The sequence below is a fragment of the Osmerus eperlanus genome, chromosome 12 (genome assembly GCF_963692335.1).
Source record: "Osmerus eperlanus chromosome 12, fOsmEpe2.1, whole genome shotgun sequence".
NCBI classification, from domain to species: Eukaryota; Metazoa; Chordata; class Actinopteri; order Osmeriformes; family Osmeridae; genus Osmerus; species Osmerus eperlanus.
In genome coordinates, this window is record NC_085029.1 from 15,132,212 (window position 1) to 15,271,841 (window position 139,630).

Below are 139,630 nucleotides of genomic sequence, written 5' to 3' on the forward strand. Positions count from 1 at the left end.
TTGAGACTCATTGAGAGATATGCTTAGCGTGCAGGTACTGACAGAAAGAAAAGAAAGGCTCTTTCAGAGTCCTCCATTCAAAGAAGAATGACAACAAACACGTCTTTCAAATATATCTGCCTTTAGTTTATTCATGTACTGTACAGTATTTCATTTGGTTTCAGAGTCACTATCATTTTATATGACAATAATGGCTATCTTTTACTACAAAAAGTTGAATAAATAATTTAAATGTGGAAATAAAAATAAATATGCAGTTTATTCTTTGTAACAGTCCTTCTTTGAGTGGGTATGCTTCTCCCTTCTCTTAGCACCCTGTAATGTGGGGGTGCTGCTCTAAAAGACCACACAGGTACACAACGTACAATAAGACTACATGTGGCAACTCTGCTTGCATGACAAAATCAATTCCAGTTGCTATTTCAAACACACAATTGAAAAAGAAGCAAACATTGTCCGTACAATTTATCAAACCAAAACAAGGAAGCAATATGAGTGGAAACAATGGAATGAAAATAATAGACGGAAACATTTTAATATGTCTTCATTATGTAAATATAAGCAAATCCATAGTATAGCTGAGAAAGTAGGCATTGGACCTTTTGATCCCAAATATAATTTCCTGTCTGCAACACGTGAGATATTAACAGACAAAACAATTCAGATTTCTTTATTTAATTCCTATCTTTCCTGTCTGTGCTATTCAGAGAAGGAGGTCAAGTGAAGTGAATGCTTCAGGCTAACATAATGGATTGGGCTATGGGTAAATGACTGCCAATGCTATCTGACAGAGAATGTTCTACCTCAAGGTAACAAACCGGCACAATTGCTGGGCCTCCTCCACACATGGGCCTTTTTGTGTTATTTCCAACAAACAGGAACTAACCAAGTCTAGAGGAAATGGCTTTTTTTAATGCTCAAATCCTAAACACAGGAATGGGCTCATTTAGTCATTAAGACAAGTCACAGGAATGCCCAGTGCCTCTCTGACCGCAGGGAGCCATGCGAGTGCTGACACAACTTTTCCACCTCTCTCTCCCTCTCCCTCTCTACGTCTAGCTCTCTCTCCCTGTCCCCTCATTTCTCCTCTCGCTCCTGCCCTCTCTCTATCAGGGCCAGTGGGAGAGAGGCCTAGCTAGCTAACTGACAGATGCTGTGAGGCTGCTACAAACTAGGGAGCGCCGTGGGAGAGTCCTGCTGAGTGAGGTGCTCCCCAGCCTGTCAGAGGCGCTGGCTGCTCCGGGCTGGAGGGCAGGGCCTCTCTGGCCTGTCAGCAGCCTGTCTCCAGAGCCTGAGAGCCCCCAGGGTCGACACGTGCTACCCTACACCCAGCCTCACAGAGATGGATTACAACTGGCTGGAGCTGAGATACACCTTCCACCTTTAACAAGCGCTGTGGTGTGTCCTCTGGGTGTTTTCACAGGTGGATTTCGAGCCTTTGGGACACCTCTCACTGCGCTAGAGCGGTTTCAACCCGTGTTAAGAGTCCAACAGGACCTTCCAAGACCTTCACGTGAACTGGCGCTGAAAATTCAACTCAAGTCTTCTGACCAGTCACATAGTTTTGCTTGGATTTCTCGGCCTCCACATTTGGTCATGCTAATAAAAAGTTCTCAAATATCTATACAAAATTCTAAAAAAACAAAAGAATGGGCAGCAAAAGTATAGTGCCTGTCTCTTGATAAACACGCATTTGTTTTCAAATCAGTCCAACAAAATATTTTACAAATCCCTTTTTTGTTGAAACGTCTTTGCTTCTCCTGCGTCCAGTGAAGGAGTTGTGTTGGAGTGTGTGTAACGTGTACTTGTGGTGTGAGAGTGTCTGCTTTGGTCTCTGTCCTTGTAACCAAGGGACTGTGGCATCCTCAGTACGAGTTGCCTAGCTGCACCGGGGTGTTGTTCTCGTTCCGGCTCTTGGCGGCCAATCGGGAGTGTTTCTTGTTGCGTCGTTGCGGCTTGGGAGTCTCCTTGGCGTCTGATTGGTTGTGATGGCGGCTGTAGCGCTTACACTTGCAGGAGGTGACCACGCGGATTTTGTAAGTCCGTCTGTTGCCGTTGGGACACTGCAGCTGAACCCTCTGGGTCCGGGAGTGGGCAGGGATGCAGCGGTAATCGGAGGCGCTGCTTCGCCACCATTTGCCGCGGACGATGGAGTTGGGGAGGAGGTGGGCAGGCATGCACTGGCCCGAGCACACCAGCTCCCTGACAGGCTTGGCACTTCGGCAGGATCCGTCTGTGATGTAACGCGTGGAACGCAGTTCTCTGCAGCTCAGCTCCGAGGGACCTGGGGAGGAGGGGGGGAAGGGGGAGAGCAGGGTTACAGTCGAGGACTCGCTCCGATGCAAACGCTTCCCACCAACCTGAGGGGCTTCGGGTCTTAAGCTATTCAACAACTACAGATGTGTCTTAGTGGAATAAGTGGCAGCATTTGTCAGAATTGTGCTTACATCAGCCTGGTTTTAAGTTTCCACGGAGCATAAAGTGATTCGTTAGAGTTTTGGTACATATTTCTGAGTTGAAAACTTGCACTTGAGAGCAAGTTTAATTCATATCAAATGTTCACAGGTCCATTCAGCCAAGCACACAGCTCTGCAGGGCATTCTGTAACACACTGAGCGTGTCCACACAAGGCCTCTTCACCCTAAGTATTTACATACTGTAATAACATGTACCTGTCATGTAGGTTTGATAAATTTATCTTAATATCAATATTTGCACATTTGTTTAAGGCCTCGCCCCATGAGACTCAACACAGACTTTGATGCATGATTTGATTGGTGCACGGCGATTAGGTTTGACATGGAATTACAGCTGGTAATAATCAGCTGATAGCAAAGCCAGAGCAGAATGCCATGAAACGGCTCAATCAAACCTAATGGAGATTTAAGTCGGAAAAAAAAGCTGGTGTACAGAATGGGCAAGCATGAGCAAGGATGTGAAGACTGGATGCTTTTCTGTTAACATTTGGTAATGAAACATTTGACAATATCGGTCATCAGCCAAACTATATTTTGGAGATGGTATTCAGAGCATGACTGGTAATCCAACGCTTTGCCACAGGGCCTTTTAACGGCCATATGCATGAGTTATCATCTCTCTTTTTACAAGCAGTGTGTAAAATGGCAGAGGAAGTGTCGGTTAAGAAACGATACACTCTGAGAGGGATCTGTTTTCCTCAGTGGCTTTCTTTGCAAAAGGGCGAACAAAGGATTTATGTACGATTACTTCCTTTTTTTTCTGGCCAAGAGAACCTGATCTTGTGTTATTCTGTGGTCACAGCAGAAGGGCTGTCCTCCCTCGCTCAGAGAGGTGTGCCTGGGGAGGGAGCTGGAGGGGAGCCAGACAGGGGTCATCGTCTCTGCTACGACCTCAACAGGACCATGGGAAGACTCAGCGCCCCACAAGGAGAGACTGGTACATCAATAAAGGCTCTTATCACACGTCATGACCCAACAGAAGTTGTTGTAGCATCTCAGCGATGTTAAATGGGGTCGTACTCTGCACTGGCCATGATTATACAAATACATGCTCATTCAAACCCACTGAGGATTAACTGTTGTTGGTCACAACAATTACAAGACGTTTGACAAATAACTAATTAATTGAATATACAAATATATATATATACGATACTTTTTAGTTGAAATAACTCAAATTATATTTTCTCCTAAAGCAGTTTCTAAAATTGTATCTACTTTGTAGACCGTAATTCTTTAGCCATTATAGCAACGTGCATTGTAATATTGCTAGATGGACGTGATCCAATAAAGGAAATGCTGAGGGAATATTTCACAGTGCATGTTGAATTTATGAAGCAAGGTAGATATTTCACTCAAACATACAGGCCACGCATTACTACAGCATAACCTTGACTAGCCACAGGTGGGAGTCATTCTCAAAAGCAGTGTTGCGTTTAAAAAAGCAATTTCCAAATATCCCCTAAGAACAGACTCGCTTTTTTATATTGTAGAGACATGTTGTTGCAATTAAATTGTTTTTGGCAGACCTTGATTATTTGAATGAGGACGAAATAGCACAGAGGACAATGTTATCTTGACTTAATGTGTATCACCTCAAAAAGTGTGAGGATGAAACCACGACCATGTGTCTGGAATAGGATGTCCTCGTGGTTAGCGTAAAATTCCATTAAAACCAATCTGTTCCACAGGTTCTGCAATACTGAACTGTAAGCATTATAATGCTTAGCAGTGAGGGCTACAATTAAATGTGCCTAAAAGAGAGCCTACTTGCTATAAACTATCCTTATTACCAATTATTCCATATTATCAATTTTCATTCCCAGGGTGATACTGATTTATTTAAGAAATTAAGCAAATACTTTACACACTTAAGACGGAAAGTTTATTTAAGCGTCTGTGCGCGCATAATTAGGCATCCGTTTTTTTCTGTTGCTTGAAAAAAAAATCTATTTTTTTAAGCAGTGTCAAAATCGGTTAAACATAATGGATATGAGCAACATGTAATTCAGATATTGAAAGGAAACATTGTATAATATAATACTCACTATATGTCGGTGTGTTCAACGACGATCTCCTTCCACCGTTTTTAGCTCTATTCATTGTATTATTATTAGATGTCTGTATTGGCTCCTTGGGTGTCTGTGTTTCTCCTGTGAATTCTGGTATGTTCTCCGTGGCATCGTTCTTTAGTACCCTCCATCCTTGCACAGCCGTACAACATCCTTGTAGCAACAGCAGCATGGAGCTGGAGACGAGAAGCGCGAGAGACACCTGCATCCTTATCTGTACGTGTCGACAGTATATAACTGGAAAACGTCGGAAAAATGCTCTTAGGGACAACTGTGCCCAATTCCAACCTTCCAAGAGGCGTTCACGCTATTTAAGTACCACGGTTTTCAAACCTAACAATTAAAGTGCTTACACCAAGTGGGAGGGGTCCAGCATTGCCAAATTCATTGAGAAACTGTAGGGGAGGTGGGCGCGCGCTTGGAGAGGTGCATCTGCGCGCGGTTTGGGAACGCTGAGAGACGGTGCATCTCTGTGGCTGTTTTATCTTGATTCATCTGCTACGTGTCAAGTATTCCTGTGTGTTCGAAGTTGTTTTATTTGGATTGTGTTAAAGTCATACTGTCCTTCAACACAGTTGCTACTTTTAAATGCAAATATTTCTTGTATCCTTTGATGATTTAGTAAATGTATCGGTAATCACAGATTTTGTATGGAAAACGGAATGCATTGACCAACTCTTTACAGCAAATAGTTCTTCGATTTGATTTGTTTGATAACGTCTCCTGGCTTATACTTTAACTATAAATGAATTTCCAATGTCTGGTTTGCATAAAAACTATTTGGACGGAGTGAGTCTTGGCATCCCTGAAATCACAACCTTGATTGTGCTGAAAGATTGAAGCTCCTTTTGTACAAACACTGCCCTCTTGAGGGAACACACACAGGCCATCTCTTCTAAGGAAGTTGAAGGATTATACCTCTGATCAATCTGACATCCTCGGTACTGAGAGGAGATCCTTTCTGAGAGGCTGGGGGACAGGCACTGACATGCCTAGAGAACAGTACACAAAGGCAAGGTATGAAGAATGCGTTCAGGGGAAAGGAGGTCTACACTACCTGATCTGGCAGATGTTGTGACAGATTCTTTGACGCCAATTCATTTGGGATCTAAGACACAGCACAGTGTCATGTTGAGCCCTTGTAGTTTGATCTAAACCCAACACCAGGATTTGAATGGAAAGAGGAACCCACAATACTTCCTAACAAAGGTTGTTTTACCCATTTCATGAAATAATTTGAAGTCTATCTGCATAGACATACATTGACTCCACATATCTGTCATTTTGCATTCGTGCCCATGTATTCTTAGGCCCAGATCCATGGAGGATATAATTTAGGTTCCAGTTCAGGCGGTTTTGAGAACAGCTTTCCCCTCACTGTCCTTACTAACTCTGCAGTCCTCGGGTCCTGTCAGCGTGTTTGTGTGGAACGACCACTGTGTCCACCACAAAGCCTGTCCTGATTACACCCTTCTCTCCCTGCCCGTCACTCACTGTCCCCATTTAGACCTCTCTGGACTTCTTTAAGGAGCTCCCAGGGCTCCAGTGCTGTTTTATCATGATAACAGACCAGGCCTGAATAACAATCAGATGCTCACCAGATTCTGTGACGACTGCCAGCACTGAGAGCGAGAAATACAGACAGAGAGATTCTTTCAGTGTATGAGAAAAACAATGTCCGAGCCACATAAACAAAGCCTTTTCTCCTCAGGGGGGGACTGCACAGGTTTGAAATGCATGGTAATTTCCTGTGAAATGCACCATAATTAGGGGGCAGTAAAATAAATAAGATGATATTTGTATGATATGGTTTGCCCATATTCTGCAGTGTTTAGCTCATGCATTGTTTGAAGAACGTCTTTGTCTACAACGGTTAGAGAGAGAATCACCATGCTGCATATATCTGGCACACATTCCTCTGTTCTTGGAGAGGCAATGCTGGCAGAAAATCTTACATTGAACATCTATTGTGGGGTCATTTATAGTGTAAACCAGTACTCTTAGTAACATTGTAAAAAACAAAGGCGTATGTCTCATTTTCATGTCCTTGACATAACTTTATAATGTGCACATTGTGCACATTAAACTTAATCTAAAGAAAACAGAATGGGAAAATAGATGAGAAAAGGATGAGGAAAACGGGGTAAACCTTATCTCTTCTAAAAGCTATATCATATTGTCTGACTAAGATGGAACCTTGTGTCCACAAAAAATAGATAAATGTGTTTGAAGTTTGACTTGGAAGGGCTATGGGATTTTAAATAGGTGTAGTAGCTTGAAAAATGTTTCAATCGGTAACAGCCAAGCTACCTAAGGGAATGAAAAGGTTATCAATTCCCACACGTAGACCTTGGATATGTTTAAAAGTTTGACATCATTCTCCAAGGCTCTGCATAGTATCACTGTGTATATCTCCAGGACTACTTTTCTTTGCTTTCCAGCAGTGCAGCCACTTGATTTATCAACGGCTCATATATACACAATTCATTCTAAACCACATCTGCACATTGTCACACAATGGAATTGATTTATCAACATACAGTACAATGTTGTATATGGCCACAGTCATAAAGTAGCACCCTGCACAGTATAAGCGTACATTTCCAATGCAGGAAAAACCTTTCTGTTTGCTGACTTCAACCGGACAACACTCAAGCTGAAAGTAAACTGAGCATGTATGTGTAACATCAAAGACATGTAACATCTAAGACATGAAGAATGAGGCTAGAATCTCAGCTAGCCTTTGTCATAACTTGAATTGGTACACTTTTTTATCTATTTTGTTTTTCACAGCATCTTGTGGTAAAGCGCTTGTACTTCAAACACAATCGAACCTCTGGGCTAATTATGCTTCTCCCACACCCTCCAAACCTGTTCATCAGATCATTTAAATAAACTCAAGAGAGTGTTTACAGACCACAAGGTCCCTATCCCTTGAACCAAGCCCCTCTCCAGACTCAGTGATACATGCGAGACGGCTGAACAGTGGGTACTGTGGGAACGTCAGCTGTGGTTTGACTGGGCAGGGTTGACAGACCTCACCAGGCCACAGTGGGCCATGTGCTAACCAGCCTTGCCTCTCCACACACCCCTATCCACACACCCCTATCCACACACCCCTCTCCACACACCCCTCTCAACACACCCCTATCCACACACCCCTCTCCACACACCCCTCTCCACACACCCCTCTCCACACACCACTCGCCGCACGGACTGCTGCAGGTGCTATTCTTAGCTGCCTGAGTAATTACCCTGGAAATGATTCACTGCCAATGTAGACCTTTCTCAATGGGCTCCTTTTCTCCTTTTACGTTTTACATTTACATTACATTACATTTAGCAGACACTCTTATCCAGAGCGACTTACAGTAAGTACAGGGACATTCCCCCGAGGCAAGTAGGGTGAAGTGCCTTGCCCAAGGACACAACGTCATTTGCTCAGCCGGGAATAGAACCAACAACCTTCTGATTTCTAGCCCGATTCCCTAACCGCTCAGCCACCTGACTGACTATTCTTAGCTACCTGAGTAATTAACCTGGAAATGATTCACTGCCAATGTAAACCTTTCTCAATGGGATTCTTTTCTTTACATTTTACAAGATGCACCTCTCTTGCATTATGGTTATGAGGAGGATAGAACAGGTATGGTTTTTAGACTGACCTGTCACCAAATAAGACACAGCTTAGGCAAAATGGGAATTGGGAAAGAGAGCTGGACTTTTTGCATGTAACAGCCACTGTGTAACCACATGATAAGTACTGTTTGAATGTAACTTTCCCCTTTCCAAAAAACGACATTAATAGCAATACATAAATCCTACATTCTTCATGGACGGTGTGTTTTTCCTAGTAGTCTTTGTGATGCAGCTCTGCTTTGTTGCCATCCAGACTGCTACTTTGGAAACACTTTTATCAAATGGAGACCAGGTTTACAAAGCAAGACGCAGCAGAGCAATTTCCCCCGTCTAACCACCCGCCTGACTCTTAATGGGTTTGGCATTGTCATTCTCCCCATGACCCATGTTTGCCATTGATGTTCACTGTCGATGTTCTTACTTAGATGGAAAAACGACAAGACTTTATTCTGTATAGGCCATAAATTATCTTTGTGTGATGTTTATTCCACCCTGCATGTGTAGCTTAGCTTGAGGTCTGTGAGTGGGATTGTGGCCATCTGGTTTGTTCGTGCACCTCTCTGTTTCTATGTGTGTGGCTGTGGGTCTGTGAGTTTTACAATGGCTGGACATGCATACACCAGACATGTAATGTCTGGTGTATGTTGGAGGTGTATGTTTGAGAGAAGAAGTGTGGGGGCAGATGATTTCTATCCTGGTTGATGGGTCACATTTGTTCATGCTCCAACTACAAACAAACTACAGGATTCAGGATTAGAGAAATCAATTTCTTGAGAAATTATTCAATGCCAGAAAGTGTAAGATCGCAAAATAGTCTTTTGAAACTTTCATATTTACATTTTAGGGGACCCCATCAAGAGTCATTGGTCATTTCAAACCACATCATTTTGATTTACTGCAAATGAGTCTGGATTTTGATTTTCTATTCGTTTTTCTACTACAATTTCCTACTTCAGATACTCTGACTTGTATGATATCGAATACGTCCATGTGTACGTTGAGGTATTTTCAAAGTATCAGATATTCACTGACAGTGTTTTTGCAAGTGAACACTTGGCTCTCCTAAATCCGATTTGTGCGCTAATAGAATAGAAAGCACAGTAGCCTAAGCTACTTATTGATGAATGAGCAAAATTGAATCTATCTAGCGGATGGCAGCACATTCTTCAATTGTGTCTCTCCCGGAATACAGTGCAAGGTGTGCTAATTACCCATGAAAGCACAAACAGCCTCAGCTGCTGAGACAGGCAAGAATTTACATAAACTCTCCGGGCGCAGACAACATTATTTTCAATAGCCGTTTTAAGAATCTCTCACAAGTTCGTTTTTTACGGGATTAATAAAACAAGATAACAAGCATGTGAAAATAATCTTGAGCCCTGGTATCAAATCCAATAAAGTGTAATTATAAACAGGGATAATAAAAGGGGTCATGCCACAGCTTGTCACGTAAAGGTAGCTGGTTATCACGCCAGAGAGGCGTTTCTGGGACCACCCACCTGCAGCAGCTTCCAGAAAAGCCTCCCTCTCCAAACCAATACTGACATATTGTGTGAAAACAAATCTGATGCGGGTAGAAGCAGGTTAAACAGAAGTTATCTGGAATAACTTTGGGTTTCCTTAGATTTGATGTTTTCTTTTCAGCCATGTAGGCTTTCAAGGGATCGTTGTCATAACAGCCACCGGTAGCATGTAGGCCTAGTACAGAAATGGTCACGGTGTAATATGGTCATGGATGTGCTTGTGATATAACCACTACATGCTAACAAACGTCCCTTTGGTCATGCTGTAACTTTGAATATTTCTGCTGAGAAGGCTGCCTAAAACAACAGGGCGGAACTTTTCTCTCAAACTTGAAAATGTAAAGGCAATGTGAAAACACGGGCCTTATGGCGATGAAGATAAATAGCCTGTTTTGTAATTTTCGTCATGCAGCTTTTCAGAAGTAGCCGAATGTAACCTTGTGATGTTAGCTAACAATATCAAGTTATTCAGCCAAGGCCACAATCCAGATGCTTCGTTGATGGTTCATCCATCAATAGTATATGAAAATTGATTACGTAATGTAGCAAAGTGTAGCAGTGTGTTTAGCGGCATTAGCAGACGTGAGCAGTTTGAACCTAACCTTTCTGTTGAGAGCATGTAGCCCTTGTATGGTGCCTGTCTGTCAACAGCTTCCACATACATGCGTATTTATTGCAGTACAGCGCAGAAAGCTTTTCATGTGGAAGTTATGTCTGTGGATAATTTGACTACATAATTGTTTGATCTGCTGTAATATTCAAGCAGTTCCTATGAAGTTACTGCATCCTTCCTGCCAGTCTCTGTATGATTATCATCTCCGCCACAAATTACATGAAAACAAAGGGGGAAAAAATACTGACACACCACATCTAAGATGAAGGTAAAACATTTGTCTCCCTCTTTTGAAGAAAGAAGAACTTTTGTTTTTTTCTTAGTTGAGGGTCTACCTCTTTTATTTTCCTTAATACCATTCATATGTTGGATCCGATGTTAGGTTATTTCCTCCAGGAACACAATGACACTTAGGCCTATTGAGTGACTTGTGACACTTGTTGGTTAGTTTTTAACTGATTTAACTACTTGTACTCACTGTAAATCTCACACTTATGAGGTTCATGTTGTTTAATTTGATTAACTAGGCCTACATGCTTTTATGTTTCTTCATATTGGCACTTATTTGCTTTTCACAATGTATGCTTCATGTTTTGGTTACCCGCAATGTTTTTGGGCGTATCTCGTTGTTTATGATCATTGACGTATGCACTTTTGTAAAGCTCTCTCTTGGAAGTCGCTTTGGATAAAAGTGTCTGCTAAATGAACAAATGTAAAATGTCATATTAGAGACTCAAAAACCCAGGGATCCTGCAGGAGATTGCGGCGGCCATCTTGCTCCAGTCCTGACATAACGGTTTCTTAACCCTTGTGTTATCTTCGGGTCGTTCTGACCCATCAGTCATTGTGACCCACCGTCGTATTGCGACAACTTTACCGCATACAAAAACAAAGTGAAGCATTTTCTTTTAACCGTTGGGCTGTCTCAGACCCCCCACATTGCAAAGGTTAAAAGAAAATTATTTTATATGTTTTTGTATTGGGTACAATTGGGTAAACACAACGATGGTTCGTTATGAACCTTTGGGTCATGTGACCCGAAGGCAGCACAAGGGTTAATAAACATCAGGCCTGTGTTTGGCGAGGCTCTACAGGAGCGACAAGGCACTGTAAAACAACAGAGCAGAAGGAGATGAAACGAGCAACACCACCACGGGCACAGGCGCTTGGAAGAAGATCTGAAGGCCATCCATTCCACAGCCCATTCTCTCTCAATATTTCCCAATAATTAGCGCTGCGCCACAGATGTGCATTTCTCTCCTCCCTCCTGCCTCCTCCCCCCTTCCCTCCACCCTGTCCTTTTTTCATGGATGTGAGTGTGGAGTATTAGGACGAGGAGTTAAGGGGAGCATCATGTGCTTTCCATTTGATAAAGTCATTAAAAAAGAGGACAAAGATGAAAGTGGAAAAGCCTTACATGAAAAAAAAGAACTGTGGGGAATTATCATGAGAACCTTTTGCTGTTCGGAAACTGAATTCAGTTCTGAGACTCTCCGTGAACTCTAACATATGGGCTGAACCCAGAATGTTGGGTGAATATGGGACTTAAACCTCTGGTATTTTGTCTTAAACTTGAGGGGATAAATTAGTGTCAAACGTTTCAAAGGCCACTGACACCTTTATTTGGTGAAATTATGTGAAAGGCACTACACCACTGAATCACTTGAAAGATAAGTTTTCACTTAAGAAATGTCAAAAGATAAAGAAATCGAATGCTTTGCTGATTTATTTCACTTTTGATAGTATTCTTTTGATTTGAGAAGAACAACAGTTTCTCTCACATTCCTTTTTGAGGCCGTCCTAGAAGCTTCACCTGTGGGCGGGACTTGGAGATACTGTTCTGTGCACATACTAGACAAGAAAACCACTGCTGTGCATTGCGGAAATAGATGTCACTTCATCACACTGCCTATATATACACATACACACATTGTGTGTATATTTACATACACATATACACACACCCAGACTATGTATATATAAACAGTATATACCCACAACATGCATAAATACACACACACACTCTCAGGTACACATACACACAAATACAGTACATACACCTCTGGGTACATCCGTACACACACTCTAAAGTTCACACACTCATGTTTACACACACACACACACACACTCCCTGATTCTAGAGATTATGGGTCTGACAGAGCAGGGAGGAGGCCCCTGCACTCAGGGGTCCACCTGGGACCCTACAGCTGGCCTGCAGTAATTGCATAGCGCAAGGGGCCATGGAGAGAATGGGGAGAGTGCTGCAGTGTCAGGCCGGTTGACTAGAGCCTTTTCAAAGGTCCACCTGACATGAGCCAGGTGTGTGTCTCTTGATGTTGTGAAACCTAAATGAGCATTTACATCAAAATGTATAGACATGGGTGTATTTATGTGTAAGAGGACGGAAGATGTAGACTGAGAAGGGAGGGGGAGAGATTGTATGGAGCTCTGCTGAGGTCCTTCGGAGCAGTTTGTCTCCATCTCATGGCCATCAGACACAGCGCAGAGACACAACGAAAAGGACGAGTATCTTCAATGCCCAATATTGAAGCTATTCAGCGGCCAAGAAAAATCTAAACAATTTCTCCTTTATTCATTCCTTGATTTTCCAAGTGTAAATGTATGGAATACAGTATGCAGACACTTGAGTGACTGTTTTTTAGCGGAGTTCTTCCCAGGCTGGTTTGATCCAGACTCTTCAGGTTGGGCCACAGTATTTATCTAGTCTTCAAGCTGTCCTTCCTTGTTTTCTTTTTGTGTTTTTTTTTGAAAATAATGATGTTCTGTTTCACAAATACATTCTTCCACTCTGTTGTAATCAAGGCCCATCTAAACAGACAAGGGCTTGCAACGGTCTTTGGAAAAATGCTGGGGTAATAGACGACTGTCATGCAAACTACACTTATATAAAAATATGAGCCCTTCTCATGACTGGATCTGCTCAGGAAACCAAAGCATTGTGGGATATCGCAATAATGACCATATTAAAATGAGCTACTACGTTTACAGGTGATTGATGGGGTGATTTAACTGTGTCTTTGTTACGTCAAAAGAAAGTCTGTCTGTGTGTCTGAATAATACATCAACATAACCACTAATGTACCGGACAGTAAGCACGCTCTTTCCCAGCTCAGGTTAACATCTTTAGCCATTTATTGTATAACATAAGAAAGAAACAACTTTCCAAAGGTAAGAAAAATAACATTGCAAGTTTAAAATCAAGTGCACTTCCACAAACAGTGTCACCTCCTGAGGGGTGCAGTCCCACCTAGAGTGTGAAGTGAATACACAAATCAAAAATAGATCCAATCCATCTTCAGTGTAAGGCTTTAGGTGGGATGCTGTATCATTCCTGTCGCAACTAGTCTTCCTTCTCCCCCTTTCCTAGCAGTGCCCCGCTAAACACTGTCGTGAGAAAGGACCCCACTGGATGACCCCACTGGATGACCCTACTGGATGAAAACCCAACCCCTTCAGTGCGCCGTAACAACACGTAACAATGCCCCCACGGAGGTGCATCCTCAGTGACATCAATACAACATAAATGGAACGTTGAGAGAACGTCAGGTGATGACGTTGACAGGTGGATGGGTAGGCAGTGGAGTCATTTGTGCTATATCTCCCGCTAGTGCCTAAACAGAGGTGGCACGGTCGTCATGAGAACGTGTTTGACATCCCGTCGGTGACAGCTGACAAGGGTCCATATGGGGAGTTATGTGAAAGAGGCCTATGTGGGAGGCCTCTACGTTTCTGAGGGTTGTACAAGAATAATAACAAGAGCAGCATTCATTGGCACGGCAAAGAAAGCACTAGCAGAATGGACAGTTACTCCATACAGTTGGGTCATCTGATGCACACAAGTCTTACCCAACATTCAATGTCCTTGTCCAAAACAAACAAACAAAAGAATGTGTTGCAGCGTATATTACTAGTGGGCTGATGAAAATATCTAGTAACTGTCATCATTGCGTCATATTATCCACAATAGCCACAGTGCATGTAACTTACCCAGTATATAGCATTACACACTACAGGAAGGTCACAATTGACATTCTTGACAATACAGCACATACCAAAAACATAACCACAAGATAATGTGTTTAAACCTTAGTACAACGTATCCTTTGGATAACCAATCAAATAACATTCCAAAGAACAACATAGTCCTGCCTTATGCACAGTTATTGGTTCACAATACTGACAATGTGTATCAAGTACTGCAGAAAATGTATCTAACAAGGACTCAAAATAGCCATGAAATAATTGAAAAATTTGTGCAGGCCACTGGAATCATGAAACCAGCAGGTGGCAGTATTTCTCAACAAATGAAAGGGTGAGTGTACAGATGATGGTGCTCAACAACTCGGTCCCATGATCCTTCACTTCCTGATCACTTGTGTTAATTGAAAGTAACCTTATTTGTGGAACTCAGGTACTAACAAAGTTCCCTGTGAACCACTTCTATGGGTGTAACTGTAGGCAGTTAATGCTTTAAAAGAAATACCCTCATCTTGGACCGTTTGGAAGGTATTATTCATACAAATGAACTGTAAATCTTAAAATTCAGTTGTTGCTTTTTGTGTTTCGGTAGGATAATCACTCCTACATTTGACACAAATATTGGAGCAAAACAAACCAGTGTGTGGAGTCACAAAGCCAGTTTAAAAACGTTTAAAAAGACCTATTGAACAGTAGGTTGCAGAGCAGATAGTCTTGGCGCAGTGGTTGGTTTGTGGCATGGTACTGAGTTTTTCCTCTGTGACTAAAGTTGTTAGTTCGAGGGTTATTCAAATCCTAGATTTTGGGATTACACAGGAATGTTTAATGATAGGTTCAGATTATCCTTTCAGATTATCCTTTCATTCTCAGATTGACTCTTCACAGGACTGCCTTCTGTGGGCTGGTGACAGGCGGTTGGGGAGGGGTGATGGGATTATGACTGGTGTTCAGAGAACACAGAATAACGGTGAAAGTGGACAATCCTTTTCCACCTGCTGTGACTCACAGAATCAATACATTCTACTCACAATACATCTACAATCCAAACCCCATTCTGTGCATACTACAATATTTCGAGTTCTCCTGAAAACTAAGGTCAAAACAAACACATGAAAGCCGTACCAGCCCTGATGCACTACACAGCACCAACAGCTGGGAAGGAAAGACGAGGGTGGACGGTGATGTTGACATGAAAAGCTGTTTGCAATGGTGTATAATATCTAATTACAGAATGACTAACACATAAGGACTAACACATGTACTTACGATACCTACACATTATAGACACATTGCTGTTACATTCATATATGTCAACACTTAAATATGTATATACAGTACATGTATATATTCATATGTATATAGACACGGAAAGAGGAATAGATAGTGTTGTATGTCACGATGTAACCTAGTTTCTTAGTGTCAGTCTTCTCCTCTATTGGGAGAAGCGGAGCCGGCTTGGTCTCGGACGCAGACGAGCCCTCGGGCGTCGTAGCGTGAGCGCTACGAGAACTGACTCGTGGGATGAGCCGCGCGAGCTACGCGCACTAGCGCCCTCTTTAGTGCACGCGGTGGAATCTAAGGGGATCTACGGTGAGTGATGGACTCTCTCCCCTCTCCTCGTTAGTGTGACTGGCGAGGGCTGGCTGATGTTAGGGCTGGCGGCTCCGTTTGAACATGAAGTGGAGACCCGGGGAGCATCAGAAGGGTTAACACCTCGTATGAATGTTTGAGGGGCGAACATCCTTTATGCGTTGAAGTCGAGCGAGCTCGTCGGTTTCAACACAAAAGCGCGAGTCCTTTACAGCGCCAACTTTTTACCTACACTAAATGAAGTCCAATCCGAGGCCTACCATAATACAGACCGGACTACTAGCTATTATAGTATCATGTGTCTATGTAACATATAATACATACATTGTCATGTCTTGGGCATTCTCGTTGATATATCATAAACATAGTGGGATGATTGACATATTGACATATACTGCAATGTACTATTACAGACAGAAAACCCTTGTCATTCAACCCTGCGTCTGTGTACTAAGCCAGATGCAGTCGGACGTTAGTAGTTGTCATCTCGCATCTCTAGGGAGTCAGGTGGCTGAGCGGTGAGGGAGTCGGACTAGTAATCTGAAGGTCGCCAGTTCGATTCCCGGTCATGCCAACTGACGTTGTGTCCTTGGGCAAGGCATTTCACCCTACTTGCCTCGGGGGGAATGTCCCTGTACTTACTGTAAGTCGCTCTGGATAAGAGCGTCTGCTAAATGACTAAATGTAAATGTAAAATGTAGTACATACAGGAACAAGGCAGTGGACATGAACAGGCCTAAGACAAACGACTGTGACGTTGTTGGACAGTTGGAACGACGTTGGGTGTCACGGGTGTTTGGCAGTGGATAACTGTCTGGCATGACAAGTGCGTCTTTGTGAATGGGGAGATTCCCGTGTAAATGCACTTGATCCGCTAGAAAAGGGGAGGAGGTTTTGTGGGCTGAGGAAATGAGAAAGACTGCGTTGAGTTAGGGTGGATTGGGACGGACGAGTGTGCACACACAGGGGCACAAGTATACTAGATTCTGGATTCATTCAGTGCATGTCTGCAGGGGTGTGTGGGTCATCGAGGCCTGAAGTGTCAAAACTCAAAGGGGGGTATTCTCTCTCTTCATGGAATGTTTAATCTTATTTCTTCATATAAAATGTGGCAGCATCTTTTACAGGAATCACCATGATGCTTTGATATCCCTACACTACCTCCTGTGTACTGCCTCCTCCTAATGTCTACGTCTCGGAATATCCCACACTCCCAGGAAGAGCAGGGAAAGGTGTCCTTTTATGCTATGACATTATTTGTTACCTCAGACACTCTGAGGTGCAGGGCAGAGACTGCAGGGCAGTGGGAAACTATGGAATGGTTACAATCTACTGGGAAACAATAGTTGTGCTATAATCTAGGATTTAAACCACATTGTCAACGTCTTTGCTCCAAAAAGGGAAGCGTGTGAAAGTAAACTACATGTGTGGTTAAGGGAATGCTTTACATCTCAGGTCAACACAGACACTTTGGGGTTGTGTTCGGGGTTTAGGGGTACAGTCAGATGTCTGCCTGTGTGGACTGAGGAGACAGGGAGATAGAACAGGAATGAGAGGGGAGCATTGAGCCGTGTTTGGAGAAGGCTCCAGTCTCTCCTTGCCTAACCTCTCCTTCAGTGTGAGAGCAGCCGGATATCAGGCAGATGTACCCTCACAGATCTTCAGGGAAAAGCGATGGTGAGAATGAGGATGGCAGCGTGACAGATGTGTGTAGGGGTGTTTGTGTGTGTGTGTGGCACAGGAAGAAGAGGAGAGATATAGAAGTGTGAGACTGTGAGTGTTTTTAACTTGTAAATGTGTGTGTGATGTGCGAGTGTGTGTTGCAGTGGTGTGGCGTGTCTGAGTATATGCTGGTTCGGGTCGGTCAAGTGTTGTTGGCTCTTCCGGGGGGGCAGCTGAGACCTGTAAAGGCAGAATGGAAGAAGGATTTGTGTCTCTCTCAATCCTTCTCATTTGGTCTTTAACTTGCCAACCTCTCCGTTCAGCTTGCCCTCCTTTGCCATCTTCTCGTTGAGTTGGCACAGCTGGCGCAGGAAGCCGACGTTGGGGCCAATCTCTCTCTTGTGCCTCACCGTGGCGACCGCCTGCCTGGCGGACATTCTGTGGCGCAGCATGAGGTAAGCGATGACCATGGTCGGGGAGCGGCTGTAGCCTTCTCGACAGTGGACGTACACCTTCCCTGTTGGGCAAAGATGAAGACAGAACTAAGGCAGAGTCTCATTTCTTCCCAGTAGAAGGTTCCTACCGTAGCTCCTGTCTTTCTTTGTTCCCGACTTAGAGGCGGTAAGATTCGACTGCCCTGCTTCCAACTTTGAAGTCATTCGTGGTCTTCAACGAAGGAAGCCATTTTACATTTCTGGGGTCTTAGGGAGGAGACTGAAGGAGAGGGAAGGAGGGATGGATTCCAGTAGGGAGGGAGGGAGGGCTCTGGAACATATGCTCAGTCCAAACCTGCCTAGCGAAGCATCTCCCCAACCACGAGATGCAAATCAAAGGCCTGAATGACCTCTACGACAGACAAGGCCATGTCAAACCATCTACACTGCGCCTAAACAACGCCCTACTTTTAGAGGCGCGCGTGTGTGCGCACGTGCTGTGAGACTATGTCTCCTTGTGAGTGTGTGAGCTCTCCAACAATGTTTATGTACCGCGTGTGTGTGTGTGTCTAACCCCAACCCTAACCTGTCTTACTCATACATTCATTATGGACCTGAACATGCCCCAGGAGACCTTCATGTTGCCAACTTCTCACCGTGGAGGCGATCCGTTCACTCTCAGGTCAGATCTGCCGACTCTGCAGCAAGCTTGAAACCCGATGCCACTCCTCTCCCCATTACTCCTATCCACCCCCACACTCCTCATCCTCCCTCCTTTCTTTTCCTTTTCTACTACTCTCCTCTGCCTCTCCTTCCCTCCTCTCCTCTTCTTCCTTTCCCCCCTCTCATCCTCCTCCCTTTCCCCTCTCTGCTCCCCTCCCCTCTTCCTCCCCTATCCACTTCTCCTCTCCTTTCTCTGCTATGTTCAGTTCAGGGACTGTATCTCTGCCATCGAGGTGACCTCTTCAATACCCAATCACCAAGCGTCCTCCTGCAGATCGATGCAGAGCCGACTGGATCTTCCTGGTAGATCCTCCCAGACTGCAGCTCCCTCTCCTCCCACACATCAGTCAGACACATTCAAATCCCCTCTCACTCATCCACACACACCCACACACCCTCTCAGTCACACACCCACACACCCTCACACACACACACCCTCACACACACACACCCTCTCACTCACACACCCACACACCCTCACACACATCCACACACCCATCCATGCACACCCACACCCTCACACACATCCATACACTCCCCCACTCACTCCCTCTTTATCTCTTCATTCCTCCTCTCCTTTATTCTCTCTCTCTGTCCCTCCCCTACCCATCCCTTCTCTCAGCCCCCGACTCATGACCTTTTCCACCGCTCTGGAGGAGGGGGTCCTGAAATGTCACGGGCAGCTTGTTGACGTGTTACAGGAGGATACAGCACACTGTGAGGGCGGTGATGCGGCGCCAGCCCCTTCTCTGGAAAGATTAGTGTCCTCCCTGTTGCCTGCTGTAGACATTGTTGCTGATTTACCGCGGAGCCGGGCCGTCGCGGCCAAATTGGCTGGGAATTAAGATGCTTTATAATTGCTCCTCAGTGTCAAAGATGACATTAAATCCATGCCATAAAACATAGAGTTCAAGGCACCAATTAAATGCATCCCCTGGGTGTGTCAACACTAGGAGGAAGTTTTGGGAGGAGGGTTCCTCGTGCTGGGCTGAGGAGATGGACGAGTGTTGTTATTCTGCGGGGGTGGGGAGAGGGGTGGGGGTGCTGTCTGGAGGCTTGTGATGAGTTATGATGTTTTGGCAAAAGGTGGAAAAAGTTTTTTTCTCCTCCTTGATTTCTCCCTTTAGTCACTTGAAACCGTCCTGTTCATTTAGCCCATACGCTGAACATGAATTGTCGCAAATAAAAAAAAAGCCTTTAGAAGTTCAGTCCCTTCCAAAGCCAACGTTGGGACGTGTCTGATCTGAACCGGCGTCTATCTGAGGCAACGTTCTGACAAGAGACCTGACGGAGGAATGTGGAGCAGGGCTCAGGAGTGAGTCGGATTTAGCCTGAGACGCTGCCATATTCAGGTCTAACTCTTCCTGTTTGCCCTGTTCAGCCGGAAGAACGATGACACGGCGATTGCATCACTAAAGCATGTCTTGTGTCTTGCTCCCTGAAGGAGCATGCTCTCTCCGGCACACCCTTGTTTTTTGTGAGTCAGAAAAGGAGCTTTTTAATGTTTAAATACCCTCCGTGTTGTCGCGCCGTCTTTCATGACCACTATGTGTACCAACACAGGATCACACGGTCCTTTTCTAACACTGCAAATCAGAGTGACCAAATAAAGACTGACTGCAAGGAAAATCGAAATCGCTCGTCCATTCCACTCGAGTTAGTTCCAGTTACTCTGCATGATCATTCAAATCGTTCAATTAATGGCCCTTGAATTTATCATTAGGGGAACTGGACCCAAGACTCGTCACTCGGCTGGATTCAAAGTCGGCACACGTTGTGTCCCTCTGAAACTTTGGGTCAAGGTTTAAGAGGTCAGGAACTACGTGTGGTCAGACCTCTGAACACTCGTCACAGGGAGACGTCCGACTCACCTTTTCCGTTATTGTGCGCCAGGGCCTTCTCGATGAAGTCCGCCCCCTCTTCGAAGAAGGCGCAGAGGTTGAACTGTTCCGTGTCGTTGGCCTTGATGCCGTGGTAGGTGATGCCCGTGCCGGAATAGAACCCTGCGCTGGTGTTGACGTGCATGAAGGAGTTGCCCTCCGCCGAGTTCAGGATGTGCGTCACCCCGAGTTTCTGCAGGCGCATCACATTCTGTGCTACAAACCTGTGGATGCACACCGAGCAGAACACATTAACCAGGAATACAAGTTCAAGTCTTTTATTGTCAGATGCACAGAACAACTCTATGGACCCTGTGTTAAAATACATCAATGTTGATATGAATCGCAATGATGTACACCTGCAGGTGCACGCTTGTAGTGTGGAAAAGTAAAGTCGATGGGACGACGGAAAAAGTTGGTATTTTGACAAGAAACCATCATTTTCAATAAGGTGCTCCAAAAAGAGGTCTAGCGACCGCAGGTTTGAGAAAAAACCCCCGTGACTTGGAACAAGACCAGGAGATACAAGTTTTCCAGCTGACACTGTGCCCACCAGAACCCTGGAAGACCTTTACATTGTCTTTTCAGAGCCCATAGCTTTAACTCCCCATCTTCCAATCTGCCAGGACAATTCGTTTTTTGGGCTTTAAAATCTTTGAACCCAATCCAACCCCCTCCCCCAACCCTTCAAGCCCAGGCCACTTTCTCTGGCAGCTTGGCCTGGCTCTGCCATGCCTGGTTTGAGGATGACAGAGATGATGGGGATAAATAGTGGAACTGCATCTAGACAAGAGGAGATGCCTGGCCGTGCCGGCGTGGCCCCAAGGGGACAGGGCAGGATTCAAAGCAGAAACAGACACAAGGAGACGGTTGGCTGGCAGCCCGGGGACCTGACGGAGAGCCACGGGTGTCCTGCTTGATGCCCGAAATAGGGCTCGGATAACAAGGGGGGGGAGGGGCGAGAGGGCGGAGATGTGAGGGGAGAAAGTAACAAGGATTGTAAAAGAATAGGATCCTATGAGAAGCTAAGAATGTGTTTTTTGATCTAAGGGGATTAGACAGTGAGAGATGTACAGTATGTGAGGGCCAGACAGAGTGGGGGCAGAGGGAAGAGAGAACAAGAGCTCCACTCTCTCTCCAGATACAGTCGACTCCTGTTGACTTATACAGAGCACTGTATCAAACCACCATTACACTCCACTCCAGCACATTGCCTACATCCTCATCTCAACTTCCCAGAAAGAATCAATCAGATCCTCCCCCTCTTCGTTTGACCTACCCAAGAGTGCTAACATACACTTATCGTTACAACCACTCGATGTCCATAGCCATGTAGTGCACAGTGGCTTGAGGTCAAGGAGGGCATGAGTTATGTGAGATATCCCATGGTGCCGTGCAGGCCATCTCAGACTTCAGAGGCCAGGCTGACTGACCCAGTCAGGGTCTCCAGGGAGGATGGGGGGGGGCACTCCGCCCACGCCGGCTGACTAATAAAGATGAAGTCTGCCACCATTTTGCTTTACGACAGCACGATGAGGCTGCCCATCTGTCTCCGTGTCTGACTGCCTCTGGGGCCAAGGCTCCTGAGGTGATGGAGCGACGGGCTCTGTACATGGTCTCACATTAGCTCACAGACACCCATAACTCACACTCTCTCACACACACACACACACACACACACTTGTCTTTCCTCTCTCTCTCTGTCTCTCTCTCTCTGTCTCTCTCTCTCTCTGTCTCTCTCTCTCTGCCCCCCTGTGATTCTCCGACCTGTCAGAGCCACAGCAGATTGCAGTCATATTTCTCCTGCAATGACAATGACTCACTGTGTTAGGTGTCACTTCGAGCATGTGTGCACGAATATGTTGCTGACTGTGTGACTACGCAGGTCTGTCAACATGGTCTGAGACTCATTCAGCGTGTACAGGGAAAACACGTCAGCGTGTGAGTTGGTTTGCTTGTTATGTGCTTGCCAACACCCACCCACCCACAAAGTATGGGTGTTAGTGTGTTTGTGTAGTTGTGTGTGTGTGTGTGTGTGTGTGGGTGTTTGTGTGTATGTATGTGTGTCAGGATTGAGGATGAACTCGCTCCCTTCTTACCTGTCCTGTCCCTCCTCTCCTTGCTGTGATCTCTGCAGTCCCCTGCCATACATTATTAATGCCAGCCCCACAAAGAGCCAAAGTGTGCAGTCAACCACAGGTCTAGCCAGCGCTTAGCAGAGCCATACTGTACTGTACGTCCGCTGGAAAAACAACCCCTAATGACTGGGGAAGTGACTTCCACCGTAAAAGAGCGCTTTTAGATGCAGGCCTGTTCTTTGATAAAAGCATTTTAGCACGGCTTTCATCATAGATTCCATCAACATTTAATTTCATTGAAGGTGCTGCTTTTTTTAGCTATATATATATACACAGAAAACAAACTTCAGCAGTGCTAATATCTGCTGAAGTTTGTTTTCTGTCCTTGCATTGGCTGAGGTGTTCCTAGGAACCTTTCCATATACAGCGTTGATACGCAGGCCATTGGAAAGCCCATTCTGGTTTTATCTAGGTCTTTGTGTCCCTGTCCTATATGTTCAATGACAATTTGTAGCATATGGGCGCTAATTAACCCATTTGTTGTGGACAGACAGTAGTTTCATACATCAGGACAATACTGAACAAGGGCTACGCTGGATCTGAACCGCCATAGCTCCTTCTTCTGGTCCCAGTGGAGAAGAGTGGTCAGATTAGCGTGCAGAGCTTGATCAATAGTGAATCCATACCTCCCATCTTACTCTGCTCTGACATCACCTACTGTGAGACGCCATGCACAATATGGTGCAAAATATCTTAGCTGATATTTCCCAGCAGGAAATACTGGGGCTCGATGTGGATCAATGTTCTCCATCAGACAAACACTATAACAGAAACCTGGAGTATTTCGCGTTTCTCATTTTCAACAACAAGCAGCTGCCTAGAGAACATGAACTCCCAATGACGGCATCTCAGTAAACAGAGCAGAGCCAAAGGAGAGTCAACAGCAACAGTCTTAGACTTGGCTCAGAGGAGTGGCATATTCAAATTGATTTTGTTGTAGCACAGAGGTAATGTGCTTGCTTTCTGTCCAGCTCACCACTGTACACATCTCTTAGCTTCGTCTGGAGCCAAGTGATGGATTAGGCAGAAACACTTCCTGTTCATGGCTCCTTATATGGGAAATACTGTAGGCAGGTAGTCTACAGTCTGTGCGATATGGTATTATACTGTAATGCACATCTGCTTCTGGGATGAACGAAAATTAGATACTTTAATCATCACATCGGCAAAGTGGGTTCTTGTCACTTGGTCAACTCACCAATGTTACAGTAAGTTCAATTTGCATTGAGGCTTGAAGTGATGCATATGTTTATGAAATAAACCTCTTTACATGCAAACCACACCTCTCCCACACTATCAGCATACAGCGCAGCAATACCAAGAACTAACCTTACCGGAATGTGGACCGTAAATTCCGGTGAGTCGGCATGTTCATTGCATAGCCTATAGTACCCAGTCAACCACCTCAGATATATGGGTTAGGGGAATACCATAGGACAGTTTGCCTTAGCCCACTAGACTCCTTTAATTGTGTGTGTGCGTGAGTGCATGTGTGTGTGTGTTTCAGCGTTTAAGTAATATTTGGGTTGTGTCCTGTGTTCCTTCTATTAAAACACAATAAAAGTGACTTACACCAATCAATATAAACATATTAATTTCAATTGATTTGTCTTAAGTTGTTCTATTTTCATTCGTGTTTGTATTGTTTAACAAAACTAACACGTGGAGAATGAACAGTAACAGCTTTTACTACATATTAATGTAGGAAATTCTTCATTTAGTCGGTATTTCTCAAGATCCAAACAATGTAATCAATCGCCACCAGGCTGCAACTTATCACTGATGAACCTTGCACATGTGGTTCTGATTATTTTACTCAATTGATTTATAGGCGTACTCACGTCATATCTCGTCCTCCGTAAATCGTGCTACTGTAGCCTAAAAGAATGGGTGGCGCTGAATGAAACGGATGAGAGAAGATGGCTCAGATAATGACATATTGGAGTCGTTTCATTGAGGAAAAATAGGTCTTTGCATCGCCCTTCAGATTCAAGCATCAGCGTGCGGGAGCATCAATTCTGTCTCACGCGTGTATTTGTCTTTTCTTTTCGAAACCAGAACACAAATGCCCATGTATTCCAAATCATAGACTATATTTGACAAATAGTCTATCGATGTATAAAACTACACTAATAATACTGCTATTATACTTAACTATAGTCAATCGTGTCTATAAATATCCTGAAACACTTTTCATTGAGGAGTACAGGTGCAGGCTGTCTCGGGTGAAATATGGAAATAGGTAGCGTACTTGTTTTGGCAGACAATGAGGCTCAGGGTTGTTATTTTGAAAACAAAAATAACAGGAAGGACACGACAACATTTCAAAACCAAATGTTGTCTTCGTCGTGACTGAACATAGATCCTGGTCCTGTATTACGATAAAGTAGCATACCTGTTCATGTCATCTGATGGACATGCAGGCTGTTTGGAGGGAAAAAATAGAGAAACCCATATTTGAATTTGATTACAGACAAAATGACTTACGCGTTACCAACGTATATTCTGGGGAACACCTCGTTGAAATGTTGTGTTGGTAAACTGTAAAATCCACTGCCATTCGACAGAAGCTCGTTCAGTTGTTGCACAGTAACCTCGTTGTCTGGTATGGTGACTTCAGCTGGTGGTTGTTTTGCCGGGCTCTGATGTTTCTTCATGGTTCCAGGCTGTCTCTTCGTATGGGCGAACAAACAAGTGTCAGATTACTGCCAGAGCCCGAGTCGTGTCAATTTCTGATTTTGCAGCATTTTATTCTCACTTGAGTCGTGTGGTGTCCAAGCTATCTGAAACGCACGCTCCCTCCCTCTCTCTCGCTCGCTCGCAGACACACCCCAACTCGCCCACCGCCGGTCAGACGCCCTGGAGATAGGAATTGGCGGAGGACAGCGACACGCGCGTACAAGGGGTGCAACCGAGGACCGATCAACAAAGCAGACAGGGCGCCATTAGACAGACCGCTCAATTACGTTTGTTTTGTGGTACTATAAAGAAGTCGGCTACATTTCAGTCTTCCTTCTACCAGACTGATACCGATGCCTATGGAACAGGTATGCTCTGGATTAAAAAAAACTGCTGGCCAAAATGGCTCTCAGTGGCATCTCTTTATCTTATGGTAAATATTGGGTATCAACCGTCATTCAACGGTTAACATCATGTTATCATACAGAGATATCAAGTTCTATAGACCCATTTAACGCATTTTATAAATCATTGTTAGGTTTTTAATGTATTCGCTTTTTTTTGCTCCCCAAAAGACAACAAGTGGATTTGACAAACGAGAAGCAAAGTATTATTTAAAGCCATACTACATACAATCTGCAGACTTTTATCTGTCATTTTACACTTGACCGTAATACTTACCACTTCAAGTAGCTAATGAAACATTTGGTCACACCTGTACATTCTTGCAAAATTCCGGGGATTATATACAATTTGGTCATACACCTTGCCTATAGAATTACATTGACCACAGATTCTACAGTATATTCATATAGCCTAGTTTACATAGCATTAAGTGGTCAAGCAATGACTGGAGAATTTAGATGAGATTTATTGTAGCCTTTAGTTGACATAACAGCGAGCCAACAATGACATTGTTTATTTTCCAACGAATGAGATTGTTTATTTTCCAAACAAATGTTTTACCAAAAAACTCACCCGTGGTTTATGTGGTCTCACAGTAGCATCAACAGTCATAGCATCCCCTATTGTTCTTACAGGTGTATCAGGAATCTATCTGTGCTCTTTTGCTTGGTGTAGTTAGATATCTAACCACAGGGGGACAGTGTAGGGTGTTCAGAGGAGATACTGGATGTCTTGCTATCATCACCCTACATTTACCCCTCTAACCAACATTTCTTAATATAATGTGATATAACTTATATCTGAATCAAAACGTCTTATATCATATAAGACGTTTTGATTCAGTACAGAATTATATCAGGATTGAAATGCCTAGCATATGATACATTCGTTGTGTGACAACAATTCTTATTCAGTTCAAATTTGGTAACAGACTAAATATCCAGTGTTTCAGCTAAATCTCAGCCACTCAACATCACCACAAGATGGAGCCACAACACAATCCTTCTATCATTGCTCTCAAATAGATTACAACTATATTCTATGTCAACTATATTATTATAATTATTGTATATTAATATAATTATCTTGGTTAAATATATTAGTTGTTTGGTCCTTTTCAAATGAGAACAGTTTTTACGCTATTTTGAATTAAACTGCATTAATATTTCTGTATAGTGTACTCCTTCTGATAAATACTTGGTTAACTGTAAGACAATTTAATTGAGTGCTTCTCTTGCTGTTGGAGTTGTATAATTACCATTAGGATGACAAATAATGATAATATATTAGACATAAGTCAATAAAGTCATATACTACTCACTTGGCATTTTAACAGAGTACCCTGGTCCAATCAGAATGAAATCAGAGTTGGTGGTACGAAACCTCACTCCAACTGGCATCGTCAGCTTGGACGCCTGGCAACAGGTTAGCCAATCCTTGCCTTTAGGAGCATGGTTTGGCTGCATAATATCTGTGTCCTTCTTCAAACACCTGAACACATTGTGTTTCTCATTACACATGAAGGCAGAGGCCAGTTATCATTTCTCAGTTTCCATGGCAATTAAAGAAAAATGCAGAGCACTGCCATGGTGACAGACCTCACACAAAAATTAATTCCAATATTGTGGAAAATAGGCCTACACCAGACATTTTTGTGAGTGTGCGTGTGCGTGTTTGTACATGTTTGTGTGCATGCATGTCTAAATCTGTGCTGATTTCCATTTTGACTTCAATCTGAGTGAGGAATGATAAGGGAGGTTCAAGGGCCATCTGGTTGTCACGATGCAGGCAGACTGCTGATTTAGGGGCTTCTTTATTGACTCTTTCATCCAGGTCATGCAACAAGCCGGCCTCATGATTGGAGAACCACCACCTGGGCCCAGCCTATAAATCCAAAGGTAAATCAGAGGCCAGACACTGAACAATAAAAATTGGAAATGTGATCAGGGAATTGACTTGGTGGCCTCTTGTCCTCTGTAAACACATGTGGTGTGGCCTCTCCTCTTCAGTATAAACAGATAGAATAGAAGCGCTCTTTGGCATAAACAAATACAATATGGTTTTCAATATCTAGATGAAGCCAGACTGACCTGACCTCCTTGCTCAAGGGAGCGTACAAAGCAGAAATCTGAGCAGAGGGTAAATGCGTGTCCAGGTAACCCCATACCCTCTTTAGTCCCCTAAGATCTAATCTCACTATTTTTTTCCTCTTTTTTCTTCTTCTCTTTTTCAGCCATGGATTCCTGTTCTTTCCGTGTCCTTCACGTGTCATTGAGGTGGTTGTGCTGGGCGAGGACATGTCAGCGGTGCCCCTAATGGAGCAGGAGCTCTGCCAGGGTCCGTGGTGGGATCTCTCCACACAGCAGTGTTCCTTCAGGGGGGGGGGGAGAGGTGCAGGAGGTGGGCCAACATGGATCCCAGTGCATTTTTTTGCATTTAGGTTTGATAAAGAGTAAACATCACCCCAAACAAGACATCAGTAGCACAAGTCAGTGTGTTTGGTGATACGTCCTTTAACAACGGCATTCTAAACTGACACATAGACCGCTGTAGGTAACAAAGGTAAATAGAAAAATAACAATTCATAGTTAGATGTTTAACATGTATTTATTTGGTTGATACCTAAGCATGGGCAGCATCGGTGTTAACCATGTAACTCATAAAAAGTAATACCTCACCTTTTTTTATCAATGAGTGGGATGAATCCTATTTTCCTCTCAATTGCTTCCTCATTAAAATGGGGAGAGGCAGACTTTACTGCTGTGGACTTACCAGTAGGGGGCGCTCTCTTCCCTTGGGTTCGCTTCCAGAACCCACCGTCCCAATGCAACACTTGACTGTGAGGAGCTCTGGGTACAATTATCCAGATGGTCTCAGTGTGCGCTGTGCCCTGTCATTACTTGCAGCCTCTGTGTGGTTATTCTATTGTAATGCATATGAGCACTGGCTGCATTCTATAGCCCATTCTCCCATTCATGCAACATTCTGTGAATCTTCATCAATCTGAATCGTTTGATCTCACAGTGCGCCACAGAGTAGTCTTTTTGTAACCTTTTCACTTGGCTGTTTGTCTCATGCCGTAAGGGACATTCAGGGTTATTTATCGATAGCTGAACAAGGATGAAATGTGATTACACAACCATCTGCTTGTTCGGTCTTCTTGAATACCGTGGTGATGGAAAAATGCAATGATGTACCTCTGTACAAGGCAAAAGAATAACAATAAATGCTTGTCTTAAGTTTGGAGAGTGACCTTGTGATCGTTAGGTATCATGAGCAGTATTTGCAATAATGTGTGTTTATTAGTATGTGTCTCTGCGGAGATGTGTGTTTGTGTAAGTGTGTTTGTGCACGTGTGTGTATTTGTTGATACTGAAGGATGAGACTGACCTATGGTGACCTCTCCACCTCTCTTCTGGGTGGGCAGTGTGCGGCTACATTCATCTTAGCGTTGAAGAATGAGGTCAGGACCTCTGATGTTTTACTCTCAGGTCCCCTTCGGTTTGGATGGAAGGGTGCTGGCCCCTGAAGCAACAGACTTTTGACGTGAACTACAAATGCTAAACTTTAGTTGTAAAGACAGGTTACCTATGCCTATATGTTACCTGCAGTTCCTTGAGAGAGGCAAATCTGTGTCAGTACAGTGTGTCTGAAAGTTATTTCTTTGACCCAAATATTGGCAAGTAGGTGTAGTCATGGATGAAATACAAAAACCCTGCATATCATAACCACTTTTATCACCGTATTGGACATGCCAGAAGCACACAGCCATGGTTACTGCTGTGCTGCATGTAAGGCAAGGCGTAGTCTATGTGAGCATATAAACAGACCAAAATGAGAACCCCAAACCCTGTCCTCATTCTTCTCTTAGCAGATGTACTTGCTTTGCTTGTTACTCAGCCAATGAGAAACAGCATGGCGTTGTCTAGCTCTTACTGACAGGTCTTGTGACGGACTCAGGCTGTGTTAAAGTTCTCCCTCATGGATAAACAAAAGGCACGACTCACCAGGAGGGACTGCACCAGCGTTGTTTTTCTGCCTGCCTGTCTGCTATCTGCCCGCCTGTCTGTCTCCTTAACCGCCTGTCTGTCTTGTTAGTGGTTCCACCACGACATGAGCAGCACCCAGACTGGACCAGTAAATACCTTGATTTGGTTCAAATCAGTTCTCCCAAATAAAAATAAATGCTTCTTCAGTTGGTAGAAGGCACTCAGTGTAGTTCTGTCTGTACTACTAAGTCTGAGTCATCATAATAGGAACCAGTCATTGAATTCTTCTGATAAATAGACATCATTTTGCTTTTGCAGTATTCACCCACATATATAAGAGCTGACTGAGCACCATATTACCCTTGTTTCCTTATTCTCTGCAATAAGCTAAATTATTCACATTTCAAATCCAGGCACAGATGCATTATTTAATAGAACTCTCTACATTCTGCAGACTTGGCAGAAGTTATAGCTACCTTTCACCTCGTCTAAGGCAAATTCCACATTCGCTAAGCGTTCACTTTTTTATATGATAGAAAACAAGGTTATGTGTAAACTGTGGTCAATATATAACTTTCAGGTATCTGTGCTTGAACAGATTAGATGACTCAATTTAGAGCTTTAGCTATTGACATCTGGGTAAACAGATAGTGCTCCATAGACAACATAACAAATAGGTCTAAATGTCATTAGCAAAGTGGTATGTTTGTGTAATGGATTTCGTCCATTTTTTGCAATGCAATTTACAACCACTGTGTTGTTTGGGCCAACAATGGCCTTGTTTTCCAAGTCTGATTAGGACTAATGTTATTTCAGCCAGTTGGTGATTATCTCTATACCCCAGTATTGCCTAAGTCCTCCATCTGTGAGTTGTCAAATATTGACCTCAACAATAGGGTAGTAACAGACTAATTTGTTTATCATGACAAACAATGTCAGACAGTCATTCCTGAGTATGAAGCAGAATTTCATTCATTCAGTCAATTTACTGTAGCACACTTGAACAAAATGATCCAAAGTGTTTAGAAATTTTAGGATATTGATATGAGTTATTACAAACCAGCGAATCCACAACATGCTAATGAGTCGTTTGTTTGTGCTGAGCGATTATCATCGTGGCATACTGCCATATCAGCCATTTTCCACATCAGGCCAAGCTGTCCTCTTAGCGCCATGATCAATACTTTTATTGGTCCCGTCCTCATTCTATCTCTGCATATCGCTCATCCTCCCCATGTGCAATTGAAATTTGAGCATGTATGAAGGGATGTTCTGTATTCCCAGCAGAGAGTCATTTGATTCGATAAGGACACTTGAATCGGCTAGTTTACACGTTTAGATTTACGATGCACGCATTTCATTGCCATTTCTAAGGCTGATCATGCTTTGTTGTGCTGCGTTGTTTTGCTCATCTACTTTTAGTAGTAGAGGGGTTATCTTGTCATCCCTACAATTTCATTCTTGACTGCAAAAGCAATTTGACAGATTTTCTCATCACAAAACGGCGTTTCTAAAAGACTAATTGTGTCTTTCCTAGCCATTTTCTCCTGTGAGTCAAAGAAAACGAGCCCTTTAGTACATTTCTTTATTCATCCATGACAGTGTAAGTGTTGTGTGGGCCCACATAGAACTTAAATACCCTTATTTTAGCCATATCGCAAACAAATGTGGGACATCACAGCACCACTGTAACATTGCAACCAGAGAATGTCGAAGGTCTGTCCAGGACTGTGAGTTTTGCAAGGTGTCTGAGTAGCTTAGTCTGTCTGAAGGAAGATTACCAGCATATCCCACACACCACTATTGCCAGCCCACACTCAGGCAGTGATTATAGGTTTGGAACTGGGTCCCTTTTTTTAGAGCTGTTCACGAGTTCAGAGCTATCTATAAACACAAGCTTATCATCATGACCTGGGTTAGATTGAATAGACGTGTCAAACTTGCCGCCAACCAGAATTGGTCTCTGTGTGTCGTTTGTGTGGTTTCAATTTAATTGGACCCTTAATGCTTAATCCAAGGTGGTTGATGCCAGGTCTGTCTAATCTGTGAGTTGGTTCTGGTGGAAGTGAAAAAAGAGTCTGGTGCATTTCTGACTGGGTATTTTGTTGTCTGGGGAATTATATTCTATCAAGATGTTAATTAATTCCAAAATTGTTTTCAAGCCAGGCTCGTTACTTTAGTTTTATTTTGTATTTGGGCATCACCTCTCTCTCCTTTCCTTTCACTGTGTGGAAAAAACGTTTCGGAAACAAAAGTTTCTAAAGGTTGAAAAAATATATTTTTTTAAATATTGGAGTTGGACAACAAGAGTGCAAAATGACTTTATGTTTGGCAAACAACAACAGGCTGAATGGAGATTCAAACTCAAGAGCATGTGGTTGCAAGTCAGCCTCTCTACCCTCTCTGCTACACATCAACTGTTGAGTTTATATGAATAGAAAAGGCAGAGTAATAGCTTCGGGACAAAGTTTAAGCAGCTGTAATTCAGACATATTTTTTCGTATGAATCTTTTTGCATATGGTACTTCACAATGATGTAATCCTGTTCAACTAAACAGATAATCGGAATTATGACAGGCCCAAAGGCTGTGGCTGGATTAAAACCTAAGACCTTGCATTTTGCAGTACACCATCTCAGACCATTGAGCTATTCTCATTGTTAGGAATTACTGTGGTCAGTTACTGTATAAAAAAAGTAAGCTGTTTCTCCTGTGGCAAGTGTTGTTAGATTCAGCCAAAGTTTAAACAACTGTAATTCAGTCATCTTTTGACATATCAAGGTGAAATTGTGCATGGTACTTCAGAATGATGTCATCTGGAAGCCTATAAGGTTTGAAAAATCAGCCAAAAGGACATTTGCGTTAGTGACACAAACATATTGAGGCAATGTGGACATTTACATAAATACACCCCTTTCAGCCATTTTGTATTTGATTCATTTTTCCCGGGTAACGTTTTGAAAGACATAAATCAATGATGCAAACCTATTTTTTTTAAGAATTTATTTTCAACATTTCAAAACTTTTTGTAGATTTTTTTTTTTTTTTTTTTTTTTTGTAGTCTTTTACACTGAGAACACAAGGGGAACAGATTTCCCTGGAGGCCTGATGAGAGTGGTCCCCCCTGTATATTACAGTCTGGACATTTATAAAGCAATACAGTGATGCTGGTGATGTATGTTACTGTGATCATTATGTATATACATATATATTTTACACTGAGAACACAGGGGGAACAGATTTCCCTGGGGGAACAGATTTCCCTGGAGGTCTGAGGAAAGTTTCGAAAGGTTGAAAAACTATTTTTGAAAAAAGAAAAAAAAATAGATTACAAAAATCAAAAGGACGAAAAAAAAAGAAAAAAAAAAGAAAAAAGTACGTTATGCATGAGGACTGAGAATTAAGACACTCCTGATTACCCATGGCCATAATGAGGGAGATGTTCGAAATTATCGGTGTCAACAAAGATTCCTGGCGAATGCGCTGCATTTCTACAGCGTATTTTTGTATGAATGTATTAATATGGTGGGAGGTCCAGTTACCAGCGTGACACTAAAACAGGTAGTTATGGCTACTTTCTACTTAAGTATATAGCTCACACTTCTTTACTTTAACATGAGTGAGAAAGTGTTGTCAGTAGGCTACTTCAACTTTTACCAGTCTTTTAAACATGAGTATCTGTATCTGTGCTTCTACTTGAGTCAAGGATGTGTGTACTTTTGCCATCTCTGTAGTCTAACCATAGAAATCTACAGCCAAGGTTGAACCTGGAAGAACCAAAGGCTTTGAATGTTAATGAGACAACATATAGCTGTAGAGTAGAAAATATACTGTGGAAAGATTTACATTACGTAAACAACCTCCCAGAAGAATAGCAGTCAACCATGTAAATTCAGTCATTCTGTTAAGCACCCTTTCAGCTCACCAGTTATTTCACTCTATGCAACTCAGTTAGGGCTCTCTTAAAAGCCCTATTCTGTTTGCCTTGGCACCAGCTTCTGTCCCTATGTGCCTGTGTGTGTCTGCTTGTGTGTGTGTGTGTCTACCTTTGTGTGTTTGTTTGTGTGTGTGCCTACCAGTGTGCATTTGTGTGTGTGCATGTGTGTGTGTATCTACTTGTGCATGCGCGTGTGTGTGTGCATGTTGTAACCTTGACAGAGCTAGGCTTCTCTGAGTGCCTAGAAGCACAGTGCTATCTTTAGCTCTTCAAGATGCCTCCACTGGCTTGCTCCTCCTTCTCCCACTCAAACTATCCACATCCCACTCTCTCTCGCTCACACACTCACACAAACTGTTACTGGGCAGATTATTAGAATAAACCCACTTCTGGGATAAGCCTTGTTTGTTTTTGTTGCCAAGTGAATGATTTGGTACAGTTCCCTCACTAGGCTTGATCCCTACCAGAAGGCAGCTGGCAGCCTCGGGCAGCCCATCCACTATCATATCCCCAATATGACTTACATGCAAGCCTATACATACTGTGGCTGAGCCCTAGCCTTCACACATACAGGCTGCACACACGCATATCGTGAGGGGAGTTGGATTGCGTGGGCTGGCTGATAATCGTTGTCTATCTCCCGGCTACTGGTGCTACCTGATGCCAAGATGATTTGATTAGCTAGAAATTCACACTGTTTCAGAGTATGTTTGCTGTGGTTTTCGATTATGAATAAGGTTAGCAATATAAATGAAAATGCTAGTTGACAGACTTACATCTTAAATTTGAGATGTTTGAGAGAAGAATTTGTATTACTATAAACAATATATATATAAATCTGGCCAATGTCATGGTTGGAGATTACCATAGGGCATTATCATATCAATTAGTGTAAGTAAAGCATCTGAAAAAAATTCCTGGTCGGCATTCATTAGGATTCCTCATCCTACATTGTGTGTGAGGTGTTTCAGATAAGCTACACTGAAACGGGGTGTGTGAAGGCCTTTAGGGAAGTGATGTGAGCCTGACCAATCAGAACAGTTCATACTAAGGACAGGTTCATGATAACCTCAGCAATTGGACAGCTCCTAGCTTCTCTCATCGATGAGTTGAGGTCATGAGGGAATGGGATGCCAAAAGAGACTGAGATAAGGCAGCTGTGAGAGTCAACAAGAGGTTATCTTCTCTCTGCAAGCCCTGTGCCCCCAAAATGGTCGTTAAAGCCGGGGTCAGATCACAGACTGTGTGATTTATTTCCCATCATACCCCTCTCATACCCCACCTGGGACACAATGCATTGCAATGCCCATCGTGTGAATGTGGGCAGTTATAAAAGTCTGACGTTCCTGTAAGCTCCTTGATCTTTTTCCATTAAAACGTCAGTCATACTTTTTTGACATCCCTCTTGGCCTACATCTCATCGTGAAGGGTGAAGTGTAGTCTCCCTTCCCAAAGTGAAAGTGACCCAGGAACTATTACAAGACTTCCCCTCTGATATCATTTCCATCGCTGGTGTGAAATTGTCTATCAGAACTCGTCTTGTAAAGGCATGTGGAGTGCGATAGGCGCTGTGTGCGTGAACCGTGTACCTGTGGTAATGTGTTCCTGCCTCCCTCTCACACACACACACACACACACACTTGTCTTTCCTCTCTCTCTCTCTCTCTCTCTCTCTCTCTCTCTCTCTCTCTCTCTCTCTCTCTCTCTCTCTCTCTCTCTCTCTCCCTCTCCCTCTCTCTCTCTCTCTCTCTCTCTCTCTATCCGCTCTGCACTGCGGCGGAGCGGGGAGCTGTCAGGAGAGCAGGTGTGCGAGCGTTATCTCTGGCCTCTTCCTGTCAACTGTGCCCTGGTCCAGACAGCACATCAGTAAATATGACACACACTCCTCTCTTAACCTCACTGTCACTCCCCCTTTTGAGCAGCGCTCCCCAGGTACACAGGGAACAGGACTGCGAGGGAGAGAGAGAGAGAGAGAGAGAGAGAGAGAGAGAGAGAGGGAGGGAGAGAGAGAGAGAGAGAGAGAGAGAGAGAGAGGGAGAGAGAGAGAGAGAGAGAGAGAGAGAGCCTGGCCTGGTGATGCTCAGCTCTTTCTGAACGTCTGTTCATACGCCGCGATGGATTCATCACTCTGCTCCCATAAAATGTCTTCGCAATTTATCATGTACTAAATATTCTGCTGACTGATCAGTATCCGTTGAGGGGTTGAATGTGTAATAGATAATAATTTCCAGTATAGATGCAGGAAAATAGATGAGATTTTACCCTCGTAAGCCATACTAGAATGATCTTCCTTTTTAAATAAAGCGAAAAAGCAGGTGCTGTACTGTGTGATCGACTGTAAAGCTACACCCTGTGATACTCACAGTTTGAAGCTTGCCCTTGACAGTGGGAGTGTGTCTGGGTGCTAAGCGAAATTCAGTGGTTTCCTGGGGGCATGGTTTAGTGTGTCACCCTTACACTTTCCATTCAGGTATAATGACTTTCTAATGAGAAAGGGGAAGGAAAAAAAAGTTCATACCAACCTCATCACTGCAGTTACAGCCCATTGAGCCCTACATTTAAGGTCATTTAGACACCGGCTGTAGGACACTTTTACAGTATTCCCACATCTTTCCACCTACCCTAGTTCTCCTGTCCCATTATAGTAATGGGAAACAAACTGCAGGGCTGCTGAGGAGAGGAAATGTGATGGCGCTTTCCTCAGAAGATGACATGTAATTGGTCTTTTGATGAGAAGCCGAGCATCAAAGCAGGAAGGAGAACTGTTACAGTCAGACAGGTTTCTGAGAGAGCAGAAGGGCTGTGTTTCACTTGCTTACATGTGCTTTACCGTGTAGTGCCAAGATGAAATATGAGCCTCAAGTTGACTAACTGAATGTCTACTACTGTACACACACACTCATGTTCACATGTCTGCCTTCACACAGTAGCAGAAATGGGTCATAGTTACTGTTGAGAGCACACACACCATTTTTTATCGTATCCACCGTAAATAATTACTTAATGCAACAGGAAGTCACACAATGAGGTGTGAGAAACATCAAGCAAATACTTCATCCAGCAACTCAAGTCTTTAGCACATAAGAGGTGGAGGAAGGGTGTCTCCCAGCCTATAGTTTGTTTTTGTTTCTGACCTTGGACAGAGCTTGGGTCGGACTTGTCCTGGATCTCCAACAGGGTCCACATCTACTGGCTCCCTTTTCTGGTTCACTGCCCCCTGCTACAGCATAGTCTAGTATCCTTCCACTGGGCACTTTAATAGGATTATCTTAGAGTGGGAGGACTCAATGCATGTCACCCCTAGACACACAGGTCAAATACCAGCTATTTCTATGATGCTTAGAATTATCTAAGCATTATTATAGAATTATTATGTAGAATGATGTGAATGCTGGGTAGGGTTGTGTGTGTGTCATAACACGGTCTAATGGTGTAAAGGTTTAACCTGTTTATTGGACTCACACATAATTTACATGGATATTAAATCAGTTGGAATAGCATGCAATTTTCTTCAATGACCTTATAACCTGTGTAGTTGAGAATGGTATATTTTCCCATGTTTCCACGCAAAAAGGTCACAAGCCACCTCAAGCTGAGATTTGTTTCTCTATTGAACGGTCCAGTTTTAAGACAATATTAGTCTCACACAGTGTGCAGTGTCCCAGCCAAAACCTGGGGAAACCAGGCTTGTTCTGAGCAACAACCACATGCTGGGAACAAAAGGGTCATTAATAATTTGGTCTGGATTCAAGTTAATGATTGCTTCATTGTTTAAATCCCTTCAAAGATTGAGTCTGGGCTTTTGTGAAATGGTTCAGTTCAGTTGATTGTTGGCTTTTTCCAAATAGTCCCTGTTCATCCACTCAATTTAAAGTACTGAGAAGGAACTGGGTTTCTAGGTACGTTAAATCACTTTAAGAACACGCTGGAACATACAGGACAAAAATGCAATCTCACACTTTTTTATCCACGGTCAGTACTGATCCCGCTCACCTGACAGGACTGACACTTTTTTCCGAAGCCTCGTTCAGTGAAATCTTTAATGGAACAATCAAATAGATTATAATGGGTCAGACTAAACTAGACTGCAGTCTGGAGGAACAAAGACATCACTGTGGATGTCTCGTTTGAGAAACCAGGCCACAAATGCCCAATCTTATCCGCATGGATTCTCCTTCACAGCCAGGAACCAGTCTGTCCGGTTCTGACCAGAGAAATGCACGTGATCTACAAAAACTGTACAGGAACGACACCAGGGTGCGAATTACGGGGGGATTTGGGGGGTCTGACCCCCCTAATTAAGACTTGGACCCCCCCCAAAAGAGGTAAAAACAACAGGTTGGGGGGGTTGATACACGGCCGGGAGAATAAGTTGACCCCCCCGATTGTCATTGTATAATTCGCACTCTGAACGGCACTGAGAATAAATAAAACTTGTTATGGAAACGGATGCTTCATTTACTGTAGTGGAGTTTGGAACAGTAGCCTCCACTGGTCTACCATTGTTGCATGTGTTAATGTTAGTAGTTTACGTGCACAAAATGATTCATGTGAAGGCCAACTTAATAGTTTATATTTGTCAAAACAGATTTGACTGGCCCTATGTACCTGTTTGGTTGTTAGAAGATCACAGCATTACCATGCGCTCTGAGAGCTGTTAATCAACAGATCTATAAGGCCAGTTTTTCCATGCCACTGGACAAAGATTTCTAATATTGACCCAAAAGCCTGAGGCTGGGCATTCATTGGTCTGTGGTCTTTGTTTAGATATTGCGCTCTACGTACTGTAGACATAAAGAGGGTTGAATAGAGAAACTAAGCTAGTCCTTTAGGAATTTAGCAACCCTTCCAGGAAAACGGTGAAAGGGTTCCATCCTGCGTGCCCACAGTTAGCTGTTTTGTCAGGTCTTGATTAGCAATTAGGTAAACAATTATTTAAAGACCGTGGATGGGAGCAATCCATGCTTCCCATTCATATACCATTAAAATGCTCCATGTCTATGAATTAATCTGTAAGATATTATCCTTCTCACTATTTATAAATCATTTGCTGCAATCATGACAATGCAATCTTTCACACTCTGAATATTATTGCTATCCACCCTCGACAACACTCAAAAACAATATCAAATCAGAGCTAAATATAATTATCAGTCATCACATCAATTCCAGAGCTCTCAGCCTGGACATCAGAGCCAGGGTAGTCTAGTGTAGATGGTATCAGAGCCATGGTAGTCTAGTGTAGATGGTATCAGAGCCATGGTAGTCTAGTGTAGACGGTATCAGAGCCATGGTAGTCTAGTGTAGACGGTATCAGAGCCATGGTAGTCTAGTGTAGATGGTATCAGAGCCATGGTAGTCTAGTGTAGATGGTATCAGAGCCAGGGTAGTCTAGTGTAGATGGTATCAGAGCCATGGTAGTCTAGTGTAGATGGTATCAGAGCCATGGTAGTCTAGTGTAGATGGTATCAGAGCCAGGGTAGTCTAGTGTAGATGGTATCAGAGCCATGGTAGTCTAGTGTAGATGGTATCAGAGCCATGGTAGTCTAGTGTAGATGGTATCAGAGCCAGGGTAGTCTAGTGTAGATGGTATCAGAGCCATGGTAGTCTAGTGTAGATGGTATCAGAGCCATGGTAGTCTAGTGTAGATGGTATCAGAGCCATGGTAGTCTAGTGTAGATGGTATCAGAGCCATGGTAGTCTAGTGTAGATGGTATCAGAGCCATGGTAGTCTAGTGTAGATGGTATCAGAGCCAGGGTAGTCTAGTGTAGATGGTATCAGAGCCATGGTAGTCTAGTGTAGATGGTATCAGAGCCATGGTAGTCTAGTGTAGATGGTATCAGAGCCAGGGTTGTCCAGTGTAGATGGCATTAATTGCAGGATTATTGTGTCCTGTCTCTTTTGGGCACCAGGTCAATCACTCCAGCCGCAGGCATGCGCCAGATGGGTTTCTGGGTAATCCCTGTAAGTGTGAGATCAGGAGACATTTAGGGTGTGTGTGTGTGTGTGTGTGTGTGTGTGTGTGTGTGTGTGTGTGTGTGTGTGCGTGCGTGTGTGTGTGTGTGTGCGTGTGTGTGTGTGTGTGTGTGCGTGTTTGAGGGAGTTTGGGGGGTGGACGAGAGGCTGGATTGTTTTCAGTCAAATCTGAAAAACATGTTATAAGGCTTTCAAAAACATGACACAGACACAAGCAATGCAGCCAGACTGATTGATGTGGCTGATCGGTCAAGAGCTCCTCATTACAACAACTTTCATATGGATTATCCACCTGCAAAGATGATGATTGTAGCTTGTTCAAGCTTTTTCAAGTTCATAATTGAAAGTGAAATATTGGCCGCTGTAAATCCCACATACGACACTCAGGATAAGCACAGCAAGTGAAGCCTAGCTTCTGAGTAAATAACCTCATCAGTTTATGGCCTGAGGTTTCTGTGTCTTTGGGACTTCTTTCTCATTCCTTCCTGCCCACTTACTGTTCGAGTCTCCTCTCACAGAGGGATGACTGACAGTTTGATGGACCTTTGGGAAAGAAGCTATAGGATCTGATCTGGAGGAAAGGGCCCCTCAGTGAATTGCTCCTACAGAGGTTTCTTCTATTTTTTCTCTCTGAGGTTTATGGAGAGATTTAGTTCTTCTTTGTCTTCTTTGAGGGTTTAGTTTGGTTATAGGTGCTGATGGGCATCTGTGAAGCCCGATCTTCTGACATTACCTGTTAAAAGGGCTGTACAAATAACATTTTATTTGATTTAACGCTATGCTAGTATATGTGGCTAAGTTCTGAACAGCAGTGTTTTCTCCTGGAAACACCTTCAATTGCTTGGTCCAAGTCTCTTACATAAGGGCATTTTACACACGCTTGCTATCACATGACCAAGAGTGTGCTGCAATGTCAGCAATGTTATCTTGGCCCTAATTCCCTTCAGTGAAAGGGGAGATGTTTTCTCACAGATTTAGACCAATATTATCAGAGGTTGTGTGGAGAAAGTATTAGTATTGATCAGAGCTGCTCTCAAATCCTCCATGCCCTCTGGGTAACCTCCACTGAAATCCAACCACAAAAGCATATTAACCCCTGCCGCTGACCTCTTAGGTCACCGATTTACTGAACTGCCTGGCGGTTGCCGTGGTGATAGGTAATTGTGTCCGGGGCCTGTTAGGGTGTCTTGAGGGGCCATTCCAAAGTATTACTGCCTTGCTACACCAGTCATTAAATGAAGGCAACCAACCATAAGTGAAATAGCATTAAAAAAAAACGAAAAACAACAATGAATGCTAATCATGCTTGAATATAATTGTCTTCCAATCGATACACACCACTGGTGGATACCAGCTCAGGGGATTGATTCTGTCTCAATTCCAGGTTAACATGAGACACCAATGCCTAGATATCTTAATCTTGCTAAGGAAAATAATAATTCAGATCAATGTATTTCAATTTCAATGTAAAATTTGGTGATTTACTGCAGCATCTCTGTAACAAGTGCACAAAGACAGTCAAAGCCTATATGTTGAGCTAGTGTGTGTGTGTGTGTGTGTGTGTGTGTGTGTGTGTGTGTGTGTGTGTGTGTGTGTGTGTGTGTGTGTGTGTGTGTGTAGAAATTCAAGAAAAGGCTCAAGACTGTACCAGACAGGCTTCATGATTCTAGGGATGCATCTGTTGGAGCGGGATTCCCTGTACGATCTCTCATAACTAGACAGGGAAGTACACTGTGTGTGTGTGTGTGTGTGTGTGTGTGTGTGTGTGTGTGTGTGTGTGTGTGTGTGTGTGTGTGTGTGTGTGTGTGTGTGTGTGTGTGAGTGAGTGAGTGCGTGTCAGGGACATGTGCTAAGAATCACCTCAGGATTCCTTTCTCTAAGCACGTCACCAATGTAGCAAGCCCTTTAGGTGTGGTGTTTACTGTAAACATGATAGCACATCCCTGAAGGAGCATGAACCTGCAGTATGGGTCACCAAATTAGTATTCATATTCTCTCTTAGGTGATTGATAGCCCCCATTGCTGAATAATATGTGTTAGCTTAGCAGTTTCTCCTTATGATGGTAATTAATTCAAGCTACCAGCTGCTCTGTCAAGATGAGTCTGCAAAGTTACCCTCGAAAGTTTTAATGAGCAGGTTGACATGCATAATGGGGAAGGTGAGATCATAGAGGTTGCGATCCTGGTGTGTTTCACTCTCTGGAGAGGCTGCAACACCATAGTCTGCAGTGGCGATTAAAGTCAAGCTAGTGTTGTGTGTCCTTGTATGTCAGCAATGCATGACTCATTACCTGTCACATTGTCTCAGAGCTGCATGCTGTGTCCTTGGAATACCAACTGACACCCTACACTGAAACAATGCATGGAATCTAAATTGCTGTTGTGCAAAGGGCAGTGTGTAATCATTGCATAACATCATATTTGGAGTTTAACTAACTAATGAGCGATGGGCTTATGTTATGGAATCTGAGACAGATACAAAAATGGGATAATTGTAATTTACTGTAAGCAGAAAACAAAGATGGATCCATGACAAAAAGCAATGGATTGTTAGTAGTCCTGGTGGAATAAGCATTGCTTGATTTTCCTTTTCTTGAAATAGGCAGGTGGTGTACAAACAGACTAGCATTCGAAAGCTCCAAAATACTTTCAAAGCCATTAATTACTTGCAGATAGAACAGATAGACGTGGCCAATGTTCCAACTGCCAAATGGATTCGTCTGCGGTTGAGTGCACTCAAACAACAACAACAAAACAGACTGTGGAGAGCGGGACCTGACGAAATGAAGCACATAATAAACCCAATAACATTTTACATAAGACACCGGATGAGTGCATGTTGTAAAAGTAACATGCATATGAAATATCCTCTGCTGGCTACACTGACAACAGATTGTATTTGGTTGGTCGGGGCTCTTCTGAGTTATATTAACTAACGCTCTCAGCAGGTCGTCTTACAAAATAACTTTTAATACATGGATCCTTTCAATTCCACCAATCATCACTGTCCCCTGGTCGATCAAGGCAATTTGGCTGTCATGATTGACCAGGCCATGCAGTGATTGGTGTATCCTGGTCCTGGAACAGGATTGTTTCTATTATTGAGTATTATCAAAATACACTAGGTGACTTCTTCCCTCAGGTCTCCTGGTTAACAGTTATGTTTTTGTGTGACCATGAGTGATGCTGTCAAAACTAGCATAAATACCGTTGCTACTGGATAAACAAAAGATTCCCAGATGTGTTGCTAACAGTTGCACACATCAACTCATGTTTATCACCCCCCCCCCCCCCCCCCCCCCAGCTGTGATCCTGTTCACAACATGCCACTAATTGATCTGAATACTGATAAGTCAGCAGCTGGAAGACGGGGAGGTGGACATCAAAGTAAATGGTTTTGGAGGGGTTGTGGGTGTGGTTGGGGTAGGGAGGGGGGGGGGCAATTTCCATATTGTCCCATTTGCTGACCTAGCAATGATTTGGAGTGGAGGGAGACATCAGATACAAAACGGCCCTTTAATATGTTTATAATCTTAACACCAAGCAACGTGATGCACAATATAGAAACACTAGTCAGGAGCAGCATTGTTCCACATCCCAGGACGTCCTAACAGCCATGTAAATACATCAATGTGGAATTGTTCAGTTTTCTTTGTCCAATAGGAATCATAGCCTCTCGTACTGTATATAACTGCTCTTTATTGATTCCTATATGTTATAAACGGTATATGTGATTACATGCTTTTGCTGTGCTGGCTCAACTGCTGTAGGACTTTTCATTTGCTCATGCAGTGTCTATTGTAAGATGATGTATTGGGCCTATTTTTAGGTTCCTACTCAGGGGAAAGCTAGGCCAAGTTCAGTTTATTACCCGAGGGCAGGATTTGGTTTTTGAATAACTTATCCATCAAATGGTGCACTAAATACAGCTAACTCAAATTGGATTTCGACCCAAATGGGAGCTTTGCCATATCCTTCCAAATCCATTGCAATTTTCTAGTCAATCTAATAAGGGTTCACAAGAATATTGCACCTACAAGCACAAATTTAAAAATCATTATAATCAGATTTCACCTTAATCTGTGTCCAATAATATTGACTTGAGAGAAGAGAGTCGATGAATATTCAATACAGTGCTTAGATTTATTCATTCTTTACAAAAATGTACAACTTGTAGAAACACAATGTTACTGGAACTTCTGCCTCTGTGGTATGAGGGAATGCACTTAGGATTGTTATTCCAAAGCTAACAAAATAAATAACACTTCAACTGCCTTGGCATTCCATCGTAAGCCAATACCATTTCACTTAATTAATAAAGTAGTTGACTTCCTACACAAAAACTGGAGTTAAAAGTTCAAGTAAATATAATACTTTGTTACGGGGTAGTGAGTTGAACTTAGGTTCAAATCTGTGGCACCTTCATCCTATTTGTCCCATCACATAGTCCTCGGACACAAAGGGAAACTGCATGGCTAGCACAAGTATGAAAGACAGCGTATCAATACTTCATGTCACATTAAGGTCAAATCCATTTCTCCTGACCCCTTGGGGCCATCTGGAATTGGAAGTGGTCCTTTGTTGCCCTAAAACGCCTCCCCTCCTCCATTAAAGGGACCTTGGCTCAAAGTTTCTCAGGAAAAGATCAATCTCCTTAGAGGCCACTGGATGGAGAGCTCATCTTTTCCGGTTTTTGCTGTGCTTCACCATCTTCTTCCTTTTCAGGATCATCTCGTAGAGTTTCTCCAGACCTGTCTGAAGGCCCTGTCCGTCCACAGCGCTGCAGCACTGAACATGGCGCAGAGTGGAGCCGTTCAGTTCGTGGACAGACAGAACCTTCTCCACCTCACCCACGGAGAGGGCCGAGTCCAGGTCCTGCTTGTTGGCCAGCACCAACACGGGCACGCCATGGTTCTCTGAGGTGCGAGTGATCTTGTGGAGCTCCACCTTTGCCTCCTCCATGCGCTCCACCTCAGTGGAGTCCACCACAAACACCATGCCGTCCGTCCGCCTGGTGTAGGACTTCCACAAGGGCCGCAGCTTCTCTTGACCTCCTACATCCCACACCTGAAAGCTGATGGCTCGGGAACCGCCTACCGCCACTTTAATCTTCTCCGTGTTGAAGCCCTTGGTTGGAATCGTCTTGACAAACTCCTTCAGCTTCAGCCTGTAGAGCAAGGAGGTCTTGCCAGCCGAGTCGAGGCCGATGACCACCACATGCAGGGACTGGAAGCCGGGCAGGAAGGACGTGTTGGGAGCCATCTCGGTCAGCTGGTTCCCCATGGCGAAGGGAAGTTTCTCACCTGCTCAGACAAGCTAGCAGATTCAAAGGGTAGTCCCTTTTAATGGTTTGGCATTTGCACCTTCTTAAAATGTGGAGGTCAGCAGGCTTGAACACCTTATCAAAACACAAATAGAAAGCTTAGTTAATGTTTCTGAGGAAGACAAAGGGGGGTCCTCCATTAAACTGCACTTGGGGGCTTTGACATGCTATCATTATAGGTGACTACTGATCAAGACACTGCTCAACACACTGAAACAACTGTGTTTTCACAGTCTACCCTTGAGGGTTTAGGTTGGTTGAGGGGCAGTTCTATGGGCGTATGTGAAGCCCTCTGTGACATGCTTGCGTGTAAAAAGGGCTATACAAATAAATTTGATTTGATTTGATTTTCAGTCTAATCAGAATAGTTCATGCGAATTCCTCCTTGCAATTAAAGTCCCATGAATACGATGAGTCATCTACAGATTATATATCTTGCACAGGAAACTGACAACACAGTTGTCAGACTAATTTAATAAATGTATATCTGCATACATTAGTGTTGGTTTTAGTAGTCATAAAGTGTAGGCCCAGTCATGAAAGGGATATAATTTTTTAATTAAAAATAAGGAAAATAAATGCTATGGGTCTGTAATATGAAGCTTCAGTTCACAGCTAATTGGGTGGCGAGGTTGCTCTCCTTGCACGTTTCCCTACAGTATCTAATCCTCTTAAGACTGCTAAACCAAAATGGGCTTCTCAAGGCAGATTGATATCCAGTATAATATTGTACACGCCATATCTATTTAGTATGTGTACATATAGAACGGTATGGGAATTGCTAGAGCAATTATGCCGTTAATGTGACATGAAAAATATAGAAACACGCAGTACATAATTTGGCAAACATTATACAGCTGCAAGTAAAATCTTGACATGCACTGTTGAACCCAATGACTGATTTCAAATTATCATTCACCCCATGAAAAAAGTGACAACCCGATATTTTCTGATATATTCCATTATTATTCTCAAATAAAATGCAGATGATTTCTGCATGAGGCAAATGTAAAATTGTAAAAAAAAAAAAAAAATCCAAAGTCGCACATACCTTTTAGAATTGGTTTTGCATAGACGATAACGGCATCATGCCACTGAAATATAGCGAAACATACTTGCAAAAAGAAATGGTTATCCCAGCACGCGCGGGTTGTGTCCGCTACTGTTGGCCGCACTGACGGAGCATTAGAGTGAGATAGATGCGCACAGGACCTGGAACAACAACTCTGGCTGACGTCACTCAGCAACCCACAAATCTTGGCTACTCCCTCTGCTGGTATCGCGCTGGTAGAGTATTTGTCTACAAGACGCTGTCCAGCTGCCTTCATATCTATCGTGCGCGTGAAAGTAGAATAGATAACTCGGAGTTAACATCTTACCATGGCAGATGTAATCGACAAATGTAACAAATGTAACTCTTGCATCTTACATAACTTGCAACTAGCTAATGGTGTTAACAATTATTGAGAGTAATATAATATGTTAAACTATTACTGTGTTAGTTTGTCCTGAATTTCTGAAAGTGACGAAAAAAAAAAAAAGTTAACTAATCGACAAAAGCAACATTATTCTACACGTCATTCAGTAATGATGACCAAGACAAAGCCTGACCAATTCAGCAACCTTCAAGCGCAACTCCATTTGGTTTACAAGACTATGGCGACACTCTGTGGCAGATAACGCATAGGCCTAATCTAGTTGCAGAAAATTTATCAGTACAAGGCCGTAGCAATGGAGTCAACATTGGGGGGTGACGAAATATGCTGGGGAGTCTGAGGCCCCCCCTGAAAACGTTTTACGTTTAGTTATGAATATTTATTATTACATTTTTCATGATAATTTCGGACAGCGTGCGTGGTTGCCTGTCGTAGAGTTGCACATGTATATTTTATTTATATTTTAATATGGGGGGTGGGGGGGGATTTTGGCCAGATTTGAAAATGGGTGGGGGGGGGGGGGGTATATAATATGATTACGGCCCTGAATCAGCATAATACAAATCAGTCGTGTATTTCGCCAAAACTTCGCAATTCTGTGATGTCACAATCGGTGTTGAGTCACACTGCTGCCACACTACTGTCTAGACTTGTTTAGACCTGTAACGTGTTCACGTGTCTGCGCGAGGCCGGCTGCTGCTTACTGTCTTGTTGAAGCGTGGAGACGCTCACACTTTGGCAAGTAGGCTACCACCCACTTCTACAGAATAGTACCAACAAAACATCAACTTCGTTTTACAATTTCTTTATAAAGTACTTTCAGTCATAAACATTTATTTTAATAAGCTTCATTTGACGTGACAAGACGTCGATTGTTACAGGTCAGATGTAATACTTTTGACATGGTAAAAGGATTATGTGACAATTGTCTTAGCCTCTGTCAAGCATTGTTGCATTACAATGGGCTCCAAGGGGTGTGGGCATGCTCAATTACTGTGAGGTTCCCCCCAGGGTCTGAAGTCACATCCTGTTCTCTCCACAGGGGGTGCACAATGGCGGCCATGCACTGGGAGGCACGCCGGAGATGGAATCTAGGAGGGCGACGTGAACCCACCAGTCATGAGGTAGGGTAGGTGTTAGGCTACGTCTGCATCATCAGCAATGACATGTGGAAAAGGGGGAGACCTCTTTGATGACTATTGAAGAGATGATGCTGAACGCTCACCCACCAGTCTAAATGACAGAACCTAGAAACTGTCAAAGCAGTCAATTCCATTCACCGCTAATCCAACAGCGGAAAAACACATGGTGAAACAAAACACATCACAAAGCGGTTTATACAGGTGGCTGATGAGAACTGTCTTATCAACATACAGGAGACAGCAAGGCCAGCCCCTGCAGAAGAGAGGAAACTTGTGGTGCCAACCATGCCAGTCTTGCCCCCTAAACCCCTGAACTCAGGTCGGACTCATTCATTAACTGGGAAGACTGGGGATTCTCTAATTCATTTTCTTTACTAAGTTTTTTATATCAATTTTACAGAGTTCTGGCACATTTATCTAACTTGTCTTTCTACGAGCAGATGAGGGGGCCAAGTGCTCATGTCAGCATACCATCAAAAAGTTGTACAAAGCCAAGATTGACAACAGATACTCTGTGAGTATTATTTTTTTATTACACTGATCACTCAATTATTACAATTAAACAAGAGAATTTGTATTTGCATCAGCTTCAATGATTTAAATAAAAAACACAGAGAGATACCATTGCACAGTATAGCCAAACCGGTTGCAAACGTCTTGGAGAAAATCTCATATACTATTCACTTACATCTTTTTCCGTTTCAGTCCATTCAGTACAACCAGCAGTGGTGAGGTCTGTCCAAAACCTGAATACCACATGACCACACACTACCTTGTCGTGAACGACTCTCCATGACAACGATAATGATTTATCTGTTGTTTCCTGCCTCGCTGGCAGGCAGAAAAAATGCCCTCATCAAAGGACAAAATTAAACAACAATGGAAGAAAACATTAAAAACTAAACAATTATATTCTTTGGTAAAGAGTCTTCCTCTCACTGACTATGGACATTTACATTTAGTCATTTAGCAGACGCTCTTATCCAGAGCGACTTACAGTAAGTACAGGGACATTCCCCCCAGGCAAGTAGGGTGAAGTGCCTTGCCCAAGGACACAACGTCAGTTGGCATGACCGGGAATCGAACTGGCAACCTTCGGATTACTAGCCCGATTCCCTCACCGCTCAGCCACCTGACAATGGACATTTCTTGTATCAAGTCACGTTAGACCTCATTTATTTACTATGTTACAGAGATATTTCGCTGTTATCGACTTCAAAGAATATGTGGACCTGGTCATGAAAATAAAGTGACAGCATTGAAGTGTGCAAAAATACATCATAGACCCAGTTACTCAAAAACGACCCCAAAATGACTGCTAGTGCAAAGTTTAGGCACATCATTCGCTTTTTACCAGAAGCACATCATTGAACATTTAAAACTATTACCTTGAAACTGTATGAAGAACAGTAATCATTTGCATTCTTTAAGAAAAAAGTATTAAGAAAGCATTAAAAAATACAGCATTCATTGAAATAAAAAAAAGTCTAAAACAATATGTTAAAGAGTGGCACACAGGATATAAACTTGGCATAATGGAAAATGGACTGCCTCTCCAATAATACAAATCAAAAGTGCAAAGGGGGCCTCCATTCATATTGTATCCCTTCAACACAACAAATCCCTTTCAGTAGAACATTCTAATAGTTTCACAGTTTGGCATAAAATAAAACTGAAAGCTCTGGGTTGTCATTGGATTAGACAATTGATTAATTTGGTACACTGCTGATGCAAGACACTTCCTGACAGCTTTCAGTTTCATCAGCTCATTATGGGATGTGGTGTGGTGGTGTTGGCTCCACAGTCTACATACTCAAACGTATCCCTTGACAACTGCTCTGAGTGGGCCAGGTAAGAAACATTCATGGTCATTCTGTGGATGGTAGAGCAAAACAAAATGTTAGAGGCTTACAATGACCAAAAACAAAGAGTTTTACTGCCTGGACCAGGTCAATGTCTGATCCCTATCTGGGGTTGGCACTGAATTTAGTTGGTTTATGATAGCTGCTCAGTTTTGTTTAAATTGTGTGATAAGAACATTTGAACCCAAGAGTGTGAAATACTTACTGCAAATGCAAAAACAATGTGTGGATCTTGATGGAGCTGGACTGGCAGTAATTACTGAAACAGAGATTCATATTATGCATATCATTCTTAAGAGTATTTTGATTCATTCAGTTGGTAGCGCCAAAGCAGACCACTTATTTTACTGTTGTTGCAGCCCATATTAAAAAGCCGTTCATATCATGGTCATGCGTTTACAATTCTATGTTTTACTCAGCTAAATATAATCATATCGATAACTATATTACTATATAGTTAAAATGCAAAAGTGTTCTTACTTCATGCCTGCATCATCAATCTTAACAGGTATGGTAATTGTATACTGTAGGATAAAAATTGGAAATGACAATCTTTTCATCAGAGGTTTAAAGAAAATGATTTCCATAAACGTCAAACTGTTCTTTATTGTTAACATTTATTTGATCTAAACTACTTAGCAATGGTTCAAACTAACCGCTCTTTGTGAAGATGGTTTAAGCGAGGTCATGTTAGATATCTTGATCCTTCCCTGAATCATTTTATTAATCAGCACTTGAACGTCAAAGTCAAGGATTTTAACTTCAAGAAAATTATTGTTGCTGATGTTGAGGACATTCTAGAAGAGAAAACATGTTGTTTAGTCACATGATCCTAAGACAATTAAATACGTTATTAAAGTGCATCATGCATTAAGGGCTGTGTCCGGAACTTACAGTGATCTGCATTTCCACTGAGTCTGGCATGAAGTAGACCATCACTGATTTCACAGACACAGGCAGAATGATTATACTCCGAGGGAAGAGGAAGAAGAGGATCAAACAGCAGAAGAAGAGACTCAAGGTCACTGAGATGAACACGTAGAGTTTCCTAGGAAAGGAGATAAACAAAATAAACAGCTTTTTCACAATAAGCCATATAACACAACTGGCTAAACACACATGGTTTGAATTCCGAGCTGATGTAGACATCGGTGGCTGGCGGTCTCTCACGTGTGTCTTGGTTTCAGTCTTTGGTCACTGCATGAGATGACGGCGACCAACTGGTCCTGATGTCCTGTAAGCACAGTGCAGAAATTGTAAAGCATTCTGGGGTTTCTTAACAACAAAGAAGTGAAAGTGGTCCACTTTCACTTCTCAATCTGGTTGAAACGCATTCTAGTGCGACGGATGCATCAAGACTTAAAAAATAAGAAAAAACATTACAGGAAAATAATACTAAAATCAATTTGAACTAAAACATATAAATACTATAAATCTATATAGTGAGCATATGCATTATGTCATAGTGTTAAAGTGCTTGCCAGTCTTGTGGATACCACACCTCTTGGAATGCGTCCAATGCCACGACAAGTTGGGCAGGTATCCCCCGTAATGTCACCATTGATGGCTCCATAAGGAGTCTGGTGTCCCATGATTTTCTTCTCCACATCTTTGTCCTCCATATTCCCTGTGTTCCTGGATGAGCTGACACAAACATACCATTATAGGCTACCAAGAACTACAACCTGCCTAACCGTTCTCCTCCAAGAACAATACTTTGCTAAATGCTTTTTTCCTCTTGAAGATCAACCGCGGTTGGCTCAATACCTTATGTTGGAGTGGAAGTCTATCTCCTAACCATGCACAGTGAGTGTGATGTAGTCCACTGTAATCCCTTGACTGGGTCAAAGAGAAGGCGTATCTGCTTTGCTCTAATGTGAGGGTATTATCCTGCTCATTATGACGGTCCATCAACCAGCGAGAGAAATCCCTTCTCTGCATTGTGGAAACAGCAGGAAGGCGAAGTTCACCTGCGTGTTCGCAGGGACCAACGAATTAAGATCCGATCAGTTTTGACGGATCTTGCTGATAATTTATGTAGGCTAGGCCCACGGCTCAGGAATTAGCCTCTAAAATGTATTTCTTATATGTCACTGGAAATATTTAGCACCTTTAAGAGGGTATAGGCCATGTAGCCCTATAGCAATTAGGGAATAGGTGGGTTACACTATATTTAGACAAGATGAACCCTACCTAAATGTAACACGTTGACAACATTTTCATGTATAGCATCGACTGCTAACATACAGGCTGGGTTGCATAATCGAAGAAACAATAATCGGAAAAACTGCTGACTGAAGTAAAACTATCGGACAATGCTCTTGGGATCCGTTCGAAAGTGCGCTCTTACCTTGCTCTTTCTTCTGGCATCAGGTCTTCATCACAATGTCAACATGTATATAAAATGTAGCCTACCATGAAATTACTAAAGTCGGAATAATATCCCAGCCCCGATACGAAAACAAACAACAATTCGCAACAATTGGAAATGTGCGGATGGTTCACTTCCTACTTCTGATGGTTTTACATGGGCATTCCTCAAATAGTTTGTGCTGCCACTTGGTGGTAGGCTTAATAAAATACAGTAATGTCATATAAATAACCGTTTACATGTTTATTTTACGTTTATATCTATATGCTCAACAATTTGGTAATTTTGATGCTCTGGTCCATATGCATTATTCTGAGACATTTAAATGAATATCTCCGTTGATTAAGGTTTCAGTCAAACTGTTGGTTATATCCTCTGCAAATGCACAAACCTATTGATCCGTCTTCTCAAATTCAGACATTCGTCTTACCACTCTCCAACGGTTCTAGTTTTTGCTGATAACGTAAACTAGCTTATATCTTCTTTCAGATCTCATATTCTGTATACATTAACAGGAAACAACCCAATATCCTTCAAATACAGAATGTACAGGACCATATGCAATAAAAACAACTGTAACAGTCATGTCATTTCAGTCATAGAGAAAGCTGTGCAATCATTTTATTGGCTGATTGACAAATGCAGAGTACCTTGACACTCAATCAAAGGAGATCCACTACCAAGCTATGTAAATAAATTCAGCATTTCTCTTAAGCATGATCCTATGAGTATACTATGACAACAGACAAAACAATCATATGTTCCCACTTACAAACCTCCAGTTTCTCTTGAAGCAAGACACACAAACACACACAGGATAATGGAACATAACAGGCATAAAATGGATATAATCGATACACTCTCACGATTACCAATGCAAAATCACCATACACATTTTTAGTAAGTTTTAATCAGTGACTATCTTTTTAAAAAAAAGAGGAAAAAATAACATACATACATAAAGAAAAACTTGTTTCCTTTAAGAAATTGAGGAATGTCTCTTAAAAGAGGTCTTGTAGGATTTTAGTGTGGTATCTAAAACATGATTGACTTGAAAAGGTGTATGAAAGATGCAAGCAGACATTTCCACCAAGGACACCAGTCCTCTTGACACTACAGGAACATGAATAGTCTCTGCGCTTGTACCTGACATGCAGGCATTTCCTAAAAAGCTGTAGAAAACTTCAGTCAGTGTCAACAGTCGGTTTCTTTTCCTCGTCTGAAGCCACTGTTCCTGATACATTCCACAAGTCGACATCTACAATAACAGTACTTTGATAGATACAAGATTGCATTGTTTAGGGCAGATCCACCACTACAGCTATCTAAGAGAGTAATCACAGGAATCAGAAATATCAGTTAATTTCTCATCCCGCCTACGTGCTTCCCCTTGAGTCTATCAATCAGAAAACAGAAGTATAGAAGAAGAGACTGTACAAAGCATTTCAGTATAACATTCACCCCCGTTCTCTCTCGAGGAGAGAAGCTAGCTTAGCCCTGTCAACAGGGAGGACAGACACGACACACAAAGCTTTGACTTCCTAGACACGTCACTGTAGTAAAGAACTCACCCACACCAACTCAAAGGAGCCGCACAATCAGTAAACCCTTCACTGCTACACACATTTGCCTCCGTGTTCCTTAACAACCTCTATGACCTAAAAGCCACAAAAATAAATTTGTATTGAATGCCAACGCTAGTTTATGTTAGGCCTAAATGAGTGTCCGGATAGGGGGCTGCAGCAGCTGGGTTAGTTTCAGGGGGAGAGGGGGTGTTGAGGGGGGGACCCCCTCAGTACTGCGTGGCTCCTCCCCCCTGGTTCTCCTCGGCCTCGGCCAGCTGGACCAGCGCGTTGACGGTGTGCAGCAGGTTGTAGCGGTGCTTCCTCAGGAGACGCTGGTTAAGCCTCTGGTCTCTGAAGCCCATCTCCAGCAGCACAGCCATCATGGAGGGGCTCTGGCTGGCGGGGTCGATGCCACGCTAAGGAGCAGGAGAGGACTGGTTACAGGAGGAGCGTTACCCTCTGGGTTATGGTACTCTAAAGACTCCTGAACCCACGGGGGATTCAAACGGCTCATTGGCTTCAGAGTGAGGCACGTTGTAAGCAGCGTACCAGCTCATTCTGGTCCAATTCAGCTCGCCAACACTGACACACGTGAGATGAACACAGTTCATACTACAGGGGGTACCTGGGTGGAGCAGCTCGGCCCAGTGAAGAGAGCTTTGTATGCGGACGCAGCGACAGAGAGGGCCCCCTTGACCAGTCCTTCTGTGATTCCCCCTTGGCCCCTGCCCAAATACAGGACGACGTGGTTAACTGCTGTTTTGCACAACAGTAACTGCAACATGTTATGTCGAATATTTCGGAAGTAATATCCCCACTGAAGCAAGTGTGTGTTTTGGTTTTGAAGACTGTTTTGGGGAATGTCAGTGGATTCATACCTAGGTTGCAGGGAGTTGCAGGCCCTGGGGTTGTATGTTTGAAATGCACTGATTGAGCCTGCTGGTCTGGTTGGACCTGATACTGACATGGAGGAAGAAAAGTGACAGAACACACATATATATACACACACACACACACACACACACACACAGCAGTGAGCAAAGATGTTTTTCTGAGGCAACCATTCTTTAAAGTACAGTGACACTCTCTCCACAAATAGGAACACAAGTTTCATCCTTTGATGCACGCAAAGTCAGATCCTTATAAATAAAAAAAGTTTACACTGTAAGCTAAATGTAGAAACCGCAAAGAATATGATTCTTTGTTAAAGTAGGTTGAGGTTCTTTTACAGTGTTCAGCTGTTTCCTGCAGTTAAACTTCAAAAAGAAAAACAAAAAAACAAATATTTTCTGAAGAGGCTTCCTGTGGTCAAACCAAGACCAACACTCACCATGCAAGTGTACGGCTGGTTGGCATTGCTCAATAGGCCCAGACACTGGTGGACTGGGCCCTGCTACGTACAACTCCTCCGACCTGAGAGACAAAAAAACAACATGGCATGACACATGCAGGTGTAGGATTTCTACAGAAGTTATTGAGACTTTAAATTCATGGTTGTAATGGTGAACTTGATCAAAATAAACACCCCGGACTTGACTGCATTACAGTTGTGTCATGATGCCCGTCACGGGCGGTTTTAGGCACGGGCGGACCGGGCAGCCGCCCGGGGCGGCATTTTTTTATGTCACGTGGGGGGCGCACGAGCATAAAATAAATAAATAAAAATCTCTGCGCCGCGAAGCGGTTTTCTCTTTTCTATCATTTCACTGTGTGGGGAATTGGCAAATTGGCGCCCCCTTCAGGCAGCTGCAGGCACCCCTGCTTGCTGAGAAGCTGTGTGAAAAAAGGGGAGGGGGACAGACAGCTCACCTGACTGGGTCTCCCAAATGGAACGGACAAGGAGGGGGGGGGGGTCCACTGTATAGTGCAATACTCTAAATTAGTGGGCTAAAGTCAGTTGCACCTCGACTTTCTTCCAAATAACGCACATTTCATTCATAATATTATAAATATAGGACTAAAGTTCCTGCACATTTTTGTTTTTTTTAATTGTGTGAAATGGCTAATAAAAATATGTGACACAAAACGATTGTGGTCACCAAGGTGAATTGGTTTAGTCTTGACTTCTGGTCGTGAGTGATAGTGTTGGGGGGATGGGAAATCTGTTGACTGTTGAGTGCCAAAGAAGATGGACAGGAAAAGGTCAAGTAAGCCATCAGGTGCCCAATTTCGAAAAAAAAGAAAAGAAGAAGAGGAGAAACGAGAAAAATATAAAGGTATGCAAATATGTCTCTGTATGATTATTACGGTATCCATGTCATGAATGAAGGGCTAATGTTAATTGGTGGGTATAGGCTAACTCTTACGTTTGTTAGCCTTTTTGCTATGATGCTTGCTATGCAACAACAATATTTCGGTTTTAACTCAACAAACACGAGATAACATTTCACCATAATAGTGTGCTTTGCAACCAAACTGTTACAAGTTCAGTTATTATTTATTTTCATTATTTAGGTCAGGCCCTGTAATTAGCCAACGGAATTTTCAAATCTGTAGGTAGTTTCAAAGACGAACATTTGCTATTTGCTACAACTATATTTCGTGACAAAGTATAGTTTAACATCATAACTAAAAGTGTTCCTCCCTAAAAGTTATATTAATATAGCATGTAATAACAGACATTTAGCGTGTAAGGGCATGTTTATGTAACCCTCCTATTATGTTTGGTGTCAATTTGACCCCAGGCTGTTTTAGCTGTAGCTGTATAGAACATAATCGGTCTTACCATAACAGCCTTTTGATTTCACTGGGGGGGGGAGGGGGGGGGGGGCGCGAAGGGCGTCTCGCCCTGGGTGTAATTCAATGTAGAACCGCCACTGATGCCCGTTGTGCAGAACTGACCTGGGTGAGTAGAGGACAGCAGGGGGCAGTAGAGAGACAGGCGGAGGCGCCACCTCAGGGGTGAGGGGAACAGCATCCAGGGTCTGGGAGGCACACAGCATCTGGTTGACGCTGTCGTCCACAGCCGGTGCCGTCGCCGCAACCTCTGACCCCTCCTGCCCCTCCCCCTCCGGCGTGGCCCTATCCAGCTCCTCCGGCTCAGGCTCCTCCCCTTCCGTGGTGGCCGCGGCCAATCCGGACAGGGAGAGGGCGGAGCTGTACATGGACTCGCCCAATGGCCTGCTGGTGTCGAAGCAGTCGGGCAGGACGATGATGTAGCTGTCGCAGGAGGATGCAGACGAGACCTGGCTGCTCACCTCGTCCCAGTCCTCCTCCTCCTCCTCCTCTCTCTTTCCTTCTCTCGCCTCCTTCTCTTCTTTTCGCTCTTCTTTCCCCAAAACCTTCTCCTCCTTCGACCTCAGTGCACTGAGGTCTTTGCGTGCGTCAATCTCTGGGATTAAATGTGCCTCTAACGAAAACAGATCAAGAAAAACACAGAAGGTTTGATACAGCCGGCGCGGTCGTGTTTGCCATGTGGTCAACTGTCTTTGTTAACATCATACACAAGACGTTTCAAGACCAAAGACTCCACTGTAGATGAATACTGTGTGTACAGATATAGATGGGTACAATGTGAGGCAGAGGTGGTGGTGTTCTCACCTACCTGGGACAGTCTCCTGCAGCAGTGTGATCTGAGGAAGCCTCAGAGTTGGCTTCTGGCCTGTCATCTCCCCATCCGCCTCCGCCTCGATCTCCTTCCTCTCCACCACTTTCCTCATGAAGCCTGTCCCCTGTGTTATAGCTGTGAGAGCTTTTCAAAATAAAAGACACTGTATATTGAGTCTGCCGATGAAACAACAATCACGGCACACAACTCCGCTGAATGATCTCTCTGATCTCTGACTTAGGTCAGCCGGACAGAAGATGGGGCGTCTGACCTTTAGGAATGCGGAGGCTGGGCTGGACCCTCCGCAGGGGCTTGTGGTCCGGAGCCTCCTCCAGGGTCAGAGAACGGATGATGGTCTCGCAGAGGAACTGGGCTCCGCTGATGTCCTCGTCGACTTCCTCGTGGTTACCATGGTCACTCTGCTCTCTCTGGGGCCTTGGTTTTGCTCCTGAACACAGCACAGCCAGGGGGGCTGCCGCTTAGAGTTCAGTTGATACTGTTGAAAATGTAGGGCTTCAACAGGCCATGTTTTTTTGTCAAGTCTGTTGGGCTGTCACCTGCCATCTTACCAAGTAAGTGCTGGACCTCAGAGTCAGCTGGCATCAGTGCAGGGGCTGGTCTCTCCAGCGCAGGGCCATCGTGAGGTAGAGGGGACATGCAGGGGGTCAAATCTAACAATCACACAAACAGACACCATGTTACAAGTTGAAAAACATAGTAAAATGTGTTTATAGCTAAATATATATATATATATATATATATATATATATAGTGCAGGCATGTATTATGTATTTATATTATTGTGTATTATGTATATCTCACCGACTGGAGTGTTGGTTGGAACTTTCTCCAATTCTTGCACAATATTTATATCCAATAACTCAAAGGACAGCAGATCCTGAAAATACAATAAACAACACAGTGAGTCAATGAGCGCAGCACTAAAGAACTGCTGTGTATTTCACCATACAGGTGATGTTTTGTGTGATTAGTATCTAGTTATTCTTTATATTTTCAGATAAAACAAACATTTCTTACATAAAAAAATCTAAAAACATAACTTGGGTTGACATGGTCAGGGACGGCACCCCTCTCACCTGTGCAGTGAGCAGGTCCACAGAAGGAAAGTAGTAATCTCTCTGGAGGTTTCTAAACCGGCCTGTACCACTGTCTCTGGAGCTGAGGGGGGGCCTCTCTGTCTCCACAGGTCTCAGGTCCTCCTTCTAGATCACACAACAGCATCTCATGAGCATGTGAAAAATTAAAAAATAAACACTGATTGTTCTTTGTGTATCTAAAAAGGAAATGGTGACTTGCCAGCCTTTTGCTCTGAGGACCATAGCTGTTGCAGCAGGTGCTGGGGTCCACCACGATACTGCACCACACCCGGGGGCCGAACTGCCCCCCACAGTGCACTAGACGCCAGTGGGAGGTGTAGGTGCCTTCCATCACCGGGGCGAGAAAGGTCACGCTGACCACGCCCATCTGACCAGGCTGCAGCAGAGGCACTGCCACCTCACGCTTCTCTTCTGATGCCAGGCCCAGGTTTCCCCACATGAACTTCAGCTAGACACACACACAAACACAGTACAGATAAACATGCACAAAAAAGCACACACAATGACACAGGCACAAGGACATCAAGCCCAAACACCAGCACTTGAAGAGAGCACTTGGGACTAATATTCTGAAAATGTGTCGGAAAGCGCAAGTGGCGATGGGTAAATAGAATCCTTCAGATTTAGGTGTTAACTTCTAGTATTCAGGTGAGGTGGTAGTGAGGTAGGGACTGACACTGGAGGAACAGTATCGGTTGAAGGGACAGCCTGTCTTCCTGAAGGTACCTTGGTCTCTGAGGTCCAGCTGATGGTGCCAGAGTTCCTCATCTTCCAGTACTTGATGAACTTGGTGCCAGGCTCAAGACGGGTCCCGTCCGGCAGATTTTCATCCAGAAACAAGGCAGCCATTGTGGGCACCAAGGTGGAGTGGGAGACCTCGGGACCCCTAGTTTCAAGTGTACAGAGCATTGTTGAAAACAGCCCTGGGCTTCACACCCACCTCTTTGTTTCGCTACGAATCAAAAAAGCAGGATCCTTTTTTTGCAGCTCAAAAGCAATTAGAAAATCTATGAAGCAGCAGCAGTTTCAAATGAGGTAGTTCCAAAATCCACCATCAGCCAGCGATAAACTCATACAGACTATTACAAAGATCAGATGGCATTTTTTTTTTTTTTTTTTTTTCTTGAGAAAAGACTTTGTCTCCATGCTGGGTCTAGAGCACCCAGCACTCTCAGACGCCTTCCCGAGGTGGCGCTTACTCTGGACTGGAGGGCTGGGGGTCTGGTGCAGGGCCTGGAGCTGGCTCTGGGGCAGGGTCAGGGTCAAGGGCTGGAGCCTGGGTGGAGGCTGCCATGCTGGGCCTGCTTGTGGAGGTGGTGGGGCCGCTCCACTGCAGGCCCCTCTTCTCCAGCCTCAGTTTCTTCTTGATCTCCTTCACTTCCGCCTTGAGCTGCCTCCTCTCAGCTTTGAGTCGCTGTCGTTCTGCCTTGCGCACAGTCCTGTCTCCTCGCCTAGGGAACCTGGGACAAAAATATGTTACATGAATGGTGAACTCTGTTTAATAAAAAGATAGGGCTCAAGAATTGTTATTGAATAAGGCCGAATGTTGAATAAAGGGATAGATTATCCAATTGTTTTACCTAAATTCTCCTGACATCCCATGCTCAGGAATGGAAAGCGGGGTCTTAGTTCTCACCAGGTTGTGGCTGGGGTCATGGCTATGTCTACACAACTCACATAGAATGCAGGATGGACAAACACTGAGGTAAAAAATGACAAACATGACAAACAGATTAGACAGATACAGATTAGAGACAACGTGAAACATATATCACACATTACATTTTAATGAAAAAAAAAAAAAAAGGGGAAATGGTTAAGTATTGGTTTGTCCTGATGACATCATAGTGCAATTTTCTTCTGGCAGCGCAGTGAGCGCTGGTGCTGTGATGCTGTCCTCACCTGCACTTGTACGCTCCCTCTGAGGTTAGCTTCTTGCAGCTGCTGCAGGCAGGGGTGTAGCCACAGGCCGAGTTAGTGGAGGAGCCAACTTTTAACCCCTGGGCAACATCGCCTCCCACCGCCCCGAGATCTTCTGAAGGCCCATCAGGGACTTTGTGGGTGCAGCACTGGCCCGAGAAGTCATTACACATCCTCTCCACTACCTCTTTCACCACCTCGTCCTTGAACTGTCAGGGAGGGGACCAGAAACAACGTCACTGACTACGCTGACACGCAGTCGCAGAGCAGGTTTTTGTTTACCGCTTCTCAATACGTGACTCACCTTCTCCATGTAGGATCTGAACCACACTGGTGGAGGTTCGTCCTCTGGTTTGGTGACCTTGCTGTCCTTTAAAGCAACCTAGACAACCAGAAAATGTGTTCTCACTCATCTACACGACACAAAAATCCCCCCAAATAATCATTTAATAGCAATTTATCCTCCCCCCCAAAAATAACTGACCGCATCTTTCTCAGGGGTGACCTGTGTTCCCTTGTCCACTGTCTTGACTCTGGAGGGGTACGGTGGCGCCGGCCGGAGATCCCCCTTGAGCTCCTTCACCTCAGTCTTCGGAGGCCCACTGCAAGCCTGGCCCTTCATCTTGTAAATGTTCATGTGCAACTGGTTCCCCTGCTTCTCAGCACTCTGGAACGATCACGTGCAACATGCCAATGACACGTAATTTGCATTTAACCTTCAGGAAAACATCTCATATATGTTTGCTCTTTTGTGATGTGCAAAACAACATGTTACTACCTTGACAGCCTCTTCATATTCCTCTGGAGAAAAAATAGACAATCACAAGTTCTTCTGATTGAGTGAACGTTCCTCTTGGATAAAACCCAATAAAAAACTAATTGTATAAACTAAGTTAATACACTGTATACATACCTTGACTGTTAATGGAAATCTGAAAAAGACAATGTTCATTTCAAGACATTATTACAGAATATCTTACGTTGTATCTTAAATGAACAAACTTAGCGTTTGAACTTAAAAGTACTTTGTTGTCCCATGCATTTGTATTATAGTTAATACAGTACAAGTGATCTGTCCAAGAGGTAGAAAACAGTTATGGCAGTTTCATCCACAAACAAGACACTCACCTCCTCATTGTCTTCATCAAAGTATTTCACTTGAAAGTGGCTGATGCCATATGACGCTTTAATCTGAAGATTTAATGATATTTATACGATTTTACAGTCCATGTAAACCGTATGAATGGGTCAACAAAAAGATCAGCAAATACGAGCATACAACATAGCTAGCTAGCTAGTTACTAGGTTACGACTCGAGTAAAGTCAAGATTGGTAAACCGTAAGTTACATCGTGGACCTAGATTGCAAAAGTTTGTAAACAGAGATGGATTGTATTGAAATCCGGCAATGTGTGATAATTGTGGCAAAAAAATAAAATAAATATTCGAGACACGTCCTTCAATGTTTCTATAGCTTGGGCCTACATGCAGACAACCAAGAGAAAGGCAAGCGTCAAACTGCGCCAGCTCTGCTTACCCAGGCTTCCACCGACTCCCACTCCGATTTGTCCAGATCAGGTGCCACAAATCTTTTTACATTTCCCCTGAAATTTACTTTAATAGTAACGGGGAGCCCCATGTCTGATTGAGGCGCCTAATTAATAGCAGTCATGAACGAAAACGGGACAGTTTGATTCTTAACCCTCGTCTATCTTCTTGTTTACATCGTCAGCTGCGTTTGAGAAAAATACGATGACGCGATTAATGCACATGGGTGCGCATGCGCATTGATCTCTTGTTTAGTCGCTTATTGATTGTGTCATCTTTAAGCTCACACAAGTGTGGCTGACAAAGTGGGAAAGCCACACACGTTTAGTCCTAGAATTGAATGTTGTGAGGACAATCGTACTTTCCTCGTTTCTGAATATATAAAATGTCTTCTCTTCTTAAGGTGGACAATGAAATCAAAACCAAGGTAAAGGTCTAAACTCACCAGCTCTACAAGGGGTGCGATAGCCTAAATGTTGTAGGCAGTTGGATAGCAAGCTAGCTACTGTCTGCGAGCCACACATAAGTTAATCAGTTTAAGGCCAGCTAGCTAGCTAGCTAATTTGAGTGACTCAGGATAACCCTTTTCCCGCCCTCGCCTCAGAGCTAAGCATGTCAAACTTCCAAATATGTGCTTCTCACTGAATAAAAGAACATGAAGTTCCTGATTTATTTTAATTGAATTTTTCAAAAGCAAGCATGAGAGGAAGCACCTGGCATGAAAACGGCACCATGTTTTAGGCCACATTATTACCTAGCTAGCTACTAGTTGGAACGATGTGTAGCTTGAGCCTTTTAGGAGTAAGCTAGCTGGGACAGGCTATCATAGCTAGAACTAGCTAGATAAGTGTTCTGGTCAGTCTAGACGAGGGTGAAGTGATATCTTGGTGTGTGATTTGTAATCTAACACTACTTGCTGTAGATCTTTGCTGGTTTTATTATTTGGTGTCAAATGATGCCAATTGTTTTTGCAGGTTGACGCTTTTAGGGAGCGAATCACTGGAGAAGTGAGTTTACTTTGTTTATTTAGTGGAATTGTGTGCTCTTTGGTTGTGTGTTTACGCGTAACCATGAGCAGTGGTCTTAACGTAGCTCAATCTACTTTTATATATCACCTCAAAACGGCATCAACCTGAACTGTATGTTCCTACAGGCAGAGAACCTAGTTGCAAATTTCTTCCCCAAAAAATTACTGGAACTCGACCATTTCCTTAAGGTGAGCTTGTTCTCCACAACACATTAGTAGCTATACACTTTTCACAACCTCTGTCAGTGGTTCTTAACCCTGTCCTGCATGTTCTAGATGTTTCTTGGCTCCAACACACCTGATTCAAATGCATGCTCGTTACCAGGCTTCTACAGAGCTAGATAACGGCCCATTTATCAGGTGCGGGAGTCAGGTGGCTGAGCGGTTAGAGAATCGGGCTAGTAATCAGAGGGTCGCCGGTTCGATTCCTGGCTGTGTCAAATGACGTTGTGTCCTAGGGCATGGCACTTCACCCTACTTGCCTTGGGGGAATGTCCCTGTACTTACTGTAAGTTGCTCTGGATAAGAGCGTCTGCTAAAGGACTAAATGTAAATGTAAGAAACATCTAGAACATGCAGGACAGGGGTTCCCTGAGGACAGGGTTAAGAACCACTGCTCTATGCAGATCTTTCCTGCACAGTGTTGTAGTTTTGCTTTTCTGGCTTCCTTGGTTTCTATCCAGCTGGCCACTCTATGTTTTTAGTCCTGACCAAAGGGAATGAAATGGAGTATGAATAGTTTGTTGTGTCTTCCAGGATCCCATCTTAAACATCTGTGAGCTGAAGGAGATCCACTCTGAGATTAACCTCACAGTGCCAGACCCTATTCTACTGTCAGACCTTCACGACGGGCTTGAAGCGGTGAGAACGGAAATCTTCATTTTTGAAAGCACCCTATTCATAACATGTGTAAATTGCCTGCGTCCATCAGGGTTGTGAAATTGGAAAACTATTACTGTCCTTGTAGCAAAATGCCAAGAAAAGAAAGATGGGTGATGGACCTGGAGATATGGGTGAGTTCACAACCTTACTTTCCCACACAGACACACCTACGTAATATGCAAAGTTGGCAAATAACTGATTCTAGACTAATACCGTTCTTCTTCCCTTCCTTGCGTTTAGTGGCTGGTACTAAGGTGTTTGTCATGCCTGGCGGCATGATGAAGAGTAACGGAAAGCTTGTGGACCTGATTGAGAAGGTGAAACCAGAGATCAGGACCCTCATAGAGAAGTGTAATACAGTAAGTTGATCTCCCACATTGACAGAGCTCGTATCTGTATGCAAGGTCTGGCTGTGCACACAACATGCCATTTCCTTCCATCATTCCAATAGATTTGTCTTTTGTTCTTCAGGTCAAAATGTGGGTTCAGTTGCTTATCCCAAGAATAGAAGATGGTAACAACTTCGGAGTATCAATTCAGGTGCTCCATGCAGCCTTTTCCCCGTCAGTTTGTCTGGACTAAATTTTTCAAACCAGCTACCGTAACGTTACTCACAGTGATGTCTCTCCCCTCAGGAGGAGACGGTAGCTGAGCTGAGGACTGTGGAGGGAGAGGCAGCGTCTTACCTCGACCAGATATCGAGGTAGCTATGAGGCTAGGCAGGCCATGCTAGGCCTGCTAGCCAGGCCATGCTAGGCCTGCTAGCCAGGCCATGCTAGGCCTGCTAGCCAGGCCATGCTAGGCCTGCTAGCCAGGCCATGCTAGGCCTGCTAGCCAGGCCATGCTAGGCCTGCTAGCCAGGCCATGCTAGGCCTGCTAGCCAGGCCATGCTAGGCCTGCTAGCCAGGCCATGCTAGGCAGACACGGCCTTGCACTCTGCACACAAGCCATGGCTTTTATGACAATTCCTTCTCTCTTCTCCATAGATACTATATTACAAGGGCAAAGCTAGTGTCCAAAATAGCCAAATATCCACACGTGGTGAGTATTGTCTGTGTCATTTCCTTTGTCTTTAGAGAAAAGGTCAGTGTTGGCGCAGTGTTTCTTCTGGCTCCTCACCCGTGTGTCTTGCCTCCCACGCAGGAGGATTATCGGCGCACAGTAACAGAGATAGACGAGAAGGAGTACATCAGCCTCAAGATCATAGTTTCAGAGCTCAGAAATCAATATGTAAGTCAACGGCATACAATATTCTCATCACCCATTTCCTGTGATGGCATGAAATGCAAATCCATGAGATGGCAACTCAATTCCGATTTCTCATCTGACGCAGGTAACGTTACATGACATGATTCTGAAGAACATTGAGAAGATCAAGAGGCCAAGGAGCAGTAACACAGATGCATTATATTAAAACTTATTGGCCCCTCCCACCACCTCTATCACCCCTTCTCCCTTTCCTCTCCCTGCCATGCTGTTAAACAAGTGGTCTACAGGAGCATAGAGCTAGACTTGACTCTTAACTGTTCAGTACAATCCAGAAACCATTGCCTCAGTAGACGTTAACCCTGACCCTTTCTTTCATTTGAATTGTAAAATATTGTCCTTGTTTTAAACCCCTATGAAGAATACTCTTAACGGACCGAGAGGTGCGTCTCTAGAAAAGTGCTATGTGTTTTTTAAATTTAATTAAAAACATTTTGTCCATGGGACTCTGTTCACTAATTTGTGAAAAATATTTGTTCATATGGTTCTGTTACTGAGTAATCGGATTATTTGACAGATTTCTGCATTCGTTGGAAGTGTTTTGCAGCCATCTGTGGAGGATTTTTAAGAAACATTTCTCAAAATTCTCTTCGTCAGTTAGTGTACAAAATGAGCTGTCTGCTGTACCTGGATTTCCAGACAGAACATGTCTGAAGCTTGTCGTGACAGTTTTAGCAGCAGCACCATTCTACTTGAGGCCAATAAAAGCTTTTATAAAATGCTTGGAATTAATTTACTGATTTGAAGTACATAATTGGTAGACGATATGCTGGGTGTGAGTAACATCTATCTTCACACCATGCTGTGTTTATGAAGCAAAGCCTTAACTTTAAGCCAGCAGGGGTCACAATTCTTGGTCAGCTGTACCGCGTACAACCTGCAATGATGATGTCACCCAGCATTCAAAATACCTGTGAAAAGGACATACTTTGAACATTGACTAATGTTCTTGGCAAAGTGTGTCGCCATAGATCTTACATAGGACTCCGCCCCTGAAGAGAGATGACCCTTGGATGGGGTGGACGCACCTCCCGTCATCCCAAGTCCACGCTCTGGAAGAATGCAGGTTGTAGACTCTCCCCTCATGACAGACTAATGGCAGCCACCTCCCTGGCGTGCAGAACATTCTACCCACAGCAACGTGGATATACTTATTAGATGTGGTGGTTTTATGAGATAAGCACAGGAAGACATGCAGGGAACTCGGAGAAGACTGATAAAGGATTTTTTTTATTTTTTTTACAATTCATACCATGTATGATACTATAGTTTTAAGTAGATTTAAACTAAACAAATTATTTCTCTGAATTTGCAGTTGTCTCATTGGTTGTCAGTTTGACTAGTGCACATTTTTGCTTGATTAAGGACTTGCTCATGGCCATTTGCCCATGAAGTACATTTATAGATTTTCCCTTGCCATGCTCACCTCATAAACCACCTATTCAATGAACAGGAGGTGAAAGAGTTTATGTACTGGGGAAAACAGGTCAGTCTAGTTAATGTTTAGTAGTTGTCCCAGTAGTTGAATTAATGAGTTTATCATTTTCAACATTTCTAAGAATACCAAACTTTTAAAAAGTGTGGTCAGGAGAAAACACCAAACATGGCAGTCTTTATTTATAAAGACTTATAATAAGACTATGTTTTTCTAACAGAAATGTTTCACATCTGTTCCTGAGCAGACTTGTATTCTATTGATATCTCCATCAAAATGTACAAATCTTTGGTGAGTCAACATTTTTTCATCCTTGCTGGTACTGTACAGTACAGTCAGTGTGTATTATATCCATGCTGAGTACATAGTTCAGGGCCTGATGTATGACCTTTGTCCCAATGTCATCATTGAAAGAGCCACACAAGCATAATGTGCTGAATACTGTTGTACTCTTTCAGAGATGTATTGATATGAGATGCAAGAGAGTTAACAACAGTAAAAGAAAAGTACAAACGTATAGTACAGCCAACTGGCATGCCAAAGAAGAAACCTCAGTTCCAGAATGCATGAGATTACGTCTTTCAGAAAATTTGGAAAGAACAGAAACTACTCACTCACGTTCTCAACCTTCTATCAACCAATCATGCATTCTTTTCAATTCTTCTTCCAAGGAAAGCCCAGTGGAGAGCTCCAGGTAAAAGAGCAGTGGTGATGAAAATAGCAACGGCGCTCTTGCTGAACGACAGCAGGTAAAACAGTATTTGGTTTTTGGAGGAGAAGGTCAACCCATCCAGACACTGGAGGAGCAACAAGGAACCAATAATACATCCCGTCCTGAAGGTGGCGCTGGTGCTTTTCCTGCTCTCGGTGTAGAGGGGTGAGTGCAGACCCAGTCCCAGGCCAAACAGGGTGCCCATGTTGCGGAGGAGACTGGCGAAGGGGGTGGTGTCCAGGTGGACCCACTCGGCCCTCACGCACCACTTCTGGGCTCTCTCCAGGGTCCACAGCAGATCCACACCCAGAGCCTTCAGCAGCACGTAGAAGCCCACAGCGAAGGAGAACAGGAAGAGGGTGATGTAGAAGTACTTCTTCAGGCTGGCGCTGTAGATCCAGCGCACTCTTGAAAAGATCTCAGCAACAATGATGCCTAACATACATAACCAGAGAAAATATACTGGGCATTTAGGGTGTGTCATCACTTTGTGATGTGATTCATCACATAGTTTACAGTAAAAGCAAGGTCTGGGAGTCAAGAAATTGACAATTAACTCATTCCATTCCCATGGTTGCTATCAATTTTCACATTTCTTTTTCAGAACCCAACTCTCCCTTTGCTCAGGTAATCTCAGGTCTGTGGGGCACCTACCTATGATGACCCCACTGATGACCTGGTGAGGGAAGTGGGCAGCAATGAAGACTCTGGACATGCAGACCAGCAGCACCACCAGGCCCAGCAGTGACCACAGCGCCACCTGGAGGAACCTGAGGAGAACCGTAGGGGTGCAGGGTGGTCAGAATGTCCCAAAACCTTTTACAGATGACTGAGAGATCACTTTGTAGTACAACTACTGATAATGCACATAGAAAGAACGAAGAATGGTATAAAGATCAAGGATTAGAAGGATTTTTGTGGTCAGTGTCAAGAAGCTTACTGCTGTAGTTTACATTTACATTTAGTCATTTAGCAGACGCTCTTATCCAGAGCGACTTACAGTAAGTACAGGGACATTCCCCCCTGAGGCAAGTAGGGTGAAGTGCCTTGCCCAAGGACACAACGTCAATTGACACGGCTGGGAATCGAACTGGCAACCTTCAGATTACTAGTCCGACTCCCTCACCGCTCAGCCATCTGACTCCAGTTAGATGGGGTCTAATGGTTTTGGCTGTCCTACCCACCTGTACAGGAGAGGAGGACACCTCTCAGCTGCCAGTGACAGGAGGGTGGTTACCATCACATACCACACGCCTGCTGCTCCCATTGCATGACCAGAAGGGCTTCCTTAGAAACAACATAAACTCACCCCAATAAGTCACTGATACCTGAGATAGAGGGGGGAAATACTTTGGGTGCTGTTACAATGTAATGGATAATCTAGATTGTGGGACTTTATTTGCCTGCATAATGTTCTCCAGTATAATTTTGTGCAATTGCTCCTCCATGATTTGTGGTACTATTTGGAAACAGTCCCCAAAACATTCCTAATCCTGACCTGCTTCCCTTACCAACTCTGCAGAATGCATGTGGATCATGTTGTGCCCTGTGTAATGGTGTAATCAATAAAGTGATTCCAAAGTTTCTACTTTTGGACGTCATTACGATGTCAGGAAAGAATTTCTTGCCTTTTGCTGATTTATTAATCTATAAATGGGGTCAAATAGCATCTGACCGGATCATTACCTGGCCCAGTTTCACATGTGATGGGAAACTGCTTTAGGGCAGGGGCTTGGGATGGTCCTATATTGTAAAACCTGGTCTCATGGACCCACCAATAGGGCCTCTCTCCAAAAATCACCCTGTCAAATAGTAGAAAAAGCAAAAGCATTTTGATATTTTAAGTACATGGACATACACCAAGGATGACAACAAGGCAATTGAAGCCATTCCTCACCACTTGAGAACAAGGTTAAGCCAGTCTCCAATGATGGCCACCCAAATGAGCTGGACTCCTACATCCCTGCGCAGATGGAACCAGACAGGGAAGAAGCAGAAGAAAGTGGTGTGGAGATCAGCCACGGTGGAAGCTAGGCTGAAGCAGCTCTCATACTGGCCATACTGAGTCTGCAGGTGAACCACCAGCTCTACACCCCAACTGTGGAAGAGATCCATGGCAGCACGGTGAAGTCCTGGCCTGTCCCGGATGATGAAGCACCAAACCTGGGAGAAGATCAGAGGGTGAACTGGGGGTGAAGTCTGTCAACCAGACTTCACTTTCTCAGGCCCGACTGGTCTGGTCTGATCCAGCTGGACTTTAATCATGGCTGGTGGATTTGTTTGTTTTTGGGACGTTGCATGTTACGTAAACTTTTCACCCCTGATACTTTATCCTGAAAAGGGATAAACTGTCAGTGAGAGACTAGACCTTCAGAGGGGTTTGTGATGTCACTGATGACACCTGCGTTTGACTGACGTGAATAACATCACATTTATCCTTTGTACTTCGAACGTCACCTTGCAATAGGACAACCTTTTGATCATGATAACTAGCTTCCTCAAAGGTGGTAAAAAATTAAGTAACAGGGATTATTCTTTAGTTCTTTTATTGGTCAGTTATCTTCACAGCTTCTCTTTAGAAAGTCCCAGCCCTTTTTAATGACTGATAATCTTACATAACCTACTACAGGCAAGGACTGGACCAGCAAGAAAGATTTCCAAAACGTAAAAATAGATTATGTAAGAGGTGGACTGTTATCCACAGCAAGTCCGAGGCATGCTCTGCTTCTGCGTTTTCTATTGGTTTAGCCTGCATATTTGTAGCCTGTTATGTGATGGTTTGAAAATCTCCTATCTTATCTGTCCTGGTCTTGCGAGGATGGAGTTAACTTACCGTACTGTTTTCTAATGAACATAAAACCAACTGTAGAATATAATTTATTTCATCAATAAATCCAGTGCACTGTGCAACATTTGCATTTCAATAGTATACACATTCCAGAACCATGGCAACATTGTTTGCATTTGGTGACATTTCCAAATTCTTATGTCACAAACTTCTATCCTGTTGGGTTTAATGTGATGCCCTAATGTAAGAAAGAAAGAAAAAGAAAAAAACAGTCTGTGGGCTATTTTGAAGGGCGAGAGACACACTGACAGTTCCCTATCATTTCACTTGTTTGTGTGGTCTCCCCTGTTCCTGGGATAAACCTCCTAAACTCCCCTGTTCCTCTGTGTTTTATTACACATGCAAGGTCCAAAGATCGTCCAGAGCATGCGTTTTGGTGGTGGGTCCCACTGGTATAAAAACAAGGGGTGGCTCTTGTGGACAGTGTTCTACTAACCAACCATATCTCACACAGACCAACAACTACTTAGAGGCTTAACTGGGACCAAGTGCAACTATGAACACTGTCATGGATGCCATGCAGGGCTATGGGGTGAGCACCACCCACTACCTGCAAACCAACTACAAGGATGCCCAAGGGTTGTTCCTGTGGGTGTCCTGGGCAGCCGACCTGAGGAACACTTTCTTCATCTTTTTCCCACTGTGGTTCCACCTGCGGGCATCGGTGGGCATCAAGCTGATCTGGGTGGCAGTGATTGGGGACTGGCTCAACCTGGTATTCAAGTGGTGAGTCATTTTATACCTACGCCTGTAGGCTAGATTCAAGGGATTGGAGAAACTGGAATTGGACAAACAATTGATACAAAATTATTGGGGTTGATGTAATAAAATCATATTGAATCATATCTAATAACTAAATGGGGCAATTTAAGATATGATTGAATACAAATACCATTAAAACAAGAGCAATGTTGCTGAACGAGTGTGTAAATGGAGTGTGTCTTCTCTGCTCAGGATTCTGTTTGGGGAGCGACCCTATTGGTGGGTGCACGAGACACCATACTACAGCAACATCACAGCACCTCAAATTGAGCAGTACCACATGACCTGTGAGACTGGCCCAGGTACGACAAGCTCTAAACTCTGCACTTCACCTACTTCATATAAAGTCTTCTGTTATGATTTGAGATGAGATAAAGTCAATATAACTTACAACCCATTGTGAAGTCATTATAAATGAAGATATGGTGGCGAGGATGCGCTGACTGTCAGTCGGGCTTTGTTGAGTGAATGCATGCTGGGAATAAGAGAGCGATCATTCAAGCCTGCTTTGTGTTGTTGTGCTTGACAGGCAGTCCTTCTGGTCATGCCATGGGAGCAGCTGGTGTTTACTACACGCTTGTCACCTCCGTACTGGCGATCATGCTGAGCAAAAAGAAGAAAGCAGCTTCCAAAAACTGGTATGTTGTTCTCTATATTCATCACATACTGTACGGGACTGACATACATCAGAAATATAGGACTCTGATAACACATTAAGGGCTATGCATAGGTGAATAGGACATCATGATCAATAGTTCACACAGCACAAAATAAGAGAACTTATATTATTTTTCATCCCCCCTACAACTTGTGATAGATACAGTTGATAGCTTATTTTATTAATTCCCTGAGGGAGATTAAATCAGCCAGATCTGTACAATTAAAGAAGAAAAACAGATATAATAACAAAAATATTCAAAAAGTTTAGCAGCAGTTCAGATATATTCAAGTGTCGGGTACAAGTTTTCTGGTAATGTTTCTGTATTAGTATCTTTTTTTGAAAGCACTTTTCGTTCAGGAGCAGTTCAGTGTCAGCAGGCCTCGCGAAAGCAGATGAATTGTTTAGTGTGATGGAGCCTGGCAGGAGTAACCCCCTGTGTCGCTCCTGTACACACTGGTGTTGACTAAGTCTGTTACCTAAGGTGCTCTTTAGCTTGGCTGACATATTGTGCAGGGGGTGGGAGACATGTTGTTTACCATTAACTAAGTGCATCAATATTGCCTTCCTATCTCTGAAAATAAATAATTTACCTTTAGAAACTAGTCAACACTGCAGGACTTAGGTAGTAACAAAGTGGAGTTGTTGAAGAACATAACCAGCAATTGATAAGATATGGATAACAACATGGAAACAGGATGCAGTTAACTGCAATAAACTAGCATTGGGCCACTGGTAGCCCGGGCAAAAGCCCTTCCTATACAGACACATCTGCAGCTGTGTTTGTGTATCGCCAACCAGATTCAAATACATAAAGATCTATTTGCTCATGGCATCTCTTCCGTTGCAGGTACCTGAAGACGACTCTGTGGACTGCCTTCTGGGGGGTCCAGGTGTGTGTCTGTCTTTCCAGAGTATTCATTGCTGCCCACTTTCCCCACCAGGTCATCACAGGGGTCATCACAGGTCAGTAGCCCCTCAAAAATGACATGGCGCTCAAACCTTTTATGATTGACTGTATTGCACCCCAGGATGGCGCACATTATTGGAAGTATGGGTAAAGTGTGAGTTTTCCCGTTTGGTTTCCAGGTATGATTGTGGCGGAGTGTTTTAACAGAACCCAGTGGATCTACAGCGCCAGCCTGAAGAAGTACTTCTACATCACCCTCTTCCTGCTCTCCTTCGCTGTGGGCTTCTACGTGCTGCTGAAGGCTCTGGGTGTGGATCTGCTGTGGACCCTGGAGAGAGCCCAGAAGTGGTGCGTGAGGGCCGAGTGGGTCCACCTGGACACCACCCCCTTCGCCAGTCTCCTCCGCAACATGGGCACCCTGTTTGGCCTGGGACTGGGTCTGCACTCACCCCTCTACACCGAGAGCAGGAAAAGCACCAGCGCCACCTTCAGGACGGGATGTATTGTGTCCTCTCTGCTCCTGCTGCACCTCTTTGACTCCTTCAAACCTCCCACCCACACCGCCGCTCTCTTCTACCTGCTCTCCTTCTGCAAGAGCGCCACTGTTCCCCTGGCAACCGTCAGCATCATACCCTTCTGTGTGTCCGGAGCCCTGAGCATAAACAACAAGAAGAATCTGTGAGCTGAGCTCCCGCACACAACCTCTAAAGACTCGCAGAACTGTGAACTATCGGTGCTTCTCTACTGTACATTCTCGTGTCACTGACTATCCCTCTAAGAGCTCAAGAGATCAACAAGCTATCTTGTCTTCGTCGCACATAAATGTTTTCTAGTTTGATGATGAACACTTTGGACACAATGTTAGCACTATCCGGTGTGCACTGAGACATCTTTCCCTGTCATTTGATTGTTTCAATGATCATTTAAAAACAGTTACCCGGAGAACCCAGGGTTTGTTCACCTCAAGGGTCAGTTGTTTTAGTCAAGTTTATTTTGACAAAAAGTTTATGTTAACAGCAATTCTCACTCAGGACTTTTTGTTAGTTATCCACAAAAATGGTGTTATAACTATATTATTGTTTGTTTTGTAATGTTATTTTTCTGGTATATACTATATTTGAACTTCTGTAAGATATTTATAATAAAAAAATAAAAAATAAATAACCATGAGTATTTTCAACACAAAATGTCTCATCATAAAGGCATTGTTCAAATCATACATTTAACAAACCTTTCCCTTATCAGACAACTATATACAGTTAGGTCCATAAATATTTGGACATTGACACAATTTTCATCATTTTGGCTCTGTATACCACCACAATGGATTTGAAATGAAACAGGGTATTTACATCCAAATCAGGTGAACGGTGTAGGAATTACAACACATTTTATATGTGCCCCCCCCCCTTTTTAAGGGACCAAAAATAATTGGACAAACTAACATAATCATAAATCTAATTGTCACTTTTAATACTTGGTTGCAAATCCTTTGCAGTCAATGACAGCCTGAAGTCTGGAACCCATAGACATCACCAGACGCTGGGTTTCGTCCCTGGTGATGCTCTGCCAGGCCTCTACTGCAACTGTCTTCAGTTCCTGCTTGTTCTTGGGGCATTTTCCCTTCAGTTTTGTCTTTAGCAAGTGAAATGCATGCTCAATTGGATTTAGGTCAGGTGATTGACTTGGCCATTGCAGAACATTCCACTTCTTTGCCTTAAAAAACTCTTTGGTTGCTTTCGCAGTATGCTTCGGGTCATTGTCCATCTGCACTGTGAAGCGCCGTCCTATGAGTTCTGAAGCATTTGGCTGAATCTGAGCAGATAATATTGCCAGAAACACTTCAGAATTCATCCTACTGCTTTTGTCAGCAGTCACATCATCGATAAATACAAGGGAACCAGTTCCATTGGCAGCCATACATGCCCACGCCATAACACTACCTCCACCATGCTTCACTGATGAGGTGGTATGCTTTGGATCATGAGCAGTTCCTTCCCTTCTCCATACTCTTCTCTTCCCATCATTCTGGTACAAGTTGATCTTGGTCTCATCTGTCCATAGGATGTTGTTCCAGAACTGTACAGGGTCTTTTAGATGTTTTTTGGCAAACTCTAATCTGGTCTTCCTGTTTTTGAGACTCACCAATGGTTTACATCTTGTGGTGAACCCTCTGTATTTACTCTGGTGAAGTCTTCTCTTAATTTTTGACTTTGACACAGATACGCCTACCTCCTGGAGAGTGTTCTTGATCTGGCCAACTGTTGTGAAGGGGTTTTTCTTCACCAGGGAAAGAATTCTTCTGTCATCCACCACAGTTGTTTTCCATGGTCTTCCGGGTCTTTTGGTGTTGCTGAGCTCACCAGTGCGTTCTTTATTTTTAAGAATGTACCAAACAGTTGATTGAGCCACACCTAATGTTTTTGCTATCTCTCTGATAGGTTTGTTTTGATTTTTCAGCCTAACGATGGCTTGCTTCACTGATGGTGACAGCTCTTTGGACTTCATATTGAGAGTTGACAGCAACAGATTCCAAACACAAATACCATACTTGAAATGAACTCTAGACCTTTTATCTGCTCCTTGTCAATGAAATAACGAACTCCCATGAGGGAATAACATACACCTGGCCATGGAACAGCTGAGCAGCCAATTGTCCAATTACTTTTGGTCCCTTAAAAAGGGGGGGGGCCACACATAAAATGTATTGTAATTCCTACACCGTTCATCTGATTTGGATGTAAATACCCTGAAATTAAAGCTGAAAGTCTGCACTTAAAGCACATCTTGATTGTTTCATTTCAAATCCATTGTGGTGGTATACAGAGCCAAAATGATGAAAATTGTGTCAATGTCCAAATATTTATGGACCTAACTGTATGTATATATAAAAATGTGTTCCACAACTACAGAAATATAACTTCAGTCGTTTCCTAACCTGACTGCTCAGTTTTATTAATCCTCAGAGCCAAACCTGCTGCCTTGTGCAGCCATCATGTGCACTCGTAAAACAAGTACAGAACACAAACAAGATAAAAAATATATTTTTTTCACGTAAACAGAGCCAAGTTAGAAGTCAAACATAATGATTAACTGTGTAGTGAAGGCCTGGCCTTCAACCTAATGTACACAACAGAGACACACGTCACAAAGTTGTCACTTTTACAGATTACCTAGTTGACATAAAGCGGGTGAAATACGTATTGAACACGTCACCATTTTTCTCAGTAAATATATTTCCAAAGGTGCTATTGACATTTTCACCAGATGTTGGTAACAACCCAAGTAATCCATAGATACAAAGAAACCAAAACAAATAAGTTCCGAAATTAAGTTGTGTGTAATATTGTGAAATGACACAGGGAAAAAGTATTGAACACACTTACTGATATTTATTTAGTACTTTGTACAAAAGCTTTTGTTGGTAATGACAGCTTCAAGAAGCCTCCTGTATGGAGAAACTAGTCGCATGCATTGCTCTGGTGGGATTTTGGCCCATTCTTCCACACAACTTCAAATCTTGAAGGTTCCATGGGCCTCTTCTATAAATCTTGATCTTCAGTTCTTTTCATAGATTTTCAATGGGATTTGAAACCAATTGCGAGTTTCCTTGGCTGTGTGTTTGGGCTCTGACATGTCCACCCTCGTTTCATCATCATCATCCTGGTAGATGGCAGCAGATTTTTGTCAAGAATGTCTCTGTAAATTTGCCCATTAATCCTTCCTTCAATTATGTGAAGTTTGCCATTACCATTTGCTGAAAAGCAGCCCCACACCGTGATGTTCCCACCTCCAAACTTCACTGTTGGGGTTTTTAGGGTGATGTGCAGTGCCATTTCTCCTCCAAACATGGTGTGTATTATGGCATCCAAACAGTTAAATTTTGCTCCCATCTGACCACACTATATTCTCCTAGTATTTCACTGGCTTTACCAGATGTTGTGCAGCAAACTTTAAACGAGTTTCAACATGCTTTTTTCCCAGCAATGGAGTCTTGTGTGGTGAGGGTATATACAGGTCATGGTTGTATTACTTACTGTTTTCTTTGAGACAACAGGACCTGATAATTCCGGGTATTTGAGTGTTTTTTTTACACTGTGTCCTGATTCTCATTTGGTTAAGGACTGAACTTCATGTTCTGAGCATCAGGGGGGTATTCCAGACAGCAGGTTCAACAAACTGTGAACCTAACCCTGAACTCTGAGTTGATTTACCCTCAAATGTGACTTTTCGGTTCCAGAAAAGCTGATTTGAATTTGTTAAATCAACTCGGAGTACGTCCACTCTGAGTTAAGCGCGGGCATGAGAACTATTGAAAGCCAACATCAATGGAGCTCCAATACTAGGATTCACCATGGCACCTGGCGACAAAAAAACGTTGTCCTACTTCACAACACTTCAGATAGAAGTGTTAATACGTGTTTATGGTTACCTAGTTCACATATGTGGTTGGACATTCAATATTTGACAGAGTGTTTTTTTTTACTGTGTCCTGATCCTCATTTGGTTAAGGACTGAACTTCATGTTCTGAGCATCAGATCTAGTGAACATGATGGTGGGAACATAACTGTTATGTAATTAACAAACAACACAATGTAAAAGAAGACTGTAAGTAGAAATGAAGAATGATGAGCAGACCAGAGAATAACTTATGAAATGGTCTTATTTTTACAGTCTGAAACTGTAAAAGCTGAAGTCTTGACATCAGGAAAAAAGTACAATTTTTGTACATATTATTTCCATTTCGCTACATTACATTTTGTGGTTACCACAAAAACCTTAAAATCTTAACATTTAACATCCGAGGTAAGTTAGGCACAGCAGCTTTTTACTCTACCAATGATCTAATATCCGTTTATTGGTCGGAACAAGTGGCTGTGCCCTCTCTGGTCCTCCGTGCCAGGTCACTCCTCCCCTGCGGCGGGCCGTCTGCAGCGCTCCTGTAGCAAGGCCTCCACCTCCCCTCTCCCTGCCAGGCTGTTGGCTTTACCCTGGAAGCGGCCGTTCTTCCCTGCTCCTTTACCCTGGAGCATCTCCAGCACCCTGCAGTGGCCACACAAAGTACCACACCCGTCTGATTATGACAGCGCATGACAGACGGTACGACAGAGTAATTGCGTCTATCGAGGTCAAATTAATGTATTTGACGTTCATGTCTGGTTTCCAATAGTTACATTTTCATCCACATTTTTTTGGTGTAATATAAATATTATTTGTAAACCAAACATTATACATCCTTCAGCTGTGTGTGTTTACCGTGCTCCCAGCTCAGTCACCATGTCATTGGGTCCAGCCAGGAGGAACAACCCTGGTCCTTTCTCCTCTCCAACTGTCAGGAACACCAAAGTCTCCTGCAGGGCACAGATGGGACAGGACAAGGCCTCATCTTTGATCCTATTCAATGTAATGTTGGATCGGGTTCTACACTACATATGTGTCGTCTCACCTCAGTGCCTATTTCATTGGCTATGATGTTCATAAACTCATTGTCACCCTCTTTCCTGTAAGTAAGAACAGTAACTATTACTGTATGAACAGACTGGAATGGTACAGTGTTCTTTCAGTGTATAATAGTCAGGAGTCGCTCACTTGTGTAGGGTGAAGAAGTTGCTTCTCTGTGGGTTGCTCTTGAAGTTCTGGGCTATGAGGACAGCCATGTCCCGCAGAAGGCCCAAGTTACCCTGTCCAAGATACAAGATAGCTAGTTAGACAACAAACCGGACCATGGAGGTTCAGATGGTATACAGTTGACAGCATACTTTCTGTAGCATCTTGACAGACTTCTGTAGCTTGTCGACTGCCTCCACGTGGTCATCGGGCCCTGTCCTGTCAACAAAACAGACCAGAAGGATCCGTTTGAAATATCAAGTACACCGTTAAGGAGTAGCGTCACACATATGTGATTCTGAACATTCCAACCGACTATTTTCCGATAGACAAAAACTATATGACAAACGCTATAGTATGGCTTCAAAATTTACAATTAGGAGGCTAACAAGTAACACTAGCAGGTAGTAGCATTGCTACGAGTATTATGCTAGGTTGCTAGGTAACGGAAGCTAACTAAAACTAGCTAGCTTCCGTTTTGGAAACTCACTCCTTAGAAGGTTAAGAAAGAGCAAAGAGATCCTGAAGGAACTGCACCTACTTTAGAAGAAATACAAGCGAGCGCTCTGTGCTGTAGCTTTTCTCAGCATACTTCAGAACACGGTGTCCTGCCAGGAAAATCAAGTTTGTTTTGTTCTTTTTTCCTTTCTCCGTCCCCAGCAGTTTAATAACCTGCAACACAACAGGAATACAAAATTATTGAATGTAATAAATCAAATTAATAGTTGTAAGAACTGGATTAGTCAAGACATTGCGCTGCACTCTAGACACAACTTCAAATATTATTCTTCACGCAAATTCAACAGTGTGTTCTGTGCGTATTGTACAGTCTGGGAGTTTCACCTGCAGGTGACTGAGGTTGGACACATGGGTGCCACAGCACATGTTGGCATCAACACCCTGGATGTCAATGATCCTGACAGGCCCCGCATGGTCGTCAGGGAGACCACGACTCCTCACCTGTAACATTCCGATTCCGTTTCAAATAACATTCTAAACACACACAAAACTCCAAAGTTACTACATCCATTTCTGGTCCAGAAAATGCGGTTGGTTCCACAGTGAGGAGTTACTGTTGTGTTGTGAAGGTTATGGTTGTTGTGAAGGTTATGGTTGTTGTGAAGGTTATGGTTGTTGTGAAGGTTACACCTGCTCCACAGCAGGGTCGTCTAGGGACAGCAGCTGCACAGTGACGGGGACCTGGGCACGGATCTTGTCGTTCACTGCAGCCTCCAAGGCCTCCACTTGGGCTGGCTTCATACAGGGAGTGTCTAGCTCTATGGAGCTACGCTGGCGGCCCAACTCCCTGCAATGAGGCAGAGTGAACATTCTGGAAAAACACATGTCGCTTTATTGAAGTGATTGAAAACCTTACTTAAGGAGTTCAATGACCATACCAGGATGTGGTTTTGAATCCAAACATGGAGTCTGCCAAGGCTGTGACCAGATGCTGGCCTGTGAATTGACAGACGAAAGGCACATCAGTAAATGCTGAAGAAATGGAACTTAAATGTATACCATACCATGCCACACGTATGTCACATGTATGTATCTGAGTATGTAAATCACGCAGTTCAGAGTTCTATGCACAGATAGTCTAATCAGTCTAATCCCTTACCTGAGTGTTGCTGCATGTGGTCAAACCTCCGCTCCCAATCCACTTTCAGGAGCACTTCCTTGCCCACCTCCAGGGCAGAGCCCACAAAGTGCACTGCCTCCACCCCCTGTCTGGTCACCCGCAACACTGCCACATCCCCTATCAACCCGTGGTCATCTGGCTGGAGGAGATGCAATAAGAGTAAACTGTTCTGCACTAAGTTACTTAGTAGGTAAGTACTACAATGATCAAGTCAAATGGTAATCCTCACAGCAATCTTTGTTCATGGTATTTCATATTGAGTGAGTTTATGTTTTTACAAGCCTCCTGTGTGTAGTTCTCACCTGACCACCTCCCTCTGGAAACAGTATGGTGTCTTGGAGTTTGACATTGAAGCCTTTGATGGTTTCTTTCTTTCCACTGACTTCCTGTTTCAGTTCTCCAGGTGAGCATGATACCACTGAGGTAACAAACTGCAAGCCAGAACATAACCATAAGCCATTTCTAATTAATTGCTAACCACACACAGCCCCGAATGACGTTTCTAGGATTGCATTTAATTACAATGACTCAATATACTGTATATTACACTGCTTTCAGTCTGCATTTCAATTATTGTCTATTTTAGAAGGCTGGTATGTAAGGCTCATAAATCAGATATGTAGTACTTTACGTCATTCTATACATTTAACCCTTGTTAAAGTTACGCATGTGTTTTACTATTTGGTTAGTCATGTATGGCGTTCTTGTAGTTACAGTACCACTAGCTTAGCTAGTAGTAACGAAAAGAAATGCCTTTCGTTATGTGTTACCCGACGTTAGCTTATTTGTTAGCTAGTCTAGCTACCAAGCTAGTAGCTAGTAGAAAACTATCAAACTATCAAAGTTGTACAGTGCTCGTTTGCTGTTTAAACTAGTCAGAGGTTCAATTCTCATACCTCTTGCATGTAGCAATCCCGTTGACACTGAAAAGCCATGTTTAGACTATTCAATCACGGAACTCAAGACAGACTCGCTTTGCTTTTTGAACAGGCTGTCAAAGTACTACGGATAGTAAAGTGGGACAGATCCAATCGGCTGGATGGTTATTGGGTGGTCCACATAAAGGTGTTAAGAATTAAATTAAATACATTTTACTACATTATTATTATTACTACATATTACATAAGGTTTTTTTCCTAATTGTAAAAAAGATCATTCTCAAAACACCTCTGGTCTATATTTTTGTGTTGTTTGTATTTAGCATGTTTATGCAGGGATAGATGAGAAAAGACATGATTTTATTTATTTAATAAATAACATATCATATCATAGAAAATGAAACACACACATTAAACAATACATCTACAGATAGGCAGTGTCAAGCAGGGCATCACTTTTCAGCAATTATTGTTTGAAATAATACAAAACTAATAAACATTTGGAACCCTGAGGAATCTTCTTTTAGTCGTTCTTTTAGTTTTGCCAAACGGAAAAAGCAAAAAAGGGAAAAACGCCTCAGATGATCAGTCATCCTGTGGAAAATATCAAATCAATTGTTTCAAATGTTGTCCTTTACGATAAAGTTATTATACACATTACCAAGTCACATTATTCAGAATTTGAGCAAGTCAGATATATTAGGCTACTAACATCCAGATCGAAAAGATCATCCATGGCTGGCGGTCCACTTTTGTTATTGCTGGTCATCTCCTGCATCATCTGTTGGAAAGAAGAAAATATTACAATCAATGAAGAACAACATCTCAGAAAGTAATTAATAATGTACAGTAGCAATAAGGATAATTTCTCCGATTCTTTTACATCACTGCCCTCAAAAATTGGTTTTACTTACATCAGCATATTGCTCGAACTCCGCCATTCCCTCATCCTCTTCATGTTCCCAGTCTCTCCAGTTATCAAAGTCCACATTTATCCAACTTGGCTTGACAGAAAACAAACCCATGTTTACATTTTGAAAGGAGGAAAATATTATGCATTTCACTTCCTAACATTATGGTTTGACATTACCCCCCAAAATTCAAATATTTGGTACCTTGGCAGTATCTTTCTGAAGTCGAGGCCAGGCAACATCTGGTGTAATCTTCCTCAGAAGTACGTTTATGCTGCGATCGTAGACTTTCTCTCTAGAGTCCTGTTACAAAGATCAGAACGGCTTACCGTGTTGTACTCTACATTAGTTGGTGCACTAATGGAAATTGTGTAAAGAAATGTCAAGCTTCAAATGACTGGAAAGGGGGATTTACTTACAAATCTTAGCACCTCATCATAGAAGTAAATCTCATTGTAGATGGTTTCATCCTCTGATTTACAACTGTCAAATTGAGGAACACAAAGACATGTATATGTATGTAGCCTATACAATACAATTCAAATGTCTACCTTGTACTCTTTCTTTCTCCCTTTCTCTCGTTCATTCACAACCACAAACAATATATATATATATACAGACCACTAATGTGTTTGAGCTTACCATAAAACCATTTTGTTATTCAGAAATTCAACCTGAACATCCCTTGGTTTCTGCACCATGAAGTTGATAGTGACGTATTTCTTCCTGTCGTACCATAGTGCATTTGCTGGCTGACTATAATGGAGAAAAAACAACAATGAAAGAGTAGAATTCGTAGAAATTCATAGAACCAAATCACAGACCAATATTATTATTATAAACTATGAAAAATCTAATCTCAACACATCAACGTCACCTCTTTAGAGACTAAAAGCACGCAGAGAATAGGCTAGAGTCCAATTAAACATAATTAAGTCTATCACAAATCAAAAATAATCTTAAAATCACAACACTTACCAATCGTCAGGTCTGACAATCTTTGACATGTTGAAATCGTCTTAATAATCCTTTTGTGTCAAACTGTGAGGACGCAAGAGAACTACAGACTGATCTACAAGGCCTTGCTCTATTTTTAGGATGGCTGATATCAGCTGCTAGGGGTACATACCACTCTCAGCCCCCTTCCTCTTTATAGGCAGGGCTGTCTATGGAACTCTCGGGAAAACGGAGGCATTTTCTGTTTCTACCCCACTACCCCACTACCTCAACCAGCTCCACCTCCTGTGACCTTAAGGGTGGGGGGTAAGGAGATACCAGAAAGATAACAGCTGCCACATACACTGAAGAGAAGGCCAACTAATTTTGTTGGTTCATTTATCATACTCCATATCTCTTGCATGATATAGCTGACGAATCAACATCAAATGTAATTCAGTGTTTAAGGGTAGTTTGATTCGGAATTTTGGAAATATTTTGTCGTTGTATCTAACTGCACATGCACTTAATGCATCAACATAATATAATACAATTTAGTCTGGATACAACTGGTTTATTTGACTCCAATATGCATGATTAATATATAAACGTATTTTCCCCTCTCCCCCTCATATATCTCAGTGATCCCTTCATCCAACTAAATTATTATGACACGATCCTTGTTTCACGGCACCCAGTGGTGAATGTCTTACACTACAACACACCTACCAATTTTCAAGTCTCCGGAAGTGCTAGGCTATCTGTGTGGAAAATGTGGCGCGAGACGTAGCACAGCAGATATTGTGTGTACTTACAAACTTTTAAAGGAAAAAAACGAATCTAAACCTGTTCTGTCCATATAAGTTCTAAGGATTGGCGCTCTACCCTGCTTAATGAGAGAAAGGGCATAGGAACTTGCCTTCCTCAAGGGAAAATGCCCCGTAGACGACAGGTAAGAAAATGTAGGTCGCAGCCTAGTCGACTAGCTGCCTAGCTAGGAAGCTAACAAGGCTAAATTCACAGGCTAAGCTGGTAACGCTAGCACTGTACTCTATTGCTAATGCTAAAGCTAATACTACGTTGTCGTTCGTAAGATAGCGTTATTGACAGCTAACGTTATGTAAAATATCTCGGTGACTGAATGTTGCCGAGACATTACTTGTACTGTAAGAGCTGCTGTAGTATAAGTATTAAGTTGAAATGTAATCATAAAATACTGTAACGTTAGCTACTTGCGGGCGTTTGCTAGATAGATTAGCTAGCGAGAGACAGCTGGGAATGTGCTCTGTTGTTTTTAGCTACATTAGCTACATTAGAATGCCATATACCATTCTGTCATTCGACACTACTCTAGCAAATTTGCTATCTTTCCAATCAGTCAGAAGCTAGCACATCACTAGCTCACTGTTACTTCGACTGCAGTCTGTGTAATGCATAAGGTGGAATGATTTTATCCCGTTTTTCTAGCAGAGGCATGTGGGGAGCGGCTCAGATGGCACCGAAGACTCGGACTCGTCTGCTGAGAGAGAGCAGACCAACAGCTCAGAGAGCGATGGAAACATGCCCAAAAGAACACGCCTTACAAGAGCATCACTACGCCTCAGCCAAAGTTCCCAAGGTATAGCTGCCAACATACCCTTTACTAATGACCACAATATATAACAAGAATGGCTGTCTCGGCTAATGGTTAATCAGCCAATTGACTTCTTGTTCTCGCCTCCCTGCTGTCCATGTAGATACCCCAGACCTGAAGCGATCAGGTGACCATGACGAGTCTCCTCCGTTGACCCCTACAGGCAACGCGCCATCGTCAGAGTCTGAGCTGGACATCTCCAGCCCCAACGCCTCTCACGATGAGAGCCAGTCGAAGGACCCGGCCCACAGAGACTCCGACAAGGACCTTTCTCACCGTCCCAAACGCAGGCGTTGCCACGAGACCTACAATTTCAACATGAAGTGTCCCACCCCAGGATGCAACTCCCTGGGTAACCAGAATAATGTCTACTTGCGTGGCTAGTCTAGACACAAGATTATTTGTGGACAATGTCAATCATAACCTCCCTCCAAACTCAGTCGTTCTGTGTGTGTCTCATTTCCTCTAATAGGTCACCTCACAGGAAAACATGAACGCCATTTTGCTGTATCAGGGTGTCCACTATATCACAACCTCTCTGCCGATGAGTGCAAGGTGAGTACACAGAAGCATAGAGGTCTAAATGTATTTGATCAATGTAGGAGATGATGACAATGATTCAGAATGTTTTGTGTTGTGCTGCATCCGTAGGTAAAAGCCACCAGTCGTGAGAAACAGGAAGAAGAGGTGAAGGCTCCAGATGAAGGCAACAACAGACATGCTACCCGTCACCAGGTACATTACACCCTCTGTGTCAAATTCATAAAGCTACGGGTCAACAGTAACACAACAGTTAGTGTTTCTTAATTGTGAGCTTGAGTGATCAGCTATTTGAGTGTCTTGCATTAATTTGCTGTTTCCTCCTCCTAACCCAGACCCCCACATCGAGACAGACTCGATACAAGGAGCAGGTGACAGAACTGAGGAAAGGGAGGAACTCAGGACTGCAGAAGGAACAGAAGGAGAAGCACATGGTGAGTCAGGACTGGGCCCCTGTCAGTCACATCAACACACCTGAAAAATGACTAAATGATATCGGCTTTAGCTGCTCTCAATGAACATGATGAATAATCACAATCAGTAGCCAGCCACCAGAGCTTCATGCAGTCTCTGTCCCGGTATCACCTGGGTGTGTGTGTCTGTGTGTGTGTCGTCGACAGGAGCATCGTCAGAGCTACGGCAATACCAGAGAGCCCCTGCTGGAGAACATCACCAGCGACTATGACCTGGAGCTCTTCAGGAAAGCTCAGGCGCGAGCTTCAGAGGATATGGTTAGAGAGAGATCCCTTAACGCATCTCCCCTGGCCTCTTCCTCCTCCTCCTCCTCCTCTACACTGAATGTAGATCCCAAATATATGGATGTTCTGGATGAGATCGTGTTGATGATTTGTCACACATTACTACCACCCCACCATCTTTCTTTTCCCTTGTTTTGTGACCGTGCCCATCTTGTGTCTGTCCAGGAGAAGCTGCGTATCCAGGGCCAGATCACCGAGGGCAGCAACATGATCAAGACCATCCTGTTTGGCCGCTACGAGCTGGACACCTGGTACCACTCTCCCTACCCCGAGGAGTACGCCCGCCTGGGCCGCCTCTACGTCTGCGAGTTCTGCCTTAAGTACATGAAGAGCCAGACCATCCTCAGGCGACACATGGTGACAAAGCATTGCCCGTATTTGGTCGTTTCCCGATTTTACACCTTCCAATGCCATGGGAGAAATATATAGGAATTGAAGGTGATGGTTAGTTGTGTGTGTGTGTGTTTTCACCAGGCCAAGTGTGTGTGGAAGCATCCCCCTGGAGATGAAGTGTACAGGAAGGGAGCCATATCTGTGTTTGAAGTCGACGGCAAGAAGAACAAGATCTACTGCCAGAACCTGTGTCTGCTGGCCAAGCTGTTCCTGGACCACAAGACGCTGTACTACGACGTGGAGCCCTTCCTGTTCTACGTCATGACCGAGGCAGACAACACAGGCTGCCACCTCGTGGGGTACTTCTCCAAGGTAGCAACACACGAAAGGGATTCTCCCCTGCAGAATGCTAGATTGACGGGGTCTTTTTGACTCGAGCTATTGAAACATGTTTGTTGTTATTGCTTACTGTAAAAACAAACGACAACGAAAGAAAGCGACGTCGTTAACAGTGTCGGCCATTTTGTGTCTACAGGAAAAGAATTCCTTCCTCAACTACAACGTGTCCTGCATCCTTACCATGCCTCAGTACATGAGGCAGGGCTACGGGAAGATGCTGATCGACTTCAGTACGTAGAACCCTGCCGCTGCCCCCTCGTTAATGCTAAGGTTTGAGTTGAAAGGGGGAGACGGTAAATGTATGGACAGCGACGGATCTTGAAGTGTGGATTCCGCCCCTCCCTGTAGGCTACCTGCTGTCCAAGGTGGAGGAGAAGGTGGGCTCTCCTGAGAGGCCGCTATCAGACCTGGGCCTCATCAGCTACCGCAGCTACTGGAAGGAGGTGCTGCTCCGCTACATGTACAACTTCCAGGGCAAGGAGATCTCAATCAAAGGTACCTGAGGCCTTTTAATCACAGGGGATACTCAAGTGTAAGGAATTACACTTGTTGGAATTACACTTGTTGGACCTGTTGGAAACGCCTAGATGGAGATCAAAGACGAGAACACCTTGTAAAGCTTTCAAACGATTAGCGTCAGGTTACATTTGAACAGCGAGGAATAGAGAAGCAGTTGGCTTTATTTGGTTTACTGAGTGTGTGTGTGTGTGTGTGCAGAGATCAGCCAGGAGACCGCAGTAAACCCCGTGGATATCGTCAGCACTCTGCAGTCCCTGCAGATGCTCAAGTACTGGAAGGGGAAACACCTGGTCCTGAAGAGACAGGTAAGACCTGAGCAAGGTTTTCTATTTGGGACAAGGAGTTCAACAGATCTAAGTCAGCAAACATATATATACAGTACCAGTCAAAAGTTTGGACACATTTTCCCATGTGTCCAAACTTTTTACTGGTACTGTGTATATATATGAGATTTGGGCCACGTTCACACTGACGAACGTGGCCCAAGTAGCAGAGGTGTATGGAGTGTTAAACAACCCTAGACCCTGCTTTGATGAACTGTCCCTTGAAATTCCCCCATCACACTGTTCATCAGACAGCTCATAAGTTCAGTGTCCTGACGTCTTCTCACAGGACCTGATCGATGAGTGGAAGAGCAAGGAGACTAAGCAAGGCAACAACAACAAAACAATCGACCCCAGTTCGTTAAAATGGACCCCGCCCAAAGGGAGTTAGGAGGCATCAGCTGTGGGGCTGCTGAATAAACTCTACCACACCTGCCAGAAGTAGCCTAGACGTACCAACTATCAACACCACAGTGTTCTTCACCCCGTCTCCACCCTCCCTGATTGCCCAAAGGATCATTCCCCTATTGCTTTACATTTTGACTGTTATTTAAAAACAAAATTGCACAATGTGAAAACAATTTCAAACTTTTCTTAACTGAAATATCTCAACACAGCAAAATGTAATTGGTTAATTTTCGTTCAACAAGATCTATGTAGGTTAAGCTTTGAATGTCTTTTCATTTGTGAGAACTCGAGTATTGGGTTTTCCAATCTTGGGGATCAAATGAATGTCTCGCTTTGCCCATAAAAATACATACATCTTACTTCCCGCAGCATTTTCTTTTATTTCATTCAACAGAAGTGCAGTTTGCAGATGCTAATGAATTATTTAGATGGATACAGTAATCATTGGCATGAACTTTGATACCTAAACATAGTGTTTTCTTACAAGTATCAGACTGCTGTTATGTTTTGTATTGTAGTTATTTGGAGTTGACGTATTTGTATAGATCATGTAAACATTTAATGATTTTAGTAGCTTTAGTAATATTGGAGTTTGTCCCATTCCTCTTGCGAATCTGCCAAATGAAGAAATAAAGATGAATACCAGCATATTGTTTGGTCTGATTTTGCATTCAGTTAATTGGCAGTGATTTTACAAGACATTGCAGTAAAAATAAAAAAAAGTGGAAAGGAAGGCTCTCAGGTTATTGTTGTGACTGAGTTATGGAAAATGTACCTTGTTGCTTGTGTGAATCCTCTGAAACATAATTTATTGTGCTTGTTTCAGCTGGAGTTATTGTTGTGAGTGAATCTGCACACACAAAAAGCATTTTGTCACTACACTTGACAGGGATTGTTCAAACCTGTGTGTAGTTTTAACTTTTGCAAACGATAGCTGTGCTGTTTTATTTTTCACAAATAAAGATGCCTTGAGATGTATTTGAATAGTCTGGATTTAATTCTTACCTTTACCTAGAGCTCTTCTGCCCATTAATCCAACAAACATGTCTCCTTTATTTCCTGTTAATGACACAAATTAAATGTTGTCATAAGCATCAAACAGGCTTTTCATGTTAAGTAAATTACAGCTGTTGTCTTAATTTTGCACTCACGTCGTCTGTACACTTTAATAGGCTGCTTCATATCTGCCCCCCCCCCCCAAAAAAAAAAAATATGAGTAAATGCAGCAATGACAATACACATACAATGCATTTAATTTTTTCCATAGTTCATTTTTGTATTCATTAGTATCTTGTGTGTGTACATCACAGAAGGTCTTTAAAAGAAAGCTCTACAGTTTATATTGAGACAACAGAGAATGTCCCAGTGCCTACCTGATCGTTTGCCCATGAGTCCATAGAACTGGCGAGATTTAGATCTCTTTATGAGATTGGCCACTTGGCTGGACAATCTCTCCTCCAGCGGTTCATCCTAGAGAAAAGCACATACATTCACTCATCTGGCTCCTATTTATGGCAATATTGGTATGAACAAAATACTACCAAATGCTTTTTCAGTCTGTTTTCTACTAGCCACTTACCTGCCAGTTTTTGGATATCCAGTGTTCCTTATCAACACTAAAAGACAATCCTTCATAAGTATACACCATGGCAAAAAGTGTAACCACTACAAGCTGTAATTTCCAAATCTCCATTTATGTTTAAGAGCGATTGCAAAAGAGAAAATAATATTGAAACAATCCTCTAGGAATTTAGAGAGAATTTGTTTTTGTATGTTCTGTCAAGCTCTCAGATCTTCAGTCAGTCTCAGCGGTGTTTGGGAGGTTATTATACCAAGTGCTCTACCTCCAATCCACAGGCTCCTCCCCCATGGTCACAGTCAAAAGGATGACGCACTTTCACATGGTGAGAAATACTGTTAAAAACTTTTCATTCAATAACCCTGTGAAGAGAAATCTATTTGTACAGTGAATGATCACACACATATAAAGTGCAGAACGTAAGCAGGAAGGATTCTGAGGCCATAATTTTTATTTTCGTCCATTTGTGTTGTCTTTTATTTTTGCCCTTAATACACTTTTTGTGAACAAGGGACATTTTGGTGACCTTTATGAACCTCATAATTAACAGAAGCATGCCAGGAGCTTCCAGGAAGTCAGACAGTATATACATGTTTACATGGCAATATTTGCCTTAGAGATTGCCTCTTTCATGTTTATCAAACATTTGACCAGAAAAACTAAACAGACTAAATTACATCGGTGTTCCCTCATTTGTGACCTTCTGATGTTTTCTCTTTGATACAACCATGAGACGCCAGACGGATGACAAGAGCAGACACATAGCTCTTTGAACATTGTCTAGCAAATACTGCCTACTGTTCTGCATTCTCTCCTCTTCCTGTTAGCCTATTGACTTGTGAGACATACTTCACAATAGTAACGTAGTGGCAAGAGAACCCAATAATGACCTGTTTATAAGGTCAAACCGTAGAGGAAATAAATAATGGACATTTTGATATGTACATGTGTATATATACATGACATGACACTAAGTCATATTCATATATAAGACAAAACATAAGACATTTTGAGCTGTTGAATGTATCAATGCTTTTCTGGGATGAATGACTTTTACTAACTAACTGTAGGCTTTGTTTAAATATTTCCCTTACAGTTTGATTGAACATGAACCTGAAGCTTCACTAGCATCAATGTTTCCCATTGCACCAGCATGTATGTTGATCGATAGGGGTGAATACAGAGCATTGACCGAAGCTCACGATGGTCAAAGTGTCTTAAGCTTAGATGAAAGTGCACAGAAAGCTTTGAAGAACCTTTTTGTATGGATGAACCTAAGGCCTGAGCACTATTTCCAAGTGTGACTCTCTCTTTCTGTGCTTGAAATCTATGGGTATGGTGGATACGTGCTACATACAGCCCCTCATACACTTTATACGAGCCCTGGGCATTATGTGAACATTTTATATCACTAGATCATGTTCAGCTGCAGTTCAGCAGTACTTGTTATCCTTGACTTATTTTTAAGATCTAAAGATAACACCCCCTCCAGAAATGTAATAGAATTGTAAGTGAATGCATTTGTCTGTACAAGAAAACACAAACATAAAAAATATCTTCACAGTGATATTAATTATGTAGGAAGAGTTTCGTCTGATGTTATTAAGATATATTAAATTCAATGAACGCCATTTCAATGACACAATGACAAAAGGAAAGAGGGACTCCAATCAACTTGTTTTGGCAAGCACCATTCATTTTAATCCCCAGGGCAATTACTGTGTTTCAAATTATTTGTTTTTGCTTAGTAATTTAAAGGCTCAGTTTTTACTTTAATCATTTAAGCTATTATTAAAGGTAGCGAGTGAGATGTTTTTTATCAAGAACAATAACGGCCATAGAAAGTTTTAGAGTGCCAATTACTCGTCAATTGGGTGTTCTGAGGACACCCACTCCAAACATGGCTGACACGCACATACAATGCTTTGATCCCTACACAGGTGCTTCACAAAGCAAGAAAAACGTAGGGCAATTTGAGTTGAAAGGCAATTACACCTGAACAGTTCTCGTGTGCGTATAAACTAACGGGCGGCTAATGCGGAGGGGCGAATCAAAAGGAATCAGAGGTTCTTCATTTGCATATGAATCGGCCTTGCAACAAAGGGATTCATATTTCCACTCATCGGCAGTTGGACCATCCTATTGGTGGAGTCCTGCGTGAACACTGGGTGCTTCGATAGACAGGGTTCAATGAGTCACCACATAGGGCCTATGTCATCCTTCCAGTCTAAATATGGTCAGAGAAAAATCAAGTCATAAGGTGAGTCATGCGAGGTCCAGTCTTCAGACAGGTGCTCCGGGATGTGCACCGCAGGACCGCAGCATGCTAGCGACACGTCTCTCTCAGAGCCCCACTGTGCTCCTCATGGCTTATTCTTCCAAACCCTCCTTAGGGCTTTCAATACAACTCAGTGAGATACTTTCTCTTCTCTATTCACAGCTGCAGAGGATTGCTGAATAGAGATGAGGAGGTTTTTGAAGACTGTCTGTAAAATGAGTGTCTGCAGGCACCTGTGAAACTGTAGGATTTCAGTGACAATGTCTTCCCGGCTATAGAGGGGAAGATACTTCATGTACAACATACCTCAGATTATTTGTGGCTTTCTCTTTGTCCATTTCTATGGATTCACCCTTCAAAGACGCAGATTCGCAGTCAACCACATTTTTCATCTTTCTATGGTAGTTTGGTCACTGCAGTAGCCCAGTGGCCAAGGACACTGTCCTTAATAGGAATCTAAAAGTGATTCCTTAGGACAGCGTGTGCTCTCCCGAAATTGGTTTGAAATTGAAGAATATTTCAGAAGCATGGTGTCATCTGCCATGGACTGTGACATGAATGTGACATGAGTTCAACACAACACATATTAAAAGGGATCACTCTAAAAATGTCTGACTCATGAGTTGTATTACTTTGTATTCCTATTAATTAATTGGATGTTAAGCTCCTGGATTTTTCTTCCATCTGTATACTAATGCGTGTTGAAGTCGACATTTAACGTTAAACTGTGATATTTGGATTGTGATTTTGTGACCCAGCTCAGCATGTCTTTATGAACCCTAAACTTGATTAGTGTGGGCCCAAATGTCCAAAATCACTTTAGATCGGGGTCTAGTGCATCTTGCATGCTAAATTGACATGTGCACTCGGGGCGCATTTCGAGAAACTGTTTCTTAAGTTGTGTATTATGATTATGAGTGAAACTAACAATGGTTATATTTATTTGTGCTTTTTAAAACACAAACTTATCATTTTATATCATTATTGCTGGCAATAGGCCAGATTTTAGATGGAACTCCCCATTGTTCACAAATCGAATGTATCGTTTATTTCTATGGAGATGGAATGTTTGGTTTCGCAGAATTTATTAATTTGCGCCAAACTCAAAACGATTACCTTGATTTGCACTTAGTTATAGCATTTATTACACACAAATATTCACCCACCATGGGCAACACAAGATCCGTGATCGATCCTGCATGCTTACAGGTAAGCGTTTTCGATAAATTGATTTTCGTATTTATCTGTAGGCATAATAAAACATTAAATACGAATACATTTTTTCTCCTAAATCAAGATGTTCAGTTTGAGCGCGGAATATAAACGCAATGTAAAGGTGTGCTGGAATGACATCTACTTCAACCAGCAGGTATTATACTAACACAACACTCAGCCTAATTATTGAGTGACACATCACATATAGGTCTCATCTTCAAAATGCCGTTAAGATAAATTCCTTGTCTGTCTTGCCCTGCAGAAAAAGCTGATGAAGCAGTTTTTGGTGCTCCAGAGTCAGAGTGCGGCTGGGCTTGTTTCTCCCTACATCACCGTGGAGGACATGAGCGACTATCTCGTGCTTCAAAGAAGCAAGAACCAAGAAAGGTCAGTATACATCTGAAAGCCTTGCAGACCTACTATCTTTCCTGAACTGCAAATCAGTTTAAATTGTAGAGGAATATTATATATATATATATTTTTTTTACTTGAAGACTCAGGAAGGCACCATCACAGAAAGGGAACAACCTTGCTTATGTGGTACGATTAGAAAGCAGAGACTGTATAAGAGAGACACACTGACAGTGATCACATGGCCTCCCTGTATCAGATAGACTGTGTCATTATGCTTCAGAGCTTTCATCGTTCACCTCAGCTGTAGGTTCCTCTAATTGTCCTATCTGTTTGTTCCAGACGTGGCTGGTGGATACCAATCTCATGATGGGAGACATGGAGTTCCAGGCTGCCAGAGAGCTGATGAATGACCTCAGCATGCCTGTCGAGTCACTAGGCTCCACTGACCTCTCCTACCTGTGAGTCTCTTTCACTTGACGGGCTAGGCTCATGTCCTGTATGTTATTCAACGTTATTTCACACTGCAGTTTTTCTAGATTTCTCTCGCTCTGTTCATTCCACACACTCTTTGTTGTTGTGACGCTTGACTGCATGTGTTCATAACTTTCAGCTGTGTGATGTGTAATGGTTTGTTTGTTTGTGCATACTGATCTGACGTGTGTCTTACTCTAGCAACCCGGAGATCCGTGATGAGGTTCAGAGAGCTCTGAGGAACATCTCTCGTAGTCTGACCTTCCAGCCGAGCTCAAGCCTGAGCAGCACTTCTGAGGTGGTGCTGGACCTGGTCCTCCGACTGCTCCAGGTCTTGTGGCCCCTGCTGGCTGCAGGACCCTGTGATAGAGCCTCCATTGGTCTGAGTGACACGTGCGTGAGCATAGTGCTGGCTGTGCTAGAGAAGCTGTCAGCAGCTCTGAAGAGCCCCGCCCCCCAGGTTCACTACTTCCGGGCCACAGGGATCCGCCTGGCGCGCTCCCTCCTCACCAAGCTCTGGTGTCTGACCACCCCAAAGGAGCTGAGGAGAGCCAAGTCCGCCAGGAGCTCCAAACTGATCCGCACCATCGCTGGAGCTGTGACCGTCGAGGTCCAGAGGCTGTTTGAAGCCCCTCCAGACTTCATCCCCGTGGGCTCTGTCTACAGATGGCTGTCTGAGACCAGAGCCAATAGGAGCAGAGCTGCTCCCAGAAAGCCTGACGTGCTGGTGGTGCACTCAGACACCCTGAAGAATCTCCTGGGTCTGTCCGTCATCCAGGCGTACGATGGAAAGATGGGGAAAGAGGTCATAGACCTGCATGACTGGCCCCTGCTGGATGACGTGGTGAACCAGCTGACTCAGTCTGGGGTCAAGGTCACAAAGAACAAGGAAGAGGTCACCTGGCACCTTGACCTGGACGATATCCTCACCATGGTGACCAACATCCACAACTGTGCTCACCAGTTCTCAGGAACCAAGACCATCCTGCAGTTTGCCCTGTCTGCCAGAGCCAACCTGCTGTCCAGGCTGATAGCCCAGCAGATGGTCAGGGGGCTCCTGAAGGTGAAGGACAAACTGAACCAGGATGACGAGGAGGAAGAATCCCCAGAGCGGTGTCAGTTTAACACAGACCCTGACATGGTCCTCAAACACATCATCATCAGCTTCCTGGAGAAGCTCTACCCAGCCTCTGAGGGGCTGGGAGAAGATCTGGTGGCCAAGTTCCTCTCTCTGGCTGGTCAGCTTTGCACATTAGTCCATAACATCGTGGCCAGATCTCACAAGAGCAGAACCTTCCGTCAGGAGCTGGCGAAGCAGAAGAACTCTAGAAGATCTATGGGGAGTACTGCAAGAAGTTCTCAGGTCAGTCCCTGGGGATTGTGGCCTTCTCCCAGGATCAGGACAGATGTCTGGTGGCGGCCAACATGGTGTCTAACCTCCTGGGGCACCTCCAGCCTCGGCTGTCCCGCTCAGCCACCCAGTTTGACCTGAGCTCCTCCTCTGAGTCCCGGGGCTGGGCCCAGCCTGAGGGAGGAGGCAGGGGGTGGCAGGGGGGGCTCGCCTGCTGCTGCAACGTGTCCAATGAGGACATGGAGGTCTACACCATCTCATCTCCACTCAGGAACGACATCTGAGCTCCTTGATTCATTATTCATTTGACATTTTAATAAAATCATTAGCAGTAATATACTAATGTTTTTATCTTTATAGACATTTGTTCGTATTGCAAGATAATTACATTATTCAGGCATTATCTCTATTACCATCAGTTGCAGTGATTGTTGATGAACACAACCAAACTTCTGCCTTCATCCACAGGAGGGCAGTCTTGTCAAACATTTAAAACTTTGAAAAGCCGCTCAGTGGTGTTTTCTCCTCTGATTTGAGTTTTTTAGATCAAATATGTTTTGCATCTTTTAACCTCTTTCTGCTGTTATTTTTACATGTTTGTTATTGAAACGACCATTGTAGTGTTAAGCAATTTATCTGTTACTATTATCTAAAAGTATGCAGTTTATCGGACTCAGGTAACAACATTTAGTAAGGGATGTCTTGGTCAGTAACAAAGTATGTTTTTCATATGTATTGTATTTCATATTTGTGTTTGAATGTGGCTGTTCCAGCTGATTGTGTGGGTTGAAGACTGGAGTATGTTGGAAGATTTCCAGACTCTACTGTCTAAAGATTTTAGAGACATCTTCTAGTTTTATATCTGGACTTGTTCAGTATCTGTGTGTGCTACTTGACACAGTCAATAGAAACACTGACCTCGTCCCTGATATTGGTATTACAAATTGGGATGCATATGGCTCATTGATTACAGTTATCCATTACAAAACCATCACCAAACATGAATTTCCCTCTTGTTCACGGTCCAATACAACCCAGACATTTAGCATGAGTATGTATCTCTCCTGTACAATGGTGGGCGTTGCGACCAGTCTGCACACGGCCATAAATTATCCTGGTAGGTTTTCGCTCTCTTAGTTGATTCCGATGCCTCGTTCTCTTGTTCCTCAAGTTGTTTTTCTCGTTTGGTGCCCTCTGGCACTTCTGCGTGGTTCCTCTGGAGAGCCATAAATTAGTCTCTTTGAGGCTCTGAGTTTCAGAGAGAAGCCCTGCTGTCTGGCTCTGCAGGCTGTGCTGGGCCTGGGCTGGGCCTGGGCCTGGGCTGTGCCTGGGCTGGGCCTGGGCCTGGGCTGGGCCTGGGCTGTGCCTGGTCTGGGGCTGGGCTGTGCCTGGGCTGTGCCTGGGCTGGGCCTGGGGCTGGGCTGGGGCTGGGCCTGGGCTGGGCCTGGGCTGGGCCTGGGCTGTGCCTGGGCTGGGCCTGGGCTGGGCCTGGGCTGGGCTGGGCTGGGGCTGGGCCTGGGCTGGGCCTGGGCCTGGGCTGGGCCTGGGGCTGGGCCTGGGCTGGGCCTGGGCCGGGGCTGGGCTGTGCGATGGAGCTGGTGCTCCTTCTCCCATGTGGCTCTCGTTGGGAAAAGAGCTGGTCAGACGTGGTGTAGACCGCCGCAGGCCTCGCCACCCCTGGGAAAGACCGGGGCGGGCACTGCTTGAGAGAATGTTCTGGAAGTGACTTACTGTGTGACAAGCACTAGATATTCTTGTGTCTTCACAGACTGGCCCCGTGCACTTGTAAAGTCAATGTAGTTGTACTGAACACATACACAAACAAACACATGCATGCAGAAGTAACCCCTTCAAAAAGAATATTGTTATCTCATCTACTGATGTAATCTGCTCTATGTTGTGTTGCTCTGACGGAAATTGTGGCGTTTTGTTACGCTCAATGACACAATTTTACACAGCCAGCATCGTGAGTCAGCTGTAGCGCAAACACACAGTAAAGACTGGCTGTCATCACCAGAAGACAGTGAAGACATTACCCAGCAGTACATGCTTTATCACTGCCCATGCTGTGAGTTACAACATCAAGCCAAGGTTCTCTGGAGCGTCACAAACACAAACATTGTTGTCTTTTGTTATGTGACTTGTTGAGATAAGATAAGATCAAACAGACTTTGAGAAATATCAAGTTTTAGCTTATCGTAAGAAGTGCAAATACAGGTACTCTTTGGTCATGCTTCTCTTGACTGCACAGTTATTTCAGTCCTGAATGGTTTTAAATATGATGAAGTACATGATTTTTTACATAGAGTACGTGCTGCATTAGATTTAAAAAGACAGTATCAGTCAGCTAACTTAATGTGTAATGTGATTTTTGTCTTTTGTGTCACTGTCAACCATATTCAGAACTCTGCTTTGGTTGGTCCTCTGCCTCGGTTTAAACTCCCTTAGTCCCTGAAGGGCCGTGATTGGACCAGCTAGGGATGTGCTTGTTGCTGGCTCGTGGCTCAATGTAGCTTGGTCCCAAATATGCTTATTTTGTCCCTGGGCCAATCACCAATTCATTCCCAAAGCCTCAGGAGTTCAAAAGCCAAGTGCATAATTGCACCTCAGATCAATCTACAAATTTAGTGGTATCCCAGCAGCAAGCCTCAAGTCATCTATTCATAAGGCAGAGCCATCCACTGTACAGAACATGTTTTAACTGACAATAAAGACTGTACAATGTCTGTGCAGTGAATTTGATTCAGGGCTGACTCAAACAATTGCAGGCTTTAAGATTCATTACAATTGCGTTATTTTCACTACAAATTATACAATTTCATTTGTTCAACTTTAAAAGATGTTGATAATGGTCTTTGTGGTATTGAAGGGGTATTGGGCCTCACATTCAGTCCTGTGTCTCCCCTTCCCGTGTTCTTCGTACTGTAAACACCAGTCAGCTGCTTGGAGTCTGTTAGAGAGCCAGAGAAACTGGAGCCAGCGTGTGTTTGAGGCGGTGTCACCCAGACCGGGCTCATCCCTCTCCTCTCGTATCTCCACCTTAATAACAGCTTCTCTCCACACACTCTCTGATGCCCACGGCTTTATGGGGCCTTGTTTCATACACACACCATCTCCATCTCTCTCTCTCTCTCTCTCTCTCTCTCTCTCTCTCTCTCTCTCTCTCTCTCTCTCTCTCTCTCTCTCTCTCTCTCTCTCTCTCTCTCTCTCTCTCTCTCTCTCTCTCTCTCTCTCTCTCTCTCTCTCTCTCTCTCTCTCTCTCTCTTATTCTCTTCTCATGTATTCTATCTCTGCCTCTCACACAAAACACACACTTTTGTGCACTGTAACACATTCATTGCTCCCTCCCTTCTCTCTCTCTCTCTCTCTCTCTCTCTCTCTCTCTCTCTCTCTCTCTCTCTAGCTTTTCTCTTTTCTCTCTCTTCACTCCTCCTCCTCCACCTCCTCCTCTCCCTGCTGTATTTGCAAGCAGCTTTAGTGCCAGACACCCTGAGGCAGCGGTAGCGCCAGTGAGTCTTCCCACCTCTGTTTTTGTGGTGAGAGATGACATGTCGAAGCTTTGAAGGGCAGGAGGAGGGAGGGAGAGGGGGAGGAACACATCACTCCACGCAGAGGAGAGCAGAGGGACCCAGAATGTCATGTGGCCTGCAGTCCGCCCATGGTTCCCTCCTCTGTCTATGTGGGCAGGGAAGGAATGGCGACAGGAAGCGACCCCCCCCCCCCTTCCCCTCCTCCTTCACTCACTCACTCACTCACTCCTCTCTTCCTCCTCCTTTCTTCTCCTCCTCCCCCGCCCCCTCCTCCCTGCTGTCTCTCCTCTCTCCCCTTCCGGATCTGGGCCAAAGTTTTGCACAGCAAATTCCTATTTTCGACACAGTAAAAGCCTTGTTTATGTTGTTTTTGTTTTACATGGGCGTGGCAGTCTGTCAGCTGTAACTCACTGTGAAGGTGCGGATGCGTGCCGTGGATAGGCACAGACCAAACATGTTAGAATGCAGATCCTTAGGCATTACTCACCCGAGAGAACCTGAGTGAAGAAATCCACAAAACCTTTCCAAACGGTATAGCAAGTATATATTCAGTTGTGGCACACCTAAAACAATGCAGCAGCAACTGAACAACAGTTTGCCGCCATGGAAGCCCATTTGTCACAACACCCGAACGCTATCAATCACCCGACTGTACGACACAGGACTGCAAGTCCTTTTAAAAGTTGATCCTGTTGTATATATTTTTTGAGGAGAGCGCTTATAGTGTTTATAGTGTTTTGCACACGGCTGTGGGGATTAGACTAGAGGCAGACAGGATGGAGGCCCACAGACAATCAAACACAGTTGCTGCCATGCTGCCATGCTCGGCTGGGCGTAGGTAAAAGGGCTCTATTTAGGGAGATGGTGGGGGTGGTTCAATACAAACACCATGAGGCACCTTGATATCTCATGGAAATAGAATAATGAAAGGCAAACGAGATTACGCTGTGGTAAACACCTTTTTTTTTTGTTCTCTGCTTTGATCCTGTGGCCTCTGAAGAATGGTACAGTTGCTCTTTATGTTACAGTCCTTCAACCATACCTGTGTGCCTTTGGATTGCGCTTGAAGAGCTGTAATCCACAGTGGTATGATGTCACAGAGCCTCGTTCCAACAACGACAGGTTGTTAGATAGATATTCCCTCAGAGAGAATGGATGAGAAAAACTCTCAAGACCAAAAAACTAGTGACTTTCATCCACAACCGTAATTAGTGTGTGTGTGTCTAGGTCAACTCATTGCTTTCATTTGAACATTCCCAGACAAAGTCTACTCACTCAAACAGCCTCAAGAAAAAATCACCATGTCTTTTTAAGACTGTCTTTTTTTTTTACCATGTTTCTGTCAGAAAAAGAGTCAACTATTCAACAGAAGCGCAGTGATCGCATTGGCTACTGTCCTATATGGCAAAACATTTTAACAAAAAAGTTTCGAAAGGTTTAAAAAATATATATATATTAAAAAAGTGTCAACGTTTTTGTGTCGTGATGTGTGTTTATAAAGGAAGTTTCTGTTTTTCTTTTTAGAAAGGTTGAACAATTATTTAAAATAAAAGTTGAATTCGACTTTTACTTGCATGAAGGATGTGTGTACTTTTTCCATGTCTGCAATGTTGTTACACTGTCATTACACTGGTATTGTGTTATTACACTGTGGTTAAACTTTTGTTACACTGTGATTACACTTTTGTTAGACTGTTGTTACACTGTTGTTACACTGTTGTTACACTGTGGCAGAGATCGGAAGTATCGGAGTACAAATACTTCATTGCTGTGTGATTCTTCTGGTATCAGTACTTACCTATTTTTCTGACAACCTTTTACTAAAACGATAAAACAGGTGGTAGTAATCACTACTTTTTACTTAAGTACATGTGAAAGCCCATACTTCTTTACTTTAAATTGAGTGAAAAGGTGTAGTCAGTACTTTAACTTTTACCAGTCTTTTCAAACGTGAGTATCTGTACTTCTACTTGACTGAAGGATGTGTCCATCTCTGTATTGTAGTCATTACCACAGGCAGAGAGAGGAGAGATTACAGGGCAAGGGAGCCATTACACACATCATTAGTAAGACAAGGTGTTATTATAGTGGAGGAGTCAGGTGAGATGTCAGACCCGTTATCGTCTGTGCCATTCACTGTGTCATTCACTGTGCCATTCACTGTGTCTTTCACTGTATCATTCACTGTGTCATTCACTGTGCCATTCACTGACTGTGTCATTCACTGTATCATTCACTGTGTCATTCAATGGGTCATTCACTGTATCATTCACTGTGCCATTCACTGTGCCATTCACTGTGTCATTCAATGGGTCATTCACTGTATCATTCACTGTGCCATTCACTGTGTCATTTACTAGACTGCTTCTTCCCCATACTTACCTGGGTGAAATATTATGTGTATGTATATGTAAGAAAAATATTTCACTTTCCTGTGGGGCCACACAGGTGACAGTGCAGCATTGTATTTGTACTTGTAGCATCATGTTTTACTCCCTCAGCGAGGCAGAGAGGTAAAAAAAAAAGAGCCTCAACTCAGATATTTTAACACTGTGAATGACCGGAAATGAAACTTCTTACCATTGCACAGAACTGTTGACACTTTTTCATCTAAGCTATGCTTTCACTTTCACATTTGACAATTCTTCTCTCACAGCAACTGTGTTTCAGCCATCAAGAAAAATACACATCACCGTCATCGATGTGAATGAGCACATAAATTACACCCCCTGCGCTTTTTCCTCATCTTTCTAGTTGGGTCTAAATTTTCCATGGCTGGCCTCCCCATTGCTGAGAGTGCTGTTCCTTGAAGCCACAGTGTATTTTGAAGCAAGGTCGAGAGTAAGCCAAGAGCTCCAAATGCAGGCACAAGCCTCCCAGTGTTCCAGTGTTTGGCTGGGGCTTGGCACCGGCCCTGACCAGAGAGCCCCGGCAGTGAGCGGTGCATGTGTGTCAGTGCGTGTGTGCGTGTGTGTGCGTGCATCCACTAGTGTGTGTGTTTGCTTGTTTAAGTTTAAAGATACCGTTGGTTGACTCACTGGGAGTAAACAGTACTGCATAGAACGCCTAGGTGTGAGTCAGCCTCGTGGTTGGTTTGAGGGTTCTCAGTTTTTGTTATAAATCCTACCCCCCCCACCCCCCCCACCCCTCCTTCATCCTCCATGGTGGAGTCTACTAGTGACTGAACTGGAGGCAGGCCCAGATGTGCAGGAGGTGGACTGAACCAAACTGAAAGAACAAGGGGGGGAAAGCTTGGTTAATGAGTTCCATACCTTGTCTGACAGCGGTGAACTCATGATAGTGTGCTGGTGATGCTGACGGCTCTCAGGTTTCATTGCTGGTCTACAGCTGTCATTGGGACCTCATAGAAACCATTTGCTACAATAGAGTATACAGTAGCTGGTCTTAAACTTTACAAATGAACTGTAAAAGATGTAGACCTTCAACGCGTCAGCAAAGAGGGGGACCACACATAAAATCCCTGAGTCGGACTATTAACACACATGGATATGACATTAATCCGTAAAGTTCCGCCATTCGGTCTTCAGCGGAAGCCTATTCATCCTTCTTCGTCCTTAGTTGGAATATCCTCCTGGGGTCTAGAAGTCTAGGACACAACACAAAAAAACCACACAAAATATAAATATAAATGGCTATATATCTTGGTCTTTTGTCTGGTCAGGATACTCCGCTGAGAGCCTGCCAAGTTGAGCATCTACATTTGGGTTTGGCTGTTCCCCACTCCCGGCTGCCTGGCTCTTCCAAACCACAGGAAAAGGAAGCAAAGGCCCTCTGAAGGTTCGAAAAAATATTGTCCTGGGTGAAAATGGCTGCTCTCAACGGCAACAGTTATCCCCTCCACTACAAACAAAAGGGTCTTTGAGAGAGAGAGAGAAGTGGTCTAGTCACTGTTTGTTTTGCTTTCTTGAGCCCATGTCTCTCTTTTAGCACTTTACAGTTCCAGTGAGTTTCTGGCTGGGCTCCTAGTTACTGTGTGATTCATTTTCCTGTATGGATGCAGTGACTGTCTTGAATGGACTGGACATCGCAGAACCGCATGGAAACACAGGCTAATGCACATGGAATAGGTCAGAGCAATCACGCAGTACCTGCCAAAAGAATGCTGTCCGTGAAATGGACTTGAAATGTGGTGGGAAACACTCACCTCTTTCCATAAGTGTCTTTTTCCAAACTTCTCTAATGAGCAGAGCTCCTCTAGCAAACACACAAGCACGCACACCCACGTCACAGACACCCATACGCAAACACACAAACATAAACAGCCACAATAACAACCTCCCCCATAACACCCACACCTTTGTGGATGGACATGATGATAGAACGTGGGAGTCAGGTGGCTGAGCGGTTAGGGAATCGGGCTAGTGATCTGAAGGTTGCCAGTTCGATTCCCGGCCGTGCAAAATGACGTTGTGTCCTTGGGCAAGGCACTTCACCCTACTTGCCTCGGGGGGGAATGTCCCTGTACTTACTGTAAGTCGCTCTGGATAAGAGCGTCTGCTAAATGTAAATGTAAATGTAGAACGTGGGTGCATGTGTGTCTACAGGCGTGCGATCTCTAATGCATGTGTGTGTGCGAGTGCGTCCGTCCGTGCTCTCCACAGCGCACAGAGCCAGCTGGTCACCCCGCCATGCCGTGGTCCCTGTGAAGTTCCATCGGCGTGGTCGCTGTGGTCTCCCATGGCGACGGGAGGCTTGCTGCACAGCACTTCCAGCCCAGACTGCGACCTCAGAAAAGGAAATTTGGGTCGTCGAAATGGAGGGCTTGCTCCTGAGCTATTTACAGAGCCCTCTACCGGGCCAGCGCCACCCACGATAATCCATATGAGAACCAGTGTGTGTGTGTGTATGTGATGTGTGTGTGTGGTGTGTGTGTGGTGTGTGTGTGTGTGTTTGTGTGTGTGTGGTGTGTGTGTTGGTGGGGAGGAGGTGAAGGGAGCGCCAGTGTGTGCATAACGGTGAGGCTGTGTGTGCGTGCGTGTGTGTGTGTGAATTTGTGTATGTGCATCATGTTCTATGAAATTGCATCATTTTCACATTACTTGGCTGCCGACCTGAAATGTGGCTTTAGAATAATTAGCTTCACAAAGAGATCAGTTACATCTTTACAAACTGTAACACTATTTCCATTCCGTATAATAATAATAATTAAAGGGGTAAAGTCTGATTCATAGACTGTCAAAGACAACCTGAACCGTTACGATGACCAAACCACAAACTCTGATTGTCTTAATTATACAACAGAAAGGCACAAGTCACTGTCAAACCTTTCACTGCAACATGTAAAGAGTGAATACCTCTGCAAAGATGTTGTCTCCTCTCACCTTGCCTGGGTAAACTATTGGTGCCATGGAAGGTTGTGTGTGTGTTTGTACTGTGTGTGGTGTGTGTGTATGTGTGTGTATATTTGTTAGAACCAGACTGTGGTTCATGGAAAGGAACTTGATGAGGAGGCAGCAGAAGCAGAATCCTAGATGAATGAGAATGCTGCCTGTAGGAAACTTTGGTTCAAGTGAGATCATTTCTCCTTCAATGCCCATCAATCGGATTTAGTGGTTAACTGCTGCCACAGCTTTTCATAAGTAATATAGCTGAAACACGGCCTTGTGGATTCACTCACTTTAAAGTGCTTCCTGTTCCCTCTGCCCCGTGTGACTACCGCAAATACACAGTCATAAATGTTAACATCGCACATAAAACAATTAAGGAAATAACATTCAATCATATCGGCTCAAGCCAGTTTGTACACACAGACAGCTCTGCCTCGGCTCACAGGGCCTTGTCCTGGGTTTTGGGCGTGTCGTCCAGAGATAAAGCAGGTAAACAGGACTCGTAAACGCCCACAAGGCTGAAACCGACTGCAGCCACCCAAGGGGGGACCTCCGGCGTCTCTCATCGAGGTCGTGAATATTACGTTCAGGTTATTTTAGGCTGCCCTGCTCAAAGAGGAAATTACAGTTCAAGGGAGGAAGGGGGATAGTGGAGAGAGAGAGAAAAACCGAGTGGGCTGTCCGGCGTGTAATTTTCCAGTTTCTCTTTCAAAGGATGAGGTATTCCTCGAGGAAGCCCTGTCACATTTACGAGTCCCCTGGTCAGACCGATGACCCCACATCAACGGGCCGGGGGCTGGTCTTTTATGAGCTGAGGAGAGCAGAGGAGAGGAGGGGAGGGGAGGGGAGGAGGGGAGGAGAGGAGATGAGGGGAGAGGAGAGGAGAAGAGAGGAGAGGAGGGGAGGGGAGAGGAGAGGAGAGGATGGGAGAGGAGAGGAGGGGAGAGGAGAGGAAAGGAAAGGAAAGGAAAGGAGAGGAGAGGAGAGGAGGGGAGAGGAGAGGAAAGGAAAGGAAAGGAGAGGAGAGGAAAGGAGGGGAGAGGAGAGGAGGGGAGGGGAGGGGAGAGGAGGAGATGAGAGGAGAGGGAGGCGAGGGGGCATGGTACCTTTTATCATGCAGTAATTGTTTTGCGATGAACACAACTTGTCACGTGTTTTGCTACCTCACAAAATTGTGTTTGAAAACTCCCCGACAATGGTTTTGATCGATTTTTGAAAAAGTCCTCTACCTGGTTCAATAACGGTCTCACCAGTTAGGTGTGAAAAGATAAACACCTGAGGAGAACAGAGATGACCCCTGCTTGTTCCTCAGGAGAAACCTGCTGTCACATAATCATGCCAGTCTGGAAGGCTTACAGGTATCCTGGAATTACTTCTGTCGATACACACCCATACACACCCACAAGCACACACACACCCCTACCTCTAAACATACACTGTCCTACTCTCTCATGTTCAGAGTTCATAAACTCCTCTTGAAACCATTCGGTTTTATACTGGGGCTTTGATGTCTGTTAAAAAGCCCTGCCCGCTATAATTACGTGCTAAATGTCACATGCTAAAATACGACCGGGCAATTCATTACACTTTAAAGTAGATGTGCTGTGTTGACATGTGATACCAGTTAAACACATATTCATCAATGTCCAACAAATCACCAATACATTACTCAGTAACAAACAGTCCACATCCTATCACATCCTTTTCAAGTCAAGGCCCTGCATGTGGAAGTCAGCACGTCTCGGTAGTAACTGTGGTGGATGGTGGTCCTGGTGCTGTGCGGTACATGCAGTATCCAGGCTTGCAGGGGCCCCCATCAGTGGTGAGGGGGATGGAGCAGGGCTTGCTGCTGTGCGGCCTGTTGGTTAATTATGGGTGGCGGGCTGCCGCTCGGCTGGCCTGGGAGGGTGGAGGAGCCGGCGGGTCTGGCACAGGGAGGTCTGGCCACAGAGCCCGGTGGTGACGGCATCGGTGGTGACGGCATGAAGTCTGGGACGAGTCAGAACACCAGCCCGGGGTTTGGAGAATTCCTCACATTCCCCTCCTCTCCTGGCTGCCTGCCTCCCCTCCCTTTCTCGCTCTGCCTCTCCTCCTCTCTCATTCATCTTCCCTCTTTCTCTCTCTCTCTCTCTCTCTCTCTCTCTCTCTCTCTCTCTCTCTCTCTCTCTCTCTCTCTCTCTCTCTCTCTCTCTCTCTCTCTCTCTCTCTCTCTCTCTCCCCCTCTCTCTCTCTCTCTTTTTTTTTTTTGCTTCTCAGGAAGAGCCGGGGCTTGTATGTGTGTGTGTTTGGGGGAGTGTGAATGTGTGTATGTGTGTATGTGTAGGTGTATGTGTGTGTATGTGTGTATGTGTATGTGTGTATGTGTGTATGTGTGTATGTGTGTATGTGTGTAAGTGTATGTGTATGTGTGTGTATGTGTGTATGTGTATGTGTGTGTGTGTGTGTGTGTGTGTGTGTGTGTGTGTGTGTGTGTGTGTATGTGTATGTGTGTGTGTGTGTCTGTGTGTGTGTATGTGTATGTGTATGTGTATGTGTGTGTGTGTGTGTGTGTGTGTGTCTGTGTGTGTATGTGTGTGTGTGTGTGTCGGTGCTCTGATCTCTGCATAATTCATATTCAAGGCTCAAATGGAGGAGGGCATGAATCCAGCCCAGTCCAACACTATCAGTCCCGAGGTTTGGGTGTGTGGGCGTGTACTGTGTGCAGGCCACGCAGTCCTGTGTAACAGGAAGACAGTGACCTAAATCACATTTGAACTCCCTGGATTTGACTCATCATGCAAATACATCGATGTTTACACAACGATTGCGCGAGATTTTGATACTGCGCGGATACCATCACCCCGTTTGATATCTGACCGGCTACGTTCTCTCCAATCCACGGGTCGTGCTGGGAAATGTCAAACATCTTCTGTTCCCCTGCCGTCTGTGTTGAGTGAGGGAAGTGTGTCTGTGTGTGCCCTTGGCAGGGGTGAGGAAGGCAGCCAACAGGGTGTACCTCGCGTGTTTAAAAACACGAGACTCTCTGCTGACACAGACAGGCGTGGGGGCCGAGAGGAACACGAGAGGAACACGAGGCGTGGCGACTCTTGACACGCTAAAAACATAGATCAAAGCCGGGAGTCTCTCCGGCTCCTGTGTTCTTGTGGCCGAGAGAACACCTTCCCAAGATCTCTCAACCCTGTGTTCACGTCACCATGGAGACGTGAATTTGTTAACATGTAACCACGACAGAGTTGTGCTGTTGTTGTTTGCTGTTTAGTCGTTTGGGTTGGCCTGTTTGTGTGTGCGAGTTCAAAATTAGCTCATGTTGGTGCTAACGCTAACATGCTAATGCTACTGAGGGAGAGGACCTCCACAGAGTCACCCACTCCAAGCACACGTCGCCATGAATCACGGTTTTTGGGCTCCACAGATTCGACCCAGGTACCACCAAGCTCAAAATACACCCCCCGCCCCGGAGACCAAAGCAAGGGGAGAGGGCCACCGTAAAGCCTTATTTCTTTTCCCCACACAACCTTTATTTTGACAAGGCAGGGAGAAGTGGGTATTTATATATGGGGCTGTGTGCTGTGGTTTCTCCACAATTACAGAGTGGAGCTGCACAGACTAGGAGGCGTGCTGGGGCTTTATAGAGGGGACTGATCTGGGGCATGAGGGGACCAGCCCTCTAGTAACAGTCTGACATATAGCACAGGACTCCTTCTAAACACACACACACACACTCAAACATACACTCTAAAACATGCACCTTAATAATTCAGTGCCAAATGAAGAACATTCACAGTGAGCCTGACACTTACGCAACACAAACATGGTAGCACACAAACACTGTTACACCACTTCCAGCAGAAACCAACCAACTAACCCTCAAGTAAATGAATGAGAACATTCAGGCCTTCATAGGGACAGTTGTGTTTCAGCAGCTTCAGAATACCATACAATGGTATCCATGCAGTAGTCACAGAATTCCATAATGGAATACATCTGATCTTGTGTTATTTGGCAGGTGCTGTGTGTATTTTGCGGCTCTCTCATTCTCTTTGACGGGTTTGCTTTGTAGCTAGATGGTGCTCTCCTCCTGATGTAAACAAGGATTTTCTAGCTGAGGTCTTTCACAACGCCTGTGAGCCACGTTGAAGGGAGCAGTGGGAGTTTGTGTTTGTTTCTGGGATGCTCTGTTGAATCTGGCGCTGGTCACAGAGGGGAGTGGGGGAGGGGGGAGCGGGAGTTGTGGTTATGTGGGGGTGCCTGGATGTCAGTCAGGGCGGAGGCTCCACAAGCCAACATCCACCCTACCCCCCAAACATGCACACACAGTCAGACACACACAGACATACACACAAAGGACACAGACAGACAAAGTCACGTTCATAGACGCACACACATTGAGACACATACACACGCTCACAGATGCACACATACACACATACACACACACACAGTCACAGATGCATGCACACACAGACACACACAGACACACACATCAACATTCACAGATGCACACACATACACACAAGAACACCAACCTTACATTACCCTCCTACACACACAAACACACATGCATGCATACATTCCACCCCCCCCCCCCCCGGCCCACACACACACACACACACCCAAACACATACACCTTCACTCGGAGTGGTAGTGTAACTCAGACTCCAGGGGGGTGGTGTGTAGGCAGGTAACAGGAAATACTAGCTGGCCTTGTTTATGAGGATGATGTGTCCTTACACTCCCAAGAAAGACTGGGGCCACAAGACCAGAATACATTAAACATGTAGCTGCCAACAGAGTCAGGTGTACAATTTAAGTTCATTTAATAATTTTGATTTAAATATAAGAAATTATCATTTTGTTATGAACTATTGTTGTTGTTAATTAGCATAAATATTATAAGAACATATACATAAGAACATGTGTTTTAAAGACCTGTCTAATATTTACGTGGACGAGCCAATGTTCTTGTGCTTCAGTGGTTATTGTTGTTTCACGCTATGTTTAACTGGAGAGAAAAGCATGTGTCCGGCTAAGGGAGAATGTTGAGTTTGTTTTTGAATTAATGAAGATTTAAGAACACTTGTAAATTGTGAAGTTTCCTTTCTATCCATTGAGTTAACGCGGCCAATGAGGTATGCAAGGTTATCTTTATGTTTTAACAGCTTATAGCCTACAAAGTTAATGTAAGATATATTTTATGTTTGTGACATCTGTTTAACACTAATGCTCTGTATTGTACTGTACTCATTGTATGTTTCTGTGTATTTTTATTTAGTTCTCACAGCATTTTTGACGGCAGATTTGACGGCATGGATGATGCCTGTAATCAAAGAACCCCTTTAGTTCGTGAATAACTGGAGGGTAGTTACAAAACAGCTCACTAACAATATCCCTAAATACCCTGAGCCAATCAGCTAAGTTGTATCACTCAACCGTCGCTCTTGCGTTGACCTTAACTGTAAGATCAATGCTGATAGGTCGCTTTGTAGTGTACACATCTCTTCCTTTATGTCAAGGCTGACTTTGAAATGCAATATGTCTGTTGGACTGTGAGCAAGCTAGACGTGGCTTGTTGTGACTCCTGTGCTGACTGACAGCTACCTGCGAACGCAAAGCAAACACCTACAGCTCACGCTGACAGAAATCTCTGCGTACTTCCTCAAATGACTGGCGGAAAGTCTAGTCAAATATTTTTTCATGACATAAAAAAACATGAACGTTTTTTTGCTCTGACGGAGAGACAGCAGTTCTCCCTGTACTGGGCTTGTCCAGGTCTCCTCACTCTGTCACCATAGCCACATAACAAACACCAGAACCTCATGTTTGATGGAAGAACCTGTATTTTTCACTGCCCACAGTAAAGGTATCTAGATTTCACAAGGAGACAATGGTGGATGAAGGCCCAATGGATGTTCTCCAGGCATGGGACGCGGCAAGCAGAGCAAGCTGAATTGTAATGTACACGTTGTGGTTTTGAAACACCAAAAATGGCTGAAATAAATGACTCACAGCTAAACCACAAGTAGCTTTTAGCTTAGCAACATAATATGTGACAGTAACACGATCGGTGGGTCTCCATAGACACCGAAACTTTTTTCAGTAGGCTGGTTGAATAATGACCATACAGGCCTACAAAAATAATCCAATATGTCTTTCTTTAAACACAACTATGAACGCACATCCTTCCAACATGAGCACTGCCAACTGCCTCTATCACTGCGACACATTTATGAAGTGCTGATGAAGCCTTCACGAGTGGTTTATGGGATCAATATTATCCCAGCACACAGTTCCTTAACCGACACAGTCTAGGCAGCTACCGTGGAGTTAGCGACGGCTGGCGTTCTGAAGGAGGGGCTCTTCACCTCTGACAGCCACGCCGACACCCCGCTCTCTCGGGCTCTTCCTCTTCTCTCTGCACCCTGCAGCACATCAAATGGGAGGTGCTCCATCAGCAGCATCCATCAGCAGATGCCCCAGAGCAGGGCTCTGCAGCGGCCCACCGCCCCCCCCGCCCCCCTGCCCCTCCACGGCAGAGCCTCCACTGAGCCACTTCTCCTGCTGTTCAAGGTGTTTTTTGTGTTTTCGTTTTTTTTCGGGGGGGTGGGGGGAGTTGGCTAGTGCGTGTGAGAGGAAGGGAAAGATGGAATTATGTGCGTCAGTGTGTGTGCGTCAGTACATATGCAGTGTTCTACACACAAATACCCCCCCCCCCTCGGTGCCCCACTAACACACACACACACACGCATGTTTGTGTGCCAGCGGTGGTACCGCGTGACCTAAACAAGTCTCACTCTGCTCGGCAGCCGGTGGCGGTGCGTGTGAAGTCTGCGGTTGCGACTGGGCGTAGCTCAGCGCTTGCGAGAACCTGGTCTGTAGCGGAGAAAGAGAGGGATTTGGCATGTGTCAACAGGCATACCTGTAACCTGGGAGATCCAGCCCTGAGGCACCTGGTGATTTTCTCATGATTGTCACGGCCAAACGCAGACAACAAGCCTTGGAAAAGTCGTCTCCTCAGCGGGGCTAAGGTGGCTTAGCCTGGCGTCAGACACCAACACCACCTCATTCCACTGGCAGCTCAGTTTTTTCTCTTGGCCTATGTGTGTTTGAGTGTGTAGGTGTGTTTGAGTGTGTATGCGTGTTTGAGTGTGTAGGTGTGTTTGAGTGTGTATGTGTGTTTGAGTGTGTAGGTGTGTTTGAGTGTGTACGTGCGTTGGTTGTTAGTGTTTCTGTGTGAGTGTGTGTGTGTTGATGTGCGTTAACGTGTGTCTATGCAGTTCTGCCTCCGTGTTTGTACGTGTAAATGTGTGACCATGCATCTCTGCCTCTGTGTGTGTCAGAAGTCAGAATTACTGTTTGCGTTGAGGCCAATGTGGGAGCGCACCATGGCTGTGTACAGAGCTCCCACACAGACACTTACCCATGGGAACGTGAACAGAACTCTTCAGAGTCTAGCCCATAGACACAGGGGCTTAGGGCTGTCCCGCCACACACACCTAGTAGCTCTGTTGTCTCCAGCGCTGTGTACTGAAAAACAAGAGCTTTGCCTGGAGACACGGGAGATCTGCGTCCCATGACTCCCAAGGAGCGGTGGACGTAGCGTTAGCTAATGTTTGTTTTAGGCTTGGCGTCATGTTGATGTCAGCCCAGATCCATCCAGAACACCGCTTCCGCGGTTCCTCCAGCGCGGGGACGCGGGAAACCTCTCCCCCCGAGGGCTGCCGGCAAGGCCCCTTTCGGCCCAGACCCCCGCTCTGGGGCTGGCAGGTGTGGATCACAGTCCACACCTGCACACTCCCTGTCAGTCAGCAGACAAAAGAAGATAACGTGCGTGTCAAAGTATGGAGAGGCGGGAGGGGTGGGTGGGGGCATAGTTTGACCGCTCAAAGCGCAAACAAAGAGATGTTGCTGTTTGTGAACGTGGCCTTCGCAACACACCGAATGTCTGCGCTGTGATCTGCGCCCGACAGGGAGCGGAGAGTACGTTTATTATCAAGCATTCCTGGCTGCGGTCACTTTTACAGTACACTGCTCTCCTCTTGACCATGTGTCTAGAAGACAGACAAAGTATGTTTGTCACAATTAGAGACTCAAAGAGAAAGAGGGCGTGTGTGTTTCGGTGGTTTGTGCGTCTGTGTGTCTGCGGAGCGTGGGCCAATGAGCACGAGGTTACCTGCATATTCATCCTCCTCACAATAACAGTCATTACATCCTAATTACTCCTAACACTTGTCAATAATTGACATGAACTGGCCCCCGTGTTTGTGTTCGGAGTGGAACACATATCCCAGACAAAAGCCTAATGGTTGAGTGTTGATCTGATCTGATTAAGTTAATCTGCTGGCACGGACCCTGAGGTGGCTCTTTCTAGCATGGGTATTGTTGTGTAATGACAGTAATAGATGGTTCCTTCTGGAACATAGATAGCAGGGGAATCTCTAATTGCCTCAATTATCAAGGGAAACCTGCATTCCACCAGCCTGCAGTCAAGTGAAAGCTAATGTGTTGAATGTTATGACATTAAATGTATACGGTATGTCATTTCCTACCTATTAGTTTAAACAATCAAAAACATGTTGAGCTTAATACACTTGTCACAGTATGCCTAAACAGGTTAGACTGCTTTATCCCAGGCAGACACAACGTTCCGCTAAAAGCAAACCTTAATTAAGCGAGGTTACAGTGTGCTCAGACAAATATAGTTGATGCTTCATCAAATGTCTGCAGGTTGTTTCGTGGTTTAGGGTGGGGCACCATGTTGTTATCTTTGCTTAACAGTGAGGTGTCCAACTTGCCACGCTTGCCAACAGCAGGGAACATCGTGTCACTGAAGTCATAATTGGAATACTTTGATACAATCTGCCAAGGACATCACCCTGTCTGAACTCTGCATTTAGATCATTGTATTCTCATGGTATTTCTATTTGTCGACACCAACTCCTGTGTTCCTGTGCCAGCTCATTACTGAAGAGAAAACGGACCTTGTGTCACACACTGTACACCCTGCACTGCACCCAAGGTGACACACACACACACACAGATACACACACCTCATCCCCGCACACCCAACTGTACACCGTCACACACCCTCTCTCTCTCACACACCTTCTCTTACGCACACATATCTGGAGTGGATCAGAGGAGGTAATGTTGGCAACAGCAGGAGGGCTGATGTTCGGCCTAAGTCTCGGCCTCTCGTGTCAAGAGGCCATGTCATATGCCAAGGTAACTGTCCATTATTAATCACCCCCCCATCACCCTGCTATCTCGCAGGATTTATGTTGGGGCAGGAGACACACACCCAAGACTTAATTAAGGAAATGGAGACAAATTGCAACTGGACCGCACTGACATCCACTTAATCCTCCAGCAGCTCAGGTCTCCTCTCCCATCCAATCACCATCTATCATCTATCATCTTCTTCCGAGACAATAGAGGTTCACTGAGCAGGGTTTGATGTGCGGCTGTGAGGCCGTCAGGTTTGCTGTGTAAGTATATCTGTGCCCACAGAGAGAGAGAGAGTGATAGAGAGAGAGAGATTGAGAGAGAGAGAGAGAGAGAGAGAGAGAGAGAGAGAGAGAGAGAGAGAGGGAAAAACTCTGTGGTCTTGAAGTGACTAAGTAGCGTGAGGCCAGAGGTCTTAGAGGGACTAATCGGGAGAGGTGAAGGAGTTTCAGTGTTGCTGTGAATTATTGAATATGATCAGGTTTCCTGATCTCTCCAAGACACAGAGTAACACCAACACACACACACATACACACACACACACACACACACACACACACACACACACTTACATGGAGGACGGCCCTGTAGGTTCCACTTGCACGATGGAAAGAAAACCAACACCAGTAATCCCTACAAGGTGTACAGTATTGTCTGTGTGTGTGTGTGTGAATGTGTGTGCGTAATGTGTACGCGTGTGTACTGCATGTGTGTGTGCACATCCAACATTTGTTTTCGAAACATTTCTGGACGTGAGCTTATTTCCAGGCTCGTGGGGGGGGGAAAGCAGCAGACCATCCGCCCTACGGTGAATTATTCAGGCCTCTCCCAGTAACTCAGGTGTGTCTCCCCCAGGTGTGCTGCCTCTCCACACAGCTCCTGTTTCCCCTATACAGATAATTACCCTTGGAGGCGCTGCCCTGACTTCTCATGAGGAGCCCCTAATGAACGCCTCTCTATTAGGATAACAGGAGATGATGATGTACTAAAGCACTTTTGGGACACAAACGCTTTGGTAATCTGCCCCCAAATGACTCTGAGGTCTAATAAGACTCAGATTGTGGTCCGAACACCTCCGCCTGGAGCGGAGCGGAGGGGTGGAAGGAAAGGCCATAATCCGAGCATGATAAGCGTGTTCTGTACTGTTTAATCCCTGTAGGAAGAAGTCCAGGGTTGTTAGGGCTGACTAGGTCGGTAAATATTCTACTGTGGTTAATCATTCACTAGTTGTATACATTTTCACAAAACCTACTCTTGATACACCATTCTCACATGAGGTTAGTGCCACATGGTCATTAGGATCTGTAATTCTCCATAAAAGTAGGTCTAATTTTATATGAAGTATAAATAAACGAATAAAGACGTTGATATTGAAAATAGCAAAAACGACAACTATAAAACCTTCAGAGCAATTCGATTTAAACGTGTCTAACTTTGTCCAACACTTGTTCTTATGAACTGAAGGGGCAGAAAAGGGGTCTGGCCAATTTCCTTCCAGGGTGCAATGGAAAATCCCATCCCGTCCCATACTTCCCTTCTTCTGAGGTCATCCTGTCAGCCTAACCACAGCTCTGCTGCCTGCCTGCCTGCCTGCCTCTCTGTCTCACTCCCTCAGGGTCTCCGTGGGCTGTGCTTTCATCTCCCCTGAATCCAAACACTAGGTGGCAATGTTGAGCCAGTGTGGATGAAGCTGGATGGGGGGTTGAGAAGAGACCACAAGTCCAGAACTCTAAAAGAAATTTGGCTGAGTGATCCTTTACAAGTCTGAACAAACGATTCAAAAAAAGGCTGAATTGAGGATGTATACTCTGTGACAGTTATGCAGAAATTCTAAACCTTCAGGTAAAAATAAACCCTCAACAGAGGAGCAAGGCAGATGAGGGTACCCCCCCCCCCCCCCCTCCACACACACACACACACACACACACACACACACAGGTTTCCTCGTTCCTCTGGGGTTTGGGTGCCCTAAGAACAAGTGAGGATCTCGTGGACCTTCACCCAGCACACCTTCCCCCGCCCGCCCGCCCTCCAGCCAGGTCTCAGGTGTAAAGCCCCTCACAGGGGGACTGGGCGCGCCCCACACCCTGACCTCTACCCCCTCTCCTCTAACTGAGCGAGCTCTTTGTTCCCCCATGGGGCCTCAGAGACTGGGGGTATTGTCCCCTGCTGCTGTGGCCGAGGGCACGCACCTGTCACCAGCCGTCTCGCGGGGGGGACATCGGCCTGTGGCCCTCCTTGTCAGCGCCGACAGCGACAGGCAGAACCTTCCATGAAGAGCTTGTTCTGGATGGTCAGATGATGACAAGGGGATCCATCCTGGACCCTCTGGTGGAGATGGTGGACGTCCTCACTCGGTAACTGTCTCAGATGAAAGACAATAAAGGAGCACGTGAATGTAATGAGAGGGAGAGAGGGAGAGAGAGGGAGAGGGAGAGAGAGAGAGAGAGAGAGAGAGAGAGAGAGAGAGAGAGAGGGAGAGGGAGAGAGGGAGAGAGAGAGAGAGAGAGAGAGAGAGAGAGAGAGAGAGAGAGAGAGAGAGAGAGGGAGAGGGGGAGAGAGAGAGAGAGAGAGAGGAGAGAGAGAGAGAGAGAGAGAGAGAGAGAGAGAGAGAGAGAGAGAGAGAGAGAGAGAGGAGAGAGAGAGAGAGAGAGAGAGAGAGAGAGAGAGAGAGAGAGAGAGAGAGAGAGAGAGAGAGAGAGGGAGAGGGAGAGAGAGAGAGGGAGAGAGAGAGAGAGAGAGAGAGAGAGAGAGAGAGAGAGAGGGAGAGAGAGAGAGAGGGAGAGGGAGAGAGAGAGAGAGAGAGAGAGAGAGGAGAGAGAGAGAGAGAGAGAGAGAGAGAGAGAGAGAGAGAGAGAGAGAGAGAGAGAGAGAGAGAGAGAGAGGGAGAGAGAGAGAGGGCAAACCTTTGGGCCATGTTTTGTGCCACAAGCATGATTGAAGAATTAAGTATCTGAATGACATTGGACCAAGGCCCTGATGTTTTGCAGGTCTGTGTCCTCAACTTCTTCTGTGGTCAAAGTGCTTTGTAACCTTGTTATGGTAACGTGTGCCATGCACTTGACAGATTGTGTAAAAACATTGAATCAGTCCGTCCATTGTTTTCTCCAGGGCACTAACGGTGGACTTGACGTGACCCTCCTCTCTGTTTTAGTGGTGACAGTCTGGCTCCACGTTCTCTTTAATGGCCTATTGTCCAACCTGCAGGCCCACAGGTCAGAGGTCAACTGCACCTGAGGCCGCTTCCCACCAACAAAAGGTTCCCTGTCCAGGCACACACACGCACTAAGGCACACACACACACGTGTGCACACACTCAGAAACAGAGCAGGTCTAGAATCTCCATGTCTGGTGCCACAGAGTGGAGGGAAACAGAGACAGCCTTTCTCCTCAGCACACACTGACACCTCCACACAACTTAGTGCACTGTCTCTCTCTCTCATTTTTTCTTTCTCTTTCTTTCTTTCTTTCTTTCTTTCTTTCTCTCTCTCTCTCTCTCCTCTCTCTCTCTTTTCTCTCTCTCTCTCTCTTTCTGTTTGTCTCTCTCTCTCTCTCTCTTTCTTTCTTTTTCTTTCTTTCTGTCTTACTTTATTTCTCCCTCCCCCTCTCTCTCTAATGGACATGCTGTATATGTCAGGGTTGTCTCAGTGCAGGTTAGACTGCAGTGGAGACCATGTCTGCATCATATTTCACAGGCTGTCAAGGTCAGCAGATGGGAACCTGCGGGTCTAAAGTGTTCTGGAGGCAGATGAGATGTTGGTCTGGGACCAGGTACCTGTACCTGTGTGTGTACTGACCAGAGTGGCCCTGGGGCTGTGTGTGTGTGACGATTGTGTATTGTGTGTGTGTTTGTGTGTGTACACCCAGCAGGGGGGATGGAACAGCTTCGTCCCCCATCCTGTCCCCCTTCGTCTCCTCCTGTCACCCTGTCACCTGGGGTTGGACTCTCCAGGAAGGTTCCTCCCACCTCTTTCTCTCCCTCCTTCCATCCCGCTCTCCACCCCTCCCATCCTTCCCCTCCTCCCCCTCCCCCAAGCATTGTAGACACTCCCCCTACACACACCTTGTTCTTCCCCCAGCCCCTCTACGACCCCCACAAACTACATGTTTAATCCCCCTCCTCCTCTGAACAAGGTGACCCAAACTTAACTCCCATGACTCTGCAGGAAGCATACACACTCGTCAAAAGTGTCATGGCGGTTCTGGGCAGTATTTTAGTCACCAGGGTCCAGTACAACAGTTACCTCCAGCTAACTGACGATGTATGACTCACACTTCTGAAATGACTGAGAGACTCCACTGTAAAACCCACAGGGTCGTTTGATCTCTGCCATCTATGCCAAGTTTCAATGTTAAATCCCGGTCCAAATCCGGAATATGCAAATATATTGACCTTTTAAGCTACACTTTGAGAAAATGTCAGATGGTGGACTGTGCACGTTCCCAGATTCGGAGTAGTAAACGTATATCAGGGTCTGACTGTCAGCCTGAAGGTCTTGCTGTTTAACATGGCTCTTTAAAGGAGCTTTCTGGGTTTAGAACAGGGTTGCTGGAGCACACACACACTGCTGCCATTACCCTGAGGCAGGACAGGAACCTTTCGACTCCATACTCCACTCTAGTCACGCAACCCATCAGATGCAGACAGGTATTTACACACACACACGTGTGCGTGCATTAACACACCGACACATACACATTACACACAAACACACAGACACACAGTTTATGAGTCACAGGAGCTAGTCACAAGCGTGGGTAAATTCCATGTTGTGTCATGTGTGATGTGGCTTTACCCCATTGACTGTGATACCATTTAGTTGCTGTGCTAGGAAAAGTCCATAATCATGTTTAAATCCCCTTTTTTCGGATTCACTGTTGTACTATAGTATATCTGGACATGGCAGGAGATGTCAGTGTGAAATAAAACTCAGCCAGTGTCAACAAACCCAGTATCTGAGGAATGTAATGCTGCCTGAAACCATGGACACTCCCAGTCTAGGGGTATGGCTGATCGTGGCTACGCCAATGATCCTCCCAAAGTATTTGATGGAAACACCGGTCTGTCTGTGCATGTGTGTGTGTGTGTGTGGGAACAAGCTGCAGGGCATCACTGAGTGATGGATAGGACAGACGTTAACCTTTTCAACACAGCAGCATACCACACAAACAGACACACAGACACACATGCTACTCTGTACAAACTTGCACACATACCAAAAACATGTTGACAAACAAAAACGAATGTGAACACACAACATCAGTGGACACACATGATCTGCATGTTCACATGCAGGTTTACCAGTTCCAGCCATGACCGAGTTGAAATGCGTTTTGTTCATCCGCTCTCCTCGCACCCACAGGCACATACTGTAACAGGCTTGTGCCGTGCCAAGTACCAGAGCCAGAATCACGCTATGAAAGTCTTGTCAGTGACGAATGGCTTTTGTTGTTCCTGGCATGTTGGGCAAGTCTGGCAGGGCCTCTGGCTGGTGCAGTGATGTCACAGAAGTTGTGTGTCGGGGTCTGAGGCCACAGCCTGTTCATTTAACCCTGGAAGGCCTTGGTTTTAGGCCTCATTTCATCTGCCAGGTGTGTGGCTTCACCCCTTGCAAAATGCTAAAACTGTGTAAATGCTCTCAAAGGCTCAATTCAAGATGGTGCTAGCTTTGGGTGTTAAGACAAGCAACAGTGGATGCATGTCTGTGTGTGTGCTGCATGTGGCTGAGAATTTTTGCTCAAGTGGGGCATTTCCTGGGTTGAAGAGACAAAAGACAGCCATTAAAGTCCTGTCATGGTTGAGAACTAAGAGCCTGAGGACATAGATGCATACCAAGCTGTAGTAGCTATGCTAAGTTCACACCACAGTACAAATCACTGCCCTATTTGGGGATATTACAATTTGCAACTTTGGTAATGTTTATGTAAAAATTAAATCCTCCGTCTAATCGTAACCAGCACCAAGTCACCAGTCAACGTCTGGTGGCCGGCCCTTCTGACCACTTGCCTAAACTGACAGGCGGAGCACTGTGGATACTGATATCTGTGTTTCATCCATTTGCACATTTGTATTTTTTATCTCTGGCATGACTGTGTTCAGCCTGGGGTCTGCACCTCTCTGTGTCACCGACCGTCTCTGGAGGAGGGGAGCCCTCACTGCAGCAGGGGGGGCGGGGGGGTTGGGGTTTGGGAGGGGGAACTGCTCCCCCTAAGGTTGCTTAGATTTTCTCTGAGTTTTCCTGTTTTATTTCCCTTGTCTTCTGTGAGGGTTTTGAGGTTGGTTTAGATGCAGTTATATGGGCATGTGAGAAAGCCTCTCTGACATTGCTAGTAAAAATAAGATTTTTTTATAATGTTATATCTTTTTTACTTTATTATCCTTTTTTAAATAGATGTTGAGTCACTAAAGAAAACTGTCCTGATCCACCCTAACCTCTGTAAACCCTGGTCGTGGTCCTCCCATCCCTCTAATCTCAGTTTAGCGCTGATCATTTGATAACAGTGGGGCACTGTATAACATGGTGAGAAAACAAGATGGCCTTGCCTCCTTTCTCCTGTGTCACAGTGCTGCAGTTCATGTACAGTATGCAGGAAGTGATTAAGAGTAAAAGATCAAAGGCGCTGGACAGGATGAACGTGCCTCGGTGGACCAGCTCCTCCAGGCTACAGCTTTACTTCCTCCTGGAACAGACGGCACCACCACGGCACACACATTGTCACCACATGAGGCATGACTAGCCCCCGACAACACTGCACGTCTGCGCGCGTGTGTAAGAGCACACACGTGTTTGTTTTTGCTTGCTGGACGATGACACAGAGAGAGAATCTCACAAATAAGATGTAGTTTGAATTGGTGAATGTGTCTTGCTGGTTCCACAATGCAGTTTATTAACGTTAGCATTACAGCACTGGGGCTAATGCTAATGCTAGTTCCTGCCATGCTTCTCTCATTGGTGCACAGCTGGCAGGTTAACTGACTGCCATTGAGTTGATTACCTGACCAGCTGCAGGTGTGTCAACAGGGAGAGGAAATGCAGGGAGGGAACCCTCTCCAGTCAACGCAAATTATTTTGTAACACAACACATTTTTTTAAGTGGCAGTAGTGTGGGTGTGTGTGCGTGTGTGTGTGGATAAGCGTGCGTGTGAGCGTAAATGTTTTTACACAAGGGCATGTACATCTATGTGAACATAATCCATCTCTACATGAACCAAAGTGAAAGAGGATGTACTGTATTTGAATATTATAATTTGAACTTTAATGAATGTGTTGAATGTGCCTCGACCTGCACTTGCATAACTGAACCCTATGAACCTGTTTTAACATACTGCCATACTGTGTAGAGATGTTGGCAGTGGATGACTGGATTATCCAGTGACATAAACATTTAGAATTTTAATCTATAGAGTCTTAATCTACCAATCTATCCCCTTCTCAGAAAGACATTACCTCCTTCAATGGATGGGAGATCACAGAGCCTTAGAGATCTGAAAGAGACAATTATCCTCAATTGAAGGCTGCCAGGAAGAACAAACATGGAGTAAGTGTAGATTGGGGTCTGCTAGTCTTCAGAGGGGTCTGGGTCCACAGACACGACAATGAGTGACCAGGTCACCCCCTAACCGGGGTGAAGGTTCCCCCTGGAACCCCCCTTGAATAATTGGGCCGTGCCTGGGGGATCACAGTGAGGTTGCTGGTGTGTGTTGTTCTTTAACTTCTTGGAGTCCCTCTTTAAAAATCAGTTTGAGACTGAAAGTCGTCCCACCAGGGTCTCCCAGATTTAGTCTAACCAAAGCTCTAAATGTAGAACTTGACCTCGCTGCTGCTTGAAGCCCCAGCCCAGTGAAGACCTCTTTGTAATGGTTTATAGCGTTGCCCAAACTTGCTTTTGCTGTGGCTAGCACCAAGCTCTCAAAGTCTAAGTTGGTTTTAAATAGCTAGGCTGGGACTGTGTGGTTATGTCTTTCTGTTTTGTCTTGAAGAGTTGAGGTCACAGTGGATGGCTCTGCCTCTTGCTAAGGAAATATTATGATTTTTTATCATTGAAAAACCACAGTCAATTACTCAATTCTCAATGACAAAGCATTATTTGTCTACAATAGGAAATGCTCTATTTTCCTTTATCGGAGTTCCCGAGGTACCAAAAACTATTTTCATCACTGGTCTATCCAGTGCCTAACCTTCTCTTTACAAATAGGCTACAAATTAGTGTAATTTGGAGGGATAATCGTAGAATTGCACATATTGCTTCCAGCAAAACTCGTAGCTGCTCTCTCTGTCTACCATTAAAAAACATTTAATATGATCGAATCATTTGTCTTTGTGTCTGGGCCAAGGCTAATCCAAGGGCAGGCTCGAGCACTCTGATTGGCTCAGAGCATGCATTGACATCACCACAGGTGAAAGGTCAGCCTGGGACAACCTTGCAGGTTCTTTCGTGCCAAGTTGTGTTGAGAGCTGCCAGGTGTGAAACGGTCTCCTTGTTGTTCTTGGACCTATTTGAACATCTGTGTCGGACGGCGAGTCTGCTCAGAGGAATAAGGGTGAAGCTGAACTTGGCTCAGAATTCCACTCAAACAAGACGGTAATTTAGCTTTTGGGCGAGGAAAGGGATTGGGAATTGAATGTCTCGGTGTTATGAATTGAGGGTTTTGGGTTCCAAGAGCAACCTCACTATCTGAAACAAGTCTTGTATGTTATTTCACTCTTGTTTTTACTACAATTGTATATTATTTTGGAGACCCACCAAATACATTTAAGGGGAAACATCCTTTTCATTCAGATGACATGTGACTATGATCCAGCAGGGGGTCTCTTGTTCCAGATTGCCCAGGTTCCAACTCATCATATTCCAGGTTACAAATGAAAGCACCTGGGATGAATGCACGTGTATAAATAGGACCAAGTATGGTACTCCTTTCCATATAAACACAACGCACGCACACTTTCCTTACAATGGCCTGTCTCTGTGCCCTAACCCCCAGTATAAACACAACATGGTTCCAGTCCCCTGTGACTGGAAGGGGGGCAGGTGGTCCCCACACGGACACCTCTATGGGCAATGACCAGGGTCAAAGTTTAGGCTCCTAAAATGACGGGCTTCCTTGCAGTCCCTAATTGCCCTGTTTATTTTTAGTCTAAGCAGGGCCATGTCGAGCTATTAAAAGAAACATGAACATGAGGCTGTCCTCTAATTACTCTCTGTAGGCAGACCTCTGTCTTTTCCCCCTCCGATTGGTCCCATATGCTAACGCCAAGAGTAGAGAGTATCTCCTGTCCACCACGCTGCCTCTCACTCACACTATGTTTTAATAACCATCAAAGACGACGCTCCAGTTGACAACTCTCAGTTTTCGGATGGTTTCTTTTTGAAAATGTTTTTTATTTATTTATTTGTTTACTTCTGATGAGTACCACCTAGGGGTGGAATTAATATCAGCATTATACTCCTGAATTAAAATTGTGTTCTGTTGGTTTTATCTGTCTAAAGCAGGAGACTGTCATATCAATGACTTCTTTCAAATCCATCTCTGAAAAGTCTAATAGCAATGCTCTTCATTGTCTCTGAGATGGTGTTGTTAAACACCTCAATGAGACTAAGAGAAAACTCTGTGACAAAACAGGAAGACAATGAGATAAACAAACAAAGCGCTTATCACTGGCTCGTTGCGTTGGAGTATCTACAGATCTGAGTTAGAACGTTTAGGGAAGCAGTAAGTAATTGGGTCTATTTGGGCCTATTTGTGGTCAGAGAGGGAAGGTTGAAATAAAGCAGCAAAGAAGACCATCTTGTTAAAGTTTACAAAGGTTCGATTGCAGTAGGAAGCGGGTTGAGGATTAAGGGATGCTGCTGTACAAAGCATATGCACCTTTCTGTTTAGTCTGTGGGGGAATTAGAGGTGTTACAGACATTTGATCTGACTATTAGAGATCTTCGTAGGGACTTGTGAGAATGTGCGCTAGAGAACGGTGCCGATAATTACTCCAAACTGTCAAATGTTCCTTTCAACAGTACTGACCACTTTATTTGGTATTCGGTAAAGCATGTTACTGTAATTGTCAGCTTTGAACTCACATAGCCGTGTTTACATTTATAAACTATTTAAACTATGTCTCAAATGATTTACTTTGCATTACTTTAAAATGTACACTAACGATGAGAGACTATCTTTTTTTACGTGGAAATGCTGCTACGAACAGTATCTATGTACTGAATCTTTTATTCTCAGTGTGAGTTTCTGTTGTTGTAACACTTGCCTCAGTAAAGAAGCCTGGCCTGTCGTGTGTGTGTGTCTGGAAACTGTCAGACACCTGAAGCCCACCCAGCTCGCTCCGACCTGATGGAGAAGGTTGCCTCCCCCTCAAAGATGCACAGAAACATGAAGCTTCCTCAACTAGAAGCAGACATGCAAAGCTCCAAATTCACCATTTTAAGTACATTTACATTTAGTCATTTAGCAGACGCTCTTATCCAGAGCGACTTACAGTAAGTACAGGGACATTCCCCCCGAGGCAAGTAGGGTGAAGTGCCTTGCCCAAGGACACAATGTCATTTGGCACGGCCGGGAATCTAACTGGCAACCTTCTGATTACTAGCCCTCACCGCTCAGCCACCTGACTCCCTATGCAGTAGTATGCAGGCGATTGGAAGAAGCTGTTTCTCAAACAGGAGAAGCAGTCATGTGTACAAACCTACTTGAAACACTGTGATCAAACTTTCACCATATTGACTTTCAACACACAACTTTATGACACCATGACACCTTCATTTACAGTATGTCCCGGATTATATAGCTTTTCATAGTGGTCATAGCTTTATTTCAGCTAACCCAAAAGATAGCACTGACATCATTTGCACGTCGGGGTTCTTTCTCAATGGATGAAAAAAAGAAGAAGAAAGGAATGTTTTTATACTTATCAAAATACATATCAGATACTTCGTAGCAAGAGAACCCCCACTATGAAACCCCTGACAGATTTACTGACTTTACTGACGCAGAGATCTATTTTCACAGGTGTAACAGAAACCATGTGCAGGGATGCTAACTAAGCTCAATACATTATGAAAGCAGAGATGGTGTTGCCTTCCACTGTCCGACCTAAATACTTAATTAACTATTAACTATGACTACAGTAATGGTTCATGAGCTGCTTTCATAAACAAGCTACTAAACACCCCTGGCCAAAGTCTGGGCCCTCAGCATAAATTATTTAAATACTGTTAAACGGCATCTTGACGTGACAGACATGGCTAAAAACATTTTTAGTATATTCATAAAAAATGTATAATACACTATAAGATCAAGGGGGGGAGAGGGGGGGGGGGAGAGGGGGGGTGAAGGGAAGCTTGAGGCTGGCTGTTCTTCCCCTGCTTCAGGCTCTCTCTCTTTCCCCACCCAACTGTCAGTCAGGATGATAGAACCAAGCCGCCCCATTGGTCACTGCGTCACTCGTACATGTGACCTCCATCCAACTAGCTGTGACCAGAACCTGCTCTTTGAACAGCGTTGATAATACTACTACCCTAGGTTCTTGGATCCTGAGGAATACATGTCCCATTTCCAATATCACACAGTGCCCAGTTCTCAAAGTAAGTAAGGATACAAACACACACAGACACACGTACAGAGATTCCAGGAATTATAGTTAGATTAATTTCCAAAGAAAATATCCTGCCATGATCATTGTGCTGATTTTTTCCTAGAACCTAGAAAGGTTCAATAAAAAAAGTGGGTTCAATAAATTATATTTCACACAAAAATAAATCCCAAATTTATTGACAGAAATTGACATGGATGTCCATTGGAGGTAATGGTACATTGGGGAAATGTGATATGTGGAAAATAAAGCAAGCGCAAAGATACGATAAGCCCAGGCAGTGACCATGCTTTTGAAGCATATGGTAACACTTCAGAATAATGACTGCTAACCTTGGTTATCTGTCCTTAGAATTCTCTTTTATCTTTAGGTTGGAATTTCAAACATTCTTCCATTTAAAGGCCTTAATTGTGGAAAATTCAGTTTTTGGTTTGTTCTGTTGGGGTAACACCCAAATGTTGCACAGACTTAATTTCCTGCATGTTTTTCTTTGAAAGACATTCTTTGTTGGGACTTTTGTTGTAGTTTTTTTGGTTGCTTTGCAATTTGGTCTTATTTTATGGTTTGGGTAAGCTTAAAAACATGCTGTGCACATGTATCTATACAGCGTATTGGACAACTCCAGAATTTCTTCACACTAATTGACCTTTTCTCAGTTTCAGTCGTTGTCAGTCATTTGGACGTGGATTTGTATAGCATATTTACATACATAGCATATGTATTATTAAACTGTAAAAAGGAAGTCTTGGCAGCTCAGGAAATTATTTTGTTAGCATATAAATGTTAACATGAATGATAGAGTCATGATGTTTTCATAATTTGTCACTCAAGTTTGTCAAAACAAGATTTCTGTTCAACGTATATTCTGTATGTAATTAATTGACAACACACTTAAATGATTTTCAGGTTTTACATTCGGCTGTCTGTGTGGCTTTGTGAACGTGTTCAAACCCACGTCAGAAATAGTTATTTTTGCTTTAAATTCAGCACTGTCATGCCAACAGCTGATATTCAATAGCCTCATTCTTTGGTGCAATAAAGTATGGAGTTTTTCTTCTGTCTGATGTCACAGGCTTGTGGGCCTCTGATCCCACCCATGCAGCTGTTAGGGAGAGCCTGGGTGGCTCTGACTGGCACTCATCCATGAAACACACACACACACCTGATGGCACACCTTAGACAGAACCTGTGGCCGAATACCACTGGGACAGACGCCAGCGAGTGACATCTAGGACGTTGGCCACACTCCAACAACAACACGACAATCAACGAAGAAAGAGAGAGGAAGAGTCCCAAAGCACATAATAAACTTACCAATCACACATTAATGTTTGCTGACAGTACTGCTGCTGCTGAGCAGAATTTCTTTGTTTTTTATTGGACTGTATTGAGCTTTTCAGACGGGAACCCCAGAAATATAAAACGGCTGCACCTTTGGAAGGTTTCACATGTTTGACTAATAGCCAAACCAGTGAAAATAAGAAACTCTACAACGTTTCTGCAATCCAGCATGAAATTCTAGCCACGTGCCAAAACCCGGCATCTGGATCTCCTCTGGAGCTTCCCGTGTCTCCGGGCCCTTTACCGGGATCCTCTCCAACTGTGCTGGGTTCAGCTAGCTTCCCCAGACACTCCCATTCCAGCCCCTAATCTTTCTCAAAATCCAAGGTGGTACACAGGCATTATTCCCTCTGCAGGGTGTCCAGGGTTGGTCCAGAATGGAAGGTGGACTAAGACACTGAGCGGTTGCATTGTGTGACCAGGGGCGGTAACTCCACTGGGCTTGGCCCTTTTCCTTTTGTTTTTGTTGTCATTGTCACCCAGGCTTAATACACATTCCTTCTGGCGGTAGCTGCTTGGAACAAGGGGAGCCAGGTAGCTAAGGTGCAGAGAGCCAGTTGCTGTTGTGTTTTAAGCTCTGGGGGGGACAATGAAGCTTGGCCCTCGGAGCCACCTGGGGCCCCAGGCTAAGCAGTGCATGACAATGACCCAGTCAAAAGACAGTCAGGGTAGCCTTGGGAGTGTGTCTGTATTTGACAGAAAGATTGCGCTCAAATGAATTATCATGACAATCTGTGACAGAACAGGAGTGAAAAGAAATACTTGTGCGTGTTAAGTTTAAAACATTATGGATGTTCAGTAAGTATGTACTTCTGTGTGTCTGAATATAGAATTAACATTTAAAACTGTGTAAAAGTATTTTGGGGCAAGCATAAGTCTCTTTGTGTGATTTATTTGTGACCTGCTTCAGGAAGGATGTCATCTCTGTAATGGTTTGTGTAAACCAAAGAACCTGTACACCTGCACGGAGTTGCAAAATGCACCTGCATTTTGAATAACATATATTCGAATCAAAACTCCATCATGGAGCCACAGGTGACTTGGTTAGGGGAAGGTCAACCACAGGTCAAGCCGAGCTTCACCTGTCCTTTCCTGGTTACTTCATCACTGTCATGGTCTCCCTAAACGGATTGCTTCAGACCTACTTCCCAATACTTCTGTTCTTTCTCGTGTCGTCTCAGGCCTTTTAAGGCAGATTACAGGTAAACGGGTTGTTTTACCCTGGAGCCTCAGTCACTGAAATATGAACGTGTTTGAAGTACCAGCTCTTACACAGCCGACGCTGAGATAGTGTGTTTGGGGTAGGAGTGAGATCAGTCAATTATTCCGCTGGCGTTATCACCCTCAGTCCATCATGTCTGCCAAAGCTTAGCAGAATTCCTCTGCTGAGATTGCTATCCTCGGGTCATTGCTTGCCCCCCCACCCCCCTCACACCCCCCCCCCACCACCACCACCCTGTTTTTCACTGTCTTGAAAAAGTTGTGTCAAATGTGCAGTCATGAATCAGCAAACATTTCTACAGGTCTTTGAGGGGGGCACACTCATACTATCGCACTGTTAGACTCATGCAGGGTTAGATCATAAACTGCACCGTTGTTAGCAATCTGAGGCAAGCATAAAACCACAGAAATAATCCATTTAGCACGACACATGGCAAATGTGTGGACAGTGGTGTTTCTTGTAGCTATTTCTGATATCTGTAGTTCCACTTTGGTAGAGTTGCTTTCCACTCATTCAGCCCGGTCGAATCAGATAAGAGTTTGTTTTTGCACGTAGCAGTTTTCTCCTCTAAGCACTTTGCAGTTGCCATGCAGGGTTTCCCAAGGCTGGCCCTGGGGACCCGATTATGACTAATGGGGCCATGTTAACTTGACCAGTGGAGGCAGCTGGCAGGGAGCAAAGGCAGGAGCAGGCCTAACAGTTTATCACTGGATCTCCCCATCGCCAGACTGGGCGGGGGCAAAGGGAGCAGGGCAAGGAAACAAGCGCACAGGAAGTACCTCAGCTCTGACCCTGGTCACGTCCACCACCAACTGTTTGAGGCTTTAAGTGACAAATAAGGACATTTTTGCAGTGGGATATTTGATGAATGGGATGGCTTTGTCTAACTTCAATTTCAGTGCTAGTTGAATCTTTAAAAAAAAAGATCAACTGAGATATAGACAGATGAGAAACACAGCTGTCTGAGGTGCCATCAATTTGCCACAATTGAGCAAGGAAAAGCACACCTGTTCCAAAGTCCCTTGGGATTCTCCACTGATTGGTTTTGAGTTTAGTGTACATGTGTTGTACTGCACAATATAGTTTATTTTGAACAATTTACCACCATTCCAGCTGTGTTCTCACTGGTCCTGCACTAATTTTCCCTTCTGGTATCTTTGAACTCAGGGGTGGTGTGGCTGACAGACATAACTAAGTTATCTGTAATTGTTTTGTGGTTCAGAGTACCTGTCACTATTATTATGCCTCCCCAACAATAATTTCCTTTGGTGATTTCAACACTGGCTCCCACTTGGTTAGTCATCAAGGCTAATTGAGACCTGGGGAGGCCTGTGAAGCCCTCCCAGGACAGAGTGGTTTGCAAGTGATTTGTGATGGTGGGCTATTGTTGGTGGTTTCATCAATGGCAATCACATCATCTGTCGTTATAGTGAGGTGAGGATATCATATATACAGTTATATTTATATGTACTGCGCGTACTGTGTTTACAGTAAGTGGTCTGTATTGTGCATGTTTTTTTTAAGTGTCCAAGGATTTAATGTAATCTAGGCACTAAAATCTGAGCATTTCGCTTCACTAAAACGAGCCCTTTTCTCATAGACTCACCCACTTCCAATCTGATCACACCTTTCCAATATCAACCCACCTGTCCATAAACGGATTCGTCCCATTCCATTCTGTGTTGCTCCCTCAAAAACATGACAAACCCATCAGTACCACAACCCCAGAACACAGAGTCCCCGGTGGAAGCCCCAGACGAACGCTACCTCTGTACCAGCGTGAGAACAGCAGGTGTGGGAGTTAACTCACTCCCCTCCCAGTGTGCCTGGCTCCTATTCACAGTCTGTGCAAGCTGCTAGTCCTTTGTGCGCTTGGAGCTGTGGACCTGCAGAGCAGTGTCCCCGAGCCATTAAGACATTAGGCCTGGGTGGGTGCACAGCAGTCCCCCAGCTGGTGAGAAAGACCAGTGGTGGAAGCAGAAGCTTGGGATAGGCTGTTCCCACAGGAAAGCAATCCAGCACAGAGACCATGTTCATCTGGCATTCACTCTCAGGCTCTCATCTGCTCATGTAGTTTATGCACACAAACAATTCCCTTGTTAGCAGACACACAGGGATATTTATGATAAGGGAGGGCTTTATAAAGAATCCCTGTTTTTGAGCTGGTTATTGTTCTGGTGCAGGTAAACATGCCCTAGCTTATCACAGAACAGGATGTGGATGGAAAATGTGTCAGCCCTGTTTCGTTCTGAGCATGAAGGCCCTGTCGTACAACCCCCTTCTGCGACATGTTAAGTTTATTTTCTTATGTTGTTGTCTTCTCACTTAACATTCCACAGATTCCATACCGCTTCTTTCCTCGAAGCAGCCCACTCTTAGATCCCCTCTATCCAGGTGTACAGGCCTTGTCTCTCAAAGGCGTCCAGGCCAAATAGCCCAGACCTGGCCGCTTGAAGATCAAAGCGCAGGGGGGTTTTCCCACTCAGGACTGGGTGTCATGGGAGACTGACCCCACGAGAAGCCAATTTGGCTCCAGGACAACCTGGAGCCACCATAGAGGAGCGGTCAGTGCATTCCTCAGGGTCTCACCACTGGACACGCCGGGTCTGCGGAGGGTACAGAGGCAGCCGTGTCTGAGGAGTCTGGTCCTCCGGTCAGACACACCTGAGCTGCAGACCGTGGCTGTGCGGGTCTGTCTGTGCGGGTCTGTGGGGGGGCCGCAACAGGTGGCAGACTTCTTTAGGGTTGGTTTGCTGTGCCGTTCATGTTGGCCGTCCCAATTGGATTGCAGACTATCAATCTGCGGGGGTCGTTAATGCCGGTCGTTAATGCTAACGGTGTCGTTAATGCTGGCTCTTATACTGTCATCACCACCAAGTTTAAACTTAGTATATATCTCTGTGTCTACAAAGGGAATATTGATTACTTAAGTAGATTCCCAGTTATGGCAACAGACATGTTCAATTGGATCGTTGTTTCAGCCCATGTTCAGACCACCCTTCTGACAGACCACAAGTCTGCCCTCTGCCCTGTCCAGTTACATACCTGAACCGAAGGTGCACGTAATAAAGAGAGGCTTCCTTTGATGTGATGCCCCACCCAGGGCCTTCTCCTCTTCTCCCTCCGTGCAGACAATACACTAATTCATTATCGGACCTGCCTCTTCAAAGCTGAGGCACTCTGTGCTGGGAAACTCTAAACTCAGGCTCCAGACAGGCCCTTAACTCCTACTCACCCCGAGGGCCATGGGCTGGTAGTTGGATCAGTCCAAATAAGTTACGGTAGCCTGCACATATCCCCTCCCCTCCCCTCTCCTCCTGTCCCCTCCCCTCCGCTCTCCTCCCTTCCAAAGCCCTGCAGCACCACACCTATCCCCCTCAGGTTGGTTGTGGGATTATTGTGCCTTGGTATTTCTGCATTCTCCTACCTTGACAGTTGCCTTTAGCCATCTACCTTAACACCCTCTGGATCTGCGGGAACAATTCACTTCTGAAAAGATTATTTGTGGGCTAGAGGTGATGCAATTCGCTATCAGTTTCAGGTTGTGAAGTTGTTTAGTGATTCATGAATTAATTCAGTTTCTGTTTGTGTACATGTCACCGAATGCAAATGGAGAAATCTGATCTGAATTGAGCTAGTGTCTGTAACACCACAAAACCTACTGCAATGTCTGATAAATCAAAAGCACAGCTAGCATTACTCAAAACTTTGCAATCTATTATTGGGTTGTTTTTCAAAGCGTTCTTTGACAGAAGCATGCGTTTGTTGTTGCTTTCGTAATCCTTTGTTATGGTCTCAAGTGAAGAGAATGGCTGCTTGGGTGCAAAAGAGGCAGTTAACCCACTTGAGGAATGATTGGGAGACAAAAGTGAGGTTAAGTGACTAGTTAGGAAACGCGTCATCAATAAAGGGCTTTTCCACAAACACGTCCCTGAGACCTTTCCCCTTTTTAACATGGAGATCATTTGGCTTCGGTCTTATTCATAATGACAACACACCGTCTATGACATTCTTTCATTTCATCTCTGGAATGTTCTGTTCAGGTTTTTGTTATTTTTTATATTCATTTTCAGTGAAGCATCATTAATGTACGTAATTATTCTGTTTTTGTACCCTTTAGTATTTTCGGAAACAGGCTGGGCTCAGTACCTCAGTTAGAAGGATCTCCAGAACCTTCCCATCTCAGTATCTCATCTTTCCCACTCTCTCCCACTGGGCCAGCTCGCCAAGTGCTCGCCAAGTCTGACGTCAGGGTCTCCCTGAGCACAGAGTCCCCGTGCGAGGATAATGTTTCTGTTTTGACACCCGCTCCTAATTACAGATGTAAATGATTGATTACCAGGACTTGGCAGGAGAGGCTGAGATGGAAGTCCTTTAGCCTGTCGCATGTCAGTCGTGTCCAAGTTTACCAAGTGTACAGTGGGAGTAGGGAACGAAAACAGATACCTGCATGGCCCGAAAGCTGAGAGATTAAGTTCTGAGCACCTGCAAATTGGACCAAAGGCCTTCCCTATTAGTGGTCCTCCATGAGACGGATGCCCAGGTGTCGAGGGATAGTGTGGTTCTTTGTTAGCTTAATCCCACGCCATTCTTCGGCCTAGGCCCACAGCCTCCAGGTCTAAGCCAACTCTTTGACACCCGAATGGGCCGGGCATCAGGAGGGCCAACCTCAGCTACTTTTGTGAAATGTGATTTGGCTAATTGACTCTGGAGTGGCCCGTCTGGAGTGCCCTGGGGAGAGTAAGCTCAGACAAATTGCGATGGTAGGAAGGTACTCTGCTTTCTTTCACCCGGCGATACAGGTGGCTAAAACAACCCCTCTCTAGAACACCGCCAGGTGTTTTCCCTTCTAGGGTCCAGCGGAGATGTTTACCGAGAGCCTGGGCCTGAATGTATAATGATTGATACAGAACACAGTCCGTCTTAACCCCCAAATAGTTAAGAAAACAAATACTGCAGCGGCCAGGACCAGGTAGTGCTTTCACAGATGGGGTGAGAACTCTGTTTCCGTATTCTGCCTGGCAACAGCTGTTGGTTCCCCTTTCCTGGCAGGTATGGAGCCAATCTGAAGGCCAGAAGGGGTTTAACCCCAATCTTCTACCATGTCTGCCTGGCACACATGGACTGCACAGCTGCAACTCCCATTGATCTGCTGGCTGGCCAGCCTACTGGCTGACTGACTGGCTTGCTGGCTGGAGGGAGATAGATTGGAGGGGAAATGGCTTAATTGCCCTCACTCTCACTGCTGGAATGCAAATAGCACCACAGGCCTCCAGTGTGAAGCGAGCCTGATGTTGAAAACCTCAGAAAATTGATCTTTAAATCAGTCATGGTGTCCATGCAGCTATGAGTTCTATAGTCTACTTCCTTGTCTATTCTATTTTGTGGATTCTGAAATATATTGTAAAAAATAATTGTTTGTTCGGAAAAGTCCTTAACATTTGATGGCATCCAAACAAGTTCACAGGTGCCGTGCCCCTTTATGGAAGGTGAGTAGAACAGATAGCCAGGTAAAGGGTCGCAAACTCATGTTAGATGGGATGAGATGAAAGAGTTCAACTCTGAGACATACGTATCCTGTCTGACTTTGATCTTTCCCTCAGGTGGCTCTTTCGTTAACTATCAATCTTGGCTGTGAGCTGAAGGAACGGTAGTTGTCTCCACTCAGAAGACTTGCTCAGTTCTACCTCTACCGCTGCCGCGCTGAGTACACTTTAACTTGTCTCCGTAAAAATCTCTAAAATAAATATTGCCTAAATATTTTACAATGACGTTTTGCCCCTCTTTGCAGTGCTGGGCGTGGTATTAATGTGTGTCTTTTCCGCCCAAAAGACCCTAAACAATATTTGTTACTTGAACACACTTTACTTGAATCTAGAACATTTCATGTTCAAAAGCAAAGAAGAAGAAAAGGACAAAAACAAACACCACACGATGTGGGGCAAGAATGCAGAGAGGGAAAGAGGGCGTGTTGGTGAGGTTCAAAGATTGTATGAACGCATCACTGAGCCTTTGATGTCTTCTGGAAGACTTCAGACAGCCATAGACAATCTGACAGTCAGGAGTAGAACAGCACTGCCTTTAAAAATTCCCTCGCCCATCCTGGCCCCAGTAGTCTAGCCCTCCAGTGACAAGCACTTTAATGTGACAAGGTTAAACTCCTGAGGCCTTTTGGCGAAATGGAGGCTGTGGAGCAGAGGATCAGTTTAGAAACTCTGCCCAACACCCACACTGGTCGTCATGGACGTGTGAGAGTTTATGAATATGATTGAAAGGAACGGGTTAACTGTTGACAGGCAAACGTGTTGATCGTACAACTTCTATTTGGTTACAGAGACATGTGATGTGTCCAAACTAATGTTTATGTATAGTTTCTTAAATTACAATATTCAATAGTGGACATTTAATGGGAAATATGCAGCCAGTTTACGTAACAGTGCAATTGAGGATTTAGTATTTTATAGATACTTTTACCGAATTTGAATTTTGTCTGGCAAGTGTTTATGTAACAAAGTTTTTCCACTATCAATGTGTATGTGACAAATGAGGAAGAAACCATTTCGATATCAATGTGATATATTTATCTGTCCATTATTGCGTAAGGGACAGGCCCTGTGCTGTGAAGACCTTTGTGTACTATTGTAGGTCACAATGGAACTTAACACTTGACAGAGCCAGTTCTTGTTGTCAGCAGCTGAACTTGATCCTGTTGGTTTGTTCTTGGTGAAGAGCTGTAAAGAGATGGATTTGACCCTGCGGCCGTCAGCACCTATATTCTCCTCAAATCAGCATTGGAAAAGACAGATGGTTATGTAGATGTCAGGACCCCTGTTTTTAAATATGTTTTTTAAATGACTGAACTGATGTTCAAAACTTTTTTCAACATTGTTGCATACAAAGTCATATTTATGAACCGAAACTCCTATGCATGAGTTCTCTTTAAGTTTAAGACTTAAACAAGCATCAATGAACAAATACATGTTGGGAAACGTTTCTGGAAAATATGGTGCACCCCTAAATGCTGATACCTATCGTCAAACCTGGCAACCCTAATCTCAGACGTGACAGGTTGACCGGTCCCACTCAACCGCACACATGTCACATCCTGCAAGACCCGTCACACCAGACGTTTAAACCGGCGCTTATCGAGCGCAATGCTGCCCACAAAAGAGGGGTCATGTTACCAGAGGGGCAGGTAACTTCAGAAGGATAATCCTTAGACCTGGTGAACCGGTCTTTCACAATCCCTACTGTCTCAAACTGGCAACCCCAGGCCTTGAGTCATTGTCTGTTGATTGGGTTTGCATGTGCTTCCTTCAACTCCCCTGGGTAAATCATTGTTCTGCTGGCTCAGTATTTTCCATCCCCTTCTGTTGTCTCAACCGATCTCTGAAAAGGCTCAAGCTGGTTGCGAGGGAAAGGGATAATGAGAAATGTTTGCGCAAAAACAATAGCTTGGAATACACTGTATGTCAATGCAAGATGTTCCAGCTTGGACCTGCACTGTCCTCTGAACATCGCCATCCTATCAGTACATCTTTCCTGCGTTTAAGGGATGTATTATACTGAGGCGCAGATACCGGTCTAGGGTTGATATTGTTACGAGTGTCTTTGTTTGCCTCCTTGTCATTGTCCTTTGAGGAAGATGACTCATCAGGTGTATTGTCTGTGCGCTTCTTCAGATGCTTGTAAAACCAGACGTCCCATTGTGACCCAGAGGTTTGTCTCATGCCCCCCCCCACGCCCCCCCCTCCCCGGAGTGTCCTCAGCTGAACTGCGTGCCACCTCCTTCACGGCAGGGTCCCCAGACAGACGTGTCAGACAGGGCTCTCCAGGCCACTGCCACACTCCGACGCCCTGCTCTGATTCGAGCCAGACTTGCAAGATTCCCATGTTTTTTAAGGTTCTCTGGCAAAACCGAGGTTGGATTTACAGTGGAAAAATATCGTATATGTTTTTTTTCCCCCCATGTTGAGCTGGAGAGGCTGGAATGTGTGTGGGGCTGTAGTTTGTGAGGAGCGTGAGAAAACAACAGTGCTGTAAACACTGAGGGTAGCCCCAGACGTGGCTTCTTTGTTCCAGATGTTCAAGACAAGCAAGCAGGCAGGCAGGCAGGCAGGCAGGCAAGCAGTCAGGCAGACAGGCAAGCAGGCAAGCAGGCAGGCAGGCAGGCAGGCAGGCAGGCAGGCAGGTAAGAGGGCAGGCAGACAGAGACGGATGCAGATAGGCAGGAAAGCAGGCAGGCAGATAGACAGGACAGCAGGCAGGCAGATAGACAGGAGAGCAGGCAGGCAGATAGACAGGAGAGCATGTGGAGCTGGGGCTGGTTAGGAGCCTGCTGTAACCCAGCCCATGTACCTCAGTGTCACTTTGACTGTCACTTTACTCAGATGTATTGCAGAATGTGGATCTATGGAGACATATGTCAACTCTAGGGTCTGATCATTATTTATGCATTCTGTGAGGATGTGACCGTGTTTTAATTAAATTCTTAGCCAAGGATGAGTATTTTCTACCCTCAATATGCATGCTAGTCTTGCAGAGAATAAATAGGATAACCCTTAGGCCTACCTGACATACACACTCAGCACGCGACCATGCACCAGAATAAGGTAAATAATGAATAAATCAATCAATTAATATAAAGTAAATAAATAGACGCTACTGTCAAAATCATAATAACCCATGAAGCATAATAAATAATAGCGTTGGACTACGCAAGTTAAAGGATCGGATGTCGAGTGTAAAAGGTCTGAGTATGTCAATAAAAATCTAATAAGTGGCAGTGCAGGCACGTTCTTTTCTTGCCACATTTCTGGCATCAATTATTCCAATGATTCATTTAAATTGGTTTGGGTCTATTTGCTTGGTTTTATTTCTTCAGATACAGGTGTTTGGTGGACGGTCTCGCTGGTAAATCCCAGCAGGAGTGTGACTTTGGTAATACATTTTAAAAAGGATAATAATTAATTGAATAATTACGTTCAATGGATAACGGTAACTTTTTGAATTTGAATACCTAGAATGAACAAAACATTGGATATTGAATGTTTAAATATTGAATGTTTAAATACACAGGCTAGGCTACTTAGCCTAGCCTGTGCATACAAATGTTGCACACTCTATTAGTAACATTTACAAAACGTAAACAAAAAATTACAAATTGACACTGTCTAACGTTGAAAAGAGAGAGTAGGCAAAAAAAATATCAAGACTTTGGAAGGTTGTACATTTTGTGGAAAAACAATGGAAGAATGTAAATGAAAACTTAAAATCACACAATCGTCATTAATCTGAAAATGTAGTCTATTAGTTAAATATTGCATGCTCAAACCCTTGGCATTTTGAGGTCTGTGTTAGACATTTTATAATTAAAAACAATAACAAAGGACAATATTTGTTTCTAAAGAATTAGAATAATAAGAATGTTCAGTTTTGTCTATTTATTAAACAAAATACAGATCAATATAGTGTAACCATTTCACAACATTATAAGACTTCATTTTTAAAACTTTTAAACTGTAAAAACTTTGCTGTATACATATAGAAGGGGGGGGGGAATATACACACATTTTCATCATAGACAAATTATATATAAATTACCCTATTAGTTTGCAAAGAGCCCTTACAGGACACAAGAAACCAAAAGGCCACATTAGAGACAACAAGGACTGGTGCAATGCCACCGCAGTGTTCCTCTTTAGAGCTCAATCTCTTCTCCTGTTTGCCTTTCTTCCCTAAGGCCAAAACACAGAAGAAGAACCTTAATCATTGTATTTGCGTTGCATCACAGTATACAACATCCTATTCATATTATGATCATCACGCCCCCCTATCTAAGTATTTCAAAATAATTTAGAAAATCAGGTAAAAGCCACTTTATAATCATCGATAGACAAAGCCTTGGATGGCTTTCCTTGTGTTAGGCATCAATTTCAGTATGCAATCATATATAAAACATTCTTTTCAAACAGTCCTTCTTTTCATACCCTTAGATATAAATAGTAGGCCTCATAGAATAGAGTTTTACTTTGTGAGTAGAGGCCTGATAATGCAGTCTGGCAGGCCTGTGTCAGCAGTGGACTGTCAGTCAGACGCTCTGCCTCACCTCCGCCCTAACAGAGCCATGCTTGTAAAACATGACGTGCCAACGGCGATTATCATATCCACCGCAGTTGCATGAGAACGTGTTCTTCATTTCTACACGAGGAAGGCTGTCACTCTGAATCAGTGTACAGTGTGATGGACTAAATGGCCCGACGGGCATAGGTTGGGCCACACACCCAAACACACGCACACCCAAACACACGCACACCCAAACACACGCACACCCAGCACACGCACAGACACACACAGTGATCCATGGTCACACACACCTAGCTAGTAGGTACTCACACACATGCCCATGCGCACCATGTGGGGCGCCGGGAGACGCCAGTGAGTCTGGGCCACGCTCAGGAGTATTGTTATTAACATTTTCCCTTGCGTGTATTAAGTCAGCCACTGTGAGGACCCATCCCAGTGCCATGACTGCAGGGCTCAGCTTTGTTCTTCTCCCATAATGCAGACATAATTACAAGCCTTAAAGAGCCTGTACCTTCTCTCCCTCTCCCTCTCTCTCTTTCAATCTCTCTCTTTCTCAATCTCTCTCTCTCTCTCTCTCAATCTCGCCCTCTCTCTCTTTCCTTCTTTTTCTCGATCTGTCTCACACATCTGCCAATCCCACACCCTGGGTCTTACCCTGTTTGGACATGACGTCCTCATCAGGGCTCAGCCCTCTGTACTGTATTCAGTGACTAAGTGTCTATTGATCCCGTTTCATCAGTCTGACTGTCACTTTCACACGTGTCCATTATGGGTGATGTGCTGTTGATACTACAGTTTGACTGTCCCATTGTTCAATTCAAACTTAAATCAGCGAGCTGGCTATTTAGCACATTGTCAAGCTGTGTACTGTGTATGTGATTACTTATGTATTATTCACATGTCATACATTTACGTAATACAAATTGTTGCATATTATTGAATAAGTTCTAATGTGAAAGTGGTTTTTACTTTCACATATTCAGATCCCAACCTTAACACCAAGCATGTTTTTCATCCAAGCAAATGTTCCCTTTCTGTCATTTAACTGTGAGAATAATTTGCGGCTTGCTTGTGGCTGGGTGGGTGAAAGCTGTACAGTGCTGCATGGGTGTAGTAAGGTGGAGGCGGAGGCGGAGGCGGGGCCGGGGCCGGAGCCGGGGCCGGGGCTGGGGCTTGGAGGCTAGTAAAAGCTGGGCTAATGGTCCAGTCAAGCCCAACCTAGCGATGAGTCCTCCTAGCAGCAGGGGTGAGTGCTCATAGGAAAGGACATGACCAAAATGAATGGATTGTGCACCAACACAAGACTCTGTTTACAATTTCACAAGATTCATATATGTAATTATTTTGTAGTATGCAAGTCACTGTCAATATGTGGCAACTGTCCAAGTCTAAAAAATCAAACATATTTACTTGTCACAAACGTTACAGTATTCTTTTCTCCGATCCTAAACTTTCACCTGTCGAATTATTTATTTATTTATTTTCATGAGGTTGGGTGATTGCCTTCATTGGTTGTCTGTAGTTTAACTCATAATGATGCAACCCTCCATCCTGACAAATCATATGAAACATGTTTTTTATTGTTTGTGATTACTTAAATGTAAAGACATTTGTATCCTTATCTGATGTCTTAGAATTATTTTTTGGAAAATTGTCTAGTATGGATGTCTTGAAAGAAGTATGAAACAAATGGGTCTAGTTAAGGAAGACTTGATCAAACAAAACGTCGACCCGCTCAAATTAAGAACTGGCCCTCAGCGAAGAACCCTTCCCCTGTCAACACAAACTGTTCTGAGATGCGTCAGACTATCCGACATAGGCCTAATTGACCCTAGGCTTTCTGCTAATCATTTATCCGCTAATTTTGCCACCTTGTATCCCGTTCATGGGACTTGCGTTTCAATTGAAGCATCTACAATGTAAGACAACAAGGATTCTTGTGACAAATGGATAATCGTATTGATAAAGAGGTTTGCTTGCAATGAGGCTCATCAATCTAGGAGCAGTAGGCATGTTAATGAATACACAGTTATTTTCACTGTAAACTTTAAAATGTTTAGGTAAGTCTCTTTTTTTCCCCGAGTAAAACTGGCGCCAGTGTGAGAAATACAGCGGACACTAGTTCGTTTTGTCCAAGAGCTGTCAAACTGTTCAAAGATGGTTTGGGAACTGTTTTGGCCGGAGGCACAAAATTAATCAAGATCCGAAATTTAGGCTATATTGTCCGTCTGAAATTATTTCTTTATGGCAATAGGTTAGGTTTTTCTGCTATGTCTTAGTTATATTCAAATAGCCAAGCGCGTACAGCATTTTACATCCAACAATTTGTTTAATTTTCATGCGTAATTCATTAGGATTAATATTCGCTATTAAAAACCTAATAGCATTTTCGAACAATCATTAAGTTAGCCAACATAATAAATATTCTCTTAGACAGGCTACATGCATCTTACGTCGGTTTGAATCAGTTTTGAAATCCAATTGCCACAAATTCAACCGCAATCAGAACCCACAATTGTTCAGCATAACGGCCGCTCAAGAAAAACAAAATCCAACTAAGAGCCTATTTAAGGATCATATTACCAATTACAATAGCCTACATTTTACCGCAGCCTACCTCTGAACTTAAATTTGTGATCATGCCTAATTTCCTTTTTATTGCCAACAATTACATTCCGTACATCCTTAAATAGGCTACTCTTTTTTAAATGCAACAATTGAGTTATTTGGTGTTTAGGCTATTTTGTTTTGTAATATAATCAAATATAAGCTATAGGCCTATACAATCTAAAATATATAGACTATATAACTTTATCTAGGTTCCATTCATATATGCATTACAAGAATATTCTAAATTTGATCAAATCGTTTGATGAACTTGGAGTTGTCATCGGTGGCTGAAGGACTGCATTAATGAACTTAATCATTCTTTCCCGCAGGCTCGAAAGACAGCCTATGTGCCTCAGACCAATCAGCACGCGCGCTGATGGAAGGCAGTGAGTTTGAGGCGCACTGCTGGATCCACAAGCAAGAGGTGTCTGGACAATATTGAGAGCGTTACCAAAGATGTAGGGAAGGAAGGAT

General features: G+C 44.1%; 14 protein-coding genes and 1 long non-coding RNA gene across 22 annotated transcripts in view; 6 read left to right on the plus strand and 9 right to left on the minus strand.

The window, feature by feature from the left end:
• Positions 1–104: 104 nt before the first annotated feature.
• On the minus strand, positions 105–4,916 carry sost (sclerostin). The gene is made up of 2 exons (XM_062475156.1): positions 4,526–4,916; positions 105–2,284 (listed from the first exon to the last, which is right to left on the minus strand). The coding sequence occupies exons 1-2, from the start codon at positions 4,755–4,757 to the stop codon at positions 1,866–1,868; spliced, it is 651 nt and encodes a 216-aa protein (XP_062331140.1). The 5' UTR covers positions 4,758–4,916; the 3' UTR covers positions 105–1,865.
• Positions 4,917–13,459: 8,543 nt separating this feature from the next.
• dusp3a (dual specificity phosphatase 3a) lies at positions 13,460–25,773 on the minus strand. The gene is made up of 4 exons (XM_062475206.1): positions 25,509–25,773; positions 25,238–25,422; positions 20,604–20,836; positions 13,460–18,092 (listed from the first exon to the last, which is right to left on the minus strand). Exons 2-4 carry the CDS (start codon positions 25,405–25,407, stop codon positions 17,863–17,865), a joined length of 633 nt encoding a protein of 210 aa, XP_062331190.1. The 5' UTR covers positions 25,408–25,422; positions 25,509–25,773; the 3' UTR covers positions 13,460–17,862.
• LOC134031528 (uncharacterized) lies at positions 25,403–28,187 on the plus strand. Its single transcript, XR_009931927.1, has 3 exons — positions 25,403–25,797; positions 27,668–27,732; positions 28,068–28,187. It is a non-coding gene; the product is annotated as an uncharacterized LOC134031528 (long non-coding RNA).
• Positions 28,188–43,854: 15,667 nt separating this feature from the next.
• On the minus strand, positions 43,855–46,262 carry arl4d (ADP-ribosylation factor-like 4D). Its single transcript, XM_062475540.1, has 2 exons — positions 46,111–46,262; positions 43,855–45,134 (listed from the first exon to the last, which is right to left on the minus strand). Exon 2 carries the CDS (start codon positions 45,017–45,019, stop codon positions 44,414–44,416), a length of 606 nt encoding a protein of 201 aa, XP_062331524.1. The 5' UTR covers positions 45,020–45,134; positions 46,111–46,262; the 3' UTR covers positions 43,855–44,413.
• Positions 46,263–48,134: 1,872 nt separating this feature from the next.
• On the minus strand, positions 48,135–52,043 carry tmem106a (transmembrane protein 106A). Of its 2 annotated transcripts, XR_009931953.1 has the most exons (9): positions 51,850–52,043; positions 51,001–51,143; positions 50,670–50,733; positions 50,394–50,547; positions 50,156–50,296; positions 49,980–50,023; positions 49,705–49,758; positions 48,770–49,510; positions 48,135–48,575 (listed from the first exon to the last, which is right to left on the minus strand). XR_009931953.1 is itself a non-coding variant. In XM_062475539.1 (8 exons), the coding sequence occupies exons 1-8, from the start codon at positions 51,867–51,869 to the stop codon at positions 49,399–49,401; spliced, it is 732 nt and encodes a 243-aa protein (XP_062331523.1). In that variant the 5' UTR covers positions 51,870–52,043; the 3' UTR covers positions 48,135–49,398. The 2 variants fall into 2 exon arrangements, 1 of the variants encoding a protein (XP_062331523.1); XM_062475539.1 differs by having other exon boundaries at positions 48,135–49,510.
• A 416-nt stretch (positions 52,044–52,459) lies between these two features.
• On the minus strand, positions 52,460–61,782 carry nbr1a (NBR1 autophagy cargo receptor a). Of its 4 annotated transcripts, none has more exons than XM_062475536.1 (21): positions 61,557–61,782; positions 61,149–61,211; positions 60,934–60,952; positions 60,799–60,821; positions 60,505–60,687; positions 60,325–60,402; positions 60,003–60,229; positions 59,681–59,800; positions 59,300–59,560; positions 58,827–58,986; positions 58,300–58,548; positions 58,080–58,205; positions 57,805–57,880; positions 57,552–57,653; positions 57,254–57,454; positions 56,980–57,126; positions 56,277–56,784; positions 54,766–54,848; positions 54,314–54,389; positions 54,061–54,160; positions 52,460–53,851 (listed from the first exon to the last, which is right to left on the minus strand). In XM_062475536.1, exons 1-21 carry the CDS (start codon positions 61,656–61,658, stop codon positions 53,663–53,665), a joined length of 3,093 nt encoding a protein of 1,030 aa, XP_062331520.1. In that variant the 5' UTR covers positions 61,659–61,782; the 3' UTR covers positions 52,460–53,662. The 4 variants fall into 4 exon arrangements, 3 of the variants coding, with proteins under 3 accessions (XP_062331520.1, XP_062331519.1, XP_062331521.1); XM_062475535.1 differs by having other exon boundaries at positions 54,314–54,395; XM_062475537.1 differs by having other exon boundaries at positions 54,314–54,395; positions 57,254–57,430; positions 61,557–61,781.
• A 55-nt stretch (positions 61,783–61,837) lies between these two features.
• psme3 (proteasome activator subunit 3) lies at positions 61,838–65,463 on the plus strand. The gene is made up of 11 exons (XM_062475538.1): positions 61,838–61,994; positions 62,542–62,574; positions 62,721–62,783; positions 63,351–63,455; positions 63,562–63,607; positions 63,717–63,835; positions 63,948–64,016; positions 64,112–64,179; positions 64,463–64,517; positions 64,620–64,706; positions 64,810–65,463. Exons 1-11 carry the CDS (start codon positions 61,953–61,955, stop codon positions 64,888–64,890), a joined length of 768 nt encoding a protein of 255 aa, XP_062331522.1. The 5' UTR covers positions 61,838–61,952; the 3' UTR covers positions 64,891–65,463.
• A 507-nt stretch (positions 65,464–65,970) lies between these two features.
• g6pc1a.1 (glucose-6-phosphatase catalytic subunit 1a, tandem duplicate 1) lies at positions 65,971–69,133 on the minus strand. Its single transcript, XM_062475050.1, has 5 exons — positions 68,787–69,133; positions 68,576–68,691; positions 68,074–68,176; positions 67,544–67,659; positions 65,971–67,324 (listed from the first exon to the last, which is right to left on the minus strand). The coding sequence occupies exons 1-5, from the start codon at positions 69,002–69,004 to the stop codon at positions 66,819–66,821; spliced, it is 1,059 nt and encodes a 352-aa protein (XP_062331034.1). The 5' UTR covers positions 69,005–69,133; the 3' UTR covers positions 65,971–66,818.
• A 1,015-nt stretch (positions 69,134–70,148) lies between these two features.
• On the plus strand, positions 70,149–73,226 carry LOC134031430 (glucose-6-phosphatase catalytic subunit 1-like). Its single transcript, XM_062475049.1, has 5 exons — positions 70,149–70,463; positions 70,692–70,801; positions 71,029–71,137; positions 72,008–72,123; positions 72,247–73,226. The coding sequence occupies exons 1-5, from the start codon at positions 70,234–70,236 to the stop codon at positions 72,747–72,749; spliced, it is 1,068 nt and encodes a 355-aa protein (XP_062331033.1). The 5' UTR covers positions 70,149–70,233; the 3' UTR covers positions 72,750–73,226.
• A 2,855-nt stretch (positions 73,227–76,081) lies between these two features.
• aarsd1 (alanyl-tRNA synthetase domain containing 1) lies at positions 76,082–80,346 on the minus strand. 2 transcript variants are annotated; one of them, XM_062474437.1, is made up of 12 exons: positions 80,211–80,337; positions 79,617–79,745; positions 79,294–79,449; positions 79,073–79,130; positions 78,825–78,981; positions 78,519–78,635; positions 78,217–78,347; positions 77,828–77,894; positions 77,658–77,749; positions 77,515–77,569; positions 77,325–77,419; positions 76,082–77,111 (listed from the first exon to the last, which is right to left on the minus strand). In XM_062474437.1, the coding sequence occupies exons 2-12, from the start codon at positions 79,723–79,725 to the stop codon at positions 76,973–76,975; spliced, it is 1,176 nt and encodes a 391-aa protein (XP_062330421.1). In that variant the 5' UTR covers positions 79,726–79,745; positions 80,211–80,337; the 3' UTR covers positions 76,082–76,972. The 2 variants fall into 2 exon arrangements, with proteins under 2 accessions (XP_062330421.1, XP_062330420.1); XM_062474436.1 differs by having other exon boundaries at positions 76,083–77,111; positions 79,294–79,453; positions 80,211–80,346.
• A 201-nt stretch (positions 80,347–80,547) lies between these two features.
• ptges3l (prostaglandin E synthase 3 like) lies at positions 80,548–82,259 on the minus strand. Its single transcript, XM_062474438.1, has 7 exons — positions 82,082–82,259; positions 81,746–81,859; positions 81,523–81,586; positions 81,308–81,406; positions 81,107–81,196; positions 80,905–80,973; positions 80,548–80,786 (listed from the first exon to the last, which is right to left on the minus strand). Exons 1-7 carry the CDS (start codon positions 82,108–82,110, stop codon positions 80,778–80,780), a joined length of 474 nt encoding a protein of 157 aa, XP_062330422.1. The 5' UTR covers positions 82,111–82,259; the 3' UTR covers positions 80,548–80,777.
• A 488-nt stretch (positions 82,260–82,747) lies between these two features.
• kat7b (K(lysine) acetyltransferase 7b) lies at positions 82,748–87,930 on the plus strand. Of its 3 annotated transcripts, none has more exons than XM_062474433.1 (13): positions 82,748–82,991; positions 83,507–83,657; positions 83,776–84,024; positions 84,145–84,227; positions 84,324–84,407; positions 84,548–84,646; positions 84,833–85,012; positions 85,136–85,327; positions 85,445–85,675; positions 85,839–85,932; positions 86,051–86,197; positions 86,420–86,526; positions 86,834–87,930. In XM_062474433.1, exons 1-13 carry the CDS (start codon positions 82,974–82,976, stop codon positions 86,933–86,935), a joined length of 1,737 nt encoding a protein of 578 aa, XP_062330417.1. In that variant the 5' UTR covers positions 82,748–82,973; the 3' UTR covers positions 86,936–87,930. The 3 variants fall into 3 exon arrangements, with proteins under 3 accessions (XP_062330417.1, XP_062330419.1, XP_062330418.1); XM_062474435.1 differs by having other exon boundaries at positions 82,749–82,991; positions 83,510–83,657; positions 84,833–84,943; XM_062474434.1 differs by having other exon boundaries at positions 82,750–82,991; positions 84,833–84,943.
• On the minus strand, positions 87,502–88,741 carry si:ch211-131k2.2 (protachykinin-1). The gene is made up of 6 exons (XM_062474439.1): positions 88,532–88,741; positions 88,326–88,422; positions 88,104–88,136; positions 87,958–88,011; positions 87,728–87,802; positions 87,502–87,566 (listed from the first exon to the last, which is right to left on the minus strand). Exons 1-6 carry the CDS (start codon positions 88,643–88,645, stop codon positions 87,529–87,531), a joined length of 411 nt encoding a protein of 136 aa, XP_062330423.1. The 5' UTR covers positions 88,646–88,741; the 3' UTR covers positions 87,502–87,528.
• A 3,178-nt stretch (positions 88,742–91,919) lies between these two features.
• LOC134031682 (uncharacterized) lies at positions 91,920–94,484 on the plus strand. Its single transcript, XM_062475388.1, has 7 exons — positions 91,920–92,018; positions 92,107–92,178; positions 92,287–92,411; positions 92,519–92,564; positions 92,718–92,836; positions 93,051–94,212; positions 94,245–94,484. Exons 1-7 carry the CDS (start codon positions 91,977–91,979, stop codon positions 94,482–94,484), a joined length of 1,806 nt encoding a protein of 601 aa, XP_062331372.1. The 5' UTR covers positions 91,920–91,976.
• A 45,034-nt stretch (positions 94,485–139,518) lies between these two features.
• Positions 139,519–139,630, plus strand: part of dlx4b (distal-less homeobox 4b) — a 4,993-nt gene continuing 4,881 nt past the window's right edge. The window contains exon 1 of the mRNA XM_062475573.1: positions 139,519–139,630. This exon is cut by the window's right edge and continues 495 nt beyond it. The gene's annotated coding sequence lies outside the window, so the exon portion shown is untranslated.

Coding starts and splice junctions, on each gene's coding strand:
- tmem106a (XM_062475539.1), bottom strand. CDS start 51,869: ATGCCAGAAGAAAGAGCAAG. Junction 51,144..51,849: donor ATGCCAGAAGAAAGAGCAAG/GTAAGAGCGCAC, acceptor TGTTTGTGTCAG/CTCATCCAGGAACACAGGGA. Junction 49,511..49,704: donor ACATTGTTTTTGCATTTGCA/GTAAGTATTTCA, acceptor TACCATCCACAG/AATGACCATGAATGTTTCTT.
- ptges3l (XM_062474438.1), bottom strand. CDS start 82,110: ATGTCAAAGATTGTCAGACCTGACGATTG. Junction 81,197..81,307: donor TTCAGAAAGATACTGCCAAG/GTACCAAATATT, acceptor TTTTCTGTCAAG/CCAAGTTGGATAAATGTGGA. Junction 80,974..81,106: donor AGTTCGAGCAATATGCTGAT/GTAAGTAAAACC, acceptor TCTTTCCAACAG/ATGATGCAGGAGATGACCAG.
- aarsd1 (XM_062474436.1), bottom strand. CDS start 80,249: ATGGCTTTTCAGTGTCAACGGGATTGCTACATGCAAGAG. Junction 77,750..77,827: donor CTGTCAAGATGCTACAGAAA/GTATGCTGTCAA, acceptor TATCTTGGACAG/GGTAACTTGGGCCTTCTGCG. Junction 77,570..77,657: donor AACTTCTTCACCCTACACAA/GTGAGCGACTCC, acceptor TCTTACTTACAG/GAAAGAGGGTGACAATGAGT.
- si:ch211-131k2.2 (XM_062474439.1), bottom strand. CDS start 88,645: ATGGAGATTTGGAAATTACAGCTTGTAGTGGTTACACTTTTTGCCATG. Junction 88,137..88,325: donor ACTCATGGGCAAACGATCAG/GTAGGCACTGGG, acceptor GGGGGGGGGCAG/ATATGAAGCAGCCTATTAAA. Junction 87,803..87,957: donor CAGAAGAGCTCTAGGTAAAG/GTAAGAATTAAA, acceptor TTGTGTGTGCAG/ATTCACTCACAACAATAACT.
- kat7b (XM_062474433.1), top strand. Junction 84,025..84,144: donor CCCAGGATGCAACTCCCTGG/GTAACCAGAATA, acceptor TTCCTCTAATAG/GTCACCTCACAGGAAAACAT. Junction 85,933..86,050: donor GAAGATGCTGATCGACTTCA/GTACGTAGAACC, acceptor CCCTCCCTGTAG/GCTACCTGCTGTCCAAGGTG.
- nbr1a (XM_062475535.1), bottom strand. CDS start 61,658: ATGGGGCTCCCCGTTACTATTAAAGTAAATTTCAGGGGAAATGTAAAA. Junction 61,212..61,556: donor GGGAGTCGGTGGAAGCCTGG/GTAAGCAGAGCT, acceptor TTAAATCTTCAG/ATTAAAGCGTCATATGGCAT. Junction 60,230..60,324: donor TCAGATCCTACATGGAGAAG/GTGAGTCACGTA, acceptor CCTCCCTGACAG/TTCAAGGACGAGGTGGTGAA.
- LOC134031430 (XM_062475049.1), top strand. CDS start 70,234: ATGAACACTGTCATGGATGCCATGCAGGGCTATGGGGTGAGCACCACC. Junction 70,464..70,691: donor CTCAACCTGGTATTCAAGTG/GTGAGTCATTTT, acceptor TTCTCTGCTCAG/GATTCTGTTTGGGGAGCGAC. Junction 71,138..72,007: donor AAAGCAGCTTCCAAAAACTG/GTATGTTGTTCT, acceptor CTTCCGTTGCAG/GTACCTGAAGACGACTCTGT.
- LOC134031682 (XM_062475388.1), top strand. CDS start 91,977: ATGGGCAACACAAGATCCGTGATCGATCCTGCATGCTTACAG. Junction 92,565..92,717: donor GGAACAACCTTGCTTATGTG/GTACGATTAGAA, acceptor TGTTTGTTCCAG/ACGTGGCTGGTGGATACCAA. Junction 94,213..94,244: donor GTACTGCAAGAAGTTCTCAG/GTCAGTCCCTGG, acceptor GCCTTCTCCCAG/GATCAGGACAGATGTCTGGT.
- arl4d (XM_062475540.1), bottom strand. CDS start 45,019: ATGGGGAACCAGCTGACCGAGATGGCTCCCAACACGTCCTTCCTGCCC.
- dusp3a (XM_062475206.1), bottom strand. CDS start 25,407: ATGAAGAAACATCAGAGCCCGGCAAAACAACCACCAGCTGAAGTCACC. Junction 20,837..25,237: donor AGAATATACGTTGGTAACGC/GTAAGTCATTTT, acceptor GTGCATCCACAG/GTTTGTAGCACAGAATGTGA. Junction 18,093..20,603: donor GGCGCACAATAACGGAAAAG/GTGAGTCGGACG, acceptor TTTGCCCAACAG/GGAAGGTGTACGTCCACTGT.
- sost (XM_062475156.1), bottom strand. CDS start 4,757: ATGCAGGTGTCTCTCGCGCTTCTCGTCTCCAGCTCCATGCTGCTGTTG. Junction 2,285..4,525: donor GTTGAACACACCGACATATA/GTGAGTATTATA, acceptor CCTCCTCCCCAG/GTCCCTCGGAGCTGAGCTGC.
- psme3 (XM_062475538.1), top strand. CDS start 61,953: ATGTCTTCTCTTCTTAAGGTGGACAATGAAATCAAAACCAAG. Junction 62,784..63,350: donor AACTCGACCATTTCCTTAAG/GTGAGCTTGTTC, acceptor TGTGTCTTCCAG/GATCCCATCTTAAACATCTG. Junction 63,836..63,947: donor TCATAGAGAAGTGTAATACA/GTAAGTTGATCT, acceptor TTTGTTCTTCAG/GTCAAAATGTGGGTTCAGTT.
- g6pc1a.1 (XM_062475050.1), bottom strand. CDS start 69,004: ATGGATCTCTTCCACAGTTGGGGTGTAGAGCTGGTGGTTCACCTGCAG. Junction 68,692..68,786: donor CTTAACCTTGTTCTCAAGTG/GTGAGGAATGGC, acceptor ACTATTTGACAG/GGTGATTTTTGGAGAGAGGC. Junction 67,660..68,073: donor TGTCCTCCTCTCCTGTACAG/GTGGGTAGGACA, acceptor GGTTCTCCTCAG/GTTCCTCCAGGTGGCGCTGT.